Source organism: Cupressus sempervirens, chromosome 5 (assembly GCF_028749045.1).
Source record: "Cupressus sempervirens isolate cs-2001-9-10 chromosome 5, ASM2874904v1, whole genome shotgun sequence".
NCBI lineage: Eukaryota > Viridiplantae > Streptophyta > Pinopsida > Cupressales > Cupressaceae > Cupressus > Cupressus sempervirens.
The window spans coordinates 722,736,389-722,880,567 of record NC_143122.1 but is presented as its reverse complement, the minus strand read 5'-3'; positions in this window follow the sequence as shown (position 1 = coordinate 722,880,567).

The following is a 144,179-nucleotide window of genomic DNA, read 5'->3' as shown; positions in this document are numbered from 1 at the left end:
TCATTTTTCTTGCTAGAATCGAATGAACACTTGGCATATTTATTTGGAGTCCAAGAGTCAAGACTCTTCTTTTTTATATTACAGCTTCTTGGAAGTCAAAGAGTCATATAAACTTCATATATCATGAGTTTGAAAGAGACAAAGGAGATATATAACTCATCATCTGACTTCCTTCTCATCACCTAACTTCCTTTTCTATCACCCGATCTCTATTCTTTTTACCACACGATACCTCTGCAGATACCATTTGATACCTCTGCATTATAAGCATTGTCAATCTCTTTCACGTTTTTCCTTGTATTATTATTTTTTCTTTGCTGAAGACATGGTTGTAATTCACACTGAGTTTTTGCCTAGAGATCATTTCAAGGAAGAGCTGAATCATTAGCATCTAGCAAGACTCCAATCTTTCTAGATTATACCAGGTTATGCAGTCAATCATATTCCAAGTATTGTTATAAATTTCATTATCAATTGTTACTGCATTTCGATGACCATAGTAGTAAGCTACAGTTTATATTCATCATGCTTAAGTATCATTGATTAGACCCTCTTTAAGAAGGAGTTGTTTATGATAAATAAAAGCCAAGTATCCATGACATGGAATCATAATTTATTTATGCCATTGATAGTCAGAATCAAATGATTTTTTTTTTTCTGCAAGTCTTTAAGAACACATTCTTCTAATCATAGATTGTGATAAACTAGAAACAAATAATATTCATGAATTAGGTGAGAATCAACAGACAAAGCTAATTGCTCTGAGATCTAAGCACCTAGGACTCACTGGTTACATAGCCATAGAAAAGGTAAAGAGGTGAGATGGAATCTTAAATGACATTAAAATAAAAGTCAGATATGATATAATAAATCTAAATTAATTTCATTTAATAGCTCATGCTCGTCCATATTATTGTTCCCCTATTGTCAAGTTGAGTGATGGTGATCGGGTCATTGAACCCATTAGAAAACCTTGGCCAAGGTCATTTTAAGGCATGTTTGGTATCAATGATCACTTGATGTCAGTAGAGTTAGTTATTCAAACATGTCTATCCATAACTGTGTTGACATTCTAAACACCGGAATGATCAGGTGGCTAGACTAAAAGTATCCCAAGTCTGATCTGAAGGAAGTGAGGACATTTCTATTCAATAGATTATGTAGGGATAAATATGGTCTAAGGTTGGGAGGTTAAGCCTAAGTCAATGCTTCTCCTCTTACCAAAAGCCAGGGCTTGAACAACCAACTAAAGACTCACCGGATATTTCTTGTATGTTCTTCTTCTTTTTCATGTTAAGCATTTACTTTACTTATATGTATGAAAGATAGTAAATCATTATTTTAGTTATTAAAATTGATCATTGTATAGTTATTTCAATTAATCATTATTACAGTTGATCATTTTTACAATTATTTCAGTTAAACATTATTATAGTTATTACAGTTGATCATTGTTACAGTTAATTCAGTTAATCATTATTATAGTTATTGCAGTTGATCATTGTTTCAATTAATCATTGATATAGTTATTTCAGTTGAGTTTTGTTATTTTAATTAATCGTTATTAGTTAAAAGTACTTAATGTCCTATGAAAAGGAATTTGGTATATTTGTTCAATAATTTGTTGAGGAAAACTCTTTCTAGATCGCCTTTATTTTGTCATGAAAATCCATTTGTTACATTGGCTATATAAACCATTAATATTGGTTGGTTTATGGTCAAACATATTAGAGCCAACTTCTTCCACTAATCGTTAAAGTGGTAGACTTGAGTATATCACTCACAAATTGGTGGTAAAGGTAAAGCATTCTAGTGCAAGAACAAAGATGGTTAGACAGTCTATTTGATATTTGATATTGTAAAATGTTGGACCATTGATAGTCATAGAGGTGACATTAGTGATTGGACAATCGAGTGATGTAAGGAATAGAGGTCTAGTAGCAACTTAAAATAGAAGTTTAGATCTAGAAATGTTGAAGATGATTATGGTAGCAATTTGATGTTCCATTAGTCATTACGAGATTTCTACATCATTTATGTAGATCTAGTCACAGAGATCTGAAAATAAGGTTATGGAAGGTAAGATATGTGAGTTCTATTTAGAAGTAGTTAATCTTTTAGTATACCTCTTCTTTTAATGAAATCGATGATCATGTTTAAATAATTGGTGTGGTTCAGAAAATCCAATATTGAACTTATAGTCTAGTTGAATAGAATTTTGAGCACATGAGTGTACGTTGATGAGAAACATTTGGAATTGCAATTATGTTTAAAGCTAAAGAAAGAAAGAATGATTTCAGGATCTAAATACAAATGTGTTTTCTATTAGTAGTTATGGGAACTCTAACTTTCCTGTAGCCAAAAGTTGAGGGAGGAGAAATTTGAAAAGTGGAGACTGTAGAAGCATGCATCCAAAGTCCAATCACTGCATGCCAATTGTTGACAAAAACTGGAAGGCAACTTGAGAAGATTGGTGACAAAATGAGTCTTGCAGTATTGCAAATCAGAGAACTTAGAAGTGTTATTTTCTGTTAACCATTGAATAATGGCTTTTTTGAATGTAACAACAGAAAGAGAAAGGCAATTGTGATAACCTTTATAGTAGATGTTGTATAATTCAGAGAAGAAAAACTTGTAGTGGAGGTTAAGTCGAAGTTGCTAAGATCGCACCACAATTGTAGCTCTTGAATATGAGTAGAGTGCAGGTGCCTAGAGGACTAGAAGAAGCTCAGAGGCTCTAAACGAGAGAACCAATGTTACCAAAAGGCCAACTTAGAGGAGACAAGCTTGGTCAAGTACTTGTAGCAAGGTTAAATAGACTTGCTAAAATAGAGGCTTAGTGCAGCTCATAGGTGAAAAAGGAAAGTTCATAGAGAAAGAGTAAAGATGACTAATAATAGTCTTGACAAGGGTTTGATTAAAGCAATAATAAAATGGAGGAGAATGGAAAAGAAAACAGCATAAAGATTAGAACGATGAGTAAAAAGGAATATGATAGAGAAATTGTTGGGATAAAAGAACAACTTTGTACAATGATGATGCTACTACAAGAAAGTGAGAGAGATCAGAGATGTGGATGAAGAATGAAGAAATTGATTATATGGCCTATTAAAACTTTATTTGTAAGAAAGTTTAGGAAGAGGCTGAGACACATATTTAGTGCTCAATTAAGGGAAGAGCTCAGAGAAACTGAGTTTGTGAAAGAAGAAGTTCACTATTGTGAACCAGAACATAGATCATTCCTTGGAGACGATGATGATAATGGTGATCAATGACTTCATGAATTCTCATAGATTGTTTGGAAAGATTAGATAAATTGTTAGTCCTTAGATAGTTTTGACATTTCAGTGTCAACACACTTAATCACTTTTTGTATTGAAGCTGAGCCACGGTGTGTACTGAGCTAGCATTTCAACAAGTGCTGAGTGACTTCAGGTGTCGAGCAGTATATAAGTGTCCAATGAGAAATAGGTGTCAAGTAATAGTTGATGCCAAGCAAGTCAGAATGCAATATATGCTAAGTGAGCCAGAATCATATATGTGCCAAGCAAGATAGAGTGTAGTTGGTGCCAAGTAATCCAGGATAGTATGTGTTGAGCACCAGTAGTCCAATATATGCCTAGTAATGCAAAATCAACATATGAGTTTGTGCTCTCACAAACTCAAATGTAAACCATTTTTGGAGCCAACATAGAAGGATTTTGGAAAGGAAAAAGGATAAGGACAAATTATTTACATTCCCTATGCGATCTACATGCAACCAATAAGAAAAATGGTGAAGGCATGAAACCAATCAGAAAAATGCAAGGTATAAGTAGGAATTTGAGATTCAATATGGATCATAGATCCATACCTAACGCTAAGTCTTCACAATTTTTAAAAGGAGGTCAAATACCCCATTTGCAGAGGTGGTAGAGAACAGTGTGGGGATATTACAGCAAACTTTCAATGTGAAGAAGGAAAGACTTAGAGGAATAGAGCAACAATTTCATACCTAGTTGATCAGAATAGCACAAGGGGCAAGAAACATGATCAATCATCAGATCTTAGAGGATCAAGATCAGAGAGAGCAGATCAAGTACCTAAATCCAGCAATTAAAGATTGCATAGTACTAGGTCAAATGTTCTAATACTTTCTTACCATTGTATTAGATACTAAAATCTTATATTGAGAGGTTAGCTTAAGAGCTAGGTAAGAGAACCTTTGCAGAAGGTGATTGAAAATCCTATGTATTAGGTGGGTTTAACAGCCTATTGTAAATCTTTTAACAGGGTGACACTTCATGTAAAGTGTTTTCTAAATCCTCTAACTAGGTCACTATTGACACAGTGTAAAGCCTTTATTAAGGCAAGTCTTTCATAGGGCAAACCATCAGAAGTGGTTGACTATATATTGCTATAGTCTTTTTTGTGGGTATCATCCCCACCCCAATTTTACCTTCTTATTCCTAGATGTTTTCTAGGTTATCAATTCTGGTGTTATGTGTTATTGCATGTGATTTACTTTATGTTACTTTATATGTTTACATGCATGCAATTTATTTTTCAGTTATATGTTTAAAGGATTGAACAAGGTTAAAAGTGTGGTACTTCTAATTCACCCCCCCCCACCCTCTCAAAAGTACTCTTCCCATTTTGAACATTCCAACAATTGGTATCAAAGCACTAGTTTTCACAAGGAAAAGCCTAACAACTTGGGGAAAAAGATCAGAAGATGGAAGTCTTCAAACTTGAAAAGATTATTGACAATCAAGTGATTGATGTGCATTTAGCTCTACACAAGGTAGAGGAAGCTAGAGAAGAATTGAGAAAATCCTTAAAAAGAAGAAAGGAGATAGCCATAGCTGAAAATGACATAGACTACAAGAAGATTGATAACACAAAGGTGTTTTTCAATGAAGATTCTAAGGAATTTGATGTAGCAATAGCATAATTGATGGAGAAAAATAGAGCTCAAGCAGAAGAGATAAGATCTCTTAAAATTGAACAAGAATCACAAGCCATAATGCTTTGTGAAGTAACTTAACAAACGAAAAGAGCCATTGAAGAAAAGGCCATGATAGAATATGACAAGAGAAATCTCACCAATATACTAGAGGAGAAGACAATTGAGTTTGAAAAGATCTCAAACATGTAGCTAGACACGTTAAGCCAAATGATGAATGCTCATCATGAGCTAAACATGAAGGACATTGAGACTTCCACTCTGAAGTTGCAAAATAAACAATTGCAAAATGAAATGAAAAGAGAGAAAGAAATAATAGAAAGCTACAACAAACCCAATGAGGCTATCAAGTATTTTGAGCAATTATTGAAATCTCCAAGGGCCAATAATGACACTTCAGGACTCGGCTACACTAGCACTGAACAAGGAGAATCATCCAAGATTGCAGAAGAAAGGAATAACAAAGGTAAGAATACTAAACCTACTTGTCATTTTTGTGGTAAAAAGGGACACACCTCTAATGTGTGCAGGAATAAGAATAGTCATTAGCATAATAAGCCCACAAATGCAAGCTTTTTTCATAAGTGCAAAAAGTAGGGACATCAAGCACATGAATGCAGAACAAAGATTATGAGGACACCAAGATTTGAAGGTCACTACTACAACTGTCAAAAATATGGACATAGAGAATTTGAGTGTAGATCAAAGCCCATGTGGACACCCAATCAGCTTGCAAGAGGAACTAATCATGCACATCACTACAACTAGGATTACATACTAGGCATAGCTATCATTATTGTCAAGAGTATGGACACATTCCTAAGAATTGCATAAGAACACATTTTAGAGGAAGTTACAGTAGATGGCTAAGCCAAATCACATGTTTTAGCTACTTGAAAATTGGTCTTATTAGCAGGAATTGCCCAACAAAGTCAAGAGCACCCAAGACAGAAGTCAACAAAGGAAAAGAAAAGGTTGATGTTGAACAAATAAGAGGACAAATGAACAAAACTTGGAAGAAGAAAGGTGAGTGCAGCACATCTAATAGAGGGATCACTTCACTCAAGAGGTCAAGTGATCACACTTCATCTAATTAAGCACAAGATAGGAATATGGAACTGATATACAAAGTTATATCATACATCAATTCCAAAGAACAAACAAAGTATTGCAAAGAAGAAATCTGCATGAGAGAATATGCCAAGCAAAATTTTGAAGAAACTGTTGAGTTACCCTTAGATGCCAAGTGAAGGACCAATGGATGCCTAGTTTCCAATAGTTGCCGAGTTGATAGTTGAGGTTGAGTGAAGTAGAAGTTTAGTGGAAGCCAAGTAAATGATCTACAATGGAAGCTGAGTTATACTGAAACCTTCAAGTGTTGATTTTTATAGGTGTAAGCACGAAGCATTTAATGCTAGGTCTCTAACAGGTATAAGGTCAAATTTTGTTAATTTTCACATCATTCTAATGCAAAGCAAAGATGAGAAGAGAAAAGAGGGAATCAAGCAACTACCTTATAGTCATTTGCATCGATTACAACAAAGATTCAGCACAAATTCATTGATTCAAATGTATTTATCAAGTGCCAAGCTATGCAAAGTTACATCTTTTAATACATTTTAAAGCCCTAGTTTGGTAAAATGGACTCTAGCTCTAGAAACCCTAAGGCAAAGGAAGAACATGAAATTCAACTTGTTAGCAATGAAATCAAATAGCCTAAATTTAGACCAATACTTGAGGTTGCCTATAAAAATGACCCAACTGGTGCATTATATGTCATTCCACCCAAAGTTGTCATGGTTCAAGATGTAAGAAAGTGATACAATTGCAAAATTGGTCCCATAGGTGATTTAAAATCTTTAATGCCTATGATAAGCTATGTGACAACAAAATACTGAAGGACGAGTTCCAAATTACTGAGAAGGGTCTGACCAAAACCCTAGGTTTCCCTATAGTGTTCAAAATAGAATGGATTTGTATTGTTCTAATCTAAATTCATGATGGATATCTATGGCTAGAGATAGGACCTATCAAGATTACAAAGAGGATTGTGCATAGGGTTACTAGTCTTCCAACGCTAGATCGACCAAAGAGCTTAAGAAGCGACAAGAAGGAAGTAATTGAAAAGAATACTGGTGCAAAATGGAACAATAGGGGAATGACCATTGACACTATGACTGAACCCCTACTTGGCTTTTCTATAAGGATAGTTTCACATAAATTCTATCAATCCAATAGACTGAATAGTGTACCTTGCATACCAGTTGATGTGACTTATAAGTTGGTGAAGAAAGATCACACATATGATCTAGTAGAACTCATGTTGCAGCAAATCAATGAGAACCTAGGAGCTATAAGGAGATCAAAAGGAGCGCAATGAAAATTCGGCTCAATTCTCATGTGCATATTCTTTTATGTGATAGAAGAATTCCCTTCAATTGTAGTCACCTAAATAATGAATTCATTGATCAAATGGGAGATAATTTTAAGACACAAATGACTAGCTATTTTGAAAACTTTAAGAAGTCTATGAAGCAAAGGATGAGGATACTAGTCTCATTAGTTGAAAAATATGCCAATGATATATGTTTCTTGGTTGATATTGATTTCACCTACATTCAAGCAGCAATACCAAGGGTAGGATGGCTAAGCCCATTAAGTTATGAGCTTGATATAGATGAAGCTTCAGTAGCAATCACAACATTGCTAGCAAAAGAAGTTGATAAGAAGGCTCCTCACTTTGGAACTTATGATGTTGTCAAGTCCAAAGTAGAGACTAAATTGAAAACTGCTTCAGTTATCAAGAAGAAAGACAAAATGGTGAGAAAAATAAAGAAGACATTTGGAGATAGCATTGAAGGTGAAGTAGGAGAAGAAGAAGTAGAAGAAGTGGAAGGTGATCGTAAAGAAGAAGGTGAGCAAGGGAAAGAGCCAAAAGAGCTGACATGAGGTGAAGGAGAAGATAGAGAGGAAGGTGCTAGGGGAGAAGAAGCCAAGGAAGCACCTACACTTGCTAAGTAGAAGAAGAGGAAGGCAAAAACTCAGTCTACAGCTCAGCCAAAGCCTAAGAAGGTAAAAAAACTAGCTCAAACCATGCTAGCTCTTGCTAAGCCAACATCAGCAAGGGCCACAATAAGAGCATCAACTCAAGAGGCCAAAGAGGTAGTAAAAGAAAAGAAGAAAGCTACTGCATAGCTAGCTGAAGAGCCCAAGAAAAGGAGAAGATATGTGGCTCAATCAAATACAGATGATGAAAGGACAGAATCTGAGGACATAAGCCAATTTAAACTGGTATTCCATCCTCCAAAATTTGCAATTGATAAGCTTTTAAATAAGATTAAAAATGTAGATTTAAATGATTTAAAGTCTCTCAATTTTAATAAGATCAATAGGGAAGAGCATAAAAAAATAGAGAAATCAATGTATGCCATGATGGCAGAATTCAAGAACACACCTCTAGAGCTTGATAACACTATGCGAAAGGAACTATATGAGATAGTGGAGAATAAGTGGCATTATTTTTTAAAGATGGAAAGGGAGATCAAAGAATCTACCCTAGCTCAAGTGAAGCCTAACATGAAAAAGACTCAAATAATTAAGGCAAATAAGAAACATAGTGAGAAATTTGCACCCAAATACAGAGCCTTTTGCATTCTTCAAAACAAAGTTGAAGATATTGTAACTAAATCCACATATATATGGAAAAAATTTTACAAGATTATTGATGATAAGGTGGAAGAAACCAGTGCCAATAAGAGGGCAGAAGAGGAAAAAGGAGAGGAGAAAGCAAAGGAAGAAGAAAAGAAGGAAGAAGAAAAGAAAGGTGAGGAAGATAAAGCAGAAGAGGAGAATAAGGAGAAAGAAGAGGAGGAACTAGCTAAGGGAGAGGAAACTATGGCAATAGCTGATCAGCAGCAAGAAGATGAACAAAGTGTACAAGACACACAATTGGCACCTCCCAGTCCACCTCATGTAATCACTACACCTACAAAAATAGTAATCATAAAGGATTTTACTGACAAAATAGCTCAGAACATCAATCCACTTACTGCAGAGGATCTCTCAAAGATCCTTCACCAATCTACTCTACAGGCATAGTTGTGTACAAGCCCTATAATGGTGAGTGTAAATGAACTACAAAAAGAAGTAGCAGCACCATAAAGGGAAAAGGTGAAAACACAAGATCCACCTTTCACTTACAGAGCTACTAGGACTAAAATTTTGATGCTATCACCACCACCTCCACCAGGTGAAAATGACAATGATCAGATGCCAAGTGCAGAGGAAAGGAAATCAGAAGAAAAAGGAAGATGTAGCAAAAGAAAAGGAGTAGGCCATCATTCAGACATTGGTAGAATTACCAAAGACTAGAACTCCTACTAAGACCATTCAGAAGCCAAGCACTGATGCTATCCCCTTACAATTTTCAACTCCAGGCTCATGTTCAACAAGAGTGGCTAGGGTAAATCACTATGGAGACCCTAAATTAGATGAAGAGATTGTGATACCCTCCTATGATTCCAAAACTATCACAATAGCACAAATGACTGAAATGAAAAATGCATTGGATAGAAGGATGAGGTAGGAAATAAAGAGGAAAGAGTTTAAACATAAGCAAGCACTTCATGACATCAAGGACATCTTCATGGATGCTTTTAGCTTGCAGTCACTAGATGAAGGAAAGCCAATAATTGAGCAACTATCAGACATAGTTGACCAGGTGACAAATGAGGACTAGGACACCAACATCAAACTCATGGAATGGTCAAAAAGAAATTTTCAATGAAAGGTTAATGAGAATATATCAAGTGGAATTGCACTTGAATAGGTAGAGTTGGCCAAGACAATAGATAAGGCCAAAATTGTTCTTGAAAACATTTTTTCATTGTATAGGAAGTTGTGTGGCTCTTCAAATTTCACACAAGAAACTAATCAAAGAACAATGAGCTTGGAAAGGAACTTGAAAATCTCTAGCATGCAATTACCTAGAGATCTAGCTTAAAGTGAGAAGCATTTTGCACAATCGCTTCACACACAAAGGGAGTTAGCTGTAGAAATAGTAAAGGAAGAAAATATTAAGGTAAAATTAATGTAGATCTAGTCCTCTATAACCCCTCCTTTAGAAGTCCTCCACAAGGAACAAGCTTATGCTGAGATAGTATTAAAGAAAGATCCAAATCTTTCTACCCTTGATGGACTTATACACCTTGCTACAAAGACTTCCATCTAGCACAAGTCACTTGACATAGCTTTGGAAAATTGGGATGCAGCTCTAAAAATAATAATGGAGGTAAACAACAACTTTTTGGCTAAGTATGGTATTACTCCTTAGAGCCCTTTGACATATGTGTCAAAAAAAGGGGGAGAATTAATAAAGGGAGAAATATATGTTTGATGAAGATATAAGATAGGGGGAGAATGCTATAAATTTTGTTTACAATCTTTCATTCTGATATAATAAGAAGGGGTGGATACAAAATTTTGGTAATTATATGAAAAATAGCTCTGATGCAAATGTAGAAATTCCATAAGTAGATACAAAGACACAGGTACAGAATATAGGTATAGGACAAAGAATGGAGAGAATTAGGCACATGACCATAGAATTTTAGTTTCAAGAATGGACTAGGCATAATCAGCTCAAGGGGGGTTAAGGTATTCTGATATAATTTTCAAATTTTGTGGATAAGGTACTCATAAGGACAGATTAACAAAGTCTAGTTAAGTGTTTTTGACACTCATGTCAAAGGGGGAGACTGTTAGTCCTTAGATAGTTTTTGACATTTGAGTGTCAACAAACTTAATCACTTTTTGTATTGAATCCGAGCCACAATGTGTGTCAAGCTAGCATTTCAACAGGTGATGAGTGACATTGGGTGTCGAGCAGTATCTAAGTGTCAAGTGACAAATAGGTGTCAAGTCATAGTTGATGCTGAGCAAGTTAGAATGCAGTACATGCTAAGTGAGCCAAAATCATATATGTGTTGAGCAAGACAGAGCGTAGTTGGTGTCGAGCAATCTAGGATAGTATGTGTCGAGCACCAATAGTCTAATATAGGTCAAGTAACATAGAATCAACATATGAGTTTGTGCCCTTACAAACTCAAATGTAAACTATTTTTGGAGCTGACATAGAAGGATTTTGAAAAGGAAAAAGAATAAGGATGAATCATTTACATTCCCTATGCGATTTGCATGCAACCGATTGGAAAAATGAAGGCATGCAACCAATGAGAAAAATGCAAGGTATAAGTGGGAATTTGAGATTCAATATGGATTGTAGATCCATACCTAACCCTAGGTCTTCACAAGCTTTAAAAGGAGGTCAAATACCTCATTTACGGAGGTAGTAGAGAATAGTGTATGGGGAGATTATAGCAAAATTTCAATGTGAAGAAGGAAAGACTTAGAGGAACAGAGCAACAATTTCATACCCAGTTGATCAGAATAGCACAAGGGGCAAGGAACATGATTAGTCATCAGATCTTAGAGGATCAAGATCAACGAGAGGAAATCAAGTGCCTAAATCTAGAAATGAAAGATTTTATATTACCAAGTTAGATGTTCTAATACTTTCTTACCATTGTATTAGATACTAAAATTCTATATTAATAGGTTAGCTGAATAGCTAGGTAAGAGAAACTTTGGAGAAGGTGATTGAAAATTCTATGTATTAGGTGGGTTTAACAACCTATTGTAAATCCTTTAATAGGGTGACACTTCATGTAAAGTGTTTTCTAATCCTCTAACTAGGTCACTATTGACATAGTGTAAAGCCTTTAACAGGGCAAGCCTTTCATAGGGAAAACCATCAGAAGTGGTTGAATATATATTGCTATAGTGATTTTTGTGGGTATCATCCCCACCCTAGTTTTACCTTCTTATTCCTAGAGGGTTTTTGGGTTATCAATTATGGTGTTATGTGTTATTGTACGTGATTTATTTTATGTTACTATATATGTTTACATGCATGCAGTTTATTTTTTAGTTATATGTTTAAAGGATTGAACAAGGTTAAAAGTCTGGTACTTCAAATTCATTCCCCCTCCCCCCAATTCAGAAGTACTCTTCCCATTTTGAACATTCCAACATCAACATGAAGATCAAGTAATATAGATATCAAATGAGGCTAGAGAATCTTATATTTTTGAAATGAATAATTTTTGTATGCATGTAGGCATTGAAGATGATGAACAGTCATTAAAAATTGTCAATCATAGATGAAGAAAAAAGATCCTGAATCATGTTGCTAAAGTAGAAGAGATAGAATTTCCTTGTGATGGCAGTCAAAGTGGAAATCATACATAGTTGACAAGTACAACCATTGGAGAACACTTGTGAGAACCTATTGTTTCAATGAATAGGGAAATGTCGACTTATGAAAAGCTAGAAAAAAGAAGGATCTAGTAAATAAAGAGCAACATTCAGAAACAATGCCAATGAAGTTAAATAGAGTCAAAAGCGTGGATTAGTGAGGAAGTATGCTAGATATTAATTTGTGATCCCTAAGGTATGTTGACTATTAGTGCCAAACACTTAGTCATTCATTAGGAAAAGTTGACCAATCATCATTGCGATACATCCATCTTACTAAGCTTGAGTTATGTATAGAAGACTTGTATGAAATTCGGTTAAAGATGAGTAGTCATTATTTCCAAGCAAGTCTATGGTTGTCAAGTAATCTAATACATGTCAAGTGAGACAAAAGATAGTGTATGTTGAGTCACATAGTATGAACCAAGCAGATAGAGGCTGAGTGAAAACATGAACATTGGACATGACCAAGCATTAGAATGTTCATATGCCAAGTAAACTAGTTTTTACATATTTGTTTGCAATGGCACAAACATTGAGATAAGTTGGTTTTAGTCAACTTAAATGCATGGTTTAATGGTCTAGGAGTCAATCATGGAGATGATTATGCATTTTGTTAAGGATCATTAATCCCTATGTAAGGTGATTATGATTATGATATCAAAAAAATGGAAGGATTAAGTGGAAAAAGTGAAGGATCTGGATCATTGATTTTGATCTAGAAACTTCTACAGATGGTTATAAAAGGAGGATCCAAACCCTATTTCAAGATTGTGTGCAAGATAAGAAAATTTTGGATGCTAGAAGAAAAGTTTGAAGGCAAATCAAACAAATTGACCAAGTAGTTTAGATGCAGTAAAGTACAGAACAAAGTTAGATCAGATTAGTGAAAGGATCAATGTTGGAAAAAGGAGATCCATAATCTACATTTGAAGTACAAACTGAATGATTATGTACTGATAGGTTCTAGAAAATGTTTCAAGGTAAATTTCTTAACAAAGTGGTCCTAATAGACCTTTGTAAATCTTCTAATAGAGTGCTTATTTAGTTGCAAATTTAAACCCTTTAATCAAGGTAGACTAAATAATTCTTGTAACCACTTAACAAGGTAGACCCCTCACAAGGTAGATCATCATAAGTGATCAAAATTGTATCCCTAATAGGACAACGTTATTGTTGCAATAGTGAAGAGTTGTGGGTATCATCTCACCCTAGTTTTACCTTTACCTTGGAGGATTTATGGATAACCAAAATCTTTGTGTTATGTGTTGATCAGTTTTTTACATGTTTCATGGATGTGATTAGATGTTAGATCTAATACATCATTATAGTGAATGCTTATGTGATTTAGAATATTATTGTTAGAAGGATTAGACATGAAGCTATCAGATTTGATATTTGTTTCAAAGGGTAAAAGTTTTATAGATCTGGCTTCACCCCCCCCCCTCGGTATCTAAACTTTCCAATAACCTTCCAACAATTAGTATCAAAACATTTTTCTTGTAGCAGAAGTCTAAACACTTAGGAGTCAAGATCTTAGAGATGGAGGCCTATAAGTTGGGAAAGATCATTGAAAATCAAAAGTTTGACATACAACCTACATTGCAACATCTTGAAGTAGCAAGAGAAGAACTAAAGAAATCCTTAAAGAGAAGGAAGGAGATGACAATCTAGTAGAATGATACACAATATCAGGAGGAAGACACTAAAGGTCTACTTGATGATGAAAATTCTAGTGAAAGTGATATAGAAATAGAAAATCTATTGGAGAGGAACAACACACTAAATGTAGAGATAAGAGGATTGAAGAAAGAACATGAAATACAATCAGTAAGATTGTGTGAAGTGACCAAAAAAAAAAAAAAATTAAAGAAGATAAGATAATGGGTGATGAAGACAAAAGACAAATTACTGCAAGATTTGATGAAAGGATATTTGGTGTGTAGAAACTCACACAAATATATGCTCAACCAACTGCTAAGTGTAAATCAAGAGCTGAATATGAAATATGTGGAGATTGTAAATCTAAGATCAGAAAATGGTCATTTGAGGAACGAGTTGAGATCTAAAAAATGAATTCATTGAAAGGATGAATAAACCTAGAGAAGATGTGAGATACTATGAAGCACTTAAGAGATCACAGAAAAGACCCCATGATTCATCTAGATTAAGCTATATTGAGCACCTATCATCTACGAAGGAAGGAGAATCACCAAAGAGTGGCTAACAAAAGAATGCAAAGCCAAAGAACAACAAAGCAACATGATATCACTGTGGGAAATTAGGTCACACAAAAAATGTTTGCAAAAGCAAGATTGGTAAATGGATATTGTTATAATTGTAAGAAGCAATGACATTAAGCACATGAGTGTAGATTGAAAGCTAGTAATACACCAATTGCACCTAAATTTGAAGGACACTATTACAATTCTCAGAAGAATGGACATGGGGCTCAAGAATGCAGATCAAAGGAAAAACATAACCAGACATGAGAAGCAAGGAAAAGAACCTAGCAAGGTAACTCGTACAATTGGGATTACAATACATGGTACAATTGTCATTTATGTGGTGAATATGGTCATATTGAAGAAAATTGTATTAGGACACATTTCAAAGGCAAATCCACGAGTTGGATGAATGGTAATAGATTTTTTTATAGTTGTCATAAGATTGGTCATCTGAGTAGAAACTTTAGGACTTGAGCACTGGGTAAGTGCATCAAGTTGTGGTGCCAAAAGGGGGGTATAAGTGGACACCTTTTTCCTAAAATCAGCAATTTCTGGACTTCAACAAGAATTTGAAGATAGTTATGCTCAAAATTTTAAGATATGACAAAATCAAAAGTCATAGTCCTTTGAATTGACTTTCTAAACTACTAATTTTTTTTCAAAATGGTTTAGTTTTAGGTCCTCAAAAAAGGGGGCCATAGAAAGTGGTACTGTTTATTCCAAAAAAACATAACATAGTACAAAGTGTGGCCCCCCTATAATTTTAACTTTTTTTAAAAAAATATTTAATTGCTCTAGTCAAAAGTTACCTAACACTATGTAGTTTATCCCAATTTTTTTGGGTAATTTTATAATGTGTATTTTTTTTTAATGAATTTTTTAATCGGACACATCCCAAAAATATGAAATATCTATGTGCTCCCCCTAGAAATGATTGAAAACTAATGTAAAATTAAAACTTCTTTTTTTCAAAGTGTGTAGAATGGAGTCTAGTTTCTAAAAAACTAAGTTGCAAAATTCAATGAACGAGCTAAAATGTATAGTCCAATTAGTACATGTTGGTTTTTGAAAAAAAATGGACATACATTCAAAATAAATTATAGATGAAAGGCTTGAAATAGTTCAAATAAAAATTAAATTATATGGTTGTGTAGCTAACACAGAGACTTACAATGTCATGTAACCTGATTTTATCGATGCTCAACCACGAGGAAATTAGAAGGAGAGCACACAAGAAAAATCAATCATTTTTTGTATGTTTGCAGAAAAACATGTCTCAAACCAGTTTATAGACTCCAAAGCTTTGGGTTGGATCCCCAAGGCAAAGCCAAACATTAGGCTTGGTAGACTGTAAAGCTTTAAATAGCGCGTGCACTATTTAAAGCCTTTTAAATTTACTTTTAAATAGTGCGTACGCACTTTGTAATTTTTTTTTTTTTGAAAAGTGCACATGCACTTTAATGCATACACACTATAGCACGTATGCACTATGGCTTGACACACCCAAGCCATAGTGTGTGTGCACTTTGCAAAACTAGAATGAAAAAAAAAGGTGTCATCTTTTTGGCACCACAACTTGGTGCACTTACCCCACCATTACCTAACAATGAACAAGACAAAGGTAAAGAAGCTGTGAATACTAACAAGTGTAAAACTAGAAGAATTAAAGATGGAGAAAGAAAGAGGAAGGTAGCAATAATGGAGAAAATGATGCCAAGATCACCCAATCCAATGGATCAAGTGATCACACTACCTCAAACTAAGTAAAGAAGGTATGTGAGGAACTGTATTTCAAATGATATATCATACATCAATTTCTATCATGTGATGTAGTGAAGTCCATATCTGCATGAGATAAGATGCATTAGGACAAATCTAGAGTGTGGGCCAAGAAAAGAATACATGTAGTGGGTTGTGTTGGAATTATAGATAGAGTAACTAAGGGGGGGGGTGTGGGTGAATCAATTATCACAAAAAAAATTCACAAATCCCTTAGATGTCTATAATGCTTATTTACTATTCAAACTTGGTAAACAATGCAAGAATACTGTAACTCGGTAGATTAACTAGTTAGCATTCATAGTTATTAGTATGCATGCAAAGGTTAAAATAAATCATAAGAGACACTAGATTTAATGTGGAAACCCAATATGGGAAAAACAACCAAGTAACTAGTCACCAATTTTTCACTCTTCTGAAGTGAGCCCTATTAGGAGCCAACCCTGTTAAAGGTTACAATGCACACTATTAGGTGTGACCCTGTTAGAGGATTTAATCACCCTGTTAAAAGTGGCCTTGCTAGAGGACTTTAGAACAATTCAACTAAGCTGTCGCCTTGTTAGAGGATTTACAAAATGGTTGTTAAACCAACTCTGTTAAGAGATTTGAAATCACTACTACAATGGTTAGAAAGCAACAATGAATGGACCTGAACAAGATGCAACTGAATTTGTTGGATACAGGTCTTTGTTCGGCATCATTAGATCCTTCTTGATCAAATATGGCTCTGTTGCTCCTTAATGATCTCTGATCATCCTTCAAATTCGCTTGCACAACAATAAGTCTTCATATCACATTAACTTCTCATACCTCCACACTCTGCTTTTTTGAATTCGCAACTTGACCTCTTACTTATACTATTCAGATTGTCAAGCGAGCCCATTACATGTTATATTTACCAATAAAGCATTCATCAGTTGGCTACAGATATTACTCTTAAAAAAATAAACGTTATTTCATAAGAAAATGAAATCCTTTACTGGTCGACCCTGCTCGGTAAATACTACTTCCAGGAATTTTCAGAGTTAACCTTCTTGACTTGGTTAAGTTTACAATATCCTTAATATCCTTTGGCTACCGAGTTTACTTGATAAGAACTGCTTTTACCAAATTATCTCTGATGATCAAGTGAACTCGATAAGAACTGCTTCTGTCTCATTTTCTTTGATTACTGAGTGAGCTCAATAAGAACTAAATTTCTTTGATTACCTTGAAAGCTTGGTAATCAACTGTCTACTCGGTAGACACTGCAAACTATCTTTACTAACCTTTTGGGCTTGGTAGACACTGTCTATTGTCTTGTTGACCTTCTAAGCTGGGTAGACACTGTCCTTTGCCTTGCTAACCTTCTGGAATCTGTAGACTTTGTCTGATAACTAATATGACATTTGTGTGACATCAAAGACAACACACAATTGAACAATTGTATCCAATGGGTTGGAGCATAGTAGGTTTCAAGCATCAATATCAATGTCTATTATGACCAAGTTATGGTGTGGATTGAGCTCACGTATCAACCAAGGTGATGTGTTAACTGGGCCAATGAATGGAAGTATAAAGGTTGAGTTGTCTCATGCAAGTTTAAACAACTATCATGCATGTTGTGATTACCTAATAGAATTATGGATGATTAAATGAAAGGGAATTTTGATCATTTGAAGGTATTTAGTCAATTTTTTAGTCCATTTTAACTCACTAGGCTATCAAATTTTGAGAGTGAAGAGAAAGACGATTTCAAGGATAGATTTCTGAAAATTACATAAAGATTCCAATGTTTGTCATTGGCCAAAAAGTGTAAGTGTGTAAAGTTACTTTGAACCAAGTTGATTAATTTGAGAAATTATTTGAAGTTCAAACCCAAGCTTGCTAATGGCATCAGTTGCATCTATAAGAGAGAAGAGGGAAGTATTGAAGGGTAGTAATCCACAAATTGTCTACAATGATGCATGCCCTCCTTCAAAATTTATGGCATATCCAAAAATTGCAATGGCTGAAGACTCATACAAAGCATTGTCTTCAATTCTACCCCATGTAATCATGACATGATGTAAGGTCATGCTACATGGGAAAATTTTGCAAAATTGGTGACTCTAAATTGAGAAACACGTATGATAAGTTGTGTGAGAATGGAGTACTGAATGATGAAAATAAAGTCATGGTCAAGAAAGGGTTAACTCATGCCCTAGCATTCCCCAAAGAGTTCAAGGTTGAAAGGGTTAAGATTATTTTGAGTAGATTGCATGATATAAAGTTATGTTTAGAGAATGGACCAGTTAAAATCACAAAATCCATCATATATCATGTCACTGATTACCTACTCTTAACCGAGTGAAGATTTCTCGTTGTAAGCAAGAAACATGATTGATGACCTCACAAAGGTAAAGTGGAATGGTCAAGGTATGTCTATTGATTTAATTAAAGATATAGTAATTGAGTTTATCATCTAAGAGATTGCACACAAGTTCTATCATTTGAGTTGATTGAATAGTGTGCCTTTTGTAGTTGTTGACTTGGGATATAAACTAGTCAAGAAGGACTGTAGATATGACTTGGCTAAGCTTCCATTGATACAACTTGTAGAAAACCTTGGAGTGATCAAAAAAGCCAAGAACACCTCATGTAAGTTTATACTCTTTTATGTTTAGAACTCTTTTCCCATAATTGGAGATGTAGTATGGGATAAGGATAGACCCATGATCAAGTAGATAAATGAATATATTGAACAACAGGGTGAAATTTTAGAAACAACTTTTTATAGATATTTTGAAGATTTCAAAAGAAAAATGAAAAATAGGTCAAGGATGCCTAAGTTGGGTGGTTGATCACTATTATTTTCACATATGTTTTATTGTTGATACCAACTATACATATGTGCAAGCAGTAATATTGAGGGTGGTATGGCTAAGGTCTATATAGTATGAAGTTAATGTTGATGAAGTGTCTACTCCTATTACAACACTATTGGCTGAAGAAATTGATAAGAGTGCCAACTCATTTAGTACATATGAAAATGAAAATATCAAAGTGATGATGCAGACAACCATTCCTAAGATGGGAAAAAAAGGGAAGAAAATGATCCATGACTTAGAAGGTAAGCTTGGAGAATCAGCACTACAAATCACAAAAGGAAAAGGAGAAGATAATGGGAGTGAAGGTGATGATGATGAAGAAGATGAAGGAAAAGGAAAAGAGCTTGTTATTTTCAAGCCTTAGGCAACAAAAGATAAAAATGATTGTAATTGTTGACCCTAAGGTGAAAAAGAGCCTAAAGAAAGTGGTGACACCACCCACCTCTACACCAGGGAGAGTGACCAGACAAGGATCTTAGGTAGTGAGCCCTTCAATTGCCAAGAAAAAAAATATTAGTAAAGGTAACTGGTCTAGTTAAGCGAAATATTCCTAAGAAGAGGATAGCTAAAGCTAATGAGGCCGAGCAAGGTCAGTAGAAGAAAAGGACGAAGAGAAAACTAGTTGTCAAACCTGATAAGGAGGATGATGAAGTTAAGAGGATTGAGTCTGATGACTTGAGAAAACTTAGGTAGTACCAAGAAGAGCTTCTCAAGAAATAGACAAGGTATGTGACAATTTGAGGAATTTAGTTGGGTTAGTAGGTTTTAAGCATATTAAGTATGATACTTTAGATAAAGGTGATAGAGAAAAAGTAAAACAAGTTGTAGATGTGATGATAACTTTTAAATATACACCAATAGAGTTAGGTAAGGAATTGACTAAATATTTGTATAATAAATTTGATGCAAAATGGAAATGAGCATTAACTACTAAAAAATAGGAGGCTACATTAGCCCAAGTTATGCTAGATTTAGGGAAGCATCATATGGCTATAGCTATTAAAAACTATGTGAAGAAATTTGTGTCAAAGACAAGGGTATATAAAATTTTGAGAAATAGAATTGAGGATGTTGTACAGGAGAGAAAAATTGTTTGGAAGAAAGTTTTTGGGTTAATGCCAACTACAGTAAAAGAGGAAAAGGAAGATGAAATATTTGACTTGGACAACATAGAAGACATCTACAATGATGTTGAACAATTGGTAGAAATAGTAGAGAATGTGGCTAAGGAAAAGGTACAACTGACAGAGGTAGTCACCATTAAGAATGAAACCCATGTTGCGACATTGCCCAATGGGACTATAGTAGTCAATGAGCCAAAAAAGGTAGTGTCTACCAAGTCAAAAAAAGTAGATAAAACTCCCAAATCTATCAAAGACACTATGTTGGACACCAATTCAGTGTAGTGTAGATAAAGCAATATCCCAAGATTGGTGATCAGCAACCGACTCAACAAGTAGTAGTTCATATCATAGAAGCACCTCTAGTTTCTATTGATAGAAATGTGCAAAAGTCAGATGAGGTATATGTTATAGTTGCTAATCAGTAGAAATGGTTGACACAAGGTAAAAGCAAGGAGTCAATAAGTTAAAATACTCAAGTAGGGTAATCTACTATAGGCATTAAAGTGCCAATTGTCTCAAGGCCTCTAATTGAGGGAAATAGGGAAATAGGATAGCTAAGTTCTACTGGTGAACTTGTTAGGATAGAGGAGCAAAGAAAAGATGTGGAACCCCAAGGTGTTGAGAACACACAAGCTATTGTTCAGAGACTGAGTCTAGAGCTCCAAACTCAAACTGTGTAATTGTAATTGTCGAGCTCTAGAACTTTAGACTCGAAGGGAAAACAAAGCAAGAAGAAGAAGAGTCAGTCGCCTAGCAAGCTGGTGACATTGAATGAAGTTATTGTGATTCCAAAGTGGGACACTCATAACTTAACTTATGAATAGATGCAAACCTTGCAAGAACTATTAGCAAGGAAGACAAGATAGGAAGAGTTAAGAGGGGAGCAACAACAAAAACAAGTGTTGCATGAGATCAAGGAATTTTTTGTAGATGTAGTTGATATTGAAATCCTTGATAAGCAGGCCCCAATTAGTGTTCAGCTAGTACAAATTGTATAAAAGGTCAACGATACATATATTGATTCAAATGAGAAGCTAATGCAATGGACATCAAGAAAGTTTGAGCAAAAAGTGATAGATAAGTCTCTACAGAAATTGCAATAAGGAAGTCCATCTATCAAATCTTGTAAATAATATAGAAGAAGTTGTCAAGAATGTTCATTCTTTGTACAAAAACTATGTAATGTTACATTCTTTACAAAAGAAAATCAAGAGCTCATAGATAGACAAAAAGTAGATTTAAAGTCTACAGGACATTCTTTGAACATTGATTCAAGTTCAAGTTCATTTGATTTTGACAAATTACTATTTTCCCAAGCTAGGTTAGCCAAGTTCGTGACTAATGATGGAAGAATAATGGTGGTTGATGATGGAAGAATAAGGGCTAAGCTCCTCTCTATACAAACAATGTTGACATCTCACTTAGAAGTCATATAGAAAGAGCTTCAATCAAAGAAGGAGGTAGCCCAAAGAACTCCAAATATGTTAACTATTGATAGTTTAGTAGATCTAACTGCTATGCTAGAAATAAAGATTCAAGTTTTGGACTATTTTTAGTTTTGGACTATAATGTTTTGATCATGACAGTGTTTCTTGCCACTAATGTGAAAGGGAGAGATTATTGATCCCTAATGTATGTTTTTTATTAGTGTTAAACACTTAGTCATTCATTAGGTAGAGTTGGTTAGTCATCACTTTGACAAAGCCCTCCTACTAAATTCAAGCTATGTATAGAAGACTTGTATGAAATTCAATTAAAGTTGAACAGTCAATATTGTCGAGAAGGTCTTGTTAGATTAATAATGTTTTTTTCTTATTAATTAAATAATATTGATTTAATTATTAAGTCACTTGTTATCTCTAGTTTAATTAAGCTAAACTTTGGGCATATAATAATTAATTCTTTCATTAATTATTATCATGTAACCTTGGTTAGTTACCTGTTAGGGTTTTAATCTTCTTTATAAGGACAATCACTTTTTGTAATAACACATTAATTCACTTTTCATTATAGCAATTTCTCTTTTTGCTCATCAAGAATGTCTCATCTGTGGATCTAAGAATTCTATCCATCATAGTTTTTTTCTTCTCTCTTCTATGATAGGTGTTTGCATGCAAGTGATTCTTGGGAGTTGTGGCATTGATCTTTCTTCTACTTCAACATGGTATTAGAGCTCTGAATCTTCATGCCCTAGTTCTATTTATGAGAGGTTTGGCTTGGCTTTCAGATCTGTGCCTTTTTTTCCAGAGGGTTTCATTTTTTAGAGTTCTTTTGTATTGAATCTAGGGTTCACTGAGTTTTGGTGCACTTTGAGGCCAAATGGACATCATCGTTGAGCTTAGAGCACCCAAAAACCCTTATTTTCATATAAATTTGTCCAATTTAGACATAGTTGGAATTTGAGGAAAAAATATAGAGCTCCAAGATTAGGCATGTTTCCCAATGCAGTATTTTTTATTTTGGGGATAGAAATTGAGATTTTTTGGCATAAAAATCAAGATTTTTCATTTAAAATCAAAATTTTTGGCATGAAAAATGAGATTTTTGGTGTGCAAATCAAAATTTGGTGCACAAATCAAAATAGTTTTATATGAAATTGGTATGCTTTTTAAGGTAGTTTCTGGTACTGGTGGTCATGCTTCTTGAGACATTCTAGCATGGATCCCAAGGAAATTTTTGTTTTTCTTTTCACCACTTTTTGGACCTATATGTGGTTTTTTGGTCATAACTTGCTTATCTAAACTCCATTTTTCACAAATAGGATATGACCAGAAAGCTGGTTCTGAGCCCATCATGATTGTATAGTTTATTTTTACTTTTGATGTTGTTGGTTCTATTTTGCACTCTAGAAGACATATCTTGAGACATTCTATTTTCCAAATTCTGCTCCAAGCACATCCCATTCAATTTTTTTCTTTTTTTTTTTCATTCTAGTGGATATCTTGGTTGTTTTAGGTCTAGAGATTGATTTTTTTGTTTCAAATGATTCATCGTGGGTTGTACTATCTTTTGTATCAACTTTATGTCTCTTTTGATCTTTGTTGACATCTTTTTGTAGTATTTTTGCCAATGCATTGAGATAAAATGCCACTCTATTATATTTTAGGATCTTGCACATCTTTATGTTTTGTTGTAATTTTACTACATTATAATGTGCCTTGGGGAGTTTCATGTTGTCCATATTCGCCATCTTCCTTTGTCAAGTGAGAGCTCCTTCCATGACATTAGCCTCATGATGTGTCAATGGCACATATCATTATAAGTGCTTGTACTTCTTTTGCACTCTCAATGTTTTTGGTTCTTCTCTTTGCAGGAGATATTGCATTCAACTTCAATGTTCATGTCTTACCTCTTAGCATTATAGGGGGGTTATGTTGGTTCTATTTCTTTCTTGGTTCGATGGATTGAGCTATGTATTCAGTATTTGATCCTATGTACTAGATGATTGCAGTGGCTGGATGCCTATGGGTTTCAATGAGATAGATCATATACAATATAGACATTCTTTCATTCCTATTTTTGGAGGCCATAAAGATACCTTTCATCTTCGATTGATAAGCTCTTCAAACTTAGTCTTCTCTACCTGGTCATGTTTTATATAATGGAGGTTCTTCATATTAGCAGTTTGATAGTGTTTGCAACTTCATGCTTTAATGATGTTCTTTATGATAATCTTTTGTTCCTATCTCCTGAGAAATTCCCTAGTTTGGTGGCTTCTTCAGTCCTTCACTAGTTCTTTTTAGCATTCTTTCCATCTCTTTTTGGAGAAAGGGTTTTTCATGTGGTTTTCTCTATTTCTCCTTTCTTTAGAGATTTGGTTGTGCTTGGGTACCTCGTTAGGCCTTGTTGTCAGAACCCAAATTTAGTTTCAGTAGTAGTTTCTAGGTTTTTAGCTACTCCTTAAGCTTATCTTAAGGGGGGATGTTAGAGTAATAAAAAATTTTCTTATTAATTAAATCATATTGAATTAAATATTAAGTCACTCATTATCTCTAGTTTACTTAAGCTAAAATTTGGGCATATAATAACTTATTCTTTTATTAATCGGATAAAAGTACAAGCATGTGCCACCTTTTAGGCTAACTTATCAGAATGATTGAATTTGAGTATTTCTATCTAAAAATTATTATTTTTCAAACATATGATCTAGATAAATTCATTCTAGCTAAGTTATATATGGTCTCGCACTTTTCTAATTAGAAATGTCCATTAAATGCATGTTTTATGCTAGTTTATATCCAATTACTAAAGAAATAAATTTATTTCAGAAACGTGGCACTTCAATAACTCTTACTATTTGTTATGATATTTTTTAAATAAGATATAAACACCATTTTATAGAGCTCAAAGTCAAGAATATTCTCATATAGAGTTTATAGTGTTTTGATTAGATATAGTATATTGTAATTAAAAAATTCTGCAAGCACGTATTTTGACACTCGAAAATATGTCAATTTTGAGAAAGAAAAAAATATTAAACTATTTCAAAAAAAATAATTATATGACATTCTAGAGGAGAGAGTCCTCTTCTAGAATGTATAATTTTTCTTCTGGTTAGAATAGATTTGTTTTGAAAAATGTGGTGGGAGATGAAAACTATCAATTCTAGGTGATTTAAATTTTGAATCACTATAAAAGAGAAAATATAGGTCTAAAACTAATTTTTATTTTTATTGTTCTAGTTATAAATGTTATCTATAACATAGTCTGAGATAAAAGGGAAATGAATTTATTTTCATATAGTTTTGTGGTGAGAATTAAACCCCTAATTTTCAGCATTTTTCAATAGCTAAAAAATTACCTATAAAAGTTAGGAAAATGTATCAATTATTATTTCAAATAATTATTAAAAATTATAATCCTAAGCTTCATCCATTTCTACACATTTCATTTGTTTACTGCATTTTCAAACTCAATAATAATACTTGTTTTATATCATTGAAGGTGAAAAATTATACTTTTGTTAGTCTTTTCCTTTAGAAAAGGGTGACACAGGTTTGTGCTTTTACCCAATTATTATCATGCAACCTAGGTTAGTTACTTGTTAGGGTTTTGATCTCCTTTATAGGTATGATCTCTCTTTGTAATTAAACATTAATTCACTTTTGATTATCCCAATTTCTCTTTTTTCTCATCAAGAAAGTCTCATTTGTAGATCTAGTAAATCTAGTTTCCATAGCTTTTTGCTTCTCTCTCATGTGATAGGTGTTTGTATGTAGGTGATTCTTGGGGTGTAAGTGCACCAAGTTGTGGTGCCAAAAGGGGGGTATAAGTGGACACCTTTTTTTCTAAAATCAGTAATTTTTGAACTTCAACAAGATTTTGAAGATAGTTATGCTCAGAATTTTAAGATATGACTAAAACAAAAGTAGTAGTCCTTTGAATCTAGTTTCTAAACTGCTAATTTTTTTTTCAAAATGGTTTAGTTTTAGGTCCTCAAAAAAGGGGCCCATAGAAAGTGGTACTATTTGTTCCAAAAGAACATAACATAGTACAAAGTTTGGCCCTCCTAAAATTTGAACTTTTTTTTTGAAATTTTTTAATCGCTCTAGTCAAAAGTTACTTAACACAATGTAGTTTACCCTAGATTTTTTGGGTAATTTTGTAATGTGTATTTTATTTTTTATGAATTTTTCAACTAGACCCATCCCAAAAATGTTAAATATCTATGTGCTCCCCCTAGAAATGATTGAAAACTAATCTAAAATTTTAAAAAAAAAAAAAAAAAATTCAAAGTGTGTAGAATGGAGTCTAGTTTCTCAAAAACTAAGTTGTTGCAAAATTTGATAAACGAGCTAAAATCTATAGCTCGATTAGTACATGTTGGTTTTTGACAAAAAATAGACATACATTCAAAAGAAATTATAGATGCAAGGCTTGAAATAATTCAAATAAAAAATAAAGTATATGGTTATATAGCTAACATAGAGACCTACAATGTCATGTAACCCGATCTTTTTGATGGTCAACAAGAGAAATTTTGAAGGAGAGCACACAAGAAATATCAATCATTTTTTGTACATTTGTAGAAAAACATGTTTTAGACTAGTTTATAGACTCCAAACCTTTGAGTTTGATCCCCAAGGAAAAACCAAGCCTTAGGATTGGTAGAATGCAAATGTTTGAATAGTGTGTACGCCCTATAGCATGTGCACACTATTTAAAGCTTTTTAAATTTGGGTCTCAATAGCGTGTGTATGCTATAATGCACACAAACTATTGAGACCTAAATAGTGCTTAGAGAGGGAAGAAGAGAGGCAAAGAAAGAGCCAGAGAGAGGGGAGGATGGGTGTGTGTGTGTGAGAGAGAGAGAGTAGGGAATGGGAGAGGGGAGAGAAAGAGTAGGGGATGGGAGAGAGAGGAAGTGAGAGAGAGTAGGAGTGGCAAAGAGAGTACAGGATGGGAGAGAGAGGAAGTGTGAGAGAGAGTACAGGATGGGAGAGAGAGATTGAGAGTAGGGGATGGGAGAGAGAGGAAGTGTGAGAGTGAGTAGGGGTGGTAGAGAGAGAGTACAATATCAGAGAGAGAGAGAGAGAGATTGAGAGTGGGGGATGGTAGAGAGAGAGAGAGAGGAGGAGGAGGATGGGACTCTGTGTGTGTGTGTGTGTGTGTGTGTGAGAGAGAGAGAGAGAGAGCGTAGGTCATGGGAGAGAGTGTGAGAGTGTGAGAGAGAGTAAGGGTGGTAGAGTGAGAAAGTAGGGGATGGGAGAGGGGAGAGAGAGAGTAGGGGATGGGGAAGAGAGAGTAGAGAGGGAGAGAGTGAGAGAGTGAGAGAGAGGTAGTAGGCAGTGGGAGAGGGAGAGAGGGGGGAATGGGAGTGTGTGTGAGAGATCTAAAGAGTAGGGGATGGGAAAGGAGAGAGAGGGGGAATGGGAGTGTGTGGGTGTGTGAAAGAGAGAGAGAGAGAGAGAGAGTAGGCAGTGGGAGAGGGAGTGAGAGAGGGAGAGGGGGGGAATGGGATTGTGTGTAAGAGAGAGAGTAGGGGATGGGGGAGAGTGTGAGAGTGTGAGAGAGAGAGAGTAGAGGGTGGCAGAGAGAGTATGGGATGAGAGAGAGAGAGAGTAGGGGATGGGAGAGAGTGTTAGAGAGAGTAGGGGATGGGAGAGAGAGAGAGAGAGTAGGGGATGGGAGAGAGACTAGAGTAGAGAGGGAGAGAGATAGTCAGAGAGAGAGAGATAGTAGGCGATGGGAGAGGGAATGGGAGAGGGAGAGAGAGGGGGAATGGGAGTGTGTGTGAGAAATATAGAGAGTAGGGGATGGGAGAAGAGAGAGAGAGGGATGGGAGTGTGTGTCTTTGAAAGAGAGAGAGTAGGGGATGGGAGAGGGGAGAGAGAGAGAGAGAGCAGGGGATGGGAGAGAGAGTAGGTGGTGGAAGAGGGAGTGGGAGAGGGGGAGAGAGAGAGAGAGAGCAAGGGATGGGAGAGAGAGTAGGTGGTGGGAGAGGGAGTGGGAGAGGGGGAGAGAGAGAGGGGGAATGGAAATGTGTGTGTGTGTGTGAGAGAGAGAGAGAGAGTAGGGGATGGGAGAGAGTGTAAGAATGTGAGAGAGAGTAGGGGTGGTAGAGAGAGAGTACAGGATGGGAGAGAGAATGATATTAGGAGATGGAAGAGAGTGTGAGAGAGTAGGGGATGGGAGAGAAAGAGAGAGTAGAGAGGGAGAGAGAGAGAGTGAGAGAGAGAGATAGTAGGGAGTGGGAGAGGGAGTGTGTGTGAGAGATCTAGAGAGTAGTGGATGGGAGAGGATAGAGAGGGGGGATGGGAGTGTCTTTCTATGAAAGAGAGAGAGAAGGGGATGGGAGAGGGGAGAGAGAGTAGCTTGAGAAAGAGAGCAAGAGAGTAGTGAATGGGAGAGAGAGTGGGAGAGGGAGAGAGAGGGGGGATGGGAGTGTGTGTAAGAGAGAGAGTAGGGGATGGGAGAGAGTGTGAGAGAGTGAGAAAGTAGGGGGTGGCATAGAGAGAGAATGGGATGGGAGAGAGAGAGTGAGAGTAGGGGATGGGAGAGAGAGAGAGTAGAGATGGAGAGAGAATGAGAGAGAGAAAGATAATAGGCGGTGGGAGAGGGAGAGAGAGAGGGGGATGGAAGTATGTGTGAGAGATCTAGAGAGTAGGCGATGGGAGAGGAGAGAGAGAGAGAGAGTAGGGGATGGTAGATCTGAGAGAGTGAGAGAGAGTAGGGGATGCGAGAGAGAGAGTAATAAGTGGGAGAGGGAGAGAGAGGGGGATGGGAGTGTGAGAGAGAGAGAGTAGGGGATGGGAGAGGAGAGAGGGTGAGAGAGAGTAGGGGATGGGAGAGAGAGAGAGAGTATGGGATGGCAGAAGAGAGAGAGTAGGGGATGGGAGAGGGGAGAGAGAGAGTAGCATGAGAGAGAGGGGGGATGGGACTGTGTGAGACAAAGAGAGTAGGGGATGGGAGAGGAGAGAGGGTGAGACAGAGTAGGCAGTGTGAGAGGGAGAGCAAGAGAGAGTAGGAGATGGAAGAGGAGAGAGAATGAGAGAGAGAGAGATAGTATGGGATGGGATAGGAGAGAGAGCGAAAGAGAGTAGGGGATGGGAGAGGATAGAGAGTGAGAGAGTAGGGGATGGGAGAGAGAGAGTGAGAGAGAGTAGGCAATGAGAGAGGGAGAGTGAGAGAGAGAGTAGGGGATGGAAGAGGAGAGAGAGAGTAGGGGATGGGGGGTGGTGGGATAGGGAGAGATGTGTTTTGACATAATGCATACACACTATAGTGCATATGCGCTTTATAGTGCATATGCACTATAGTGTGTATGCACTATGTGAAATCACCTAAAAATGGTCAAAAAGAAAGTGTGGGTCCCTTTTGATCCATATTCTACTTTTTGTCTATTGTGCATTCTATTGTTCTGACATAAAATATGGGTTTCAAGCTGTTGGAAGTTAGCAAACACTTTTTAAAGACATTTTGAAGCTAACAAACACCAAATTCAATCATTGGATCGATTTTTTTGAATATTCTTTCTATAGAAAAGGTTAGTGCAGTCCTTTTTAAATATTGTTTGTTGACATATAAAGACAAATTTGATTATAATTTGACATGTTGTTTAATATATAATGAATTCATTGAAATTTGTATGCTTGAATCAATTGTTATTTGGAAATGGTTAGAACTTTGGCAAGTTGTTTGATATATATTGTGTATTCATTGAAATAATTGTAATTTGTATATGTATTTGAATGATTTGTAATTTACAAATTGTAAGTAATTTAGATGTTTGAATAATTTGACATGTAGAAATCATCATCATGCCAAGGAAGAAACCAAAAACTCAAACAAATGAAGATAGCGAGAGAGATTTGGCAATTAAAAGAGATAAAATGAAACTACTGTGTAAACAAAGAAAATTGCAAAGCAATAACGAATAATTGACTTTCGAAGAGGATTAAGAACCACCAATACAAAGAAACAAAGAGGAAAAATTGGAAAGCCAAAGAGAATGAATGAGACTGTTACACTCAACAAGACAATTGAATTATGAAGCTACACCATCTTCCAATGTTGGAGTCATATCATCCTCTCATGTTGAAGAGACACTAATTTGTAGATCTGACGATGTACACACTCCATCATGTCATGTTGAAGTCACAACATCAACATATCAAATAGGTTATATTCTATCTTTTGCATCTTATTGCCAAGGTACATCATCTTTGGTTCAAAGTACACAAAACACTCAACCTTATGTTGATGTTCAAAATGTTGAGGGAACAAAAAAGATTATAACACCTTCTAGAATTCATTTTAGAAGACCAAAATATTTGATTGATATAGATACTAATATTTTGAAATCAATGCCTAACAAGATTAGCAAGCATATTGTCAAAGAAAAGTTAATCGTATGTGGAGATTATTCTTTGAAGAAATAAATATTATAGGTCAATGCCAATTATTTGTTGAAATGATGAAGAATTTGAAATTTATGTCTGTCATGAAGATTCTTGTGCTAAGAACAATGGACGATTCAAATGAAAAAAGCATTGTAAAGAATCTAATGAGTGCTTATGACAAAGTGGGTTCTAAATCATGCACCAATAATAGTAATATCACAATATAAGTACTTACATCAACAATAGTAAGTACCCAAATGAAGAAAGCTCGACTAATGAGAAAGACAAGAAAAACATAAAAATTGGTGGAGGTACTCTAAGGAGAGCCATTCTAAGGCATGAGAGATTGGAAGATCCAACAAAAAATGAGTTATGGACATTTAGTGGTAGGCTATTGCGAAAGGATAAAGAAATTAGTGAAGCTTTGAAATCATTGATTGAATATTTTTAGAAAAATAACACACATGTTTCCCCTAATCAAAGAGATGTTGTATGAAGGATGATTGGTAGCAAAAATTGTGACCCACATGCAAAAAAAATTTTGAACTCAACTCAAACACAATTTTTTGCAAAATTTATTGGTATGTATCCTCAAATTCAAATAAGTCAAATATTTTTTGAGATGGGTAAACCTTTTTATGTGAAAATAAATAACACACGCACAACTTGTTGTTGTAGGATATATATTGAATTTTCTAACCATTTTGATGTTTTTAGGCATATGTGTGTGTTTTTGTATTCTAAGTTTGTTTTGTAGGATTGTGACATGAATGAGCCACCAAGATCTTCAAGGGAATTCATATCCAACATTTTATGTGAAATAGGATATGGCCAACAATTTTACAAAATATCATGCTTGGATGGTCCATGCTTATTTTGTGGTTCTTTGTAACTTTTATCAACTTGTGAACATATGGATAGTACACATGCAATTGGAAATGAAATAGTAGATTACGAAAAATTTAAGACAGTGACATATGCTCTAAAAGATGGGAAATAGGATAAAGGATATGATTTAGTTGTTGAAAAGATTCTAGTGTATGAGGATTGTTGCACACTAATAGGATCTAGTGAGTTGCACTCTTTTAGAAGCTCTAATGCAGGTTCATGGAGTATCCGCACACAAAAAATGGCATGTTATTGTCCATCATATGCAGAGGAAAATTGGGATAACTGTGAATCAACTGAATGGGTGGACAAATGGGATATATGGGTTTTGGACCCAATTAACTCCTATCATCCCCCACAAGCATTGGAAATGGTAGAGATGGATTCGTCTATTGACTTTGACCACTTGTATGATCTAGTGTAACCTAATAATATATATATTTATATATCTTTGTAATTTCAATATGTAACTTTATAACTTTTATCGAAGTATTTTCTGAATTAATGAAAACATTTCGTACATTTGTCACTGCAGGCCATGTTTTTGTTGTTATTGCACCTGAAGACAATGAAGAAGGGATAGATTATTATTTGTGTTGTTGTGTCCAAGACAAACAAAAACTAGATCACTTAGTTATAGATGGTGAAGGTATAGAGTACCATATTGGTATGGTAGTTGTAACCGGCACATGGCTTAGACTATATTCTATGAAGAACCCTAACTTGTGGTTATTCAAGGATTGGGAAACATAGAGGCAAATTCTTCATTATTCAAACCTTGTTGTCACATCAAATGTCCACTTGATAAAATATGGTGGAAAACCACATAATAAGATTCTTTGGAAAGTTTGCAAGTCAGACCATAAGGCAATACTTGAGACATTAAAATGTAGAGAAAATCCAATTGGTTCATTATATTGAATAGGGAGAGAGGGAGAGAGAGAAAGAGTGATCAATTGGAACCAAATACAATGTTGCATCCTCTCCCCCAAGACTGTCCACATGACAATGTGGGTATTGTTATTATGTGTAAGTGATGAGATAAGTTTAAATTGTAGATTCTATGTTTTGATTTGTTTAGAATCTAGATACATTATTTGAATTTATATTAGATTCTTTAACAGGACCCATTTTCAAATTAGTCATTTGAATAAGTGAAAGTTTCAAATTTGTTGTTTAGATCAAAATGTAATGAAAGAACATGAAAATTGTTAGAATGTGAATGTTTTGTGATGTAAAGTCATGATTTTGTGCATGTAACCAGAAACTTCAAACTAGCGAAAGCAATGATACAATGGGAGAAGTTTCCAAGACTCATCAAGCCATTCAGTAAGTTGCTTGATCATTGCTAGAAGCTCAAACAAATAATTCTTTGCATTTGGAACACTGTTACCAATAATGATATTAAGACTAACATGCTTTTATCTTTTATTTTTTTTGTCAACTATAATTATTTTAGATAAACTCCAAAACAAATTTATATCCAAATCATAAACTTATAAAACCCATTTTGTAAATTTTTTAGGTGTTGTCTATTTGGAAGCATTAAGACCAAAGTGTATGATCTTTGGTTCACTCTTAGTCACAAGATTCAAGCTTTTAGCATATGTATGGGTTCAGGGGTCAAATCCTTTAAGGATGACCATAGGATGTTATGTTTGTTCACTCTTAGTCTCAAGATTGCAAGGTTGTGATTGTGTGGAAGAATCCACACCTTAAGGATAATCATAGGTGGTTGATCAATGTTTAGGCTTTAGGTATAGTACACAATGGTTGTGCAATTTATGTTCATGTAAAACTCAATATTCACAATTATGAACTCTTGAAAAAACTTTTTTTTGTGGATGGAGCTATGTTATGTGCACAATTACCTAAAATGCTTATTTATGATTATATCTTTGAGGATCTAGCTAGAGATGGGAAATTGATGCAAGGATGGTGGTGATGATAATTATTTCTTAACACAAAAGCTCTCAAACTAGGCTAGGCTTCTTCCAAGCCTACCTAAGCATAACATATGATATCCCTTTCAATTATCTAAGGTTAGAGACAAGGTGAATGGCCTATTCCTTGTGCCACTTTCACCTATTCTAGTTCTCTCTATCTACACCTTCACAAAATCACACAACAACCCCCTTAAACCTCACCACACAACACCTCAATCACCTTGCACCTCTAGTATCTTTATCAACACCATCTCCCTATAAGCTTCCAAAGGAATTAAGTCACTACCAATATAGTACCTTCACTATTCATAAGGTTCTAGACACCTTAGAGACTTCAAAACACTAATACAAACTACTCTATCTCATAGCCTATCTTGAAATCTAGGTTAAAACTAAAATCCCTTAAATCATCTACCAATACTAAAAGTAGATTCTAATACCTTTTACTATACTTTTTTTTTCAATTCTAAAATTTGAGATTTTGACTTGCTTATTCAAGTATATAATTTCAAGACTTAGGCCAATGCTATTAGGCATACAATCTCCACTCAAACTATGACTCTTAACAACCTCAATCAACTCTACCAAATGAACTTATGTACTTCATTACCTCATTAAAATCTTTCAAATTGCTGATATTTGGCTCCCAATTATTGAGGAGATCTTTAAATTGTCAATACCATGTATTAATGAGAATTTTATTGTTGGTTACTATGGTTGGCTTCTAAGCTCCAATATCCTACCTTTCCTTCTCTTTCAAATGCTTCTTTAGTGTCTTATGAACAAAAGCAATCTCCCAACAAGCATGCAGACCACACACCAACTTCTATCACATTTTCTTTATTTTGAAATTGTTGATTTACTGTTAATATATGCAACAACAAGTAACTTGTTGATTTATGGGTATCTCCCTTAAAAGGAACAAATTAATGTGTTAACTTAGTAAGAGGAAAAACTAGAACAACCATGGGAACCATTAATACCTTCCACTATCTCCACAAATGAGAATATGGAATCATTATCATACCATATTCTGAAAAATTATAGAATTTACTATCCAAATAGCAAGTAATGTATTCCCGGTAATAATATTTAATGATAACATACAAATGTTCTATCAAATATAGAAGTAATATGCCTTCACCATAAATAGGAAACTTTAAAGATCATCATAACCATGAATTCCTAAGAGAGGATATAAGAACTATAATCTAAATGCTAATATAGTAGCAATATTACACCAAAATACTGATTTCCATTCCACAACTATATACAAAACACTTTGTTTCTCTTCTCCACAAATTCTCCCCTTCACTATATCTCTCTCAATATTAGATTAAATTTATTTATATCATAACATGACTCTTTATCTTCCTAACAAGTTCTAACAATATGAATGACTATTCATCTTCTACACTTTCTCAATTTTACACAATTTGCTAATTGCACATTTTAGCAATTTTACACCTTTTCCATATTTTGCATTTTAAGTTCTAATATACTTTCCTAGGTACCTTAAAAGTTTTATCATCATCTTATAACATCTTAATACTATCATATATTCCATTTATGCATTTGCATGACATTTTTCCAATTTTTATTCACTATGACTCATAACACTTAAAACATGAAATTGGTCAACATGACCTTAATTTGAACACCTAATAACATGATATGAAACAACTAATTCATAATCTATCAAGACTCAAACCATACTCAATAAGATTCAAGATTCCATGGGAGATGGTCAAAGTGCCCTACACCAGAAATTCTTGTTCAAGACATGGAATTTAACCAAAAATATTAGGTTGATGGATGTCTTCAATTGCCAAGGTGTATGATGGTGCAAAGTTGAGAAGAAATACAACCAAATATAAAATAGTCAAAGAGAAGAGTAGACATGATTGTAGTCAGTGAATTTCACATTTGGCATTTGAATTTTTGAGGAGTTCGAAGGCATTTTTAGAGTTAGAATAAATGAAAATCAGATCTTGGACAAAATTCAAGACTTTAAAAATCATAAATTCAAGCTTAAAGAGGTGTAAACTTGCAGATTTAGGAAACAAAATTAGAATATAAAGAAATATCACACAAGTATTAAAATGGTTAACTCAAATTCTATTTCTACTCTTAGCATTTCATTTCATGCGGTAGAGATTTTTAAGGACATACTTGATGATAAGAATAGATGACCATTAGTCCATCCTACTCTCCCACTACAGGAATATTGAGTTGTGGAGAGAGATAAAACCAAACCTTTTAGTTAGACAAAGAAGTTTTTCCAAGAAATTTTTTTCATTTAAGTTGTTCTATTGTTATGAAATGGGTAGATGTTCACTGTCATTTGTCAAGATTCAAATTTTGATCTTTAATTGCTTGTAATTTGGTGGATAAATTCTCTGTACAACTAGGTAGTATGTTAGTTAATTTGAAGATGCTATTAAAATAATAATTTTTCTTTCAAGTTGAAATAAAATTAAAAGAAGGGGGAAATCAAGATTATGGATTCCAATAGGAGAGTTGCCTTGGTCTTGGTAGTTAAGATTTAGGAGCATGCAGATGTTCTAGATTCTAGTGAGAGGCATTTCAATGAGCTTGTCTACAAGTAAGAGATTTGAAGAGAAATGAATTTGCTCAAGACTAAATCATGACCTTTGATTTCCATAGGAGTGCATAAATACTAAATCATTAGCAACTGGATAGTATTATTTGGATTTTTATGATTGAATTTTTGAATTATGCCTATATAAAAACTTCAAACCACTATCAAAATCCTTTAGACACTTAGCATCAACTTTCAGATCAGAAAGGTCATCATCCACCCCTTATTCTTCCATACTGTACTTGCAAAATGTCAAGAAATTGCATTGAAATAGATATATTTTATTGATTTGAAAGAAATTTTACAATTGAATCTTCCCTCTTTGTCCATTTTTAAAAAATGTCTAGAAATTTAATTGGTAAATCCTTGAGAAAATTGTCATGTTTCTTCCATATATCCTTAGGTCACTTTCCTTGGTGAATCTTCTATCTAGTTGTAACTAGCATGAAAGAAGATACAATAATTCAAAAGGATAACTAGAATATACTTGATTTACAAACTAGGTTAGTAATATTTCCACTTTTCCAAAGTGATGATGTAAAAAGAGAAAAAAATTATAAAATGTTGTCCTCTTACATTCTTCTCGACATTTTTCCATAACATAAAGAAAATAAATTGAATATTAGGATACCCATTTCACTTCTCTATAACATATCAAAAGATGAGGTATGGTTGTTTTGGACCATCTCTATTGTTACACTATGGGCCACTTTTTAGGCATAAAAACTCATCCATTTACAAAGAAACTATATGGAATAATTATCCCCCAACCATATAACTTGGTAAAGTATCTTAATATGATCTAAAAGTGAGGATTATTAAATTGTATTGAACCTATCAACTCTTTATATGTTCTTTTTATGAAACCCTCACCAAACAGGGCCTCTTCAAATCTAACCAAGAAATCACTTCTAGGACCTGTTAGTTGATCCTACACCATGCTTATGATGATTAATCAGACTTTTTTTACATAAAACCATGGCCTTCTTTAGGAAAATCTCTCGTTCTTATACCTGTGACATCAAATCTGATGCAGAGTCTATAGCCACAATCTACCACCACCTCCTACAGTGCCTAGTAGCACCCAACCCACTGCAAGATGCCAAGAAAAGTTACTAGCCTCTTTCCAATGCTGACTTCTATCTCTCCAAGTGGACTCCACTTCTCTAAGGTCTTACTCTCTCCCTAGGGTTCACAGCAAACTTGGGTCTCTATTAGGCTTTAGGGACATTAGCCCTCAATTAGGCCAAATAGGGAAAATTAGAGAAAATGCTTTCAAGGGTTCAAAAAAAGACTTGGTTTTTCATACTCAAACCTATCCCACTAGGATTCATCCACTTTCAAGGTTCAAACACCACCAATAGACCTAGTTCCCAAATCTAGGCCTAGGAATCCTAGTAGGTCTATTTCTAGTTTTCAAGGGCTAACTCCCAAACTCTCCAAAAAAAGTGGCAAAAAATATATATTTCCGAATACCCTTTTCTAGAATTTTGAAGATCCCAAAGTTTTATGGGCTGATCCTACTCTAGCATACTCAAACACCAACTAGGTTTGCAGTCCTAATAGGCCTAATTAGGTTGGCTTTCCAAAGAAAGTGCCAAGACATGGGGTCATAGAATAATTCCACCCTTTCCTGGGTCACAGCAACAAATTTGGGAGTTCTAAACCACTTCTTCTTTAAAATAGGGTTGAATACATGGTGATATTCAGCCTAGGGCCTACAAGAAAAAATAGCAAACCACATTTTCTGCCCTTGAAACTCTTCCATATGTGAAAATACTCCCCTAAATTGCTTCCCACTGAAAATCAGCCTAGTCCCACCATTGAATTGCAAGTTAGAGGTTCATGAATGCAAACTAGTCATGCTACAACACTAACCAGGAAGCCCTTAGTAAAACAACAATAACTTGCACAAATGAATATATTAAAACCTAAAAAAAAATGTAGATGAAAATTTATTCAAATACCTATCCAACCATATCACTCTTTTACATGTTACAATCCGTACACGTATGTACAATGGCAAAAAATAGGAAAAATGGCAGAAAAATTAGATTTTATTGCTCCAAAACACTTCAAATCCCTACAACCAACACCACTTTAGGTATGTACAGTCATCTCATACATATCTATGTCCATCCCAACATTTATAACCACATTTCAAATGGTGGTTGCAACTTTTACATGTTTAAGCAACAAAATTGCAAAGTTGTCAACATTTTTGCAATTTTGCTTGACAACTTTTGGAATTTTTCACATTTGACCTCTTAAACACTTGAAACTTAACCAAATGATTCTAAGGACCTCAAAAATCATCTAGGAAACATGAAAATCCCTTTTTCCTTGAAAAATCAACTATTTTCCACATTTTTTATCCTTTGATTCAATTTGGCACTTAGGTTTATAATTGACACCTAAAGTCCAATTGACCTTACATCTTGGGTCTTATTACAACATTTTGAAACCTTGTACCTAATTTAGAACTAGGATCTCTACCAATTTTCCTTGGTACCCTATGCCAAAATTTAATTCATTTTCATGCATGTAAGCACTCCAAACTTGCCCAGTTGGATGATCATTGGTGCAAGGCGCCAAGGCAAATAGGTAGGTGTCATCCTAGGTGTGAATTAGGAACAAGGTTACAAAATGATGTAATAAGACCCAAGATGTAAGGTCAATTGGACTATAGGTGCCATTATAAGGCACACTACTACATCTAAGGCCATTTTTTGACCATTATTGGTCAAAATTTTGACCCATTTTTCGACCAAACTTCGACCAACTTTGACCAACTCATTGGTCAAAATTTTTCGGATCAAAATTTTGACCAACCTACTGGTTGGTCAAAATTTTGACCAATACTTTGGTCGAAAAACTCCCATAGCCATAATGTAAGTTTTGCCTAGAATTGGTCAAAATTTCAACCAATGAAGATATAAATTTCGACCAGTAAAAGTAGAAATTTTGACCAATGATGGTAGAAAATGTTGACCAAGAAAGGTAGAAATTTTGACCAATGAAGGTCAAAAATTTTGACCAATGAAGGTAGAAAGTTCGACCAATAAAGGTCAAAAATTTTGACCAATGAAGGTGGAAAATGTTGACCAAGAAATGTAGAAATTTTGACCAATGAAGGTAGAAATTTTGACCAATGAAGGTAGAAATTTCTACCAACGCCTGGGTGTAATTTTTTTTCAGGCATTCTATAAAATAGTTCACATGCTTTGCATATGATATGATATTTTTCATGCATCCTGCACTCTCTCATACGGATGATGATGGATTACAGAGAGTGATATGAAATGATGATGCTAAAAAACACACAATCAAATCCAAAATGAACTTGCATTACAAATGGATTGTGGAAATTTGATATTGTTGATTTTGCATGCATGTCTACCAGGATAATCACAACTTAAACATGTGTGTGTGTGTGTGTGTGTGTGTGTGTGTGTGTGTGTGTGTGTGTGTGTGTGTGTGTGTGTGTGTGTGTGTGTGTGTGTGTGTGTGTGTGTGTGTGTGTGTGTGTGTGTGTGTGCGGGTGTGTGTGTGTGTGTGTGTGTGTGTGTGTGTGTGTGTTTAAGTTGTGATTGTCCTGGTAGACATGCATGAAAAATCAACAATATCAGATTTCCACAATCCATTTGAAATGCAAGTTCATTTTGGATTTGATTGTGTGTTTTTTAGCATCATCATTTCAGATCACTCTCTATAATCCATCATCAGCCAGATGAGAGAGTGGAGGATGCATGCAAAATTTCATATCATATGGAAGGCATGTGAACTGGTTTATAGAATGCGTGAAAAATATCGACAATAACTAATCAAACTGTCATAATCATCGACAGTAACTAATATGCTTCTTCATTAATGTTCACGATACAATAAGAAAACTTGGCAACTATGCACAACAAGTTATACGCTAAAAGGAAATCATTTAGGAGATACAAAATTTGAACAACCATATTTTAACATTCTACAATTTGTATCACCTGCCTAAGTCTAGCAGTTGAGATTAAGTTTTTCATCCTCCCTAAAGTATGTTTTGATGGCTTGCACATCCACAAAAGTTCCAGCATCTCGAATTTGTAGAATAAGAATTGTTTGGTAGTGAATGGACATGATTGACAATAAATCATCATATAAAAAGACTCTCGTGTGAAGCATGAATAGAAAAGGAAATGAATATGGGTGATAGGGAAGAGAATTCAATAATAGAGGCTTTTAACTTTAGTTATATATAGTCATGATATGGGTAATGCACAACTGCCTCCTGGATTCACGTTCCATCCCACGGATGAAGATCTCATAACACATTATCTCATTAGAAAAGTTTTAGACAGCAATTTCACAAGAAGGGCCATTACTAAAGTGGACCTCAACAAGTGCAAGCCTCAGGGAGGGTTCAATTCCCTCCTTTATTATTTACTTTGCGTATAATCCCACACACCCATTTGATCTCAAATAATATGTACTGAATGTTGAGTGTTTGTGCTGAGTGCTTCAAAACCATCCATTTCATGCCTTCATCTGTACACAATGTCTTTCTAGTTTCTTTCTACTTGCACGCCCATTTTATTTCATATAATCTTCTAAAAATTGTGTCACTTTAAGCTCTCAATTATTTCCTCTTGATTGATCATCTCATAATTTTTGAATGAGAGCTTTAGGATAAGCTATAGGCATCCATCAAAGCATAAAGGATTTTTTCAGATAGTGTAGATAAAGTAGTAGCATTTGTCTTGGGAGACATGCTTGCAAAATGGAAGCATAGATAAGTCATGTGAACTGTTTGACAAGATGCCTAAACGTAATGTTCCTCCACGATGCTCCTGATTTTCCAATCTGAATATTTCCATTTATTTAAACACAAGTTAACTACAATTCAATCACCTTTTATTACTATATCATCCATATTAAAAGCATCACCTTTATGATATGTTTTTGGTGTTGATTATATGCAGGACTGAACACTTGTGAATAGCATTTAGTGGTCAGAATCCACCTTAATGAAGGCTGCACCCAAGATTTTTAAAGTAGATTCAAGTGCTGAGAATGAAAAATCACTAAAACATAGCTATTTAGGAGCTTGGAAAACCTTAGGAATAGTCCATTATAGCTTGCAAGACCAGACATGACCATCTTCATCCTCACATCTAAGGTTTATCAAGCCAAAAAAAGTGTGTAACTATTGAAAAAAATCTGAAAATGTTTTCTTAAATGGTATACTCTCAATTAAGCATCTAGTTGTTAAATGTTGTTAGTCTTGCCTTGGACTAAAAGCTTCAATAGAAAGATAAAACTTAGTAATGGAGTCGTGTTTCCCTAGCACACAATCCAATTCATCATTCAATGCAAGACCCTAACATGGAAGCTCCTCGTTCCATGACATGCATCTTGTTCCATGACATGCACCCTCCCATCAGCGTATCCAATCCAAATTCTTGTTCCTAAAGCACACAGACATTGGATAGTAGCAGATGAATGCATGAATTCCTGAATACAATTAGCCTGGCAATCCCACTACACAAGCAATCCATTTGCATATCCAGTCCAAATCATTTGATTGCTTGATGTTGCTAAAGCTTTTGATGCTAGCCACTTAATGTGATGCATGATTGACAAACTACAATGGATGGTCCATTGAAAAGTTCATTGCTTATAGATTTACATTAATGACAGACATGACTGGAATTATTCTGAGTATAAATAAAATCTAGAATCAAAAGAACTAGAGCAAGCAAACATTGCCACAAGAGCTTACACAAATATACTGAGCAAAAGCTTATGTATGGGTGAGAGCTCCAGAAAAAGGTGATCCTTTGGGGATGTTTCAGATCTAAGAGGGATGTGGGGGAAATTCAAGGCAAGGTCACACGTGTTAGTAGAAATATACTACTCTTTGCCACCTATAAAAGGCAACAGCTAATACCATAAGCATGCAAGGGCATTGCCCCGGCCAGTAAACTTGGAGTTGAGCTCAAGGTCTACCGGCCTTGCCTTCTCTATAGTCTATAGGGAATTCTTAGACATTAATCACAAAAAGGGCTGTTGCTGACTTCTAAGTGGTGTTGTCTATCAATTATAAAGGTGTATGCATACAAACCATCATTTTTATCTCTGAGAAAGCTTAGAATAATACTTATTCTCCTTTATCTAATTTTACATGTAAGAAATCTATCTTGTAAAAGGAAATACCAAAAATAGTTCTAAATAAATAAGCTTTCTAAATAAATAGTTCCAAAAATGCATAAAAATTGCAAAATTGCATTAGCAATTTTTGCAACAAATTAGCAACTTTTTGCAAATAACCATAAAACTGTCACTAGTCGGTTAAAATTGTTGGAAAATGCCTTTATAGGCCTTGTAAACTTGAATGAGAGGGCAAGAGAATTTTTCAAATGTATTTTGCTTCCAAAATCTAATAGAGAACCTGCTGTTATGACATTTTCACTCTGTTTTTCCGTACTGTATAGATTTTTAATGGTTGTAAGATTGCAATTTTGCATTGTTCGGTTGGAGGTTGTATTTTAGAGAATTTTGGCACTGGTTTGGAGGGAAGATCAATCTTCATTTGAAAGTTACACATTTTTCTTCCTCGCTGCCTGTGAAATGCTCAAAACAAGGGTTTGGCCAAAGAAATGGCCCTAGTTTGAACTCCCACCATTGGAAATCCTTCCAAATTTGTATGGGGCAAGCTAGGGAAATGAACTTCCATATTTTGAAGGTTTGGAGGTAGGAGGTTGGAGCAAGGATTTATGGGAGCAAGCCCTAGGTCTAATATGCCCATGTATTAGACCTTATTTGATGCAATTTGATGAATTAGTGTGAAAGAGGGAAGTTGGGACTTGGTGTGATGACAAAGAACCTTTATTTGGACTAGAAGCACACTCTAAAGTTGGGAGTTTGATCCATGAACCCATATCATGGCCATTTTTCTTGTAGACCAAGCCTAAACTTATTAATTAGGCCTGAGTGCATGGTTGGGTTAATGCATGTTGGAGTGGAGTCAAGGTTCCAAATTTTGGAGTCTTTTAGCACTTTGAAAAGGGTATTTGAAACTAGTCTTAGATTGCCAAGTCCTTTGTAACAAAATTAAGTGGTTGGTGAAAAATAGTGTTGAGAGACCTAATTACCTACTAGGTCTGTGGTATCAATGTTCATTATTTGCTAGCTACAGAGATTCTAATCAGTGGTATTCCTTGTTTGGATCATTATGAATGTGTCTTAAACCATCTCTGGTGTTTGGAAGTCATGAAGTCTCAAAATCCCACTTTTTCTACTTTGTGAAACAAGCCTAAATGTTGCATTCTTATTTGGGTGCTAACAACAGTCAAGTTGCTCATAAATCTAATCACTGTTCGGTATAGTTTTCTCGTGTTAGATGTTTTCTAGGCCCCTACTATTGTTAGAAGATTTGAGGGGGTTGAAACCACTTTTTTTTAAGTTGAGTGTGGAGGGAGTCTTGCTTGGTGCAAGGGAGAAGAAGTTGGGGTTCAACCTAATGTGGAGTAGTGGGTTGTGAAACCTGTTGGATAGTGGTAAACAACAATATAGTCCCCTTTGATGTGAGCCAAACACTGAATAACCCTATAGTGTTAAGGAAATTTGGAGTAGTAACTTGATTTTGCTTGATACCTCCAAGGTGCTTAGACTTGTTTGGTGCTTCCAAAGCACTGCCTCTGCATCATATTGTGTAGCCTGTACTCTTGAAACCCTCTCGTCCACCATGTTTGTCGAATAAAGGCTTATTGGTTGCAGTCCAGGGGGCTTCAAATCATTCCAATCTACAAAACCAAAAGAAAGGGAAAAAAATATGGTTTTGGCAATACATACTATTTACAAAACCAACTCCAAATCATCACTCTATGACCTAAAACTAATCCAAGTTCATGTCTAAAAGAACTATTCATTCCTACTAGCTTTTTCAAGAGCCTTAGATATTCATGAAGATAACCCATAGGTTTTGGTTATGGACTTGTTGGCTACCATTTCTTTACCTTCAGTTTGGGACCTACTGAGAACCTCCATGATAGAGAGGGAACCATCAGACCTCAAGGGCATAGTAGTATAGAATGGCCCCCCTCCACCTTGTCCATAGCTATGATGAGTTATACTTGAAAGAGGATCCCTACCCCCTAAATGGGGTGAGAGGGAGAATGCAAGCTAGCTATTATTGTTAGTGTTATTCATGGATTTCACTAGGTCTTATCACACAGACCACAACGCTTCAGCATCGGTGTGAAGAATATAGCCAATATGCTTATGATTTCATTGCAAAAACTTCATCTAACTTAGAGAATTTCATACGTTAATTAATGCAAGTTAATCAATGATTTCATTGCCAATATTGTGTCAATGCAAATATAAGACAATTATATTTTAAGAATTTGTTTATATGTCAAGTTAAAATTATAAAAAACATGCATCCAATACATGATACAAACCTGCATGGCCAATACAAGGAAATAAAGGACATAATGATATTTTCCCAAGATAATCGACTTCATGTCCAAACATGCATGAAGAAAAGTTATAATACTAGCTACTGCAAAGCTGCAAATCAATTTAGGTTTTTGATTAGCAAGATACGAAACAAATAAATAGGAAAAGAGTGCAAAGAACTTGGTAGGCCAATTATATAGATAACAAGTTGCTAAAGTCCCAACATATCCAAATCAATATAAAACAAGTGCAAAGAGTGAAGCAAATTGAATACAAGCAGATGGGTTCAAAAGTTTGCAATTTTAAAATCTTTTTTCAGGAATGCAATATGTAGGTACTTACTATGACAACAAAAAGCGGTCTGAATGATATGGACTCGGTGTTAACAACCCTTTTCCTAAATGAACCAAACCTTGAGCAATGCGGACCTGCAATATATCTATTTATGTCAGATTTCTTGAATTAAGATTTGTTAGACATTGTTAAACTTAGAAAAAAAAAATTGCAGCATCAACATTAATAATTGGTAATAAAGCATACACAGAATAGAAGGTTGGGATCTTTGTAATAATAGCTCGATAGATTTCGTAGCATGCCAGCTCATTGATCATTATTTGTTCTAGCACCAATTAATCCTAGAGCTAGTCTTGCAGCCTATAAATACACATTGTTATTTAGATTGTCAAATTTTAAGCAAATTCATAAGAAAAACCTATCTAAAGGAAATTGGAAAGATTACAAAGAAATATTATAACGAATACAACTCACCATAGCAACTTCTGAATCGGTATCATGACTAAGCCTACTCAAAGCATCCATCACATTGACCTAATATAGATGTTTACATGTCAAATTTCAGCAATAAACTTCTATCACATAAATAATCAAGCAAATTAAGGGACCAAGAATTGAGTATTTAAGCAAACGGAAGGACAAAACAATGAACATTACTTTTGGATTTGATATTGACAATAGGCCTAGAGCCAATGGGACTGCTTTTCTAATATTTTGCTCTCCATACTATAGGAGATGCTCCAAAGAATGAATGGTCATTTCAAGTCCTAGTTCTTCAGCCATTGCAACTAATGCAATTCCAATTGAAGGAATATTCTTGAAGAACTACAATAATAGTTGGTTGCTGACTGAGAACAGGCCCTGGATAGACACTAGTCGTATTAAAAGTAATTTACTATAGGATTGAAGATTTTTGGTGATCAAATTCATATGGGGGGATCAATTATGAAGTGTTTATGCAATTATTTTGTTTTGGTGATATGGTTAGAGGTCCTGTTGAACAGGCCCTAGATTAGTGACCCCAAAACCAAGGGTTTGGTGGCAAATGTGTTGTGTAAAGGGTAGAACCTTAAAATCTTGAAAATATATTGTTTCTCAACCCCTAGAAGGACTATTTCACCATTTGGAATCATAGGGTTGAGTGGGGTTGTGGGTTGCTATGTAAAATTGGAGAATTAGGCCTAGCGTGGATAGGCTAGGGGTGTCAGATCTTGGGTATGGTCCAAAAGAGTTGATATTGAAACTTAGGATGTATAGATCCCAAAAGGGTATCTTAATTAGGTTTTAGTTTCCCTAGTTGTTTGGGAACTATTGGAGAGAAATCCAAATTAGTGACTGGTGAGGGCTACTAGCTTTAAGGCTAGATATGAATGTTGGGTAAGAGATTAGTTGTCCAAAATGAATGGATGGATGAAACATGGTGGAAAGGCCATGAGGAGATGATTCACAAGGGAAGAATGAAGGTTGAAGCCTTGGAAGAAGTTATGGTGTTTAGGAAACTTTAAGTGCACTTGGGGTAGCCTAGAAGGTAAGTCCTTGAGGGGACATTGGAGTAAAGAGTTGTTGCTAAATGAATGGATTTTCTATCTGATATGAAGAAGATGGATACCACACACCACCTTTGTATCATAGACTAAGAGTGCATTGTGCTTGTTATGGTGCTTGGGAATGTAGTTTCTTCATGTGATGCATTGGTCTTGGGGATCAATCTCGATTGGGTGTCAATGTTTGGATTTCTCAACAAGAAGTAATGGAACTAGTTGGGATTCACTGGAGTGACCTTGGAAGATGTAAGGATGAAATTTTCAGATATTTAGGTGTTATTCACCATTTGACTAGTCACTTTGTGTCCCTGTTTCATCTAGAGATTGATTGGGACAAGATTCTCAATAAGGATTGGAGCATTGATCAAATTGGTACACTTGAGATCATTGCTTGGCAATCCTTGGTGAAGGAAGGCTTATTCCTTTAATTGTGAACTTATTGGTTGGTTGCAAACCAGCCACACCACTCTATAGTTTGCCATAATAGTAGAGAGTTGGCAAGTTCTTCTTGGCCAAGGTGGGGAGAGTTCATAGTCTCAGAATCGTGCAAGCTTCTTCCAGCCACTTCTGAGGCAATCTGGACTGAGGCATTACTCAAAATTCATGCTAAGACTATAGGTCACTCCTATGCTTTGAATAAAGTGTTGAAATTGGTGAGATCAGAATGTATTTCACAAATTCATGTTATGGGCAGCAGTAGTCATAGATCATTTTAGACCTACCACATGTGAAGTGTCCATTTTATGTTAGTTTGAGCTTCATTTGGTTTCAAGAATACTATAATATTCTCTACTTAACAAGGCCAACCACGTGAAGGTGGAAGCTCATCTAGCCTCAACCCCCTCCCCCTAACATCAATCTAAAATACCCATTATCATCTAATTACATACTTCATTCATTCATTCATCCATTTATGAACTATAACATTCAATCAATACAATCACATAACATTCATTAATATGATATAAAATTCATTAATACACAATACTAATCAAGAATTCATTAAGACATAAAAATATTCATTAACATAAGATAGAAATCAGTATTAATACATATCATTCATACATAATTACTTAAAACAAAGTTCTTTCATTATCCAACAAGGTTTATCAAAGAAGATTTTTAAAACATCATTTCTTCTTTTTGTTTTTCTGAGCTCTCTTATGAAAAGTGCTCATAGGAGCATCCATATCTGCATCATTCTCCTCCTCTTCTGGCACGTGTAATGTCAAATTATGATGGCTCCTTCTCTTTGGAGGAGCAAGAGGTTGTTGCACTAAAGGGGGCTCTATTGCAAGAACAAGTGAATGGGATAAATTGGCATACTCTTTTTCTTTTTTTAACAATTACCAGTCTATAATTAAGTACTAGTACAACATAACATGCATTTTTCTTACCTGACAATGCCACATCATGTACATTAACATTTTGATCCGATGCCAAGTCAACATGTTGAACACTTGGAACATGTAGAAGTGGATCATGTACAATTATCATGTGCAACTTAAACATTTGATAGTAATGTGTAAGCACTATAATAGACCAAAAATATGTGATATTAACAATATAACATACCGCAAAAATGAGTTAGCCTAGGGGCATCATGTATTGTCCATACAAGCATTGCATGGAATTGAAATTGTTGATGTCCTATCGGTCTAGAGATGTCATACATAGTGATGCCATTCCATAACTTCAACAACTCATCAATTAGGGGCTCAATATACACGTTGATATCTTTAACTTGGTATTTACCTAGCAATTGAATGAACATAAACATTACATTATTATTATGACCATTTTCATGCACTATTTATAAATTAATTTAGATAACTATAAAATGAAAAAAATACTTGGCACAATCATTGACAACATTATGTGCTCCCTCTTTATGGAAATCCAAGGAGGAATGTTATTGTTAATAACAAAAATAGGCCACACTGAGTAAACTAATCTCATATCTCCATATGGATTGACACCGTCCATTGCCAATGAAAGCTTCAAATTATGAGGTTCTTCTTTAAAGTGTGACCATGTTTCTTCTATCTCTTTAAATGTAGAACCATCGGCAAGCATTCACATAATGTCATCTTGACTTCTATTTCATGCACGGTAATCTACTACTATGAAGTCAAGATCCTTGTGAGGCACTTTTTTTGTTATTTGATCTGACTAATATCTACTACTATGACAGTCAGGGCATTCTACTACAAATTCATATTGTTTATGATATAGAATGTGATCATTAGGACATGCATGTTTTGTTTGATACTTCATTCCAATCTGATCCATAATGTTAGATAATTCTCAGTACGAACGAGGAAAAATGTTTCATGGTGGTAACAAAAACTCACTAATCAACCTACAACAAAAAATATGCATTGTTAATATAATGAATAGTAATTGTATGCTAACATTGAAGATGAAAAAAATGACATACCTTAGCGTACGTGACATTACTACATTGGATATACCATTCATAACCTTTAAGTTCACCAACAACACTATAGCCAACAGTAGAGTTGTTTGGGAGCCTTCATATAAGGGCTCATGTGCCTTCTCAAGTAAAGGTATATCAAGATCATCTTCATCATCATTATCAGATTTGCTAGTACCATCATTGTGAGCCTCTTCATCACATGCCCCAATACCATCTTCTTCAATCATGTCCTCTAGCACATAATCATCTTCTTCCATGAGAGTGTTATCCTCAGCTTGGATATTCACACCTTCATGTTTCTCCAGTAGGAAATCCACATTTAGCAATGGATGAAAATCGTGGCCCCCTTCAACATGACCATGTTGCCTACAATGAATCTAGGCTATTGTGATTAGAATTCTGCAAGTCTTTAAGCCTTTACACTTTTTGCAAGGACAATAACATTTATTAGGTTTTCTTCAAAACTGAGCCCACAATGCAGCCATTGCCTCATTTTTTTCAGCGTTCATATTGTCAGGCATGGTCTTTCTTCACAGCAAAATATATCTACAAATAAATTGGACATGTTGTGATTAATGTTTATATCTGCACATATGGTTTTTCTTGATTAATAATTTCAAATGTAACTAAAATGATCCTATAATTTCTAGAAGGTGTACATGTTTGCAAAATGTGCAGTACCACCCTTCTACCAAAAAAATACACCTAGTATACAATAATGGATAAGATCAAGACAATAATAATACTGGTCCTTCTGTTGATACGCCTTTTGAAGGTTGAATAAGGTCCTGATTTTGCTAACCCACTCTATTTTATTTGCTATACTTTCTGCTTTCAGCACAATTGCACTATGTCTTGGAATAGAAAGCCATGAAACAAAGATCAGCAACCATTTGAGTATAGAAGGTGCCAATTTAATATACAAATATGTGCACTTGCTATTTGAAACTTGAACCCCAAAAAGACACACACCTTTTAGTACTATTTTGTATGAAACCTTGTTGTTGATTTTGAATGTAAGACTTATAGCTACAGCATCAGGACCATTTGCCTTTTTTGAGTTTTTAGAACTTGATTTAGCTGGAGCTGGAGAATCAGAAGTACCATCATTTGATACCTCCTCAATAATAAAGTCTTTGAACATGAAACATTCATTCAGTAAAAATTATCAGCAAGCCTAGCAAAGACATTAATTCATTAAAAAAATTTGTGGTGCATGCTAGATAATCAAGAAAACCAAATACTCCATACAAAATTACACAATGGATAAACAGACAGAAACAATCAATCTCATTTTTCTGTTACTTGATTTAGAAGTTTAAAGGTTCCAATTACAAAACAATTTTTGTATCCTTTGGGGAACTTTTGAAAAAGACCAAAATCCTTTACAATCACAAGAGATCAACTTACAGTATACTTAAATGTTAGTAAAGATCTGCATTGTAAAGTTTCCTGGAAGTGACTGGTGCACATTACAATTACTATGCCACTTAGGACCCAAGATATTGCCACATAGGCACTATGATAAACTTAACCATTTCTATTCATTGGAGAGGCTATGGTGAATTAAAGTATATTGTTGTGAAGGAAGAAGGTATGCTCATCAAAACCTTATTAGAGTAGTTGGAAATATATTAGTAAAGTTCACAATAAATCTTCATGTGAGAATCTTTTCCATGAAGAGTTGGGCTGCTAATAACTTCATAGTCCACATGTTTAGTTGATGGTATAAATAGCTATGTAGTTCATACTTCTAGCCATCTAAAGCTAGGCATTACTTTCTTATGTCAATCATATTGCGTAAATTGGGTATAGCAAGTCAACAAGAACAAGGCACGTCAAACTCCTTTAAGAGCACTCAAAAGTCTTGGCACTAATTGGTGGATACTTGTTGTAACAACTTGGTCATCCATTGCTATCTGGGATCTTAGTCATCCATTACTATTTTTTGAAAGATATTCACAAATATTGTAGTTTGAGGTGCACCAATATGAGGAATTAGAAGATAAGGAATCATATTAAGAAGTCAAATGATATGAAGGTATAATGTCGATACTAATGATAAATGAATTCAATCAAATAAAACATATTCATATGGAATTATTGACTGAGACCACTCTTAAAGAGGAGAGATCCACTTTTAGAGTAGGCCTCTAGTGTTCATCATTTACCTTGACATCCTAGTAGGTGCTTCTAGGTCTACCACGACACAAACAAATATGTTACCATGCATCCTCTTTTAAATAGGGCAGCCAAAACCATAAGTCTATAAAGGGCTTTCACAAGCCCACATCTTTGATATATGGTATATTTAGGACTTCCATTTGGCTTGTAACTTGGACATGCTTAATACATAAAGAAGAATGCCTAATCACTTGAAGAAGAATAGATACATATATACTTAAAGGTGCTTTCCCATGATTAGCTTCTCTGAGAATGCTCCCACATGCATGGCTAGCAAATCTCCCCAAAGTGTTGGAAGAATTTAGTTGAACAAAAGAATGTTGTGTATTAACTGATTCAAAGGTCTTTATTTTCTTTTGATTTTCTCCATAAGTTGATATTCCTTGCAAGGATGGAATTGACTGCACAATATATGAAAGGCAATGCTTTCGACTACTTATTTTTGGAGTTATGTCAGATGTGTTACCATGAGAAGATAAGGAATCTAATGTTTGACCTATAAGATGTATACCTCATGCATTAGCTAGATGATATTCAATTAAAAATAGAAGGCATACAACAAACACAATTGACATGTCCAACCCAACATGCTACCATTTTCCATCTAAAAAGTATAGTGAATTAGAAATAGAAACTTGCATGCTGGGGGGATCATGTGAAAGCTAGTTGCAAAGCTTTTGAATATAGTTGATGTTTGACCACTAGTTGAAGTCTTAACAAGAGAAGACCTTAACTATTGAATGGAATTCCTATGCACTAATGATATTCTTGTTGTATATGACAAACTAGTTTTCCAATGAGTAGAATGTGATGGGAGCCCCTCCTTTGGAGAATCCATTACTTTTCTTAGATGATTATCCTCCATTGATGGATAACCTAAAGTGTCTCCCAGATGCAATGGAGACTTTGAAGAAGTGAGATCATGGTTAAAATAATACTTTGTAGCTGATGATAGTTTATTAAAAGATTTGATCCTTGCAAAGTTGAGTGTGGATGTATTGACTCCATAATTGTGTCCACCAGCTAGGGGGCTTGAGCCAGTCTGCCATACATTCTTATGATTTGGTTCAAACATCAACCTAGTGTTAAAAGGTGAGCTTCCAATAGAATTTTTTCCAGTATTATTAATTAAGGACAACTGAGAGTTCCTATCCCATGTAGTTGATGGACCATACTTTCCTCCTTGCTGAATACCCTAGACAACACTTAGATGATTTGATGGTGAAGATTCAACAAGAAAATTATGTTTTGGTAAATATCAAGATAATGGCATTCCCTTGTCAAACTCAAATACATCATCTACTAGAGATGAAAATCTTGACTGCAAGCACCTTTGGCCCTAAAGATCAGAATCTATAAATGCATCAAGATTAGGCACAGATTCTGACATTAAATTTGAAATTTTTGTTATCTCTTTCTCTAGAGATGATTTCCCATCGTCTAAAAGGCTCAATTTCACCTCATGATCCACCATTTGCATTCTTCTAATATAAATCTTGTTGAAATGAAACATGTGGATGGAACTCGAAAGAAGACCAGATCTACTTGTTGAGTCTTGCTTGGACTCCAAAAGGGTAAAAAGAGGCTTGAAATCCATATCCAATTGTATTAGGAGGTAATAAGAATTTCTATAGTTTAGAAAACCCATGAGCAGTAAGTTTGAGCCTTTAATTATTGATTTAGGAAGCTTAACTATAGCCACACCTTTTTCATACACTTGTAATAGGAAATATCGATAAACCGAAGCCATTAAAAAGCATGTCAAAATATTTTAGTATGATTCTATTTCAAAAAAACATCTATACACTTTTCATACAGAAACAATAGCAAAAATTGGATAAGAAATAAGTTCATAAATGCTCTATCTTGCTAAAAAATATTGGCAGGCATACAAAAAATAAAAAATATGATTTCTTAAATAAACTATTAGAAGTGCATTTAATGGATTAAATGGAACATTATGTTTCAATAAAAAGAATTTTTCATAGGTATTCAACAAGTCTCAGAAACCCAATGCACATCTTTATACCCAATTTGGATCTTGCATCCCTATAGAGCCCATATCCACTCCTCAAGATGAACATACATGTATACCATGTTCCCTGAAATCAACCTCAAAGAACATTCTATCTTTAAATGGAAGTGTATTATAAGGGTTACTGGTCAACGTATGATCTTTCAAATGAATGAGAACCATGTACTTTTCTATTATCTAGATACTAGAAACAGAAGTACATGACCTTGCTCCCCACAAAGATGGCTTGCTTCAAAGTTACTCTAGGCTTCTAGAATTGCATTATGAGACTAAAGCATCCCTAGGTTAATAATATTTTTCATTGCCCTTGCATCTCTGCCTAGTGCAAGTTCCTTTGAACTGAAGATACACTGATGAATGAATCACACAATACACTCACTCTTCAAAAGATTAGTTAATGTCAATGCTAAGTAGTGGTCATTCTATTCGAGTCAAACACTGAATAGCTTTTCTAATAGCATGCTAAGCTTGAAAGGGAAAAAGAATGTTAGTTCAGATTTGTTGAGAAATTGTTGGATTGTTCTTTGTTAAATTACACCTCGCTGGCTCAGCTAACTCCTGAGCACATGTTTATTTCAGCTTCCAACTCCCACCCACTCCCAAACCCTATCTTCAGTTCCAAATCTTCATGTTTCAAAGCTATGGTTTAAGAACTTAATCATATCTGAAACATATGGTAAACATAAACCTTCAGCAAAGATGTATCCAAAGTTCTATTACAAATTACAACAATGACAAAATGATCCTACTTTAATCTATTGGGAACATTATAGTTCTAATGGAATGGTATTTATATTAGTAAAGATAGCCTAAATGTTGTTTGGATTGAACACTAGAATCTTGGCTCTCCAAAGAAAACAAAAACAAAATACCATCTATTTTTTAGTTCATTAATTTTGCAAGTAGGAAGGATAAGGAAAAGCATGTCCAAAAGAGTACACAACATTATAAAGTATGACTAAGGTAACTGATTATAAATTTCTCTTGGTTAATAAAAGATGATAGAGATATTGTATTTAAATATTTATGTCAATGGTTCTTGTAGTTAGAATTTTAGAACTGCGAGAAACTTCCCCGGAGGGCTTGAAGGAGGTAGTTATATCTTTGAATGTATTTAAAAGTATTTTTTGACAAATTCATTTGTGTGGGAAGATATTTGCTAAGTAGTAAACTAATTTTGTTTTGCAGCTCCATGATCTACAGATACAAAACATGTTCAAGAGTATGGCTCGGCAAGTCTTTGGTTGAAACAAAAAGAGTTGTTCCTTGTGTTAGGCCTTATTTTTTGTAATATATGACCTCTTCTATGCCAGAAATTGGCCTTCATTCTTGAAGTATGAGGAAAAGCTATTTTTTCCCTTAAAATGGTAGACAAAGGATATAACTTCTAAAATTCAGGAAGTGTGAGATACTCATCCTCTAATCATATGAGCAACATGAGTCGTGTATTTTTAGATACCTCTTGACGCTTCTTGGAAGCTCATTCCACATAATTTCCATGACCTAGAGGGTTCTTTGAAGTCCAATTGAATATGAGAATTATTCTTAAAAGATATTGTGTTCTCTTAGGACTTTGGAGCTTTAAGTGGTATATGTTTCCTGCCTTGTAGGATAGAAAGGTCTTATAATGAGCCTATTCAACATAATTTCTTTCTATTGTGAGGTTTTTAGGATTTTAATTAAATTGACATTTCACATTATTTTTTGGCATGCTATAATGTTGTACATTATACCCGATAGAATGAAAACTTCTCTATTATTTTCTTCATGTAAATAAAGCCAAGACAATTTGTGTATTGTTCATCAATATAGATTTTATCCTGTGAAACATCTGCATAACATCATGAATTTGATTTTTCTTTCTTGTAATGTCTTCCAAAGGCTACCAATAATAGAAACCATTAACCTTTTTTTGTCAATTGGCCCTTTGAGCATTTAGAGGGCTAAAGACTCTATTATTGATGAAGTTTAATATTCTCATCACTTGTTCACCTTTTCTCATCCCTAAGAACCCTAATGTTGGCATGATACCCTCAAACTATCTAGCATAGTTGGCTCAATTGCATAGTAATAGATTTGTAGGTTATTCTAGTAGTTGATTTTATTATTTTGAAGAAAACTTTTTCTAAGCTTCATCTAGATTAATCTAGTAAGATGCATACATGTGTATAGAATGAATGTTGTAAGTATGGATAAGTTTGTAATTATACACAAGGATAGTAGATGCAAATTAGATAGGGATACTCAACTTTGTTATAATAGATATTCTTTTTGAGAATTTTGGAATTTGAATTGTCTAGAGTTTAGAAATGATAGGGGTAATACCTTGGATTTCATCTAAGGGTTATTATTGGAGGGCCTTTTTGTGTTCATTGATTAGATCTTGATAGTTTTGTGTTCTATTTTTTGACTCATCAAATTTGTTTGCCTTGCTTTTGGATTACTGGTATTTATGAATATCTTAGGAGGTTGTTATAAGCACTAGTTTGAAAACTCAAGTTAGGGAACAAAGAAAATGAGAAATGTCTAGTCCAAAAAAAGGAAAACATTGTATAGGGTATATAAATATATTCAAAACAAGGCAAGAAAGCAAGCAATCAAAGCGGAAATTACAATGACTAATGATTTTGTAGAAATGGGGTGGATTATTAAGAGTATGATGAGAAATGGTAATAAGGACAAAAGCTTAAAGTTGTCAAAGTAATTGTTAGTTTAAGACATATTCTCCATGATGCAAGGATAGTTGGATCTTAAAACGCTGATGATTTATGTACTTCTTCAAGCTTAATATAATTGTTCCTCCTTATACGACGATCCTTCCTCATCTATCCATAGCTTCCTTATGATAATTACTTCTTCATTTAACATATATTTCACTTCAACATTTAGATATATTATTAATAAGGACTGTAATCTTCTATTTTCAACGTTTGTTAAGGGTTGCCAATCCCAGTTTAGCAGAGCATAATAGTCTGCCTTTACAAGATTGCTTGTCCATTAAGCAATTTTAATGTAGGATTATAATGGACAACTTTAAATAGGAAGATTTTTGGTGTATGCAACTTTTGACTTTATTGGGAGTCTAATTTGAAATCCATATCTTCGCAGGGCTACTCTGATATTATATCAAGCTACTAATTTGAACTAGGATATGTTTTGCATGTACATTAAATGGAGGTATCTCAATGACAACCAAAAGTTGGATCTTGGTAAGGTTCAAAGTTAGTCATCCTTTAAGATGAAGGACAAACTTGCATTACCTGATTTTGATAAGAATTGATTTGTTCATGAATGAAATAAATTAGTTAGATAATCATGATGATGAGAGACACAAATATTGTGGAGATGATCAATGATGGAATCTGGGAAATCATGATTTTGGAGTCATTTCTCATAGTTTCTTTGATTTTGAATAATGGTAAGGAATCATATTATTGGCAGTAGTTGATCCCTTCTAGGCCTGATGCTTAATATGATGAGCTTATTCATTTTTATACCACACATCTTGTTATTGTACTCAAAACTGCTAGTTAGTCTTATATGATAAACCATTCTTGATCACCCATTATCTCATTTTCTTTTCATTCTTGAATGAATTAATCAAATGGATACCGCATCTATAAAACAAAACTTCAACTATAAAACAAATCTATAAAAAAAAGCTTCAATCAAATGTATTATGATTAATCAAATATCAATCTATAAAAAAAAACTTCAACTTGCCTTTGTAACACTGGGAAGGAGACTCTTCAACATTTCCAGCTATTATTTAATCCTTTCATGCCGCCTTCTTTCTGAAATCTCTTTCAATGGATCAACTTTGAAGCATTCACGAGCTCTACTCTACTACAATCAAGCACCAAAGAACCCAAGATGTCAAACCCTATTGGTGTTGAAGCTATAAAACCCTTTTGGCACCTACTCCTGGCCACAAAACGTAGTGTAGAAAATGGTTCAATGCACAAGTTGTCTTCTGGGTCACGTAACAATGAGATTAGGGTGGCAAACAACACTTTTTTCAATTTTCACATAGTGTGAGCCCATGTTGGTCAAAATTTGAACCAACACGGGCTCACATTTAACAAAAGTCTTGATGTTGCCTTGCACATTTCGACCAAATTGACCCCAATTTATTAGATGGTCGAAAGTTTTGATCAAAAATTGGGGTCAAATGTACTAGTGGCAGAGTGCCAAATTGAACCAAGGGGTCAAAATGAGCAATATAGGTATTTTTTTAAGGAAAAAAGATTTTTATGTTTCCTAGAAGGTTATAAAGGTCCTTAGGGTCATTAGGTTAAGTTTTAGGTGTCTAGGAGTTAAGAGGTCAAAAATTGCAAACAATTGTAAAAGTTGTCAAAGTAAAATTGCAAAAATGTTGACAACTTTGTATCAGATTGGGAATTGGTGAAGGGTTGGGCATTTGGAAATAAAGTATTTTAGTGTTTCTGAACCTTTTCCAAGTTGTAGAAGTGGAATCAAGTGAAAAATATAAAAATTACACTTTTTGTGCAAAGTTGCATTGTTGAAAGTTGTAAAAGTTGCTCAAATTTGTAACTTAGTGGAAAAAGGGTCATGGGATCAAACTGTCTATTCTGTTAGCTCTAGGTGGTTGGGTAAACCCTAGCCCCAAGCTTGTCCTATCTCTTGAGCACTCAAACATTCTCGAGCACATCGAACCAAAACATCCCTAAGGGTTACTAAATACCATATGACAACGATCTTTGGTGGGGCATATCTCAGAGCTCGTGCGAGGTATGGATGCGATTCTAGGTCCTATAGGACTATGTTGCAGAGACCTATAATAATGTCTCTCACTTTTTGGAGATCTTACTCTATTTTGATTTTGTGATGTAATCTTGAGTGATGCTGAAACTTGTAGTGTTGACCAATACAAATTTGTCAACTATCAAAACTCTCTCACCTTTCATCATGTGATTGAACTATCTATTCTATTAGCTTTGGGTGGCTAGGTAAGCCCTATCCCCAAGCTCATCCCATCCTATTGAGCACTCAAACATTCTCAGGCACACCGAACTGAAATGTCCCTAAGGGTCACTAAATGCCATAGGGCAGCAATTTTTGATGGGGTATATCTCAGAGCTCGTGCAAGGCATGGATGTGATTCTAGTTCCTATAGGACCATGTTGCAGAGACCTACAATAACCTCTCTAACTTTTAGGAGATCTTACTCCATTTTGATTTTGCGATGCCATCTCGAGTGATGCTGAAACTTGTAGTGTTTGCTAGTACAAAGTTGCCAACTACCAAATCTCTCTCACCTTTCATCATGAGATTGAACTATCTATTCTATTAGCTCTAGGTGGCCAAGTAAGCCCTATCCCCAAGCTCATCCCATCCTATTGAGTTCTCAAACATTCTTGGACATGCCAAACTAAAACATCCCTAAAGGTCACTAAATGCCATAGGGTAGCAATCTTTGATGGGGCATATCTCGGAGCATGTGTGAGGTATGGATGTGATTCTAGTCCCTATAGAACCATGTTACAGAGACCTACAATAAGCTCTCTCACTTTTTGGAGATCTTACTCTTTTTTGATTTTGTGACATCATCTCCGGTGATGCTAAAACTTGTAGTGTTGGACAATACAAAGTTGCCAACTGCCAAATCTCTCTCACCTTTTGTCATGGGATTGAACTGTCTATTCCATTAGCTCCAAGTGGCTAACTAAACCCTCTCCCCAAGCTCATCCCATCTTATTGAGTGCTTGAGTGTTCTTGGGCACATCAAACTGAAACGTCCCTAAAGATCACTAAATACCATAGGGCAATGATCTTTGATAGGGTATATCTCGAAGCTCGTGTGAGGTATGGATGCAATTCTAGTTCCTATAGGACTGTGTTGCAGAGACCTACAATGACTTCTCTCAATTTTTGGAGATCTTACTCCATTTTGATTTTGTGATGCCATCTCAGGTGATGTTGAAACTTGTAGTGTTGGCCAGCACAAAGTTGCCAACTGTCAAATCTCTTTCACCTTTCGTCGTGGGATCAAACTATCTATTATGTTAGCTCCGAGTGGCTGGGTAAACCTTATCCCCAACCTCATCCCATCCTGTTGAGTGCTTGAACATTCTTGAACATGCCACACTAAAACATTCCTAAGGGTCATTAAATGCCATAGGGCAACGATCTTTGATGAGGCATATCTCAGAGCTCGTGCAAGGTATGGATGTGATTCTAGTTCCTATTGGACCATGTTTAGGAGACCTACAATAATCTCTCTCAATTTTTGGAAATCTTACTCCATTTTGATTTTTTGATGCCATCTCGAGTGATGCTAAAACTTATAGTGTTGGCTAGTACAAAGTTTTCAACTACCAAATCTCTGTCACCTTTTGTCATGGGATCAAACTGCCTATTTTGTTAGCTCTGAGTGGCTAGGTAAACACTAGCCCCAACCTCATCCCATCATGTTGAGTGCTCAAATGTTCTCAAGCATGACAAATTGAAATGTCCCTAAGAAAGACTATGGAAAGTGTTACATTCCAAGTAATGATTGGTTGGGATGTATGTCATAGACTAAGGGAGATGATATTCATGAAGGGTTTAAAATAAAAGGCTACTATAAGTGTCAAAACAATGTTAATGATAATCAATGCATAAGGTAAAGGCATTGCAAAGGAATGAGATCAAAGGATAATATTCAAGGCAAGAATAGTGAGTGTGATGAACAAATTTTTAAACCTTTGTAGTAGTGTAACTATCAATATCTCTAAAAAACTCTTAAATCTATATCAAAATGCTAATTTCCATGAAAATAATGACATGGTATCAAACTTAATGTCCTTGTGCATTTCTAGGGCTTTGTGGTAGGGTTAAAGAAAGTGGAATCATTTCCTATGTAGATGGAATAAGTAAAAGAATGTCAAGTGGAAAAGTATGATCATGAAAATCTTTAAAATCATTCTGACTTTTCTTTCCACTAAGCACAACAATAGTGCTCAGTCCAAACAAGTGAAAAAGTACATGTGAGAAGCCTATGTAGTAGTTATGTGCAAATGGAATAGAGGTGTCAATTGAGATCAATGATTGAGTAAAGTATAATGAAAAACCTCTTAAAAGCTAGTTTACTATTATATCACATAGATTATAGTCATATGGTAAAAAGCATGGAGAACCTTTATGGTAGAAGTATATAAGAACTAATTTAATGGATCATGTGATAGTTAATTTAAAAAATAATAAGACATAGTGAGACAACAATCTTAATAAATCTAGTAATCATGTCTAATAGAATAGAAGACATTTAGTACTATTTATAGTAGGAGTAATAAATTAAAATGTTTCAAGGATCTTTTAACAAAACACCTAGTTCTGTACATGTAAGATGACTCACAATCAAATACTACAATGAGTTGTAAAGTTGCAAGTTAGTCCACAAAGGGATAACGACGAAGGAACAATCACAGATCTAAAGCTATGAAGAGGAGCTCCAAATGCCATTTAAGTGGTGGTAGGTTAGTAGTTTGAGGAAACTTATTATAAGCTTTCAAATATTTTTGCATACATGTTAGTGCACTAGTGATATATGGTGATTTTGAGGCTACACTATATCAATATATTATTATATTGTTATGATGAATGGTGATCTAATGATTAAGAACCTAACAAATATAGAGGTCCAAAGTTGTGCAATTGTCATAGCATTAAAAATAAGCTATTGAAATAGTGAGGTTTTCTCTTTGGAGAATGTGACAGTTATAGCATTATGGCAATAGTAGTGTTAAAGAAGATGAAAATAGGCACTCCAAAATTTACAGTCTAAATGAGCAAAGGGATTTCAAAAGATGTCAAAACAATGAAGTTCATGGTTGTCTTGTTGGTGGTGTCAAAGATGATTTGTATAGTAGACAAAGCATCAAATTCAAGAAGTTAGGGCCCATTTGGTGAGCGGAATAGGAATATGTATTCTAGAATACATATTCTGGAATACATATTCTAGAATAGAACGTATTCCTTTTCTCCATTTGGTTCAGCCAATATTTGATGGGAATTCACGGACCCAAAAATTTATGTTTTCTAAAATAAATAAAAATGGAATAGGAATATGTATTCCAATACCACCTATTTTGGTGGAATTGCAAAACCCCATTTTTGAGCCAAAAATGGAATACGTATTCCATTTTTGAGCCAAAAATGGAATACGTATTCCATTTTTGCTTTGTATTCCAATCCTATTTTGGTGCATCCAAACAAGGAATTCAAAATTTTTGGAATACGTATTCCTATTCTACTCACCATATAGGCCCTTAAAGAACAAAAAGGTTTAGGAAAGTAGTTTGTCATATATGAACATGGGACATGCATCCCATTATCTTAAAAGCATTGGCATAATACACTTTTAAGGATATTAATGCCATGAAAGTAGAGCCTTAAGCCAGGAGACATGGATTGAATGAGGTCAAGCAATAGATATATCAAAGTTTTCTCTGTAATAGCTAAAAAAACATTAGATACTTGTAGCCTCTATATTCAACATGCATTAGTTATAGTTTGTGACCAAGTTTTGAAAGGTTTTGTAAATTTCTCCAAAGATACCTGTCTGTTGTCAGTTTTGGCATTGTTTATCATGAAAGGGTTGTAAGTCTTGTCTCCACCGTGGAAATTCCATGGTCTTCTAGATTTCAAGGCTACAGACCCTAATGTATTATACTATGAAAACAAGGGCCCTAAAGTGAGTGCAAATAATTCTTTGACCAAGCCCTAGGCGAGCTAGGTAATGCCCGGCTAGGGACTATCAGCAAATAAAGAGCTCTCAAGAGCAAAGCTTAAAGAATGAAGACTTTCCCTTCTGAGGGATTGAAGATGGGTATGAGGAGGTTCTAACTTGTGGAGGAGGAGTCTTGATGAAGTGTGGAAGGTGTCTTAAAAGTGGGGACAACAAGCAGCCAAGAAAACACTACCAAACCCTCAATTTTTCTATTTTTGTTGTACGACCTGTATGCACCTTGAGACCCTAAAAATCCTTAGCATGGGTCCTATGTATCAATTTTTCTTAAGGCCAGAGGTGTTGAAACTCTAGGAGCTATTGGCCCTAGAAATTTGGGTGGAGGCCTAGTTAGGGGCTCTCCTTGTAGCCCTTTTGTGAAGAAATCTTGAATTGGGTACAAACCCATTGTTCTTATCCATTCAAGCATAATACAAGTGTTCCAATAACACCTTAGGACATCATGGAAACCTTGGTTAGACTAGGGAGTGCTATGGTATCCTAGTAGACCTATAAAACCTTTGGAGGGATACTATTCCTAGAAGAGTAAGGGAGTGATGCTACAAGTTTGGATCAGTTAACTTGGTGAGGAGGTTGGGCAAGGTCAAGGGATGTTCTAAGTAGTAAGAGATCATATAGACCACATAGGTTTACAGAAAACACCAAGATCCACATATAATATACAAGGTTGCCCAGTGACGGGGGTACTTAGGGTACGGGTATGGTTACAAGTACAGGTACAACTATATCTTATAATAAGGGATAGGGGTAATTGGGTATGTCAAACTTTATTTTTTATTATACTTTTACATTTATAGAAAACCTTAATTTATGAGTCATGACAATGATTTTTCAAATCAAGAATAGTGATAAAGTTTGCAAATGTAATGTATTGTTTTAAGTTTTAGATTTGTTATATGTTTGTAATAATAATTTATGATAAATGTTTAGATGCATAACATAGAAGGTCGGTTTAAACATGAAAAAGAAGATCATAAATCATATGACAATGACATAATGCAAATGATAAATTTCTAGCTTTAACACTGATAAAATTTATTGTTGATCAATATTGTATCAAAGTTTTGAACTGATTAGGTATTGAATTAAGCTTGGTAAACAAATAACAAAGAAGGAAAACTTTAAGCATGAACAAGATCATAAATTATATGATGATGACATATTGGAAATGATAAACTTATGCTTAAATAGTGATAAATTTTATTGTTAATCAATATTCTATCAAAGTTTCAAATTGATTAGGTATTGAATTAAGCTTGATAAACAACGAGCTGATACACAAACAAAAAATCAAAAAAAAATCTGAAATCTTAATCAAGGTCCTTAGCTATGATGCTCTTCACCAAGTACTTGGTACTTGGGATACGTGTACTTGGTACTTGGGTACATGGGTACGAGTATTAGGGGTGTCATACATGAAGGAACATATAATATATTATGATAACCAATAATGTCATACATGAACAAACATATAATATAAAATGATAACCAATAATGTCATACATTAACAAACACATAATATATTATAATAACCAATAATGTTGTACATGAACAAACATATCATATATTAACCAATAATATCATAAGTCTAATAATGTCATGCATCAAATAAATGTCATACATCAAATATAAAATGTCATATACACATCAAATGTATATTGAATATGTCCACTAACATAAAATCCAACATATATGTCTGATGATGCCTATACATGTATGTCTATCAACTATATCTTCTCCTTCCCACGAGGGGAAGGAAACAAATCTCTAGAGGTCTTCAGTCACTGTGTGGAGGGAGATGATGGTGATGATGGGGTCTTCCTCACACGCTTGCTCGTCCTCTTGTTAAGGCTCTTCTCTAACTCAAGCTGATATAAAAAAAAGTAGATATTCAAATCAATAATTATTATACATTGAAATCAAATATATGTACACACAAAATTAATTATTTTCTTACAGCCATCATATAGTCACTCTGTAAGTCCACCTCAAAGGCTCGTGGATGATTGAGTGTAACAAGACCGTACAACAATTCAATCAATATAATCACTTATAAATAAAATTAGAAATTTTGATACTAACTATTATAAACCACAACTAAAAGCAAGAAAATTATTTCATACCTTAGTCAATGGTTGTGAACTAACTATAGCTGCGGCCACTTCACGATCAACAAATTGTCGAAGATGAGGAGTCTTAGATGTCAAGAGTTGCATGTCATACAATACACGTTACATGTAACATGAAACATAAAACAAATATAATCAAGTGAATTAAATTAACATGAAACAAATGTACCTCTATGAAGCTCGTATCATGTCTAGGCTTGAAGTCTATAGTGAATGTCGACGGTCCTATAGAGAACTAATGTGCATGCATAAATTTTTTTGTCAATCCTTCATACGATTACTTAATAAATATATGTATTAATTTAAATGATTAAATTGATACATACCTTTGGAATTGTCAACGAGACAAAAAATGGGACTAAGGGATCACTACTAGGGTCGCCAACACTCTAACCCTAAATTTTGAACAATGTCAATACATGAAAATTAATTAGTCATTCACTATAAATATGAAATGTGATCAAAATAGTTTATTATAATTATAATTTACCTGTGTGTCAATGCCAAATGTCTCATTTAGGAACTGATCAGTGATGAGCCCATCATCTGCACCATCTACAACATGACTGCCAAATGTGCATAAGGATCCGCATGATGTGCGCATGTGACCACGATGTGTAGAAGGCTCCTCCTCAACTAATAGACTCATGCAATGAATAAGGGTCTATGTAAAAGAATTAATAGTCCCTAGATTTTTGGCCTCTACATGTTCCTTCACAATTAAAGGAATAGTCACATGCTCAACCTATGGCTTGACCACAAGTGCCCTAACTACATTACGGTCACAACGTGCCCCCAGCCTCTCAAATGATAACCCCCCACCTCTACCCTAAGACTCTAATATATCAAAATAATTGGGGATCTCCCCAAGGACAAACTCACAATACAATTTTCTTAAGAAATACATTGGGACCTCATGATTATTACAGGGAGGGGCATCAAAAAACTATCCACCATCTATCCCAAAAATTATTCCTAATACCATTGTGTATGCACCAATGGATGGGGAACCATTTAGTTGCCTCTCTAATAGTATTTTGTTCACTAGGCTTTCTAAACAATGCACAAATTTTACCTTTTGGTATTTCTTTTTTTACTTTTACATATTCATATGATAATTTGTTTGCATAATATCTTTCTTGTTCATCCCTCTTAACTCACCGAATTTCCAAATGACCACTAACAAAAGCTACGTGGGTCTTAATGAACTCAAGGGTAGATGCCAATTGAGCTCTCATTGGATTGGTTTGTCCAGAAGCTTTCAACCTACCAATGAGTTCTTCTAATTCATTTTTGCCTCTTTTTATTTAATTTATTATGTTTTCTTGTGTGCTAGGAGGAGGTCTTCCAATTGGTGCAGGTTGTAGAATTTTTTGTTCTTGTTGTAGAGGGTTTTGATTCTCATCTTGTTGAGGGTTTTGGTTTTGATCTTGGGGATTTGTTAGTTCATTGTTCACATTTCCTGATAAGAAATCAATTGAAATCTAAATAAATAAACAAATTTAAAAAAAAATTGAAAAAAACCTACAAAACAATACAAAAAAATATAAAACAATGCAAAAAGAAGGTTAGACAACATACGACATGCTCATGATCTTGAACTTCAATGGCGAGGAGGCATATTGACAAGGCGGGTGGTGAAAACCTTCAATTTTTTTAGTCCACGTACACGCTGTGAGGAGGGGAAGTAGAAAAATGGAGAAAAAATGAATGGGCTACGGGTATGCAACCCATTTATAAAAATTTGGGTTTTTTAAAAGTGTGTATGCGCTATTGAAAATTAGGAAAAAAAAAAAAAAAGAGAGAGAGAGAAAAAAAAGGGGTGTCACCTTTTTGGCACCACAACATGGTGCACTTACCCTAGGAGCTATGGGGTTGATCTTTCATCAACTTCAACAAGTCTATGGTTGGCGAGGACTCTAACACATGCTGAGTGAAATTGAAAACAATGTATGTCGAGTCACATAATATGAACCAAGCAAATAGAGGCCAAGTAACAGCATGAACATTGGACACGATCGAGCATCAAAATGTTCATATGTCGAGTAAATCAATTTTTACATATTTGTTTGGAATGACACAAGCATTGAGATAAACCATTTTTAGCTGACTTAAATGCATGTTTTAATGATCGAGGAGTTAATCATGGAGATGATTATGCATTTTTTATGGATCATTAATCCCTAAGCAAGGTGATTAGTCAATTAGAAAAATTTAAGAATTAAGCGGCAAAAGTGAAGCATCTGGATCATTGATTTTGATCTGAAAATTTCTACATGTGGTTATAAAAGGAGGATCCAAACCCTATTTTCAAGAGTGTGTGTGAGAGAAGAAAAGTTTGGATGCTAGAAGGGAAGTTTGAAGGCAAATCAGACAGAGCGACAAAGAAATTCAGATGCAATGAAGTACAAAAAAAAGTTAGATCTTATCAATGAAAAGATTAGTGTTGGAAAGAGGAGATTTGTAATATGCATTTGAAGTGAAAATCAAAGGATCAAGTACTAATACATTCTAGCAAGTGTTTTAGAATAAATCTCTTAACAAAGTGGTCCTAACAAACCTTTGTAAATCTCCTAATAGAGTACTTACTTAGTTGTAAGTTTAAATCTTTTAATCAAGGTAGACTAAATAATTCTTGTAAGCTCTTCGCAAGGTAGATCATCAAAAGTGACCAAAATTGTAGCCTAACAGGTGAATTTTTTTGTTGTAGTAGTGAAGAGCTGTGGGTGTCATCCCCACCCCAGTTTTATCTTTATCTTGGACAGTTCCTAGGTAACCTAAATCTTTGCATTATGTGTTGATCATTTGTTTACATGTTTCATGGATGTGATTATTTGTTAGATATAATACATCATTATACTGAATGTTTATGTGATTTATGATATTGTTGTTAGAAGGATTAGAGGTGAAGCTATCAAATTTGATATTTGTTTCAAAGGGTAAAAGTTTTAAAGATCCTGATTCACCTCCTCCTCAGTATCTAACTTTCCTAGTAGACTTCCAACAATCAACATTGGGAAGTCATGTTGGCTAATGAAGAAACCTCCTAAGAGGTAGCATCCTAAAGTGAATAAGATCGTCAACAAGACAAATAATTTGATCTTGACAGAATACACCAATGGGACAAGTGGAATATTGTAAAGTAAAGTATGGAAACTGAGAAGATTTGGGAGAGCTATAGCATATCAAGAGGTAAAGAGGACAAAGTTAATGGAAAGGTTTGCCACCAAAATTGAAGTTGTTGAGCATAGTAAGGCAAATGAACAATGAAATAAGACATTGTGGCATCCAAGAAGTAAAGAAGTTGCAGTGAATGCACTTGCAATTTGAGAATGTGAGACAAGGTACAACCAACAAAAGTAGCTATTAAAATCATGGACAAAAGTCCACAGACAAGTTTTTTTTCATTTCTTGAGAGTCAGATTGAAGACTAACTTTCTAATCTCCAGCAGATATTCAAATTCTAGAAACTAAAGTTTCTATGAACATATTTTTATCTTAATTAGCATTATGTTAAAATTTCAAATAGTTAGTACTTTTTCTATTTTAGAAGACTTGCATATTTTATAGATCCGGAAGTTTCATCTTCCTATATAAATATTGTGAGCCTTCAAGCTTGTAAGGGCAAAAAGGTATGTAGAGTATTATTTATTTATTTTCTGTATAGTTTTGGATGTTAGAGTAGATAAATTAATTTCATTTGAGTTTCCACGGTTTGTAGATTGCTGTCTTATAGTTTCATCAATTTCAAAGAATTTAAGAAAGTTAAGAGAGTTATATTAATTTTATTTTTGTACTACCAAAATTTTGGACAACTAGAACTTTAGAGTTAACAAGAAAGTTCATATAGGATGGCCTATTGGCCAAACAAACAGATATCACGTAGACGTTATATGTGCCATTTTTTATTTTTTAAAATCTTTGTGTCTTGTTACCAATCATCAAATTCACATAAGAATATGTTCTCTTACAACTTTCGTTGGTGATCCAAAAGGTGAAGTATTGAACTGATTTCAATAAATTAAAAGATTAGTGTGCGAAATCAAGAGTTTTGAAGAAATTGGTAAGGATGTTAGTTTGGAAACCATAATAGCATTGTTGTACAACAAGCACAATACAAGAGCTGTTAACCACCTCGAGTCTCTCACCGAAGTAGCTGTATATGGGTGTACTAAATTGTTTGGCCCCATCCTTGCCATTAGGAAGATGATGAAATAATACAAGAAACCATTTCAAGATTATCCACACTAAATGTTTGACACTGTACAAGGCTTTCACTAGCAGGCATGTTATGGTTGTTAGAAATCCTATTAAAACAGATCGTTTCTACTGATGCAAGCACCAGCTTTTCAAGTGATGTGATCAGAAATTGTGGATAAGCTATAAAACTTTGTTTGAGTTGATGTGTAATCTTACAGACACGTTAGTAATTTAAAAAATCAATAATATGGCATCACTTGGCATTGCAAATTTAATAGGGCATATCGATAGGCTGTATACAAATGTGCACATTCCTCCACAAGAGTCAACTTACATGTAATATATGCACAATTCTTCATATTAAACTTATCAACACGTATGCGCATTGCAAAGTTAAAAAAAAATACAGTGGACAGTCTTAAATTTTGGCATCCCCTATTTGTTATAATTACAACTTACCAAAAACATGAATATTCTCATATGCTTCAAAAATTTGCTTCACTAGATTCATCAAAAAAGTGTCCAGATTTTGGTCAGTTAACCACTTGTAGCATAGAAGCAGCCTTTACCAAAATAAGAGCTCCGGAATAGGGCGTGGTTCTGGACATTCAGTAAAGAGCAATGGAAAGAGAAATTTTGACTAGTTTCTAACTTTCTAGAACAGAGAGACATGCTCGGCCATTGTTCGGTGCTGAAGAAAAACCCTGGAAATATTTTCGCTGTCTGCAAAATCAACACCCAACTCCCTTCTACTCTTTAAACCATTCCTCAGAGAGCACGACAACCAATCTCAAATAAATTAGTTTACAAGTGTTAAAATCTCTGAGTGCCTTTGACGTTGAAACCCTAAAGCACCCAAACTAAGAATCGCTTGCAGTGCAACAACCCCAATGTAATTTCATGAATTCGTTCTTTGGAAACATGGACATACCTTCTGAGAAAATACTACTTTGGATAAAACCCTCCTGAAGGAAATATTTTGATTTGGCAAAAAAAAATTAATTCAATTCAATTCAAAGGTCCCTGCATTATTTATAAGGCAGGAACTTATGTCCCCCGTGGCCCATGTCAATTAATTTTTCTGAAGGCAAAAATTCTATAACCATAATGTTTGGGCTCTTTTAATTTAAAAAATAATTTCTTTATCGGAATTCTATTTCTCTGATTGGTCAATGGCATTTTTAGTGGAGTTTAGACAGTTTAAAAAAATAAAAATAAAAAGCATAAATAACAGTTACGGATAAACACAGAATAACAACAAACTTCCTGGAAGTTTATCGTGAACCTCTCATCTCTCATTGTCTCTGGAGTGAACGAGCAGCGAGTGATCTTACAATAATCTCACGTATTCGGCAGCAATTGCAGATGCACAATCTGCACAGACTGTACCAGTTTCATCAAATCTTACGATTCTTAAATTCATAATTTTAGTTCCTTGCATGCTTATAAAACTAATTTATAGCAATAGTATTAGGCATTGATGTTTTCAGGAATATATTTAAATGCCCACCAAAGAATTGAAACGCCCATCATTTTATAGTACATAGTTTATGGTTTCAGGGGTTTATAAATTGTAGATATTAAAATTTAATTGTAGATATAATGAAATTTTTATTTTTAGATCTATATAACATTACAAATTCTATAAATAGACTAAATTTTATTTATTTTATAAATTATCAATTAGTATTAAACTTTTACAAACAAACTATGAGTTGCAGTCTTCCTAAACATATTTCTCAAATTGTCTTGTTGTTTTTGTCTCTCTTTCACATTCAATCTCTATGTTTTAACCATATAGATACAAATCAATCTTTTCTTTTTCCCAAAAGACAGGAACTCTAGCTCTTTCAGAGCTCTTGTTTGGTATTGGATAATGAGCTAAGTATGAATCTAAGGATTGATTAATGCTATCTGTCTTGCGAAATTATTAGGTTAGCCTCATCTTCCAATAGATCATTCTATGAAATAATAATAATAGCTAGCATGAGCAGTTCCTTGCAACTCTAGTTGTTGGAAAGTGATAGTAAGGCCAAACCAGAACCATACTGAGATCATTCTATGAAATAGTAATAATAGCTAGCATGATGATATTTAAAAATAATATATTAACATTTGCATCGTAGATAATCTCCTACATATACAATATTTTGAAGGTCATCAATTAGGCCTCGCATTCTTCTAAATAGTTAAATCTCACATCAAATGTACAATTACTAAAATCTCAAAACATAATAGATTTTCACATAATTTACATCTTTTGTTTAAAAAAACATATAGTTTTTCAAATTTGAAAATATTTAGAGACTCGCCCACTCAGATCATTTTTTATTTGTGCAATATTTACAATGGCAACAAGTAATATTTGCCATAGCAGAAAGGCTAATAATGAGAGGACTAGTAATATATTTTTATTATTAAAATAACTCCGATTACAAGTGAATTGCAGTTAAACCTTCATGACAAAAACTACTTAGCGGCAAGTAAGAAGAAGAAAAGTAAAACAGAGATTACAAAATGCTTGACCCAGAAAATCAAAACAAATCAGCAAGTACTCAGTCTCCAACAATCATGATATAACCACATGAAAATACTTATTACCCTCTATAAACATGAACTTACATGATGAAATCTTCAATTCTATGGCAGCTTGCAGCGTCCGCGAAGGTTATAGATCATACTTAATATTGCTGCAGACGAGATGATGTAGAGAAGGAGAAAGAGAATATCTTTCCAGTGCTCTTTCAAATGCAAGCGGTATACATGAAATGGCCGAGGCTGTGGATGTGGATGTTGCCTCGTCACCTCCATGAACTGTGTATAGCCTTTCTCTGCAAGTAAAACAAGCATGCCAGCATCAGCAATGGCGAAGATGATGAAAAGTGGCCCCCAATTGAGGCAAAGGAGGGCGTTGTTCTTCACTTCACCGGAGAGCAGGGGCACAATCAACATTCCCTTAATACCCACACACAATATAAGATATCCTTGCACAGACAAGGCCATGGACCACGTTTACTGGAATTGGTAGCAATTGGGACGGAATACAAAGAGTACCTTAAGATTTCTAAGATTAGTTTTTAGCTTGCGATGCTCTCGCCCAGTTTTATAAGGAAACAGTCAACATTTGGGCAAATCACATTGGTGGCCTTGATGTTGATTTGCTCAAATTTCTGTTGAACATTGGTGCGCTTGATGTTGATTTGCTCAAATGTAATTTGAACAGTCGTGAGGGCACCAATGCGATTTGCCCAAATGTCATTTGACTGTTTCCTTATAAAACTGGGCGAGAGCTGGTGGAGTTTATTCACTAATAATCCGATGGTGTGAACCCATTTACGGTCTCTTTACGGTCTCTTTATCTGAGAATCGATGGTGACCATGTTAAAGAAGAAAATGCTGTTATGTTGAATTTCAGACTTCTGTTACCATCGATGCTTTCTTCTTTTATGTTGAAGAAGACACCATGGGACCGGAAATGGGTTCACAACGGTTCTTTATGGTTGAAGAATAAACTACATCCTTGTCTAAAAGACTTGATTCACCCATTCGTCCGCATGGATGGCGATTTCCTGGATGCTTCCCCACTCAAATAACAACTCGCTTGGATCCAACTTGCCAACAAAATACTGTAAATAAGATCGGTGATGGCCAAACGCTGGGCAACGAAAACATCTTATTCTCAACCTTTTATACATCCATTCTAAAGAGAGTAAAGTCTTAGGAATCTTTTTTTTATTATGGGAGCTGCATACATTAATTAATCCTAAACCTTATTATACAGCATGTGTATTGTTGGGTCATTATTCTGGTCTTCTATAGGTCCGTTTGGTTGGTGGAAGATGATTGGAATTGGCTTTTTCATAATTGAAAATTTTTTACTTTGTTTAAAATTGGCAAAATGGAATTAGAACATCAACATTCTAATTTTGTCTCAACACCAAGTTATCAGATTCCCATTAGCAACTACAAATTGAAAATGAAAACCTGGTTATGCTTTTTGAAGAGTGTAAAAATATTAGATTGGACTATTTTTTGTAGTCTGCGTTCATCTCCAAATGTATCTATCCACTCATCTTCCGTGTGAAACAAATAACCAGTAAAATCTCAAATATAAGAATGAAGATTTACAAAATCTTGATTTGGTTATATCGAGATTTGTAGAAAACTTGATTTCTACATTTCCATAAACCAGACAGTTTATCATAAACTGACATATTACCATGAAGAAAGTTCTCTCTTTTTAGTTGATGACATTTTATACCCTAAACATTTTTCTTTACCACATTTTTCATTTTCATTTTCCCACCAATGCCTCCTCTTATACACGTGTGTGGTAATGATCAATTTGCGTGTGGTAATGATCAATTTGCTAGATTCCATGGTGATATACGAGACAAGAGACAAAAACAAAAACAAAAAGTAAGTTGTATTCAATTCTTCATGAACTTTGACGTCAAGATGGTTTATATTGTTGATTATGAAGGGATCAATTAAAGCAATTGAGCGTGTAGAAAAGTACAACCTTATAAAGAAATAACGTTGAATAAAATGATTCGTGGAAATGCTGGCGGTATAAGTTTGCTGAGGTCCGCTTCCCTAAAAAAACAATCATTTCCCTTACCAATGGAAGCTTCCTCATCTCTGCACCCGAACTTATTATTTTAGATCGATAGACTTTGTGTGGGGGAAAATGTATTTTTTAAAATCTTTTTTTACACATTTTAACAAGTGCTTTAGAGAGTTGGAGTCCCTGTTTTTTGAAAAGATCAGAAAGTAATTAGTAAAAATAGATGAGCCCATTGTTATTTAAAAAATTTGACAGTAAAATATTTTGAAAACTCTTTAATATCACAATTGTTAAAATAAAATTTTATACTTATTCATTTCATTTTTATAATAATTTAAAATAGAAATTAAATTTAGATTACTATTTTTTAATTTTAAATAAATTTTAAATCTTATACCATCATCCTTCAAATTAAACAATGCTCATTAATTCCAAATACAATTACAATATTTAAAAATAAATAAAATTACATTTAAAAAATATAAGACATAATATTTGTGCACAGATTCGAATTGTAGATTGAAGTGAGATGGATCTTCGCCTTTTTCAACTTGTGCAATTCGGTTTTTAATAATTTGGTTCAGAATGGAGATAATGCAAAGTGTTGGTCTTGTCTATGGACATTCTAGAAACTTCCTCGGGGAAACAATTTTTATTCTTAATACATGATAAGTGCCCTTCAGAGCAGAGCACCGACTTTTATTTTTAATATTTTGCAATGACAAAATTAGATTAAACTCTGGAAAAATACCAATGCACCAATCAAAAAAAAGAATTAATAGATCATAAATGCTTTTTAAAATCGAACCTTTGAAAGTTTGCAATATGACATTAGTTTTATCCAACATAAATTAATTCAAGTTTCCTTATTGGTTCATTAAGATACATTCCTGATTTTTATTTGAATTGAAATAACCAAATTTTATCTGTCATTTAGTATTATAAATGGTGTGTTGTATGCTGTAGAGTCTATTGTAGAATATAGATATATTTATTTTACTATTTTGTTCAACTAATTATGAATTTATGGTGAATTGAAATTTGCGTGGAATGAAAAGTATAGTTGAGAAGTTATTCATAGAAAACACATAGAAATATTGACTGTGGATTTTTTGTGAGAAATGTCACAGAGTTACCTAAAAAAATACTCTTCACATTCACCCATGAAAGTGGTACAAACTCCTTTATATTTCTTTCCATTTTTTCATTTAACTTGTTAACATGTTTATTATTGCATATATTTGTCATTGATGAATTATTTCTATAGTGAGAATATTGATATAGTGGTGTTGAAATAAAGAAGGGAAGAGAAATTGATTTAAATAAATGGACAAATGAAAACGTAGAATGATTTGTCACCTAATTTTTTGATACATTTTTAATTGTAGATGATCATGTTTCTTTGTCTTATCAAAAGACGGTCTTTATTTGAATCCAATACATTTATGTGTCTATCTTATAGGCATTGTAGTTCAGGTGTTTCTAGTTAGTGTACTATATACAAATAAATTACGAGAAATAAAAAAATTTGTTTAGTCATTCAAGTTTCAAAAGAATTAATCAAACAAGAGTTAAATTTATTTGTTTCAATCGAAGATCTTTTTATTTTATAATTTTTTATTTAAAATCTCTATATATTTATATATTTTTAAGCTCGTGATTAATATAATTTAAAAAAATTGTAAACTTAAAATTGTTTATATATAGGTAGGTTTTTATATAATTTGTTTATATTTTTTATATTATATTTTTTTTTTTTTATTAAAAAAATATCAATTACTATCGTGATAAACACCAATTCCTTTATGATTTTTCCATTGAAAATTGTCATAATTTTAAATCAGTATTATGGTGTAAAATTCAAAAACTCCTAATTACATTTATTTTTATTTTTTATCATCATTATTTTTAATTTTTTACTATTCATTATTTTTTCTCATTTTTAAAATTTTAATAGTATAATTTTTATTAGTCACTTTATATTTAGAATATTCAATTTTTAATTTTTTAGTATTGATTTATTTTATGTACAAACTTATATAGACTCATTGTTGCATGTACTTTTGCATGGTACATGCAACTACTAGTTCATTTATGTTTTTTATTTAATGGTTTTCCCATGCAATGACTATTGGAGTAAGTTCATAGGATTTGATAGATTAATTAGCAATTGTACATTTTTGTAAGTTGCTAGGAGATATGCAATTGTACATTTTTGTAAGTTGTTAGGAGATATGTGAATTTTTTGGCAACTTATATTTATTCAATTTTGAAAAAAAAGTTAAGAAACAACATTATTAATCAATAAAAACCTCATTTCAATTAAAATCACAATTATGCCACAAAAATTTTGTCAAACTTGTCAGCCAGTTCCCCCCTTCCATTAGCCAAAAAATTGATTCTACTAAAGAATTGTCAAACAAAAATTTGAAGTCTACATTAGCAAATTGAAAAAATGAGAAAAATGTCAACTTTTTATAATGTAAAATATTTTTCTTAGAATAATCAAGAAACAATTGTCAATTTTATTTTATTTTGGCGAAAGTGGACAAGCCACGTAATATATATTTATTATATAAACCTATTCAAGGGCTCAACTAGGAAAGAACTAGAAAGAAAACCCAATATCATTGCCGAAGTACAAGTTACAAATCACCGATACATACAACTTTAAAATATCGATGCTCAAAATTATCTTTCAAAAATAGAATTGAATCCCACCTACAAGTTAATACAACTTTTAAAATATCGATGTGCCAAAAATGACTTCCAAAAAAAGAAATGAAATCCACCTACAAGTTACTAAACATCGATATATACAACTTTTTAAAATATTGATGTGCCAAAATTGGCTTCCAAAAATAGAAATGAAACTTACCAACTTATACATATTCATATAAAATATACAAATACCCAACCAATCCAACAGTTCTGAAGCAAACCCAAATCCTGCAAACCCAAACCCGGACTTGAGTAGAAACCAGTACCATTCACTCCTCCTTAATTCCATAACAATCCTGGCAAGCATAGCACTGGAACAACAATTATATCGAGCTTGGGTCAATCAAAATTGACAAAAGTTTGTAAAATAAAACTATCAAGCCGAATGCCCAACTGAATGAATCACCATTTAAAAATCAATAAGACTCCCAATCCATTGGAATTGGATCATTCGTACATGAGAAATCCAGTCTTGCAAAAGGATTATCAATAGTCATGATTTACAACTTGTGAAGGCCAGAATTCTATGATAAACTTGGAATCAAGCATGCAAAACAGTTGAAGGTATCCACCATATGATCATGTGAAAATAAAATATCAATAGCATGGGCTTTGGTAGTTAAGTCATCAACTGACTATGAAGTTAAGAGTGGGCTGTAATAGCATAAATATAAATGTACCAATCCAAGATTCCCTTCACGCAAAGCCTTTGAGAATGACACCAAAAAACTTTGAAATTCCATATGTCCCTTGTTATGAAAGAAATCTTGAATACCTACAAATGGAATCTCACCTCGTAAAATATCATACTGTCAAAGGGCACATTGAATACTTTCCATACCAAATAGCCTTCCAAGACCAATTTTGTCAACAATAATCTCCACAGTAGTGGAATCCTATAGAAGGTCAGAGATAAAAGTGAATAAATAGGATAATAGATGGGATGGAAGAATAACTTGTGATCTAGGAGAATGCAAAACAGAGGAACCCAATATATCCATAAAGCAATGTAAACATTTATCACATTATCTCTGAGTTCACTGGCCGAAAAGTGTCCAATCCATTGATACTGATGACCATACCCCTGAAAAAACACTCTGAATACATTACGACGAAGCTTTGAGAATTCCATATCCCACAATTTTGAGTTCTTCCACAAACCACCATGACCACAAAATTTAAAAGCTACCTCATACAAATTGCATAATTAGAAGACATCTTTTTTTACCATGAAATCAGTACAATCTTAATCGAATTTATTCGTCTACTCTGACTTGCTCATATGAATGACTTTTCATTACACAATCATGTACTACTAGTGCCAATTTGCAAGAAGTGAAGATCCTTATGGGATATATATACACTCAATTTTCGAACTTGCCCTAAAAACTAGAGGTCGCAATAATCATAGTGGCCAAAGTACACAACATTAAACTCATATCATCCACATTATCAACCCTTAGATTTTATCATATACAATACAAAATAATAAAATCCAAATCGATTCTTTTTGTGTGACCATCACAAAATGATAAAGGGAACAAACTAGTATTAAAAAGTTTGTTCTTGTTGAATTAAGGTAAATAAAGTGGGAATGTTGGTAGGTATAAACTCTATAATTCTTGCCTCATTAGTATTCAAGTCACAATGAATATTGGATAAATTATCTGCAACCTAGTTTCCCTCCTTGAGGGTATGAGAGAAGGACACCACTTTAAATTTTTCAACTATTACCCAAGTTTTTTCCATAATATAACCAAACTTCAAGTTCTCTATTTTTTTCTTTACACATGAATTGATGACCACTGAAGAATCTCCCTCAATGTGAATATTAACTATGTTTAATCGAAGTGCCAGTTCTAAACCAAGTAGGAGTGCCATGGCTTTAGCTTTGTTGTTTGTACCAATTGGCAATTTTTGAGCTAACATAACTAACACCCACCCATTATGATCTCGTATACACACTCCAACTCTTGATTCACCAAGATTGTCTCTTGAGCAACCATCAAAATTTAACTTGCAAACTCCCCTAGTAGGGCGAAACCATTTCACAATCTTTCTATTAACTTTCTCACGAGGACCACCAAAAGTAATGAATTGATAAGATGGAGAGGGTAAAGAAGTCCATCTATTAGCCAATGCAATATCCCAACCTGTGACAATAAGATGTTTAGAAGTTCTTCTGATATAGGCTACCACAACTTCCCCCACTACAACTTCTAATGTTGATAGTACACTTTCTAGTGTCGAAGGTTGATTTCAAAAAATATTTTTATTCCTCTCCCACCAAATTTCCCATTTAACAATTGCTGGGATACACTTCCAAATACACAAATAGTAAGAGTGGTTAATTGGACTTGGCCAATCTTGGAACATATCCCATAAAGTGTTTGGAAGGGGCATAGTGAAATTTAATTTTTGAAGGACGAAGATCCAGCATTGATATGCCAATTTACATTGAATAAAAAAGTGATCAACATTCTCCTCTACCTCCATACATAATACACATTTCATGTTATGAACAACATTCAATTTTGATAACTTTTCTCCTATCAAATTCTCTTTTTTAAAGCTAACCAAGAAAATTTCTTGCCTTCGGTAAGACTACTAGGTTCCAACAAAATTTGAATGCCCAAAATGACTTATAACCAATTTCTAGGTTCTTGGCAGCTAAGTAACCCAATTTTACTGAATATCTACCCTCTTGGTATGGGGCCTAGATCAATCTATCTAGGAGATTAGACACTAAAATAGTCCTTGTATTACATATATTAACAAATTCTTTTTTGATCTAATCCAAGATTAGTAACTTGTCTGGGTTTTCCAAGTAACTCTACCTGAAATTGGATCAATGAACTAAAAATAATCAGCTACATAGGGGCCCCATTCAGCACAAAAAAATTTAATCCAATTAACAAAGGATTGAGAATTACAAAGCGAAGGAAGGCCATTCTATGAATCCTACCAAAAGAGTGCCTTAAAGCCACTATTTATTTTCCAAGTCAAATATCTAGCAACTAAATCATGAGATTCCACCAGGAAGTTCCAAATAGCTAATCCTTTAGGTAAATGGTCCTTAGTGAAAATTTTGGAGGGGTCAAAAGAATCTAAATATTTTCTCTATAAGATCCTACAACATTTAGCCTCTACTTTCTCATTCAAAGACCAAACTAATTTACCTCCAAAAGCAATATTCCTTAAAGCCAGATTAGGAAGATTAATCCCACCTTGATGCTTCTCTAAAGACATTTACTTTAATGAGATGAGAGGGATTTTTCTATTACTTGAGATATTTTTCATCCATAAAAAACCTCGAATAATGCCTTCAATTTGCTTAATAATAAACCTAGGTGTTGATAATATAGAGAAGTAATAATTTGGGATAGCTGATAAGACAAACTTAACCAAGAGAATTTTGCTAGATAGAGAAAGTCATCTTACCTTCCAAGCCATTGTTCTAGCTTTAATTCTATCTACTATATTTTTTCAATAGGAAGCTTTATTACTGCCCATGAAAAAGGGAACACCCAAACATGTAGATGGTAATTTTTTCTCCTCAAAATCAAGAATCTTTTTAATACTTTGAGCAATAGGTGGAGTTGTGTTGAAGAAGAAGATTTTAGATTTAACCATGCAGATCTTATGACCTAAGAATAATGAATATTGGTCCAATAAATACTTAATATGCTTGGATTCATTAATGTTTGCAAATCCAAACAACAAAGTGTCATCTGCAAAAAGAGAGTTAGTGACTACTAGATCATTTCCTGCAAATTGAATGCCTTTCCAAAGCTCCAACTGTTGAGATTGAATTATAGCCCTACTAAAAGTTCCTGCCATTAGAATAAATAAGGTAGGTGAAACAAGATCACCTTGTCTAATTCCTTGAGAAGATTTGAAATACCCCTTTGGAGAACCATTAATAAGAATAAAAAATGTAGCCCCCAAAATACAAGCTTTGATACATTTGCACCAAGCTTTACTGAAACCAAATTCCTCCAATACTTTGATAAGAAAGGACCAATTAACTCTATCTTATGCCTTCGCCATATCAAGTTTAATAACAAAGGAAGGAATTTGGTTTTCTTTGATATGATGAAGAGTTTCATGAGCCACAATTGCCCCTTCTAATGTCTCTTTACCTAGCACAAAACCACCCTGTTCTAGAGAAATGATATTAGGCAACAAAACTTGAAGTCTAGAATAAATGGCCTTGGTGAAGATTTTGTATATAGTGTTACACAATGAAATTGGTCTGAAATCAGCAAAAGTCTAGGGATCACCAAACTTAGGAATGATGGAAATATTGGTAGAATTAAAATTTCCACACATGTAACACTTACGTCGGGAGGATTCTAGGGCCATAAGTAAATCCTAACCCAAAGCATCCCAACATTTTTGAAAGAATAGAGTTGTAAATCCATTAGGACCAGGTGCTTTATCTAGGGCGGGGGGGGATTGAACTATCTTTCGAATTTCCTCCAAAGTGAAGGGTTTCATAAGAGCATCATTATCTTGATCTAAAATAATTCTTGGAACTACATCTAAGAATGAGTTAAGTTGATGAATATTTACATCTATTGTCATTGATGGATCAAGGAGTTTTTTAAAGAATTTGACCCCTTCCCTTTTGATACTTGCCTCATCTAATAATTTTTTACCCGTAACCTAATCCGTGATTGAAAAAATGGATTTACTTGCCTTTATTTGATTTGTTGAAGCATGAAAGAATTTTTTGTTATGATCACCATCACTTAACCATAATTCTCTAGATTTTTGTCTCCAATATTCTTCCTCCCTATGACACAACTCCACCCATTGAAATTGCTTCTGTTTCAGACGAGAATATGAATTTGAATTCAAGCCAAAACTGATGATTTCTTCATTGATTTCTTGAAGTTCCTTTTGCAACTTTTTTTTCTCCTAAAAAATATTTTTAAAAACCTGTTTGTTCTAGATTCTGTTATTGTCTTTAAGATATTGGAGTTTCTTATAGAACCAAAACATACAATTACCTTTTTCCTGTGGAGTGGTAAACCACCATTTTCTAATTAAAGGAAGAAACATTGGATATCTAAACCACATTCTTTCAAATTTAAATGAAGATTTATAATGTGATGATGTCTGGCCCACTTTATTATCTAAGGATAATGAAACTGGAAAGTGATATGATCTTGAGAAAGAGAGAATTTCTGCTGAGAATAGGATAGATGTTATTTTCCATGCTTGTGAAACTAAAAATCTATCAAGTTTCTTAACAATTTGTAGGAAACCATCTCTTCTATTATGTCAAGTGAAGCATTCATTGGACGTATCAATTTCAAACAATTCATTGGTAGTGATAAATAAAGATTTAATAACAAATAATAAGGTAAAGCACTCCACTTTGAATAACTACCTCAAATTTAGAATAACTTCCTTATGTTAAAGATTAGATTTCATCAAGATTTATTTATTTTTCATTTCTATCTATTTTTTTCAATATTTAAAAAAAAAAAAATTAAATACACACTATCAATATGTGAGCCACCATTAAAAAAAGATTGAATATGAATTTGAAAGAAAATTATAGTAATTTTAAGAATAATTCTCATCCATTTAAAATGAAACTATAATTAAAAATTAAAAATGGCACAAAAAATAACATTTTTGTAATTATTTAAAATAAAAATATTCACATAGTTTCAAGCTTTATCTTAATCTCATTGGTGGAATTTAAAATTGAAAAAAAAAATCTTATTACTATTTTCATATATATACCAATAAAAAAAAAAATTTAAATGGCATTTTAATAATCATTTATATTTAATTTTTATAAAGTTCAAAAACTTTGTCATTTCTTCTATGGAAAAATTAGAAAATTAAATCTAATTATTGATTTGTATTTCAAAAAAAATTAACTTGATACCATATTTGATTAAATTGTTATAAAATATAAATTCAATAAATGAACAAATGATTCACCCTCAGTAGTTGTAACATGCATTAATAAATATGCATTATTCATCATGATGGCTACCTCAAAACCATTAGAATCTAACAAGCTCCCCAATTTTAATAACTTTCATGTGTACACTTATTGTTGCACTCTCCCTCCTTTAAATTGATGCACATTCCCTTGAAAGTTATTGGAAACTACAATTGGAACAATTGATATGTTGTCATTGATGTCAAATCTTATTGGTGAGATAGTTTTCTATCTAATTTGAGTGTCATATCCATTTGATTGATGAAGAGGATTTGAGAAGTTGGTTATAACAAAAGCACATAAACAAAAAGTTGAGTTATGAAGAGGAAACTACAAATAGACACTTGATTAGTTAGACTTTGACAAGACAAAGTGATTGTTTAATCATACTAGAAGAAGACAGTTATTGAAGTCCTAAACAAGTGATCAAAGATAGACCAAATACACAGGCTTGACCGAGCAACATGGTAAAAGATTAGAGAACTTGTAATACATATTGAGTGATGCCAGTGTTGACCAAGCCACAAAACATGTTGAGTAGAAATAGTGTTGACTAGGCATCACTATCAATTGAGTGACAACATATGTAGTGATCTTGATAAATTTAGTAGCGACTAAGTAATTCAATCATGATTGAGTGTCAAAATACAATGATTGTTGAGGGACAATATTTTAACAATTTATGAGAAATCATAGTTTCCAGCTGATAAAGTTAACTTCCTGGGATATGTAAAGCATGTTGAAAATAAGGATGGATAACCTAGAACATTTAATCATGTTTGCACATTTCTATGCAATAATTCAAGAATAAATTTGAATAACTTTCTATAACATAAAGAAGGAGATTAAATTTTTGAAGGATTCAATGAATCTAACCTAAGCCTAAGATCTACAGTGATGATTAAGCACAAAAAGATAAGAACTACCTATTTAAGGAGGTACAAGGGCTAACTTTCAGAGTGGTTGAAGGTTGAAATAGTTGTTGAGGCTATTGACTAGTGAACTTATGTAGAAGGTTGAGAAGAGTTGAGAAGATATGAAGTGTGATTGCCTAAAGGGTTGCCAAGAGAATCAAAGACTGAGATGATAATGAAGGTCAACCAATGAATCAGTATTTGAATTTAATAGAGATCAAAAGTTGCAAAGTGAGTTGCATTTTTCAGATCAAACCTATTTTTACTTTCTAACCATTGTATTAGTTTAAAATCCTTTAATCAAGGTTGACCTAACAGTCATATGTAAATCCTTTAACCAAGGTGGCATTTGCATGGAATGTTCTAAACTGTTGGAAATAATCAAGACTAACTAGGTTACTAAGAGGGGAGGGGTGAATCAGTAACCTCAAAAAATTTAAATCAATTCAATACTTGATCCATTCATCATTCATTCATCTAATCTACTATATGCATGAGAAAGATAAAAATTTATAACACATAAACACAGAATTTTGGTGACCTTGAAACCTTCCAAATAGAAAGTAAAATTGGGGTGGGGATGATACCCACAAAACTTTGCTACTCTAGTATGAAGTTAGCCTATTAGGGCTTACATTGATCACTTCTGATGATCTACCCTATTAAGAGCAATTTGGACTGCTAGATCCACCTTGTTAGAGGATTTACAAACATACAATGAAGTATGCACTCTGTTAAGAGATTTACACAGAGACTGTTAAGTCTACCTTGTTAAAGGATTTACAAAACTAATTCACCTATTAGGATGAAATATTGGATCTACTTACAACTTGATTTTTGATTAGATCCTTGAAGTATAGATTACCTCTTGTAATTGATGAATCTTTACTGCTCCTTGTAGACCTTGTAGAATACTCTGCTCTGTTGTTGATTCGCATTTATTCTTCTAAAAGCATTACATGTCCATTCCTTAAAACATATGCATACATTGCAAATGATATAATACATTACATATATACCATTCTAATAATTACAATTGCAAGGTCGGCCAAAACACAAGTGAACAAAATATTACTGAGTCGGTCAAACAGCAGAAAACTCAAATTCTTCAAGATGACTTGGTAACCTTCTGATACTCGACATCCATTGCATTGCTTGGCATCTTCATGCACTCGGTAGAAGTAGAAGCTTGGTCCATACTAATCATACAACTTAGCTTGGAGCTCGGTAACCATTGGAGACTCGGTAGCTATAGTATCACTCGGTAAAAATTGAATCCTTCATTTACCTTGCTTTCACTTGGTAAACACTATACTTCCATCGATCGGTAAACACTGGCTTCCATCACACAAACTGATGACTCAGTAGACACTATGAAGCTTGGTGAACATTTTAGGCTTGGTAGATACTGTTGGATTGTACACTCACTCGGTAGCTTCATGAATGTTTGGTATGAACTGCTTAAGTGATGAACCTACAAGATAACTACTGAATGCTCAGTATATACTGTAGACTGAGTGATGAACTCAGTAGTCATTCAAAATTAAATAAGTTTTTTCACTAATGACAAATATAATATAATGCCAACAATCTCCCCCTTTGACATTAGTGACAAAAAAAAACTTATGAGCCAAACATTGTGTACACTAACATACTAGATTTGATTTTTCAAAATTAATCTTTGTAAACCTATTGTATATACATTTCTTACATGTCTTTACATATCTCCCCCATACATATGCCATGGTATATACATAGCTTATCACTGTACATATATCAATATATTCTCTCTTATTTTCTCCATTGTCTCTTACTCCCTCTTTAACTTTTACTATCTCTTACTCACAATAATTTCCCCCTTTTTGACAATAATGCCAAAGGTAATCATACTTATACAGAGACACCAAAATGATAGATAAACTTAGAATGTACCTTAAGAATAAGAGCCAATGTCTTATCCCAATTCTCTTGCAAAATTTTGTAGATGTGAAGTGCAACCTGGACTTCTGCTAATAGTTCCATCATATGATCTGCAACTGAAAGATTGTTATCATGGATCAATGTTTTTGAATAAACAATGTGCTTCTGCATTGTGTCCATGATAGGAAGGATCATGTTCTGGATGTCTAATAATGCAGACCAGATCCTTGCTTCCTCTCTCAATAGTTCTGCCTACATGACTGACAGGAATCTAATCTTTATGTGGTGTGTGGAGCTTGAACTGGGGTCAAGCTGCAACTTTTGAGCATTGACCTTCAGATCTTCATCAATTTTATTTAATTTTACCTTTATTTCTTTTGTGTACTCAATAACATCACATAGCTTGGCAAAAAGGGATGTTACATTTGTAAAAGAATTTTCAAGATTGCTCAAAATTGAAGATAGTTCAACCTACTTTATTGCAATGTTCTCAAGCACTTTATTATCAAATTTCTTCTATGCCTTTTCTATAAGCTTCTCTTGACCAGAAGTTTCCTCATTGAACTTTTGTATGGCCTCTTCTAATTGTAACAAAATGTGTTGAGATGAATCCACATCAACACCTATTGCCTTAGTAATTATATTTTTAGCACTTACAATTATAGTGAATTCTTTATCTTTCTCATCTCTAAGTTGTTTCTGCCTTGCTCTTTGCTCTAAACGCTGACTGACCAGTCTCATTTCATCAACTGTGGCAGTATCTAGATCTATCTTAGGTATAATAATTTCCTTTTCCAAGTCTATATCCTCATCAATTGCCTTGCTAGTAAGCAGAAGTTTTAGTGGAGTCTTTGGTTTTACTTCAGTGCTTACAATAGTTGATGAAGTTGGATTATCAAAAAAAACTTGAATTGAGCTAATTGAAGGAAAACATAGAGAGGTGCTAACTGTATCCAAAATTGATGTGCTTCTCAAAAATGAAGTATCAATAGGTAATGTACCAACTAGAATATTTAAAAATGAAGTAGTAACTAGAATATTTACAACTGAAGTACTAACTAGAATATTTACAACTGAAGTACTGGTTGGAACAAAAATTGATACAATTGAAGCTATGGATTACAAAACTATAGAACAAACTAGAAAACTTACTATACAAGCTGCAATAGATGACTCACAAGTTGATAAAGAGGGCTTCCACTTGGTAGATGAAGTGCTTGACACTTCCATTGAAGATACTTGCAGCTGGGAGATGACAAGTGATGATTGAGCTGTTGATGTGGCAATTGTGCTCATAGTCTCACTTGCAGAAGCTATCTCCATAGCAGATGTAACAATATTTGGTGGAAAGTGAGGAAGGGATGCAATAACTTCTGCTACATTTTTTATTGGATCTTCTTCATCCTTTTCTTCCTCCTCAGCTTCATCATCATCCTTTAGTGCCTGATAGTCCTCAACATCAAAAGTGGCACATGGAGCATTATCTCCTTCATCATTGTCACTATCATCATTATCATATTTGATTTCTATAGGATCATTACTAGGCTTTTGTAGATGATAAATTTTCTTCCACATGTTTTTTGCATCTCTTACAACATGCTCAATGTCCTTAATTAAAATCAAACATGTGTGAAATCTAATCATCATTTTACCTTCATTATTCTTCATTGTTGCCTTTATTTCTGCTTCATTAAGACTCAGTAGAAGATTCTTCAAGGATTGCTCATCTATGTCCTTGGCCATTTGGGTGGCTGACTCCCACCTTGGTTGCAATCTCACCAACAACTCTTTGGAGATTTGAGGGGCAAGTTGGTCTAGGGAGTATTTCCATTTTCCCATCTTGTTAAGTATCAGTTCCTCAATCTACATTTTCTTTGCATCAATCCTTGTTTCAAATTTCAATGCCTTGAAATTTGTGATGCTAGCTCCTTCTTCCATTTGTTTCAATCTTTCTTGGAATTTCAGTTGGGGCTTGCTGAATACTACTTCACCTCTGTTCTTACCTTTATCTCGCCTTGTGAAAATAGCTATGGAGGCTTTGGGTGGCTTGGTAATGATTACCTTGCCCTTCCTTTTGACTAGCTCTACCTCCTTCTTTGATTCTTCCTTTATATCTTCTGGTTCTTGCTCCTCTTCTTCATCCTCACCTTTTCCCTCAGTAATCATTAGGGGCTCGGTAGCAATTTTTAACTTGGCAACCTTTCTCTTGTCTTTATTAATTGCTTGACGAAGTTTGATTTTAAGCTCAATTCTAGCCTTTGCCTCATTATATGTTCCAAAAATTGGTTGCTTTGGATCTACTGGCTCATTCACCAATGCTTCAATAATATCCCTACTTTCATCAATGCTCACCTCATAAGGAAGAGGTTTCACCCATGCAACTTGGGGCCTGACTACCTGAATGTATACTTTATCAAAATCAATCATAAAGCATACATCATCTTTGTAGTCTTCAACCAATTTTGGTGGAATTTGAAACCTATTATTCATCCTTTCCTTGAAATGTTCAAAATAATTATCCATGATGCTATCAAAGTTTACACCCATTTCTACTACAAACTCATTTATCTGATATAGAATAGGAATATCTTTTCTCCACACAACAATTCCTTTAGATGGAAAGAATTCTTGTACATAGAAGAAAAGACATGTCAACAAAGAACCAAATTTGCAAGGGTTTTTCTTTGAAGTCCTAATGCTGTCCATATTCTTGTTCAGTTGTATTAACAATAATTCTGACAAATCAAATTCCAAATTTTTCTTTACAACCTTGAATGCCAAATCCACGGCTTCACAGGGCACATTGTTCAAATGACTCGAGCTATAAATCTTGTAAGCAATGACATGAATGCCAAACCTTAATTCAACATCAGAAACAGTGCTAACCTTCAAACCTCTACCATCCCATTCAGCTAGGGTTTTCTTTTGAAGTTCATCTCGACCTAAGGTTTTGGTAGTTTTTTCTTTACTTAGCATGGGGAGACCAGTACTCTTATGAATCATCTTCTTGGTGATTAATATTGGCTGCTCTAACCATAGTTGACCATTATGCACACGACTGAGGATGTGCCTAATCCACTTAATCTAGAAACTTCTTGGCATATGCGAGATATGGGTCAATCCTTTGGTCTCTAGATGCTTATGCTTGAGTTTCAAAGAGCCATCAACACTCATTTCTCCTAGGGCATTGTCCATTTCTAGGTTTCCAATCTCTTGAAGAAAACATCTAAAATGAGTACAAATATCATTGATAAGGAGTACCTTTGGTGGAATTTTTGATTGAGCTCCATTGGGGTTGAGTGACTCTATAATTGCTAGAACTAGCTTGAAATTTGGTGCTTTCCACTCCACACCTTTAATTAGCATTTCTAAACCTCTTTTTGCCTTGGTGTTACTGCTACTCTCAGATGCCATTGATGCTCAATAAAAGATAGAAATTTTTCGAACAAATCCTTCACTCTAAAATTGCTTAAAATAGCCTAGATGCACCTAAAATTTCTTAGCTCTGAGAATTTTGAAGATGCACTGAGAAATAAAATCGAATTATGCCTTTTTGATGAAAATCTACCATTAATGAGCCAATAGTGGCATGTTGTGATGGTTAAATTGTTGTGTTGTTATCCTTGCCATCAAGGTTCAAATCTCATGGGGATGAGGTCCCCCGTTTGTGGCCTCACTGGTTCATAGCTCCAGGTCAAAGCGTTTACCCCTTAAAATAAATGAAAATCTACCATTAATGCTCGGTATGAAAGTTTTTGTGATGACATAATGCTTGGTAGGCTGTCATCCACTCACTTGCTCGGTAGAAACTTGAGACTCAATGATTGAATAAAACTTTTGTTACTCCCGATCTAGCTCAGTTGAGTCTGTAACTGACCTTTCTTGGTATGACCTAATTTCTTGTGACCCTTTGTATCTAAAATATTGATTGGATCTTTTTCTTTCTTTCATTCGAAACTGCTCTAGATATAGCTTGATGATACAGTTCCAGATCCTCGTTTATGAATCTAATTGGAAATGGTGGAGTCACCCACTTCTTGAGTGATGTGGGCATCATTTGAACTATTCTGCTCAGTAGATTTAGGAATCAATTGTTGTCTCATCTATTTTTGAATGTTATCAGCTTTAGCTTTCTTTTCATCTTCAATTCTTCCTATATTCATGCAATTCTTGGCTATATGGCCGAGTTTAGTGCATGTATAACATCTTACTGTTGTATCTCTTTTTCTCAAGTGATACCTTGAGCAGTCTTTGCCAATGTGTCCATATTCTCCATAATAATGATATATGCACCAAGTGTTGTAATCCCTTCCAAAGATTTCCTTAACAAGTTGTTCAACTAGATTGAATGATTTTGATCTGCATTGGAATGCCTTGTGACCATGCTTCTTGCATTTGTGACATTTGCCTTCAAATTTTGGTTTTTCCTTGCATTCATTAGTTTTGTGACCATGTTGATTGTAGTTGTAGCATTTTCTATTGAATTTTTCTTTTTCATTACTCCAACGTTTGTTTGATGTATGACCTAACTTACCACAGTGATTGCAAGTAGGTTTTTGATTCCTTTGAGCACCTTGTTTGGAAGATTCACCTTCTTCATTATATCCAAGTCTTGCTTTACCCTCTTGGCTATGAAGATTTTGCTCATTTTGTTGGTTTAATTGATTCATATCTTCTTGAGACTTCATCATTCTCTCAATGATTTTCTTTTGAGCATTTAGGTCATTTTCCAATCTTTCACTAATTTGTCTTTCAATGATTAAATCAATCCTTAGGCTTTCATTTTCAGATCTTAGATTCATGATTTCTTCATTTGCATTGGATAGTTGATTGATAAGACTTTGATTTGCATTGATCTTTTCATTTGTCTCATTTTTAGATTTGTTTCTTTGTTCCAAGATTTCACATAACCTAATTGATTGGATTTCTTGTTCTCTTTTAAGTTTTCTTACTTCTTCCTTTAGAGAGCCATTCTTTGCTAGGAGCTCCTTGATTGCCTCATTAGCTTCATTTGAGCTGCTTGATGGTAAAAGGTCTTCAATCTTTTCTTCAACATACTAATGGTCATTCATTTGTCTTGCAAGTTCCTTCCTTCTCTTCAGAGATTGAGAAAGATGCTCCTTTGCTTCTTTGAGTTGAGCCATGGCCATTTCCAAATCTAGCTATTCATTTTCAATTGCTTTGTCAAGTCTGAATATCTCCATTTTTCCAAGCTGTCAAACTTTGTCCTAAGAACCATAATTCTCTAATACCAATTGTTGGAAATAATCAAGACTAACTAGGTTACTGAAAGGGGAGGGGTGAATCAGTAACCTCAAAAACTTTAAATCAATTCAATACTTGATCCATTCATCATTCATTCATCTAATCTACTGTATGCATGAGAAAGATAAATATTTGTAACACATGAACACAAAATTTTGGTGACCCCAAAAACCTTCCAAATAGAAAGTAAAACTAGGGTGGGGATGATAACCACAAAACTTCACTACTGCAGTATGAAGTTAGCTTGTTAGGGCTTACATTGATCACTTTTGACGATCTGTCCTATTAAGAGCAATTTGGACTACTAGATCCACCTTGTTAGAGGATTTACAAACATACAATGAAGTATGTACTCTGTTAGGAGATTTACATAGAGACTGTTAAGTCTACCCTGTTAAATGATTTACAAAATTGATTCACCTGTTAGGATGAAATAATGGATCTACTTACAACTTGATTGCTGATTAGATCCTTGAAGTATAGATCACCTCTTATGACTGATGAATCTTTACTGCTCCTTGTAGACCTTGCAGAATACTCTACTCTACTGTTGATTCGCATTTATTCTTCTCAAAGCATTACATGTCCATTCCTTAAAAGCATATTCATACATTGAAAATGATATAATTCATTACATATATACTATCCAATAATTACAATTGCAAGGTTGGACAAAATACAAGTGAACAAAATATTACTAAGTTGGCCAAACAATAGAAAACTCAGGTTCTTCAAGCTGACTTGGTAACCTTCTGATACTTCGCATCCACTGCATTACTCAACATCGTCATGCACTCGATAGAAGTAAAAGCTCGGTCCATACTAATCACACAACGTAGCTTGGAGCTTGGTAACCATTGGAGATTCGATAGATATAGTATCACTCAGTAAAAACTGAATCCTTCATTTACCTTTCTTTCACTCGGTAAACACTACACTTCCATCAATTGGTAAATACTAGCTTCCATCACACAAACTGATGACTCGGTAGACACTGTGAAGCTCGATGAAAATTGTAGGCTCGGTAGATATTGTTGGACTGCACACTCACTCGGTAGCTTCATGAATGCTTGGTATGAACTGCTTAAGTAATGAACCTACAAGGTAACTATTGAATGCTCAGTATACATTGTAGACTGAGTGAAAAACTCAGTAATCATTCAAAATTGAATAAGTGTTGTCACTAATGAAAAATAAAATATAATGCCAACACTAAACTTCTCTAACAAGGCCACTCCTAATAGGGTGATTAAATCCTTTAAGAAGGTCATATTTAACAATGTGTTTTGTAACCTTAACAAAGTTGGCTCCTAATAGATCTCACTTTAGAAGATTAAAAAGATTGTGTATACATGAAAATGTAACCTCTCGGGAGCATGTGTAAACAAGAAAATATTAGTTGTACACGTATATCAAAGATCTAAGTAAATCAACATATAACTAATTCTACTAGAGTTTGAAAACTTAATGCAACTAAAAAGAAAGAGTCCTCATGCAACCTTGGAGTAGCTCAATAAGTGTGCCCATAAGAGGCCTTTTTGGTGTGCTCAATAGTTAGCATGTGGATGTGCTCTCCTCAAAAACAACTATCGAGTCCCAAGATGATGAATGATATGCAATGATGAGTATGAAACTATGCTAAATGATCAAGAATACTTCAAGAAATGGCTATGGAAGAAACCATTCTTGAGGGCATTGAATTATAATGAGATGAATGTAAGAAATAGACCTAAGAGTGAAACTCTACCATGAATATGCAAAACAATGCAAAAATTAAACAAACTACCGAAGGGGTTAGTACTAAAATCTCTAAAATCACTAAAAAGATCTAAGCATAACCTAACATGGTAATAATGCATATGGAGGAGATGAATAATGCTTGAGACAAGGGATTTATTTATAGGCTTGAGAGAGGCCTTAAGGAGGTGACATCTATGTGGCATCCACATAGATGTGGCACACAAGGGAGACACGTGGGCTAAGGAGACAAGCCATGTAAAGGTCAACATAAGCCTTTTTGGTGATTAAGATGACTCAAGGTGTGCTCACACATGTGTGTGCAACCTTGGAGAAAAGGAAAGGGAGATGATTGTGTATGAGTGTAAGAGGCTTTTTGGAGGAATTAATGAAAGGGGGGCTTTCTTGGATTTTGAGTTGCTCACACATGTGTGAGAAAACACTTAGTGACTAAAAGGTGTTTAGGAGGGCATTTAGGATAATTAAGAAGGATTAACTAGTGGGTAGACTTAAAAGGATGAGAGTGATGGGTGATAGGCTAGGTTGTAGGTGGGATTAGGATAAAATTCAATAGAATTTAATTTAATAATAAGATTATAGAATTTAATAAAGTGGAGGGAATTAAATAAATTAGAATTTATTTAAAAGGGGATGTATGGAGCACTATGCATTAAATAAATTTAACACATTATAGGGGATGCATTTAAATTAAATTTAAATACTTTAGGAAGGTGAAAATATTTAATTAAATAAATTTAATTAAATAAGTAGAAGAATATGACATATAATTAATTAATTAATAATCAATTATAATGTCAAGGGAAATATTAAATAAATTAATATAGTGGTTGGGATGATTTTAAGCATCTACATTTTTCCCCTCTTTGATGTGATGTTGGGACGACATTATATCAAAGAAAAGAAACCATAGGCTTCCCCAGAGAGTAGAGGAATCCTGGGAGTTGCATCATAGCGAAAATAGGGGAGGAGGGTGCCCCTCATGAAAATAAAGCTAAAAATAAATTTTGTTTAATTTTTGCCAAAAACACCCAAGAAGAAAAGAAAGCAAAGGAAAAAGGCATGGGTGAACCCACAATAATGGGTTCCACTTTAGTGGGACGAACAAAAATGAAAAAAAATTCAAAATGAGAAATTGAGTTTACCGTATGTTCGCGCGAACTTTTTTTTTAATCATGTTCACGCGAACATATTTCGTATGTTTGCGCGAACATATGTGATATATATGTTCATGCAAACATGATTTGCATGTTCGCGCGAACATAGGTTCACGCGAACATGGTAAACGTGTTCGCGTGAACGCCATGTTTGCACGAACATGCAAAATCACAAAAAATTTAACCTTTTTTTCTTTTTTTCTTTTTTTTGCTCTTTTGACTGCCATAATTCTAGGAGAATGATCTCCTATTGTAAAATTAAAAATGTCAAAATGTGCTTCTCGGAGCAAGCTTTCCAACGACTATAATTTTATTACATAATTTAATCATTAAGACTTTCAAATATGAGTTTAACTCATTATAGGTTCATTACCGATTGAACATCAACTGACTTTGACACCTCGGGAAAATTAGTAAATTAGGTCAAAAAAATTTTGAAAAATATGGAGGCACTGGCTTATTGAGATACCTTTCTATTCAAAAAATAAAAAATGGTTTATGATAAATTGACTTCAAATTATCTGTGTCAAACGGAGCATATGTCTGAATTACGATTCATGTCACTTCAAAACTTCATAAACTATACAATATTCAACAAAAATAAATCAAACCAAATGCAAACACTGGATATTGATACTACAAATCCAACACAGAAAGAATTACTTCATTATCATTTCTAGAAAAAAAGTTGTGTGTCAAACGGACTGTCACTTTTTAAAATATTGAATTTTATTATGTACCACTTTTTGGAGGAGATAAAAAAAATTGACATAAATAAAATTTTTTTTTAGATTAAAAAATATGGTTACAAAGTAGGAACAAAGTACTCAAAATCACTAGTTTATGTCATCTTGAAATTATTTATAGTTTTGGAGATATAGTCACTTGAACGTGAGGTTTGTTGCAAAAATATTGATTTTGGAGTCAAAATTGGTCAAAAAGTGGAACCCATTATTGTGGGATCACCTACATAGATGAATACTTTGCATGACTTAGGGATAAGTAAGGGTAGACATGGCCAAGGAATGCATATGGGGCTCAAAATGGAACCTTGGAGGGCCTATATAAGCCTCCAAGGGGCTCTTGGAGGAGTCAGTTGCACACCTAGAAAGCAGAGAACTAGAGCAAAAGATGGATCTAGTTGAGAGATTACAGCTTGGAGAGTGTGTTCGGATGTACTAGAGACCGATCGACATGGGACCACCAATAAGTCAACTATCCCAACTTGTCAAGTTTTTATTATGCATTTAAAATACACATTTTTAGGGTGAGAAACTAGGATAAAATAGGGTCAGGACAGAGATAATAGTTCTCTTCTTTGTCATCGTCATAGACTAGAAACTAGGGAAATTTCCACTACGGAGACAACACAATACATCTTGTTGTCTTCGAAGATGACAAGGTTCATCTTGTCATCTACCTAGACAAACAAACAGGGTGGGGACTGGGTCAAAGATGATGACCTTGGTGTCTTCATCTTTGAAGATGGAAAAATTGTACTCGTCAGTAAGAAAATCAATGTCTGCAAAGTCGTCAAAGATGCTAGATCAACATCTCCATGTTTTGACATCTCCAATAATCCACATCTACATGGATTGGTATGTTCACTGATATGGACATATCAGTGGACTCGGGTGATAGGGATGGTCAGGGTGGTGGACAAAGCAACATACCCCATGCTTAGATAAGGAATAAGAGTATGGAAATAAAGGTAGACTGATGATTGTATGTCTATGTTGCAGTTGCCGATGATGACATTTCAATTGTAGGAGCACTATCTAGGGACTATGGTCCTAAGGGAGAGACTCATAGAGGTGGACTAGGGACATGTGTGGCTTTGTGGACTCAAGCATGTCCACAAGTGGCCAGACCTAAAGGTGCACTCAATGTAGCTATCAATATCAGTGGAGTGATGGCATACACTAACTTCGAGCTTCCATATGTCAACTAGAGATGTGACAGTGACCTTGCTAGATGTGTGGTGGATACTATGAGTTTTGGTCCATGATAGATATCTAGAGTATATTTTGGAGGGAGTATATCCATATCTGTGGGAGCATTTTGGGCAAAGGAGACAACAATTACCGATTTGGCGGTTGTAGCTGACATGGAGGGAGGTGCTAGACTAGAGACAACTGAGGCTAGCTCTATACTTTGCCTCACTGATATGGAGGATGGTACTAGACCATGTTGGGCATATATTTCTGATGGGATGGGTATAGGTGCTTAACACTCTACTACAAGATGACACTAAGGTTTCCTAATGGGGTCACACCATTTTGGCTCAACTATACTATGATTTACACCTGTGTTCCTACAAGACACAAAGGACCCTAGGCCCAAGATTGACTCTACTAATAGTATGGTCATGGGAGCACATAGGTGTGACATGACCTATTAATTGATAGGATACATGACATCTTGGGGAACCATATGCCTATCGATACAAGCCACCTATCTAGTACACATCTACCTAGTTGATAAGATTCTAGTGATGATGTCTGGATGAGATTATCATCTTCAATTGGACACCATAGACAGACTACGATCATTGGGGAGTAATGCTACTTGTAGGTGGAGAGGATGATTTTGAGGGTCAGCTTTACTTGTAGTATGAATAGTCAGACTGTCAGTTGATTGGTCAGACAATGCACATTGTGATGTGTTATATGCCCTATAGGGTGTAGAGAAAATTCAGATGAGTGCAAGATGTTGTGGTAGATAGGTTCCTGTATCTAGTGGTGTCCTGGGAGTATGGAAGACTATGTGGATTTGGGACCACCATCATATTAGTGAGGGTTTCATAGTGTGGCATGTAGCTAGTGCCATGGGTGTATGGGTAGGATCAAGGAGATGTTGGGATGACATCGGCATACACACAGTGGTGGGAAACACATTAGCCACTAAGACTAACATTACCATGGGTGCCTCCACTAGCAGAGTAGGCACAAGGTAGGGGGATGAGGCTAGAGGGGGTGATGAGGGATAGGTGCTAGTAGGGCCATTACTAGCATGGGGACTGTAACAGGGTCTACAGGGATGCCGAGTTCATTAGAAGAGAGAGCAAGCACCAATAGGACCACCACTAGGATAGGGATTGTAGGTACCACAAGGGCCACCTTTGACATAGTAGGGGGATGTAGATACAATTAGAGGAGAGTAAGATAACCTCCAAATAGAGGTTACCCAACTACAAGGGGAGATATAGGTAGAGCAGGCTAGGGTAGATAGTGCATAGGAGGCTTTGACAACCTTGCAAGAGAGGATAGATGGTAGTGAGTTTAGCAATCTCACTATACATGCAGATGTAGAGGAGCTAGCAAAGTTAGACACTCTGTGATAGGATGTGACCTCCCTTGAAGTAGATAGAGAGACCCTATAGTGCTAAGTAGATGAGTATCATGATTAGGGAGATATCATGATGTAGATGACTCAAGATAGGGGATAGTTATGGTGATGTAGGAGGCCTTGGCTACATGCCGGCATGAGGCACAAGCTTTGTGAGAGGTAGGCTACTACCAGACATTGTATCATGATGTCATGCTAGCGGAGTAGTGATAGCCAAAGTTCCAAGAGGCATCTAGCTCATAGGCCATAGGTGGCCATCAAAGATCAGAGTGATTAGTTGGGTAGGGGAGGCCTCCACAAGGAGGGGCTATAGGAGGGGTGGGGCCCTCATAGCCATGCACATGATCCCTAGAGCGATCAATTTTGATACAGTGATGCAAATTCCGTAATTTTTTGATGATGTATCATGCATGATGTACTACCTATTTTTTTGTATATGGACTATACATGGACACTTTTTTTTTTGATATCTATGATAACATGATTTGATGATCCTAAATGTGTATACATGGTGATGTTTTATGAATGTTTATGTTGATATGGTTTTATGAGTACTATATGTGATGCATGATGTTATGATATTGCTACTAACATTGGTGATGCAGGATGTGTGTGATGTGGTGTAGTATTTCCTATGATGCATATATGATGGCTAATGTGTGGATGATTTTGCACACCCTAGTTTGATTTTGCAAAAGAAGTTATGCACCAAATGCTATAGAAGCATAGATGACAAGATTCTTGTGTGTGGACTAGACTCCTAAAAAAATAGAGACTTTAGGACAATAGATGTAGTTTTCATAGTCAGAATAAAAACTAGGAACATTAGTCCAAGAGTGAAGGTTTTAGTGCCATGTGTAGGAAGGAGTCATCCTATGAAATTTTGTTTAAGTTTTTGTTGTGAATGTTCATTGGCAATAGCTATGAAAAGAACAAGTTTATCGAACTATTAAGTCTTAATGGTGATTTTGTTTACATCCTGTTGCAATGAAAAAGCTTAGGATAATGGGAATAGGGTGAACATTTGACAAGAAAGTGCCTCACAGACTAGAGATCTTTTGAAAGATGAAAGTGGATGGAGGTCTCACAGACAAGAGGTCTTTTATTGAAAGCATGAAAACATGACCTAGATAGGACTTCTACACAAAGATGGGATGAAATGTGGGAAATGTGGTGAAGTGAGATGAGCCTTATAGATAATGGACCTTATTAACAACACGCTTTTTTTAGGAATTTTTTCCTCCTTTTAGTATTTTCTTTAGGAAAATTTTACAAATGTTTTTAGATTTTTTTTTTTTAAATTTTTTTTTGGATTTCTGCAGAACTTTAACAACATTGTAAGAGAACTGTAGAACTCAAGAATATAACTACTTGAGGTGCTGGATATTCATAGGCTCAGGGAGTAGATCTCCCTCTCAAGTGGTAATCTGATATGCCCCAGAACCATATTTGGTTGTAATGATAAATGGACCAAGCCAATTAGCTTCAAATTTGTCTTTGTTTTAATGGTTCTGGAGATTTCTCATGTTATATTGTAACACTAGGTCACCTACCTCAAATTCTTGGGGTATAACCATTTTATGAAACTAGAGTTGAAGGTGATTTTGATACACATAGAGGTGGTTTAGGGCATTGAGGCATCTCTCATCAAGGAATTGCATCTCTTGCAAGTGAGAAACTCAATATTCATCTTTGGACATTAGATTCTTGAGAAATATTCTGAGAGAAGAGAGCTCAATTTTGATGTGTAATATAGCCTTAGATCCATAAATAAGGGAAAATGGAGTGGCTCTTATGGGGGTATAGATGGAGGTACGATAGGCCCAAAGGGAGGGAGCAATTTGGAGGTGCTAGTCATGGCTAGTTGCATCAATAGTTTTCTTTAGGATTTTCAAAATGGTTTTATTAGTGGCTTCATCTTGGCATTTCCTTGGGGGGGGTATTTGGTGGAGAAATGTTGGGTGATTTCGAATTTCCTACACAATGTGGTGACCTAATTTTTTAAAGGAGTCCCATTATCAGTTATGATGACTTGGGGGATACTGAAATGATAGATAATGTAGTTCAAGATTAACTTCAAAACCTATTTCTGGTGGTCTAGGTTAAAGGGATAGCCTCAACCCACTTTGCAAAATTCTCAGTGGTGGCAATAATATACTTGTGGCCATTTGCAGAATTTGAATATATTTGACCAACAAGATCAAAACCCCAACAGGAAAAGGGCCATGGTATGATGGTAGGTTGAAGGTCTTAGGTGGGAGTGTGTATCAAATTGCCATGTTTCTAACAAGGAACACATCATTTCACAAAATGATAGGCAATAACTTCCAAAGTAGGCCAATAATAACCCATTCTAAGAAAAATTTTTGCTAATGTAAGGCCACTAGAATTGGTATCACAAATTCCTTGGTGAGCCTCTTCTAACATTATTCTAGATTCATCTGAGCTAAGACATCAGAGGAGGGTTCCATCAAAGTATTTTCAGAAAAGTGTGTCACCTAGGATAATGTATCAAGAAGTGTGATGGGTGAAGGTTTTAGTTTGATCTATGGAAATGGCTATGGGGATTTTTTTGTGACAAAGGTAGGCAAAAAATGTCAGAGTACCATAGAGACGCAGGACCAAAAATCTCACACACCATCTCTATTTTAGGTTTCTCATAAGTAGGAAGAAAAGGATTCTCAACAAGAAATTCACGCTTAGGATTGTATTCAAGCATGGTTATCATGGAGGCTATGGTGGCCATAGCATCTTCTTCTTTGTTATTTGTCCTTGGTATTTGTTGAAAGACTATCTCAATGAAGTGTTGTTTAAGATCCTCTACTATCTAGTGATATGGTAACAACTTTTCATCCTTTTCTGATATTCATTTATAACTTTTCTAATGATCAATTGGGAGTCTCCAAAGACATGTAGGCTTTTAATATTCCATCAGATAGCTTGATGTAGCCCTGTTACTAGTTCTTTATACTCAACTATGTTATTTTTGCAAGGGAAAGAAATTTTGTAAGACTTAGGGATAAGGTCTCCTTGTAGTATAACAAATAAAATTCCTACCCTTGATCCTTTCTGTATGAAAGAACCATCAAAATAAATCTTTCATTGTGTACTAGGGGTAATAGTCATAATTGTGTCATCTAGAAAATCTATAATGATAGGATGGTCTCCTTGAAGAAGAGCTTTTGCAAGTTTGTTAGCAATGACTTGTCCCTTAATGGTCTTGCGGTCTTTATAGATAATGTCAAATTCACTTAAAATCAAGATGCATTTTGCAGCACAACTAGTGAGGGAAGCTTTTGATAGCAAATACTTGAGGAGATCTATCTTAGCAATGGGGTGTGTAATATGATTAAGCATGTAATGGCATATTTTTTGTGTGTAAAAGACTACATCCAAACAAGCTCGCTCAATAGCAATGTAGCTCAACTCATAGCCAACTAATGTTCAACTAAGATAGTAGATAGCTTTCTCATTTCCATTTTCATCTATTTGTGCTAAAAGAGAACCTAGTACAATTGAAGTGGTAGAGAAGTAGAGAATCAATGGTCAACCTATGATTGGAGGGACTAGTACTGGTAGATTGGCTAGGTATAGCTTAACTTGCTCAAATGCTTTCTGACATAGGAAATCCCATTGATACTTGGTGTCTTTTTGAAGAAAGTGCTGAAGTGGATGAACTTTATCTATTAATTGGGACACAAACTATCTAATGGACTATAATTTCCCTTGAAAGCTATGGATTTGTTTTAATGTAGTAGGTGGAGGCATTTCCATGATGGCTTTTACTTTTGTAGGGTCTACCTCAATGCCTCTTCTTGACACTATGTAACCTAACAAATCTCTAGATTGGACCCAAAAAAATATACTTCTTAGGATTAAGGTGAACTTTATATTTCTCCAACCTTTCAAATATGGTGGTAAGAACAACAATATGGGAATCACGTGTCTTAGATTTTCCTAGGATGTCATCAACATAGTCTTCCATTATTGCATGTAGAAGATCATGGAAGATTGTGGTTGTTGCATGTTGATAGGTGGCATCAACATTTTTTAAGCCAAAAAAGAATGACTTGATAACAAAACATTCCCCATAGGGTAGTAAATATCATTTTGTGTTGATCGTGTTCTACAATTTTTATCTGATTATAACTGAAGAAACTATCCATTAGAGATAACATTTCATGTCTGGCAATCAAATCCAATATAATATCTATGTTAGGTAGTGTAAAATCATCCTTAGGACATACGATATTTAAATCTCAAAAATCTAAACATATGTGGATGCCCCTAGAGGCTTTACCTACAATAACAATGTTGGAAACCCACTTGAGATAATCAATAGGTCGGATGAACTTTGCCTCTAACATTTTCTGCAATTTTTCTTTGACCAAAAGTACTACCTTAGAATGCATCTTGCATAAATTTTTCTTAACAAGTTTCATCTTTGGATCCACTACTAGGTGATGCACAACTAAGTCTATGTCTAAGCCAAGAATGTCTTTGTATGTCCATGCAAAACTGATTTTGTCTTTCTATAGGAACTAAGTCATTACTTCTTGTTCTTCTAGACTTAGGGTAGCAGCAATGTAGGTGATTTTTGGATTATCTACCATATCCAAGTTAGCTGGAATTGTGTCTTCATTCAATATAGATTACTTATCTAGTGGTCGGGTTCTAAATGACAAGTCAATCTCTCCCTCTTCTAGTGCCTCTAGGATGTTTTCACCAGAACATGCATCTTTTATTTTGTCTTTTTCTTCATCCAAGAGTGCTCTAAAAGAGTTTTCACTAGATGATGTGTCTTCTATTTATTTTTATTTTTTTCTCTTTTACTTCTGTAACTAAGAGAGTTGACTTGGCTACCAAAGTAGGCTTCCTCATTGTATTACATCTCATGCTCATAATCTTGAAGATTCTTGAGGCCAAAAAGAGCCATAAAGAGCCATCACTACTTCATTAGAGTTATAGCTATCAAGAGTTGGTGGTGTGTATTGAAGGTCCCAGTTTATCATGTTAGGGTTAGTGAGGGGTAGGTCAGTGGATGAAATGTCAGCTATGGTGATGATGTGGACATAGTTATCTAGGTCATCCTCAATGTATTAGAAGGGAACTTTGAAGAATTCCTCCTCCTCGGTCTCAGAATTAGGTTCAACCGTACAATAGTTGTTAGTAAAGGACACCTTGGATTTAATGGAGGCCAAACCTCATCATTTATGATAGCTAGAAGCTACAAGGGGTTGTCTGATTCCATATTCTTTAGGTCCAAGGCTAGTGTTGTGATATCCCATGTTTTCAATGATGGGAGGAGCCTTGGTATACTTATCTTTAGGAAATTCCATAGGATCATATTTTCTATCATAATATAGCCAATCTAAGATATTAGACTCCATGTGTTCATCACTAAGTGAACCCCAATGTTCAAAGGTTATTTTATTAACATGCATAGTATCCTTATTTGTAGAAGGAGGTATTTGGGATAGTTTACTAAAGGATCAAGGGGAGAGTGGTAGTTGTCTAACACACAAGGCATTCTCAAACTTATACTCTCTTGTTCCTTGATTGGAAAAGGTAACCTTCTTCATTGGAGTATTAACCTTGATAGCTTCAACCTTCTCTTTTCCTTTATAGGAATTGGAATCAACATTGGATGACTCTAGAATTTTTTTGGAAGGTGTTTCTGTTATGGTGAGAAATCTAGGTATAACTTTAGCAAACTCACTGACTAGACAAAAATTTGTTGGGGCACCTTCCAATCTGTTGCAAAAAGAAAAAAGAAAAGGATCTCTTGGAATTGTGACCTCTCTTCCTGGATGGGAACATTTCAATCATTTATGATAAGTAGATAGGACCATTTTCAATGTATGTATCCAAGGTCGACTGAGAAAAATGTTATATGATAAGTCCAAATCTAGGACATGGCATTCAATGTTGATTATGGTTGGTTTGACTTGCAGTGGTAGCATGATAACCCCTTTTGATTCTCTTTCTCTTTCATCATATTCTTTAATGTTTATCCTTTTATTGATGTCTAGGAGATCTTCTAGAAGCACAAAGAAATAGATTATCTTTATCATATAGAGGTTTAAACCAAATCCATTATCTATAACAACTCATTTTATTTTGTGTCATTGTATAATGAATTAAATGTGGAGTGACAAATTGTGGTGGTGATCAAGACCTTGGAAATATTTTTCTATAAAGACAAGGTGTTGTTGTGCGGAAAGATTTCCAATCATGGTAGTGAATTGGGATGCATTGATGCTTTTAGGGACATAAGACTCCAAAAGAGTAGTCTCAAAGATTTCTTTGTGGATAGGTGAGGTGTTGAGAAGCTCTAGAATGGATATTTTTGTAGTAGTCTTCCCTAACTAAGGTATGACATCATAGAAAGAAGAGGGTCTTTGTATAGTGGATGGCGCAGTAGATGCATGTGGATTGATGGATTGGTGGGATTGGGAGTGGAAGCTTGCAAAGTAATTCTTCCCTGTCAAGTGGTTTCACCACAATCAATTTCTTGTAAGAAAAGGGCATTTACATGAGTGTCTACTTCTTCAATGTGGCCACACATGGAGTCAAAATCATATATATTTAATATTTTTCTATTTGACCACCCAAGGAGTCAAAGCCTGACATGTGGTTAGTAGAATAGTCATAATGGAGTGCATTAGATGTGGAAGATCTATTGACATTGTTTGTATTGTTGTTTCCATTGTTGTTGTCATTGTTGTGGTCAGGGAAAGGTTTTTGAAAGATCTCTAGTTTAACATTTTTAGAGGGTGGTCCTCCTTCAACCTCAATTTCCCCATCATCAACAAGATTTTGGATGAAGATTTTGAGTTGTATACACTTCTCAATGTCATGTCCTTTAATGCAGTGCGAATTGCAATATTCATTTTCCCTATACCACTTGGATTTGGGTTGATTTTTGCCAAAAGATCATGTGTCGGGAAAACCCATCAAATTATGATCCATTGGTCTCTAGCATATGGCATCTAATGGTTCACCAAAGCTAGTGAACTTTCTATTCTGGTCATAGTCGTGATTATACTTGTTATTGGTATTGTTTGACTAGAGTTGTTATTGGTATTGTTGTTGTTGTGAGGAAAGAATTATGTTTGATTACAAGATTGTTGGTTGTTTTGATTGTTTTTTTGGTTCTAATTTTGAGTATCATGATTTGAATTTTTGTTGTTTCGATGATGATAAATGTTATATTTGTTATTGTCTCCACCTTGAAGGTTTTGTACACTTTTGACATCAGTGACACCATCATGGGTAACACCTCTATTTTTGGACTAGTGTTTCTTTTTTCCATTGTTGTTTGTATCATTAGTTAAGGATGACAAGTTATAGTGTTTAATGGAACCCTTGTCTAAGAGTCTATTTTCAATATTCTTTCCTTTCTTGACTAATGTGGAAAAGTCTTCAAGACTAGCCATCTTCATTTTGAAAGACATCTCTAGAATCAAATTTTTGATGAATATGTCTACAATGTGGGAATCTTCAATTTTGTAGGGCATTTGATTAGTAAGGTGCCACCACCATTGTAGAAAATGAGCAAATGTTTACCCATTTTTTTGTTTTGTGTTGCACAAATCACTCAGTGACACATGATGTTCAATATTGTATGAGTATTGTGCTACAAATTTTCTTGTCAAGTCATTGAAGGAGGTGATGGAACCTATGGGTAAGTTCTTTAGCCATTCAAATGTAGGGCCACCAAGGCTTCTTGTGAAGAGCCTTTTAAGGTAATCCTCACTATAGGAAACTTCTTGACATAAGATGAAAAATTCTTTGATATGTGTTACAAGACATATTTCTCCCATGTATTTGTCAAATTTTGGAATCTCAAAGTTTGGCATAAATGGTATCATGTTGATAGATCTATCAAATGGAAAGGGAAATATTTCCTTAAAAAAGAAATATATTATCCCTTTGTTGTTCATATTGTGTTCATGTAATTGTTGGGCTATATCTTGGTTTGGTTGCATTTGTGATGGTTGTGAATTGATGTTGAATCCACCTCCAAATTTGTATGAGTTGCTAAACAAATTGTAGGGTGGTGGTGAATTATGAGGCAGTGGAGGTGACAATGGGCCACTTTGGCCAGTGTATTGATATATAGTGGTTGGGATTGGCACAGATGTTTTCAATGTATTTTTTGGTATTTGTAAATAGGAGGAACAATTAGTTGTGTTAGGATTTCCATTTGTTGCATAGGTACTTGCTCAATGTTTAAGCATCTCATAGTTGGACCTGTCAAGGTTGACTGCGAAATACTAGAATGTGTAGTTGTGTTGGGCATAGCACTAATGATTTATTGAATGTGTTATGTATTGAATTAGAATGTGGGTTGTGTTGCAGTTGATGTAGGTATAGAACTAGCTCCCATTATAGGTTATTTTCCCTTGCCAGATGTTTGTGCTATGGTAGTATTTGGCAATACAGGAGCACCATCTTTGGTAATTTGTCTAAACAAAGTACTCTCATCAAAAATCATAGGGACATTTACCATCCTTGACAAGGTTTAGGAAGATCTTATTTTTATTTGCCCTAATAGATTTTTCCAACATTTCTAAATTGTATTGGTTTGCAATAAATGTTTGAACATCACTATGAATGTCATTATTGTAAGGAAACTTGGAAACAAAGAATATAACTGTTTCCACATAACCCATAATAGATTTGAAATAAATACGGAATTAAAATCCACATGCAAGAGAATAGATGACATACCCACAAAATTGTGACACAAGATATACCTTGGGAAACCCTCATTGAGGGAAAAAAACCAGCCTCCAAAAGCATCCATCGCCATGTATTATTCAGCAAAAATACCATTGTCATACAACCATGGAAGCCTTCATGGCCATAGCCACAACCAAGCAAACTATGTGAACAAGCATGAATCCACACATCCCATGCCATGCTTTCAACCTTCACAAATGCTCCCTTGGCTAACCTGTCAAGCCTTGTCTCGCTCGACTCTTGCCTTTCTCTTCTCCTTGTCACTCTCTCTCTCTATACAAGAACTACCCTTGTGGCTGCTTATATAGTAGCAAGTCCTACAAAACCACTAAGTGGTATTACATAAACCATGTGCTAAAACCATGTGCTACCTAACCCACTAACCCCACATTTAATATTGGGCATTTAATTCTTTTCCCCAATATTAAATAATTACATGAAATATTTTCACAATGTTACAATACAACTTATCAAGAATATTCCATGGGAATCTTTACATGTTACACGTCCATCTAGGCACAACATTACATAATAAAAAATAAAATAATAAAATAAAAATATTATGCAATTTGTGCAACACCCATTATCTCAACAATCTCCCACTTGTTGTATACATTGCATAGGGTCAATCCGTAGCCACATAAATGAACAAGGGAACAATCCCTCCTAGCACATCCACCATCATGGATCAAAATACACCAAGTGCTCCATCTTGGTACCCACAACAAAATCAAAGTATCCAGCATCTCGAACATGAATGATCTCACCTCCTATTATGCCACTCCCACTGGACATACATAGAATCCATCCAAAGAGAAAGCCACCCAACTTGTCACATTAGAAGATCATGAAATCCTGTACCAACTGAAATTTCAAGCACAAAAACCTGATTCAAAGGTAATCACATGTATCCGTAGTTGTCAAAATATCCATAGCTGAAATAGCACCCACAGCAAGTGCCAAACCCATCCAACTATCCATACCTCAAAGGTATAACAAGTGAATCTTATATCACCGACATATCCAATCTGTAACCTGCAATCACAAGCCTCAAGAGCAATACCTGCCACATATATACCAAGAAGCTCCCACTGCAAAAGATAATGTCAAATCTATAACCAATCCACTCACAACATCTCAAAGAAGTGAATCCATGTAGTATCAAGGACATCCACAATACATAAACTGATATCTTGCAAGAAAAAATTCTCATAACAAGTCTCCAATAGTCTCTCAAATTCTCCACAACCAACAAAGGAAAGAGATAAAGGAATAACCATGTCATCTCTCACATGACATACATGAGCACAAACCAGTGATCACAATCTCTAACCAATCTCAAATCCAATGTAGGCAGAACTGAACATCCAGGAAGATAACCAAGACCAGAGAAACCATGCAAATCATAACCTGTATCATGTCCTTCTACACACACCTCTAGATGTAAACTGTGCAAGTATGATCTCCTCCATAAAACCCCAACAAGAAGCCTCAACAACACCCAAACCATACCATATAACTAATCATGGATGTAAGCCTCTCACAAAAAGATCAAACTCAATAAACCCATTCCTAAACCAAGGAATAACCATTCCTAATCCAAGGAAAATGCCCAATATAAAACCATCTCCCAAACTCAACCAGCATAACAACATATGCACATGGAGATAACCAATGCTAAACCATCTCTCAAATGAACCCTTCAGAACTAACTCATGTACCATAGCTCAAGATCCATATCCATGAAAGACAAGCATAAATATAATGCAACTGAGAGAAAAAAATGGGCTATACCTCTCAAGTAGCAAACTGCCGAGTAGACCAAGAGTGGGGGATGAGAATGCTCATCAAGATACCCAAGTCTCCAACCAAGACTCATCTAAGAACAATCTCCTCTCAAGTCCATATCAGGTGACTACCCCTCGGACTTCCTGCTGAAACCATCAACCATCCCAACAAATACTTCTCTAATCCAAGAGAAATCAGCGTCACCACCGTCTCTAAGTATCCATGAGCACCTGTAACCAATCAATCCATGCCAACTCCAAATGAAACATAGCAATATCATGAAGTATCCAACTTATGATCAGTGTACTCAATACTAAGAAACTAAACCAAGATCAATGTCAAAGTTCCAATCATGGCCTCAGGAACATAAATATGACAACATGATCTAAACTATCTCAACCAAAGAGATAACATGCTCCATATGAACACACCATAACATTTCACAACTCTAAACGCGTATCAAGAGTATACCATGACATAATAAAGAAACCATCCTCATACCAAGGATAACATGCTAAATAAAAGCATAAACCACACCTTTACCAAGAACCCTGTGAGTCCTCAAGATGCAACCATCTCCACACACCATGAAGAAAACCATCTCCACATACCATGAAGATAACCAAGAACTCCATGAGTCCTCAAGATCTAACCATCTTCAAACATCATGAAGATAACAAGTGCACCATGCAAATGTTAAAGACGCTTCTGTAGCAACAGGATCTAAGACAAACCTCCAACATCTGCAAACACTCAATAAATATATCAATGCCAACAACTCCCACTCAACCATGGTACCAAGTCACCTATGGCATCATAAAATCCATCTCCTATATGAAGATCCAAATCAAACCAGGAACTAATCCTGCACTGTCACCCCATCACTGTCACAAGCTCCCACTAAATCGTGTATCCAAGCTATCCATGACATAATGATGAAAAACCATCTTCTAACCATGAGAATCAACCAAGGCATCAAACTATCAAAGAACTCAAAGTGCACATCATGAGCTCCTCAAAAGAAAACCAAATAACCATGATCCTCAACCAAGAAGATATACCACCATAACCAAATCAGAAATCCAAGCTAATGAACATCAAAGATGTACCTGTATAACCAATCATGTCATGCCAAAATCCATGGCACCATGATCACATCCATGAACTGAGCATCTGGCTCTCAATATGTCCAACCTGTCAGCATAGTCAACCACAATACTCCACCATGACTGTCCCTGGTAACAACATCTCATCCCTTCTACATGAAGAAAATAGTAAATCATGTGACTTAGGGCATAGACAACCCAAATCCAAGCCACCAATCTGAATATGCATCAATAATGAAAGATCAATGGGCAAAGATAACCCATAACAAAGCTATAAATGCAACCTGTAAGTATAGACCGCTTACAACACTGCACAACTTGTAGATCCAGCAAGTCATCATGCATATCCAAACCAAACACTGATAACCATATCATCATGAGACCAAACTTGAGTATACAATGACATCAAAACTTAAATCTCCAATGCCATAAACTCACAATGTTACCATAGTCAAAATATATCTATAAACTATTCAGATCAATATATCAATAAATAAATCATCCCAAACCTACACCAAATCTGAACCAATGTGTAGAGCTCTCCAAGAGCTTTCCGTTGACTACTCGAAGTCCAAAATCTGACTCCGTATGCCCAAGTTATGCCCCAATCCATGCTCAAAATAAACAACATCTGACTTTAGGGCTCTAAAAACTTGACAAAATTTTAAAATCATAGAACCAAACCTACACCATGTTGTAGTTCTCTGAATTAGCTTTCCAACGCCTATAAGAACTCTGAAATCCGATCTTCTGAGAGAAAGTTATGGCCATTTTACTAAGACAATCTTTTTACCATTTTTAGTACGATTTTTTTTTTTTTTCAGTGACGAAAATTCTGACGGGATTAAATTTGACGGCCATCATGGGCTGAAACCAAAAAACTCTTTCATTTCTTCTAGACATGGCCAAACTAGGGCATATTATATATCAAAATTTATGGAAATGTTGACCCGGATCCAATGGTGAGGTCTGTTTTTACCCAGGAGGTCATTTATGCAAGCTACCCCACAAAACCCTCATTTAAACGAAACATCTGAAAAATCTTTTTGTCCAACAATTTCACATGCCCAAATCTTTTAACATCCCATCATAACAGCAAATCCAAAACCCTCAGATCTGCAATAAATCATTCATATATCTTGCTCTTTTCTATTATCCTCTCATGCATTCCCATGGATTCAATCTAGGGTTACAATAATAAAACTATAGCTCTGATACCACTTGTAAGGAAACTTGGCAACAAAGAATATAACCGTTTCCACATAACCCATAATAGATCTGAAATAAATACGAAATTAAAATTCACATGCAAGAGAATAGATGACATACCCACAAAATTGTGACACAAGATATACCTTGAGAAACCCTCATTGAGGGAAAAAAACCAGCCTCCAAAAGCATCCATCGCCATGTATTATTCAGCAAAAATACCATTGTCATACAACCATGGAAGCCTTCATGGCCATAGCCACAACCGAGAAAACTATGTGAACAAGCATGAATCCACACATCCCATGCCATGCTTTCAACCTTCACAAATGCTCCCTTGGCTAACCTGTCAAGTCTTGTCTCGCTCGACTCTTGCCTTTCTCTTCTCCTTGTCACTCTCTCTCTCTATACAAGAACTACCCTTGTGGCTGCTTATATAGTAGCAAGTCCCACAAAACCACTAAGTGGTATTACATAAACCATGTGCTAAAACCATGTGCTACCTAACCCACTGACCCCACATTTAATATTGGGCATTTAATTCTTTTCCCCAATATTAAATAATTACATGAAATATTTTCACAATGTTACAATACAACTCATCAAGAATATTCCATGGGAATCTTTACATGTTGCACATCCATCTAGGCACAACATTACATAATAAAAAATAAAATAATAAAATAACAATATTATGCAATGTGTGCAACACCCATTATCTCAACAATTATTTTCAATGGGATCTTCATCTTGGTATACTTCTTCCTCATTATGTGTGTTACTACCTATAGTGGTGTTTTGAAATTGATTCTCTGGTTCTTGTGTGCATGTTGAGCTAGGCATACCAAAGTTTGTACTAGGGGGGAATATGTTTCCCAATGAGTTTAATTAAGGAGGAAAAGGATTCTTAATCTCTTGTTCTCTTAGTGATTCCAATAGATGAGACATAGGGTTAAATGTGAGTCTATTGGATCGTGTTTGTACCATACAATTGTAACCAAATCAATGGGTCAAAGCTCGTGTAAAATGAGAAGATGAAAGAGAGAAACTAAACCTTATATGATAAAAGGGGCCAACAACCTAAATGTGAACAAAATAACTTGTTGATTCGGCAAACCAAGTGTGATATAGGATAAAAGTATCTTTCTCCTACCAAAGATGGATAGATGATCTTTAGGAAAGATAGGACACTAGATAGAGCACTCAATATTTGGAGATGGACTTGTGATCCCAAATGAATGAGTGCAACTATGAAAATTTTTTGTTTGTGGATAAAGGTATAGTGTTGTAATCTTAGAAGTCTTGTAACTAAGATGTTCTTAGGCTAAAGGATTAAGGTTCAAATAATCAATCTCTCTAGAGGAAATTTTGCAAATGGAAGTTTGAAAAGGGAAATACAAAAAATGGATTGATGTGGAAAATGAATGTGATATGGTCACTATGTGGGTACCTTAATGCTCTCTCACTGGAAACATAAATCTCAGGTTTACTCCAGGGAAAATAAACCAATTTTGAAGTTTAGAATTGTATAAGATTATTTTATAATAACCATGTTCATCATCCTCCTTTTTGATGTCTTTGATAGGGTATTGGAATTGTTTATCGCTGTGTGCTAGGCTTTTCCTTTCCTTGTAGGAAAATGGTTTGGATAACTTTACCTTCTTAAGTTTGACTTTGTCGAACATGGCAAGAACAAAATAACCCCAATTACAAGACCAAAAACAATAATTTTACAAAGAAATGTTGTGAATAAAAGACCCAATGAATCTCAAATGTTGGACCAAGTACAAGGACTCATGCAAATAACCATAGGTCAAGAGGACCTACTTACAACCATTTCACTCATTTATACTTGTTTGCTGTTGGTTTTGGATTTAAACACTCAAGCATGCTGACCACATCAATAATCCTAAGAAGGCTTCAACTAGGATGTACAAAGATCAACTAGAGGGTGTCCTTTATATATAGAAGGTACGTGAGGCCCAAATAGTGCCACATAGCCGAGAGGAGACGGTAACCCAAATCTCCACCGTCACTTCCCAAAGGTATAAATTTCTTTGGGGCTTAGCTAAGAGTGACAAAATTTTACTTCCAAGAGAGGTGTGTTTGGATTCACCTTTTGATATTTATACTTCACCAGAACACAAGAGTTGAGGTTGTCCCAAGTGGTGATGAAATCCCCAAGCAAGCCTCCTAAAAATAAAAATAAGATCACTTATTTCTTGTGCACTCAATATCACCTGAAGGCATGAGAGAAGAGAATACATAAGTGGTTGTGGAGTTTAAAAGACACTTGTTCTTTTCCAATGAAGCTTTAGATTTTCTATCTACTTTTGAAGACACTTGTGTTTATAGCATACAATGTTCTTTCCAACTTGATAGCATCATCAACATAATAGAATTGAGAGTTCTTCAACAAAAATAAATCAATTGTCATCAACATAGGAAAATAGATAAAGGTAAAACAAATTCCCTGAGTCATTCAATGTTGAGTGTGTTCATTTTAAGCATCAAGTCCAAATGTTTCATAGTAAGCTTCTTTGTCCCTTAAGTATTCAAGATTGTATGAGAATGTTTTAAGCCTAAATCAAAATATTTCATTGTATTCTTCTTTAACCTTTAAGAACTCAAGAGTTTATTTTACCATCTAACTATTCATTCCAATAAAAAAATTTGTCAATTCCTTTAAGGAACTCAAAGTTTCATTTTGTTATTCTACACATCCATTCCAATGAAAAGCTTGTTCATTGCTTTAAATCATTCAAGAGTGTGTTTGAACATCCATTCTAATGAAATGTGTATAAATTCCCTTTAGGAAATTGTAAAGTATGTGTGTAATGTTACTTTAAATGCATTTGAGATTTTGTTTAGGTTTTGGTATTAGTTGCAACATACATTCCAAGGAAAAATGATTAAGCCATACAAGTTCATTCATCCCCTAAGTCTAAAGTTCCCCAAAGTTTGTCTCATGTAAATAAAAATCTGATCAGTAATCCATGTATGTCAAACATTAGTGAGTTAAGTATCAAGAAATAAGTCAATCCATACATAATCAAAGATGATAGAATGCAAGAAAATATGAAAAAATATCAAAAAGGTATGATATATATTTTACTTACATTTGCAAATCACAGACAATAGGATAGGATCACAAACATTGAATCTCATAGATGCCAGAATAATCATAGAAAATAGTTAACTAAAACTATAAATTTTTGGTTGCCCATAATACAGATGACAAAACATGAAAATAGTGGAGACAATAGTTTACAGAAATTGTAAGGTTTTAGCCACCTACAATGTAGACGACAGAATAGGAATCTGTGGAGATGATAGGTTATAGAAATTGCAGGCTTTAAGTCACCCACAATGCAAATGATAGAATAAGAGTCTGCAGAGATGACATTTTACAAGAGCTACAAACTTAAGTTGCCCACAACACAGATGACAAGATATAAAACTACGAAAACAATAGTTGAGTGTGCAGGAATGTCAAATAAATAGAGACGACATAATAAAGATGTTTGCTAATTTGATATTCTTATAAATTTTCTCATAGGTGGAGACACCAAATCACAAAGATGATGATCTATGGAGACAATGAAGCATCTTCATATATGATATTGTGTCCTAGCAGAGATGACATTATACAATTTTTTACAAAATATTCTATGTTTTAAACCAATCTTGAGTATGAAAAAAAAGATGTGGGTTCCATTGGGTGTGTCAAAATATGTACGTGAAAACCTAACCTATCAGGAATACACATAAACAAGAAAATATTAACTGTACATGTATATCAAAGATTTAAATAAAAAAACATACAACTAATTCTACTTGAGTTTTAAAAACTTAATGCAACCAAAAAAGAGACCTCATGCAACCTCAACGTAGCTCAACAAGGGCACCAAAAAGAGGCCTTGTTGGTGTGCTCAATAGTGAGGGATGTGGATGTGCTCTCCCCAAACACAACTATTGAATCCCAAGATGATGAATGATATGCAATGATGAGTATGAATCTATGTTAAATGATTAAGAATACTTAAAGAAATGGCTATGGAAGCAACCATTCTTGAGGGCATTCAAGGATAATGAGATGGGTAATAAATCTAAGAGCACAACTCTACTATGAATATGCAAACAAAATACAAGAAGTAAAAAAACTACCAAAGGGGTTAGTACTAAAATCTCTAAAATTACTAAAAATCTCTAAGCATAAACTAACATGATAACAATGCATATGGAGGAGATGAAGAATGCTTGAGACAAGGGCTTTATAGGGTTGAAAGAGGTCTTGAGGATGTGGCATCTATGTGGCATCCACATAGGTGCCACAAGAGAGACACGTGGGCTAAGGAGACAAGTCATGTAAAGGTCAACATAAACCTTTTTGGTGATTAAGATGGCTCAATGTGTGCTCACACACGTATGAGCAACCTTGGAGAAAAGAAAGGGGGACAAGTGTGTAAGAGTGTAAGAGGCTTTTTGGAGGAATTAATGAAAGGGGGGCTTTCTTGAATTTTGAGTTACACATGTGTGAGCAAACACTTAGAAACTAAAAGGTGTCTAGGAGGGTATTTAGGAAAATTAATTGGGATTAACTAGTGGGTAGACTTAGAAGGATGAGAGTGATAGGTGATAAGCTAGGTTTTAGGTAGGATTGGGATTAAATTAAATAAGATTTAATATAATCATAGGATTATAGAATTTAATAAAGTGGAGGGAATTAAATAAATTGGAATTTATTTAAAAGGGGATTTATGGAGCACTATGCATTAAATGAATTTAACACATTAAAAGTGATGCATTTAAATTAAATTTAAATATTTTAGGGAGATGAACTTGTTTAAATAAATAAATGTAATTAAATAATTAGAAGAATATGAAAAATATAATTAATTAATAAATAATCAATTATAATGTCAAGGGAAATATTAAAAAAATTAATATAGTGTTTGGGACGATTTTAAGCATCTATAGATGGTGACATGTTACTAGTGATTTTTTCTAAATTGGGTTTCCACGTTAAATCCTAGTGTCAAACTTTTGTAGATGTTATACATGGTGATTTACTATTAATGTTTACATTCTAAAAGTTTGTTATATTTAGGATAGTGGACTACTAGTTGATGTTACTAAAAGTATACTATAGAGACCGAGCTAATGAATGATGAGATTTGAAGTTGCTATATTGTTTGATTTTTGTTCGATTAGTACATTTGGACCTTGGAAAATTGATTCACCCCTACCCCCTTCTTAGTTATTCTAAACATTCTAACAGTTGGTATCAAAGCATTGGTTCTTGTAATGAAAATTTTGAAGGAATGTGAAGTTAAAGATAATGATGTACAAAAAGGAGGTACCAAGATTGATCAAAGAGAACTTCCTTGCATGGAAAAGCTTGATGAGGCTACATCTAGCAAGAATCAGTGACGGTGCAATACAGTTTGTGGATAATACATATATGGATATAATGATAGTTCCCCTTATAGGAGCAACAACTAAAAGAGAAACAAGAACTCAATCAACCTATGTTGGAGATTCCATCTTTCCTTAGCTATGTTGAGTTTGATGACATCAAAAATTTTAAAATTGCTAAAGAAAAATGGGACACACTAAAGAACATCTATTGAGGAGGCAAGAATGTCCTAAGAGAAAAATCTAAAAGCTTAATAGGTAAGTTTGGTGAAATGAGAATGGTAGAAGGTGAGAATATAGTCTAGTATTGTGCAAGAATAAGAGAGGTCGTTAATGCTATAAGAGGAATTGATGGAAATATTGATTATGAAATTGTGATGAACAAGGTACTGAGAACTCTACTTCCTATTTATGCTATTAGGCTTCTTGCAATACAAGAACTGAGATGTACCCTAGGTAATGATCTAACTCTGGAAGGTGTGATTGGTAGACTAACTACTTTTGAGATGTCAATTTTTTATAACTTAACTCCCACCTTTGTTGAAATTGATTTTAACTAACAATTGAATCTAAGTAAGAAAGGAAAAGGAAAATATGTGAAAAGTGATAGTAATACTTATGATGATGAACCATATGAGCTTGATGCACTAATGGCTAGAAGACTGCAAAGAGGCAAAGGAAAATACAAAGGTAAACTTCCTATAATTTTTTTTTTATGAAGCAAAGTTGTTCATATTGTAGCGAGATGTCGTGACAAAGAAGACAAAGATAAAAGAAAGGAAATCAAGTACAAAGGAAGAAGAGAAAATTGAGACAATAGGAGAAACAAACACTACAAAGACAAAGGGAAGAAATTGATAATGAGTCTAATAGTAATGATGAAGAAGTTGTCTATGTTGCTATGAAAAAAGATTTTGATGAAGAAGAGAAAACTGCATTAAACTTGAGAACATTAGACCATACGAAGGTAGTTGCGTTAAATTTTGTAATGATGTACCATGTCTTGTGAAAGGTATAGGATCAATACAATTGACTAACAAGATCAAATGTCATAATGTTTATTGGGTTGAAGGTTTTAACTACAATTTGTTTAGTGTTTCAAAGTTGAATAAATCAGGTTACAGAGTTGAATTCCATCATAGAAAGGCAAAGATATTTGATGTTGATGGTGAATTCATTGGAAGTGGTAATTAAACAAGAAGTAATTTGTTCTATCTAGATTTATCTTATGAGACATGTTTGTTTGTACAATATGAAGATATTTGGTTATGGCACAAAAGGTTATGTCATGTAAATTTTGAGAATTTGGTTAGCATTAGTAAGATGAAAAAAGTAAGAGGTTTTCCAAAACTAAAGAAACCTAACAATGCTATGGGTAAACAATGTCAATTGGAAAAAATGAAAAAGTCTAGTTTCAAGATCAAGACATATTCATCAAATGATATTTTTTCATACTGACTTATGTGGACCTATTGATTTTCAAAGCTATTGTGGAGACAAATATTTCATTCTATTTGTTGATGACTACTCTAGAATGATGACTATAATGTTTCTTAAAGAAAAATCTAATGCTTCAGTTATTTAAGTGGTATTTGGCTAGAGTTGAAAAGGAGATAGGAAAAATTTTGAAATGCTTGAGATCTAATAGAGGTGTTGAATTCATTTCCAATGAATTTAACATATCTTGCAATAATAGAGGAATCAAAAGATAGATGCCAGTACCTAGGACCCCTCCTCAAAATGGAATAGCCAAAAGGAGAAATAGATTAGCCATGGATTTTACTAGAACAATAATGATGAAGAAAAATGTTTCATAGAAATATTGGACAAAAGGTCTAAGTACTGTTGTTTATACTCTAAATAGAGTGCTAGTGAAGAAAGGTACAAATGTTACACCTTTTGAATTATGGTATGTATATGCACCTAATGTGAAGTATTTTAAAGTTTTTGTAAGTAAATTCTATATACTTAAAAATAATAGAAAATGAAAAACTTGATGCTAAAAGTGATGAATGCATATCACTAGGTTATTCCACTAAGAGAAAAGCTTGTAAGCATGAACTCTAACACTAAAAAAGTTGTGGAAAGCGAAAAATGTGAAATTCGATGAATATATAGAAAAGAATGAATTTTAATGCAATATAGAACCTAAAGTCTATAGTACATTCACATATGCGAATGGAGGTGATCCATGCACTCTAACTGTACAAGAAAATAAAAGTGCAAGTCAACACTGAGCAAACACAAAATGATTTTGAATCACAAAAAGAAGGAACTAAACATCAAGAAGACAATGTCAAGCAAGAGAAACATGAACTTGAACCTAATGTAGAGAGAGAAAGTGAGCTTGAGATCATTTTTCAAGATGAACCTATAGAAGAACCAAGAAGAAAACAACTTGTACTAGAAAAATATGTGAGAAGACATCATGTATTGGAAAAAAATATTGGAAATAAAGAATTTGGTGTTATGATAAGGAAGAGACTTAGAAGTGGGACATATTTACTTTGTGAGTTTGAGCTCAAATTAGTGAAATATTCTTTCAAAATTGAGGATTGGATACAATCAATGAATGAAGAAATTGAGAAAATTGAAAAGATTAAAACATGGGCATTGGTACCTAGATCTAAAGACAAAAATGTTAATGGAAAAAACTGGGAATTCAGGATCAAGTTGAATGAAAAATGTGAAGTCACAAGGAATAAAGCTAGAATGGTATGCAAAGGATATGCACAAGAAGAAGGTATCGACTATGAGGAAATGTCTTCCCCTATTGCAAGACATGGAGTTAGAACACTACTTGCATATTATTCTTCTAAAGAATTTAAGTTATATCAAATGGATGTCAAATCTATATTTTTGAATGGGATACTTGAAGAAGAAGTGTACATAGAGAATCATAAAGGATTTCTTGACCCCATTTAGAAGAATATTGTTTGTAAGTTGCACGCAACTTTACATAGTTTGAGACAAGCGACTAGAGCATGGTATGAAAAATTAAACAATTATCTGGTGAAGATTAGTTTTGCAAGAACAAATAATAATAGTAATATATACTTGAAAACTGGCAAGAAAATTGAGGTATTGCTATCTAAAATTTTTGTTGATGATATCATATTTGGAGGCAAGGAAGCATTATACAAAACATTTGCTAATGAGATGAAGAAAAAATTTATAATGTCAATGTTTGGTGAGATCAAATTCTTTGTTGGATTACAAGTGTATCAAATGAAGCAAGGCATCTTCATTACTCAATCCAAATATATTAAGGAGATATTGAAAACTTTTAGAATAGAAGATTCAAGATTAGTTAGTACGCCTATGTCTACTAAACATAAGTTATCTAAGAATGATGATCCTATTGATGTGAATCAGATATTATACAAATCAATGATTGAAAAACTAAAATATGTTGTTCACAGTAGACCTAATATTGCTTTAGTAGTTTCTATAGTTGCAATAATTTCTTTAAGTCCTAAGGAAAATCACATGATGGAAGTGAAAAGGATACTGAGATATCTAAAAGGAATAGAAGACTATGGATTATATTAGAAGAAGAATGATAAGTTTGAACTGAAGGTGTTTACTAATTCAAATTGGGAAGGAAATGTTGATGACAAAAAAAGAAAAAGTGGAGGAGAATTATTTCTAGGAAAGTGACTAATTTCATGGACAAGCAAGAAGAAAAACTGTATTTCTCAATCAATAGCTGAAGTTGAATATGTGACAACAACGGTGAGTTGCTTAAATATCATATGGATCAAACAATTGTTGAAAGTATGAAGGAAGTGATCATTGATCTAGTTGTTATTTATTTTGATAACACTAGTGTTATTATCATATCAAAGAATCTTGTAATGCACATAAAGACCAAGCATATTGCTATAGCGTATCATTACTTGAGAGAGCTAGTTCAAGACAAAGAAGTGAAATTGGAGTATGTAAATACTAAGGAGAGAATATATGATATATTCACTAAATCTTAACCTAAAGATGCTCATGAATATCTAGGAGCTAAACTAGAGGTGATTCCCCTAAACAAGGCTACTCAAGCTGAAATAATGCTCTACATCAAATGTCTTGATCAAAATATTTTACAAGTTGATGTAGGAATTCCTACTTTAGGAGTTGCCTAAGGTAGTAATGAGGAAGAAGGAAAAAGTGTTGTATTAGTCATATATAGATGATAGAGAATGAATTATGAATTAACATGAAGATATCTACATAATTGAGATGCATGAATTGTCTTTGGCATTGTTGTTAAAGAGGGAGATATTAGTAAAATTTACCATAAGACAACCAAAGAAAATGAAAGAGGAAGATATTGATAAATGAAAAAGGAAGAGCTTCTAAGTAGGAAGGAGAACTAATTAGAACTTGAAAATTAAGAAAGATGGAGTTCATAGAACCTAAGGTGTTCCATGGATGAGAATCAGAATGAAACTAAGGATATTAATAAAGATCTAATACTACATATAGAGGGAGTTTTCTCACTTCGATACAAAGTTTTAGATTGCATGGTAACTAGAGGTGTTTCCATCAATGCCAAAGAGGGATATTGTTGGAAAATACAATTGCAACAATTGTTATGTTGTCATTGATGTCAAATCTTGTTGGTGAGATAGTTTTCTATTTGATTTGAGTGTCATATCTATTTGATTTATGAAGAGGATTTGGGAAGTTGGTTATAACAAAAGAACCTAAAGGAAAGGCTGAGTTATGAAGAGGAAACTACAAATGTACACTTGATTAGTTAGACTTTGACAAAATAAAGTGATTGTTTAATCATATGACAAGAGAAGAGGATAATTACACTGAAGTTATGAAGAAGTGATCAAAGATAGACCAAATACATAGGCTTGATTGAGCAATAGAGTTGAGTATTAGAGAATTTGAAATACATGTTGAGTGATGCTAGCGTCGACTGAGCCACAGTACATACCAAGTAGAAATATAGTTTATTGAGCATCATTATCGACCAAGTGATAGTTTATATACCGACCAAGAAATTTAGTAGCGACCGAGTAATCCAATGATGATTAAGTGTCATAACATAGTGATTGTTGAGGGATGACATTTTAATAGTTTATGAGAAATCATGATTTCTAGCTAACAAAGTTGATTTCTTGGGATATGTAAAGTGTCTTGAAGATAAGGATGGAAGACTTGGAACATTTAAATCTAGGAAAATCATTTTTGCATGCTTTTATGTAATAATTCAAGAAGAGGTTTGAAGAACTTTCTATAACATAAAAAAGGAGATGAAATGTTGAAAGGACTCAATGAATTAGACCTAAACCTAAGATCTATGATGATTATTAAGTTGCAAAAGATTAGAACTACCTATTTATGGAGATACAGGGACTAACTTTTAGAGTGGTTGAAGGTTGAAATAGTTGTTGAGCCTATTGACTAGGAAACTTAAGAAGAAGGTTGAGAAGAGTTGAGAAGAGGCAAAGTGTGATTACTTGAAGGGTTGCCAAGTGAATCAAAGACAAATTTAACAATGAAGTCTAGCTAGTGAATCAATATTTGAACTAAATAAAGATCTCAAACTAAAAAGTGAGTTGTATTTGTTAGATCAAACCTGTTGCTACTTTCTAACCATTATATCAATTTAAAATCCTTTAATCAATGTTGACCTAACAATCTTATGTAAATCCTTTAACCAAGGTGGCATTCTAATGGAATGTTCTAAAGTCCTCTAACAAGGCCACTCCTAACAGGGTGATTATATCATTTAACAAGGTCACATTTAACAGTGTGTTTTGTAAGCTTTAACAAGGTTGTCTCCTAACAGAGCTCACTTCAGAAGAGTGAAAAGAGTGGTGAAGTGTTACTAGTGGTTTTTCCCAAATTGGGTTTCCATGTTAAATCCTAGTTTCAAACTTGCATGTGTTATATATGTTGATTCACTATTAATGTTTACTTTATGCAAGTATGTTATATTTAGGATAGTGGACTACTAGTTGATGTTACAGAAAGTATCCTATAGAGACTAAGATAATCAATGATAAGATATGAAGTTGTTTAATTAAGTGTTTGTTTGTTCAATTAGTACATCTAGACCTTGGATAAAAAATTTACCTCCATCCCCTTCCATTAGTTATTCTAAACATTCTAATAGAAAGCACTACTACTATTGAAAAAAGTAAGATACATTCAATTTTTATTTTACAACATAAAGGATCTATGGGGCAATACTCAACATATCTAATAAATTCTATATCAACATTGAAGAAAAAGTAACATGTTTAATAGCTATTATAGAATATAATACCTATATACAAATGCATAGTTCTAGAAGAATTTCAAGACAATAACTGTAAAAGGATAGACTAGATAATTGGTTGTAGCTAGTGAAATTTTGTATAATAGCCTAATGTTTCAATGTAATAACAAAAGTAAGAAGAAACAAACAAATATATATACATCTTATTGAATTTTATTTTATTAACATAGTGAAGTCATCTAGGTTACATCATGAGTTCTATAAAACATTGAGCACCTTACAATACATCTTAAAAATATGCTCAGTAGAAGGTATATGTATACAACCTAAATAGATACCTGAGATGATATTACTTCTTACAATACATAGTACCTTTTAACTGATTACAAAAATAACTGACATAACTAATATTTAAATTAGTTGATACAAAAAAGGATATACAACCAACTTGAATTATCCTTCCAACATTAAAAAAAAACCCATATATAGGGCTAGCCCATCTGTCAATCTGCAGCATGATCATGAAGAACATAATTAATAGACTTTACTTTATCTCCAATATTAAGATCTTTAATAAATTAGTTAAGATTTTCCATTTCCCTCTGTTTAAGTATATTCTTGTGGATATCAAAATATTGGCATGAGACAATATCATTTTTGTGGATCAGGATTTGTCCCTCCTACATTAGAGAAACAACCTATGAAATAATTTGAAAATGTATGACTTTACATCCAAACTCAATAAGTTGTCTCCTTCTCTTGTAGAGAATCTCTTCATTTTTCTCCTTCCAAAGAAACCAAAGAATATCACAAGTTAAAACAGACCAAAAATTATTCAATTTAAGATCAAAATTTTCAACTGGGTCCATGAGAGACTTGGCCTACTATTCTAAACTATGAGTGACCCAAGAAAAATAGGCCAAACAGCACAAGAAAAGGTAAACTCAAAGAAAAGGTGCTCATAAGACTCATGGATAGAGAACACACAACACATAATAGGATTACCAAGACCATTGGGCAATGTATCACCCACAACAAGTTTCTTCAAAAGTAACAACCATCTAAAACAAGATTTCTTAGGCTCGCAATGAGAATTCCAAAAAATGTAAAGATAAAATGACATCTTTCAATTGAGAACCCCAACCCCTAGCCATGGTTAACACTGTCAAGAATAGAGCAGTCATCTTTAAGCATTTTATAGATATGTTTGGTAGAAACACTGTTGAAGTGATTACCATCTTTCTATTTGATCTTCTGTACAAATTGTTTAGAATCCATAATATGTCCAGGGAAGACATTGCCTACAAATTTAACAATGATGGATTAAATATTCTTTTGAGAATTAGGAATGTGAAATTTTCTAGCAATCTCATTCCACAACCCTAACCTATTGTCAACCAATATATCACCAACAAAAAAAATAACATACTTAATATATTTTTTTGTAGAATATCTTTGGGTTAATGCAAGAGGTATACCATTAAATTTAATTCCCCACCAAATATATCTATCTATAATAAAATGTTTAGAGGGACCACCAACTACATCCCTAGATAGAATAAGTTTCCTAACCTGAGACTAGGCCTTCCAAAAAGATTGAAAAACTCTGGATCTAAATACAGCTAACTAAAAATTCCCATAAACCTTGTCACATAGCTGAACATTGGTCCAACTTTTTTTTTTGGATACTAGACCTAGAAATTTTGTTTCTAACTAAAACTTGGCATGGTTCTTCCCTATTCTAAGCTTGAATGATCCACTTAGAAGCTGGTGCCATACCTTGGGCTTTTAAGTCCATAATCCCCAATCACCCCTTTTCTTTGGGTAAACAACACCACTCCCACTTTACACAATGCCTTTTTCTCATTCCCTAATCCAATAGACCACAAAAATTCCCTCATGATCCTTTCTAAACTACTGCTATGATAGTTAGAAAATAACCATGCTAAACAGAAATATATGTGATGGGCAGATAAAAATTTCTAAACCACTTGAACTCTACCTACCAGAGATAGGAGATGATTTTTCCATTTCAAATACTTATTCTCAACTTTGGAAAAGAGCCACATCCACATATACTTAATAGATGGCTCAATAGAGAATGGGATTCAAGGATACCTAATAATCTCATTAGGTATTAGCAATTATCATCCTTTACTCACCAACCAATCTAGAGGAGACAAGGAACACCCAATAATGGATGATTTATGGGGAGCCACTTTTGGCCCAGATACTTGTAATACCCCAAAATTGGTACATTGCCATGCTAAACCAATTTCGGTCTATTAATCAATCTTAAGGCCTATTGTACTACACAATTTTGATTTCGACAATCTCTACTTGACCAAGTTTGAAATGCAAAAAATCCCTAATTTTCATTAATCACATACTTTATTTAATTCCTAAATCTAATCAAATTAGAAAAGGTAAACCTATTGATTGATTTAATTTAATGATAAGTCCTAGCACTTTAATTGAATTAAATTTACCCCTTTTGCTAATATACTTTAAGGAATTAAATGCATTTGATTTAATTAAATATATCCTCATTCTAATTATTGAGTTTAATTATTCAATTAATTAAGATTATTCATTTATGAGGTCATACTCAATTTTATTAAATCAAATATACTCTTTGAATTCTCTATTTAGTTCTGAAATGGAAACTCTAAGTGAACTTGAATTGAAATAGTTAACTCTCCATTACACTCAGAATTGAATCAGTTAACTTCATTTGCACAAGGGAATTTATATTCTAACTAAATCTCATTTCCAATCTCAACTGTTCATTCAATTTTATCTTGGCCCTTGATCAATTCTAGAATTCTATTTAAGAAACCCTCAATTCCTCATTTCAGGAGGAGGCACATGAAAAGTATCGAACTTATGTTGAATTGATTACTCATTTCTTGCATTCAGAATCTCATTTATTTTCTTGCATATTAATCTCATTTAGTTTAATAATGCATTTATTTAGATTAATACTTTCTTTTTATCCTTATATTTTAACTTGCATACATTTAGCTTAACTATTGCATCTCATATAGCTTAAAATCGTTCATTCTAGATGTATGGTTGCTAGCTTCTCAATTTGAGAGTGAATAGAAAAATCATTCTAGTTAGAAGGCAACAAATCAACTTGTTGGGTTATCTTGGATGAACAAACCCATGTTCATGGTGAAGTGTGGTTAATTAAATTAGGCCATAACTAGCGCTCACATTTTTGGTGCCCACTGTGGGGCTTAACTATCGCATACATTGAGCTTAACTATTACATCTCATATAGCTTAAAATATTTCATTCTAGATGTCTGGTTGCTAGCTTCTCAATCTGAGAGTGAATAGAAAAATCAATCCAGTTAGGAGGTAAAAAATTAACTTGTTGGGTTATCAAATGAATAATACCATGTTCATTCTGGGATGATTCTCCATATAATGATCATGTTGAAGTGTGATTAGTAACATTAGGCCATAATTAGCTATCAAAACACACAATAGTAAAAATAAAAGGTGTATCCAAAGGTGAAAACCTCTCTGAGGTGCCTAAGGATGAGATATTTGATGCACTTCCAAGTCATTTTCAAGAGAGATCATAAGTGTTGATAGAGCCAACACAACTAATCAACCTGGGAATAAAGGAAGAGCCTCATATGATACATATTTCACAATCCTTATCTGTGGAAGAAAAAGAGGAATTTATCTCCTTCTTCCAAGAGAAAAAGATTAATTTTGCATGGACCTACTCGGATATGCCAAGCTTAGACCATAATCTCATAATGCATCATTTTTCTATCAAACCAGGAGTTAAACTAGTCAAACAAAAACTTAGGAAGATGCATCCTCATGTGGTGTTACTTGTTAAAGTTGAACTAGAAAAGCTTCTGAAAGCTAGTATCACGTGCTATTGACTATGTTGAATGGATTTCAAACAATTTTCTAGTCTTCAAGCATGAAAAATCTATCAGAGTTTGTATCAATTTTTGAGCTCTAAACTTAGCATCTCCAAAGGATGATTTTCCACTCCCTGACATTGATATGATAGTGGATATGACAATAGGATATGACATGTACTCACTCATGGATAGTTTGTCTAGTTATAATCAGATTGAAATTGCACCAGAAGATCAGGAGAAAATTTCTTTCACTTGTGCATGGGGAATCTTCTGTTGAAATGTGATGTCATTTGGTCTGAAAAATGTTGGTGCCACATATCAAATGATGGTTACAACCATCTTCCTTGATATGATGCATAAGATGATGGAGGACTATGTCGATGACACCTTGGTTAAGAGTATACAAAACAACACTCATCTTTAAGATTTGAGACCCATCCTAGATCATATGGAGAAGTTCAATCTTAGATTCAACCCCAAGAAATATGCATTTGGTGTAACTCCTAGGAAACTACTTGGCTACATTGTCTCTACAAAAGGAATCAAGGTGGATCCAAAAAAAGTACAAGAAATCATGGAGATGCCTCCACCCCATAATATAAGTCAAAAGGGATTGCAAGGAAGACTTCAATCCATTCGTAGATTCATCTTACAGTTGGCAGATAGGTCATAGCCTTTTACAAAGACTCTACATGATAAAGGTGTAAAATATGACTGGAACAAGGATTGTGATAAAAATTTAACACGGATAAAGAAATACCTTGCTAACCCACTGATCTTGATGCCTCCTATTTATAGGAAGCATCTCATTTTGTACATCTCAACAACAAAGTCATCTCTTGGTATCTTGCTAGCTCAGGAGAACAATGACAACAAAGAATGGGCTATCTATTATCTTAGTCACACATTGATTTCTTATGAAATGAACTATAGCATCATTAAGAAGTCTTGATTGGTAGTCATCTTTGCTTCCCAAGATTAGATACACTACATGCTTTCTCATACTATGTGATTGGTTGCTAAAATTGATCCATTGAAGTACTTACTTAGCAAGGCAATGCTAACAAGAAGGTTAGCCAAATCGGTCATGATACTAAGTGAATTTGATATCACCTATGTTGAAAGAAAGGCTATTAAATGATAGGAAATTGTGAATCAATTAGCAGAAGCACCAATGCAAATTCTGATAACACTAAATATTGAATTCCTCGATGAATCAATTTTAATGCTAACACATCAAATTTTAGTGATCTTCTTTGATGGTTCCTTCACACAACAAGGATCTAGTGTTGGCATCTTATTCATAACACCACATAAGTATTCATTGCCTAAGGTGTAAAAGATTCTATTTCCTTGTACAAATATTACTGCAAGATATGAAGCCCTAATCAATTGCATGAAGATTGTAGTTGAATGGCAAGTAGATGAATTGAATATCTTTGGTGATTCACAACTCGTAATCAACCAATTTTATGATGTGTATCAAATGAAGGATGAGAAGTTGATACCTTATAAACAAATGGTTGATGATCTAAAGAAATACTTTGCTCATGTCATTTTTCAACAAATTCATTGAGTAGAAAAAATGATGGATGTAATGGCTACTCTCGCTTCCATGCTACAAATGCCCGAGAATGATTTTCAACATGAATTCTTGGTGGAGATGTTACTCTACCCTGTCTATAATTCACTTGAATTTTTGGATGATCTGTTCTATTGTAGGACATGACTCATCCTGCTACCACCATATCTACTCTTACCTACATGACCAAGAAACTTTGGAAAATCTAACCCAAAATGAAAAATGTCACCTTATTCACAATGCTTCATGGTATGTTATTATTGTTGATGACTTGTTTAGGAGAGGTCTTGATAAAACACTCCTTAGGTGTCTATAACCCAATGAGTCCAAACACACATTAATTGATGTACATGAGGGCATTTGTAGGTCTCACTCTAACAACTTGACACTAGCTCATAAACTTATTAGAGCTGGTTACTATTGGTTGAATATGGAGGAAGAGAAAATTAAATATGCCAAGTCCTACAAAAAATGCCGGCTCCATGGAAATATGATTCACGCTTTAGCTAGGGAGCTAATTCCATCTATCATGTTGTGGCCATTTCAACAATTGGTCTTTGATCTAGTGGGTTAGATTCATCCATCTTCTTCAAATGGACATAAGTTCATTATTACAACTACATACTACTTCACTAAATGGGTAGTGGTAGTCCCTCTATCTATAGAAAATGGTAAGACTATAGCTCTATTTATAATGAATTACATCATATGTAGGTATGGTGTACCCTCCTCCATCATTACTGAAAATGGGGGACAGTTTAAAAATAAGGATCTTACAAAGTTGTGCTCAAAGTTCAGAATCAAACAACATTAGTCTTCTATTTATAACCCCTAGGGTAATGGCCAAATGGAAGCATCCAACAAGGCTATCCTCAAGATATTTCATTGCACAATCAAAAAATCTAGAAGGGACTAGCACCTTCAAATTAATCCAACTTAATGGGCTAATAGAACTAGTATCAAAACTCCAACAGGTACAATGCCCTTTGCTTTAGTATATGGAGTAGATGTTGTGCTTCCAATTGAGGTTGAGATTCCTACTTTGAAAATCTCCATGAAAGGTCTCATTACTGATGATGACTACAGAATATCTCAGCTTCAAGAGCTAGAATTGTTTGATGAACATCAACAAGTGGCATGTGATCATCTTCAAGCCTACTAGAAATAAATGTCTAAGAGATACAACAAGAAAGTCAAGCCACATGACTTCCAAGTGGGTGATCTCATCTTGATGGAGAACCCTAAAAATCAACAACAATGGGTATAGAAAGGGAAATTTCCAATTGTCATGGTCCATACATAGTTACTATAGTGTTTGGATTTGGTGCTTACCAACTTTCAACAACTGGGGGAGAATTTCTCAAGGAGTTGGTCAACAGTCTTCATCTCAAGAGGTTATATGGTTGACATGCTTTCATAATCTCTTTGTACATACTTGGAAGTCCTAAAAAAAATCATTATCTTAGTGAAAATCTAGCAATAGGTGCCTTGGTAATACCAAAAAAAAGTGAGAAGTACAAAAAATACAAAAAAAAAAAGATCAAAAAGATAAAAAGAACAAAAAAATAAAAATAAATAAAAAAAGTGCCATTAATGAAAACTTGGCAAACAGGCATCATGGTAGTAAAAAAAGAATCTATGCCAAGAAGATGAAAACCTGGTAAATAGGAGCCTCTTGTTTCAAATGCTACATCTCATAGCGCATCTTTTGGCTCTTGTACAATTCCTTTCTTGCTTTAGTTTTCTACTTTCACTCATGCGTCCATGGATTGAATCTTATCATAACTCAAGGGCAACACCCTATAGTTTCATAGGAATCTCTTTTGTGTGAATCACCAGTTGTTCTAACTACATCTACCTACTATCACTTGTGTCACTCCAGAGATTCCTCTCACAAAAGATCTCTTTTGTGTCATTCACCAATTGTTCTAATTTACCTACAATCGCTCATGTTACTACTAATATTCCTCTTAAAGAAGATCTCTCTCATGTCAATCACTAGTTATTCTAACTACGTCTACCTACTATCACTCGTGTTACTATTGAGATTCCTTTCAAAGAAGATTGGTCTCACATCAGTCACCAATTGTTCTAACTATGTATGTCTACTATCACTTAGTTTCCTACTGAGGGTCTTCTCAATCAAGATTTCTCTATGACGCCAGTCACTAGTTGTCCTAACAAAGTCCATCTAATGTTGACCCTACTATAGAGATTTCTTACACTTATGTTCTAAACATCTACACTTGATATCAATCCTATAACATGGAAACTAAATTGAAAATGTTGAATTTCTTTGAAACATGTTGTGCTTTTCTTTGGTTATTTTTCTTTCATTTTATCATGTTCCTTCAAACAACTGGAGGATGTCTCTTTTGACTAGAGAAGCAAAGACTTGGGGCATGATCTTTTATTTTCCTTCTATTTGTTGGTTTAGTTCCAATGATATCGAGCATTCATATAAAAGGGGTGTCCACTATAAGAGCCTCTATCTCATTTTGGATGGTCGAGTGTACCTCAACTTATTTTATAGGGATACTTTAGTGAGGTTGGTTCTTTTCCTTTCTTGTTTGAGTGAATTATCTATGCTATAGTAATAACTGATATTCATCATGTTAAGTGAATGTATGGGTCACTATGAGTATACTTAGCACACGTCTATCTCAGGTTATGAATGCAAGGGTCATTGTAGATAGAATACTTACTAAATACTTAGCATAAGAATGATCTCTTGTATGTCTGGTGTGTCTACACACAAGACACATTCTAGTAATCCTTGCATTTATGTTCTAATACTTATGTTTTCTTGCTATATCAAAAGTGGAAAATGTTCTAGTCATTATGGCTTCTTGTGCCTCAAATTCTTACATTTAATACCAACAAAACTAGGACATGTGTCGTATTCATATTCTCATGATTGCATTGTCAGTTAGAATTGTATGACATTTTCTTGTTTTTCTAAACACTTGATGATGATAATTTTGTGAGTTCAATAACCAAACCTAGAGTTACATCTAGCATAGGGCTATATTGCATACTCCATTGGCATAAGATTGTATTTTGATCACTGCTTCACTTGCATCCTTCGAAATGAGAAGTTGTTGGTTTCTTCAAAGTATCACATTTATTCACAACTACACAAGTGTTTAGCTCCTTGGTTCATACTCTTGATCTTCACAAGATCCCTATCATTATCAACAAAACTTAAAACCTGCATGAGATGACAATTCATTCACATTTTGTATTTCACATACATAGTTTCATGTTCATCTCATCTACACTACATCCATAAATCATAGAATTAACATCTAATGTATGATAAAATGTAATAGAAAAAGTGACACATGCAAAGAAACTCAAATCAAAAGATCTTGTATATATATAGAGTCAGGTGTACATCAATACAAAAATGGGAATGCTATTTGAGCATTTTCAATCTCAACATGATAAAAAATGATGATGGCACATTAGTCAATACATAGACAAAACAAAATTAGAAGAGAAGAATCTAATTTTTCCCTTCTCCCTCATCCCCAAATGGAGGAGGAGGAGGGACATCTAGTCATGTTGGTCATCGTATGCCATCTGATGCTCTAGCATACTCTAAAAATTGGGGCATCTACTCTAAAACCTTAGGAACTATCATGATATATCATGTATAGTAGTAAGCTATGTGAGAACTCTGTAGTTGAGTCTCCTCTCATTATTTCTCTAACTCTTCACAAAGATATTGGTTCTCTTATTCTCAGTCCCCTAGACGCATATCTTACACCATTAGCTATATCTGCATCTCAACTAGTTGTCATTGTGATGTTCTTATATGCTCTTATGTCCTCCTTAGATCATCCTAAAGTGGATTGGGAGTAGGTTGATTATGCATCTCCTCATCATCTACTATGGCATCCAATTGCTCAGCTAGCTACTTTGGCTCTACACATTGTCTCTTTGTATCTCCATCAATGGCACCCAAACTACCCATCTCACCCTGTGAATGTCTATGTCCTAACCCACTACCACCAACACCTACATCATCTTCCATTTTTCAAGGAGGAATAAGCACCTATGTTGTGCATTTTCTAGGTCTTTTTTGTGGCTATTGTGGTGGCTACTATGGTGGTTGTTGGCACTATTATTGTGCTGCTTGCACTAGCTATATGAGTACTTCCATCCCTATTGGGTCTGTAAAATAAGGGAAAGGATGACTCACAAAATGCACCTGGTATGCTAGATTCATCCCCCTATCTGATACTACTACCATATAATCCCACTAAGTCACAAAAATAGAAAGCACATTAATCATGGATCTGCCCTGATTGAGTCTATCTGACCACTCTCTCTCCACATCTGAGGAAAAATAGGCATATAGATATCTTTTGGTTGACCATACTATCACCATATGTGAGTTAGTTAAAATCTCAATCACCTAGATTAAGTGACCAATTAGTGGTCAGGAGGAAAACATGTGGTCGAGCTCCACCCGGGCATCATTCCACACCTCGATCTCTCTCCATGACTGCCACACTACCACTACTAGGTCATCCAACTAACCTCTCCACTGCTTGGTCTTACCCAGAGCTATCTGGGACATCTATCCATGGTATTTTCAAATGTAAGGCTCATGATCCTGCCTCCTATCAGCACCAATGGGCCTCATAATAGGTAGGTGCTCTAATGCCCACACCTAAGGAACATAGTGTTAGATATAATAGTCCACCAAGATAACTAGGGGGGTGAATCAGTTATCCAATTAAAAAATTTATCAACCTTAATTAATCTTAACCATTCAATCAAAGTAAATAACAACTATAACAAGATATACATACATAATTACACTAGATTTTTTAACTAGGGAAACCTTTGATCAGAGGGAAAACCCTAGTGGGAATGATGCCCATAAAGATATACTAATAGATATATTCCTTTTTAGAGGATGGAGCCTATTAGGAGCCTATAAACACATTCAATACATAAGAGTCCCTGATAGGAGACTTTGAATCCTTGTTAGGAGATTCCAACCCTATTAGGAGTTGTGCCAACCCTATTAGCAGTTTTAGAAGGTAGAAGGACCCACTTTCCAAATAGCTTATGGGGCAAGACCACTAAACTTCATTGTCCAACTGATCTCTCAACTATTCCTTATAGAATAATTGTTCATACTATGCTTTCTCCTCTTTCCTCTATCCTATCAATCAGATCAATCACTATCATACCTTGTAAACTAGGTCATAAACCTTGGATCCAAATATCAAACCTTAGATCTCAAAATAAAACCTCGGCAACAAAATTTTCCTCAACTTCACTCTGCTCTACCTATCTTCACAATTAACTTGTTTATCCTATATTTCATTTCTCATGCTTGCTTCTTTCTTCCATCCATAATGAAGGAAAATGTCGTTCCTTTCTATCAAATTCATTAAAAAATTCCCTGAGTTGGCTATTACACCTTCTCAATTAATTATTAGAGGACCTCATTAAGAACATATTATACTTAGTGATAACATCAATATGTCACCTTGTAACTTGAATAAATTTTTATACATGAAATATTATGATGAGAAAGCTTAGCCATGTCATATCCAACATGTATTTTAAATGCCTTTAACCTTGCTTCTCAGAATAATAACTCTACTAAGACATATAACAAGTTTACCAGAACATGCTTTTGTAAACTCTATCTCAAAATAGTCTTCACCAAAACTTACATAACTTCTTCCAAAATTAATATCTTTTTCTCTCGAGGTTAGCTGCATATGCTAGACACTTAGTAGCATCTCTCATTACCCTTGCTAGTGCAAATACTTAATGATCTATTTGTACCAACTTGATCATTACCATTGTTCTTCTATTAGATACCATAGAAAATTGCTATACTGACATCAATGACAAACATAGTCATGAATGTAACATATCATCATGATAATGATCTAATCATGTTTCTAAAATACTCCCCCATAGCAATATCATCAGCATTCATACTTCCAACAATCTCCCCCTTTGGGATTAATGGCAACATAGATGAAAAAACATCTAGTTCCAAGAATACCAACTCTTAAAGACTGTTATCCTTTCTTTTCAAGTCCTCTTCATCAATCATTCTCCCCTGTTGATATACCTCAATGCTTTGTAATCTCTCCATGAATCAAAAAAAAATTCATGTTGTAATCTCTCCCCCATTGAAATCAATGTCAAAGGTTTTTGCAACCATCTATTTCTGCAACAACTATCTCTGACTTGCTCAACTAACCAAAGACACTGTTCAAAACAACATCTATCAAGAGCCCTAGATGACTTTTTGCATCAAAAATACTCCCCCATATAGGAAGCATTAGCACTTAGTCCAGACAAACTATAGATCTCTATATCATAGGACTACTTCACTCTTGCATCATCTACTTTCATATAGGTAGGGGCATAACCCCTAGCATACCTCACAAATATTCAAAAGTCTCTTTGCGAAGAGGCTTGGTGAAAATATCTACAATCTACTCTTTGGTGCTTACATACTCCAATTTGATTTCATTTTCTACAAATTTCTCTCTCAACATGTGATATTTGATAGAAATGTGCTTATTCTTACAATGCAACACTGGATTCTTAGATATATTCATTGTGCTTGTGTTATCACAATGTATGACAACATGTTCACTAAATTCTATCCTTATGTCCTTCATCATCTGCTTCACCAAACAACTTGATTATAATTTTTTTGTGCTACAACATATTCTGCATCTTCTATACTCTATGAGATACAATCCTACTTCTTTCTTAACCAAGAGACCAGTCTTACTCCAAGAAAAAATGCTCCACCACTAGTGCTCTTTCTGTCATCCACACTACCTGCCCAATTAGCATCAGTACTAGTATATATAAAGTGAAATCATTAGATCTATCATACCACAATCTAAACTCCAGTGTTCCCTTTAGATATCTAAATATCTTTTTAACTACTGCATAATGTGCTTCTCTAGGATCAGCTTGAAATCTTGCAACAATTCCAACTACATTCTCTAATATATGGCCTTGTGTGAGTTAGATATTGCAATCCTCTAATGAAAGATTTGTACTACTCCTTCTCAATAGTAGGTGTCTCATCCTTTGTATATAACTTGTGTTTAATTATCATAGGTGTTCCAACTAGTTTACATGTTTCCAAACCAAACCTTTTCAATAGATCTTTCAAATACTTAGTCTGAGAAATAAAGATTACTTATTTATCCTGCACAATCTATAATCCTAGGAAGTATTTCATTTCCCCTATCATACTCATTTCAAATGCCTTCTTCATTTCTTCTACAAACTTCTCACTTTCATTATCATCTCCTCCAAATATGATATCATCAACAAATATTACCAAAATCACCAATCCATCATCTATTTCTTTCCAGTATAGATTATTGTCTGCCATACCTTTGCTAAATCTAAGTTTTGTCAAATGCTTTCTTCAATCTGCATACCATTTCCTTGTCATATGTTAAAGGAAAACCATCAGGCTATTCTATGTATACCTCTTCTTCAAGTTCTCTATTTAGAAATGTTGACTTGACATCCATCTAATACACTTTTAATTTCTTATGTGTTTCATAAGATAACAATAACCTTACTGCTTCAAGTCTTGCCACAGGAGCATAGGTTTTGTCATAATTTATTCCTTCTTACTATGAGTAACCTTTATATATAAATATTTCTTTGTTCCTTACAACTTCACCTTGTTTATTCATCTTTTTTCTAAATTCCCATTTAATTCCTATCACATTCTTATTTGTTGGTCTACAGACCAATTCCCATGTTTCATTATTCACTTTCTAATCCAATTCTTCTTTCATAGCTTGCTTCTAGTAGTCATCTCTACAATATTCATCTACATTGTTTGGTTCTACTTGAGATATCCAACATATTTCTTCATTGATTATGTTTCTTGTCATCACACCTTTATCTTTTTTGCTGATGATCTACTCTAGTGGATGATTCTTTGTCATATTCTTACCAAAAGTAGGAGTTGTTATCTCAACTCTTAGCTCTATTCTAGGTTCTAAACTTTTTTCCTTCCTTATCTCTCCTTCATTCTAAAAAATATTTTTAGCCTCAAAGAATACTTCATCATTCCTTTTAGTAAATACATTCTCATCATCAAAATTGTAGTCAACTATTCTTTCTTGTATCCTAAATGTCTCATCAACTCTTACATTTGCACTTTCAGCAATAGTCTTAGTTCTCATATTATAACATCTATAAGCTCTACTTTTCAATGAATAACCAAGAAACATACCTTCATCACTTCTAGAATCAAATTTACCAACATCATCATTTCTTTTGATATAACATTTGCTGCTAGAAATTCTAAAATACTTAATTGTAGGTGAGTGACCAAACCATAGTTCATAAGGGGTCATGTTTGTGTCTTTCTTTACTTGCACTCTATTCATAGTGTAGACTATTGTATTCATAGCTTCTCTCTAAAACATCTTGGATACATCATTCTTAGCTAACATAGCTCTTGATGCTTCTATTACTAACCTATTTCTTCTCTTTTCAATACCATTTTGTTTAGGGGTTCTTAGAGCAGAAAACTATATTTTGATTCCATTAGCTTCACAAAAGATGTTAAACTTATTTGAAGTAAACTCTCCTCCTCTATCTGATCTTAAACATTTAATCTTCATACCTAATTCATTCACAACTCTATTCTTTAATATCTTGAACTTGTCAAATGCCTCATATTCTTCTTTAAGAAATGCAACCCACATCATTCTAGAAAAGTCATAAATGATAATCATGAAGTGCCTTTCACCGTAGAATCCTTTAGTCTTTGTAAGAACACTAAGATCTATTTGTAAAATCTCCAACTTTTTTGTAGTTGTAAACTTCTTACTAGGAAAATAAGCTCAATTATGCTTTGCCAATACACACTCCTTGCAAATTGTGTTAGTAGGATTTACAATCTTAGGCGAATCTCTAACTGCAAACATATTAATAGTTTTCACAATGTTGTCAAAGTTTATATGAAAAAATCTCTTATGACATAGCCAACTATCATCTACCTTTGAAACCAAACATGTCATTTTAGTGGGATTTTGTTGAAATACATTACCTCTAGATCTAGTTTGCATTCCAATTACCTTTCCATCTTTGTCTTTGATCATGCATGTCTTTGCTATGAACTATAATTGATAACCTATTGGTGTTTTGAAATGCTACACGTTTCAAATTACCCTGATGAGAACAAGACACATCTAGGGATAGCTAACTCTCATCCTTAACATGCCATTTCAGACATCGGGCCAACTATAATGCTAGACCCTTCTTCTACTTTCAGGCTCTACAAAACCTAGGTGGGTGGACCTCAGATTCAATCTATATAGTACCAGTGCAAAAACATATTCTTGAATCTACTAAGAAGATTTAACCCTTAATTCTCCTATTAACTCATGTAATAGCATATATCTATAGTAGCTAAATGCAAAACAATGTAATTCATAAGTTGAGTGAGGGTTAGACTTTTTAGCTTTTCAACATGAAAGGGGGGAGGTAATGTTGAATTTAGCAAAACCCCTAATATAGAGCAATAAGAACTAATGATCCTATAGTTGATCAATGCCTTATTTATTAGGAAATTCTATGAATCAAGAACATGCATATGGATACCTGATACCTATTCATATATTCAGATATCTAATCTATCCATTCACTTGGTAAATAGACATATGTGTTCAATCTAAATCCCATTCTTACCTGATATCCTCCTCAATAAACTTGCAACCCTATTGATTTTTCTAAAGCATTTACATAACTCCTTGAATTATAAGCAACAATGAAACAACATATAGCTTTAAGGGACTACAACCATGACCTAGGCTCTTTGTTCAAAGATCATAAAACATTGAAAATTACTGATAAAGGAGACAAGATTTAAAATGAAACTCAACACTTGTTCTTTGTATTGATTTTCCTTGAAATAATACATTCATATGCATGAAATCAAAACATAGAAACACTTAATAGATTTGAATTTGTTGTATTATCTTTCTTACTGCTATTCATACAAGAGAAATTATTGAAGAAAATTTTGTTTCGTAGTATTGGGAATACATCAAAACTGGAACCAAAATGTGGTATCACAGCAGTGGGTACTTTTTCTCCAAAAAACTAGAACCCTTACAATGGAGAAAGAAAGAGAAAGATATAGGAGGAAGTGAATTCCTGGATCTATTCTACATATGACATTTTTCTACTTGGAAAACCTCCTCAATAATTTAAAAGCATCTGTCTAATCTCTCTTTGTAACTGAATATCAAATCCCCATCATTTTGCCTTTCAAAAGCATAAAGTATCTCAGATATTTGATGGAAATCATAACTAATTGCAAAAGATAAAGAATTATGAGAAACTCCATCAAAATTAGGCAAATTGTGAAATACATGTAACAAAACACATCATTATACATCAAATTTTGAACAAACTGAGCCAACAAAGCATATCAAATGCATCCCAACTGAATTATGTAACTGCATTGATGAAATCATTGCGTGGAACTAAGCATCCCACTAAAAACACAAAACCCCTTATAGCACACACCAGTGACCATCTATGTCAAAACTAACTCCAAAAATGGAGAGTTTGTCTTCTCCCAATTTTGATGATATATAATAAACCTATATCTATTTATCAAGAACTCCCAAAATCTCATTTTGAAAATTAGGCTCCTGTTAGGCTTCAAGATGGCATTTGCACAAATATTTAATTTTTTCAATAGTTAAAACTATAGAATAAAATCCATATTTATTTAAAAATCTCTGACCTACATGTGAGTCAGGGAAGACATAATAAAAAATTAATTTTTGACTTTGAAATTTCCCTCATTTTTCTATCTGGGTCAAACTTAGTTTGACCACTGTCGCCATGTGTCATCTTTTGATTGGTTCATTTGTATGCTTGGTCATTCGTCCCTGCCACCTGGATGCCACATGGAATCTTTTGATTCATCCTTTGTTTTTTCACATCAGTATGTCATGTCATGATTGTTATGTTGCTATCCTAGTCAACATTCCACCATGCCATCAATGACATAGCAACTTTGCAACACATGTCATCCTCACCATGTCAACACCTAATCATCGATCCACCTCATCATGCCACATCAGTGCCACGTCACTGTCAATGTCATTGCCAGCTAGCTGGTCACCATGTTGCATGGTTAACTATTGCACAACTTCACCTTAGCAACATAACAACCTTCGTCAGATTTACCTCGTGGCATGATCTGGTGCATCATTGAAATCTCAATCTACCATGTCACCTCTAATCATAGTCTACTTTCCACATGCTACCACATGTTGGATTCTAGTTTGTTCTCAACTGCTAGCTAGAATTTCACCTTACCAAGAAGTCGCTAGTCAAAAATTCAACTTTTCGACAAGTCGCTAGCTAGAATTTCCACTTTCTGGTAGGTTAGTATGTCACATGCTAGAAAGCCTCACCATTCTCTGGTGGCGACATGGTGCCTTTTGATTTTTTTGGTGACCTTTTTCGAAAAGTTTCCATTTGCTTTATTTTGTGTGCTCATCCAAAATTTGTCTTATCTCCATCTAGCTGACTAGGACCCACGTGCACTTGCTTTACCTTTCCAAAAGGCGCCAATCTTCAAGACACAATGGATAGGGTGTATTTTAGTATTTAAAGAACAAAAATGCCCCTTGCACAAGTGATGTGGGATTTATCACTTAACATTTTATTTACTCTCGTTCATGGCATACTCTTTGCAAACCATAATAAAGCTATTGCACATTCTTTTACCTATGAAACACTACTCACACTCCATGTTATTTCTTTCAGGTACACAATCTAGATTGAATCCACTATCACAGCTCTTGGGTGGAGCTTCTGAACCTTTGTCATGATCTACAAGATCAAAAAAATATGTCCTTCCCAATTTTCTCAGCAAGGTCATCATCGTGTGCAACCTTTATGATGATATAAAGGTGTGCCTCAGCCTTCTCTTTTCATTTTTGTTCCTTCTCCTCTTTCTTTTTCTTTAATCTCACCCTTAGGTGCTCTACTATATCCTTCTCATCAACATTACAGATTATCTTGTCCCTGTCGCTCTCTCTAATATAGAAAAGCATATAAGCATTTGAATATTTTGTGAAATTAAATGGTGTGTTGTTGAATATCAGATTTTTCTAAGGCAACTCATCCTTTTACATGGCATGGACTACCTAAACATTGCCTTCACTTGCTCTCTCCCTCTGTCATCTTAGAATAAAATGGCTTCCATTTTACATGGCAGCTTCCTTTTGCAAGGTAGCTTCCAATACCATCTTAACTTCCCTTTCTCCAAACAATGCGTGTTGTTCATTTACATTAAAAGGAGTTAAAAAAGTGGGTGTGTTTCCTTTCTTAACCCACGCATATTGGTTTAAAAATAGAACTTATTGTTGCCTTTAATGCCATCGCTTCTTTTTAGTTCCCCTTTTTTTGTCATGCATGGGCTCTTCCTATCAAAGTTCCTTTAAAAAAATGCCTTCTCTTCCTTCCTTTACATGGACTTTGACCACTTCCTACTATGTTATGTTCTTACAATTTAATTGGTCCCAACACTCATTGTAGCCACATCTACTAATTCACTACCTTCAACCTCTTTTGATATATCTTTTAATTCAAAAACTAAATCTTTCATTGTCTTTCAATACCCCATTGGTGCCTCTGCTCAAAAACAAGGCATGGATGTGTCTAGAATTCTTTTACAATGCTGCCCACTCTTTTTCTTTGGCCTTTCTTCAAATTATGAAAGCACCTTGGCAATTGAAAGCATCGAAAACTCCAATGTATTTGTTCATGCTCCATATCTGTAAAAGACTTATTCAATCTAGGTATGATTTGATAGACTTGTTCATGTTCCATATGTTTTTGTATAATTTGAAATTTATCTCACCTTCTAGCAATGTTAACCAACCTATATCACCAATCCTACCATCTTCTTTAATCCAAATATTGATGACATATTGAAAAAATACTCAACTTGACCTCTTAATGACTATGTTCATATACAAAAGCAACAGCATGGAAAGAATGATTACAGCATCTTTTAAAAACATCTTCATTTCTCCATGTCTAATCAATCTGATGCAATCAGTCAGGCCCCAAAGTAGGTCCGACTAAAAAAATTTATTTCCAAACAACTGAATTGCAAAACTGATATGTTCACCCTCTGGCACTGATTTGAAACAAATTCGACAACTCGAAGTAATTTTACAACTCATTTAAACTCTCTTTTGAAAACTATCAATTTAGTGCCAGAAGATCCTTTGATCGGCTTTAAAAATTGATCTGAACCTCTAACTGAGCTCTGAAATCAAACATATTGATTCTTTGTTCCACAATCTCTTACCTTGTCGAATCTCATCTCATGATGACATCGGGGTCAAAAGATATCAACCTCCAAATTTTCTTACTTAAAATCACCTACAAGAAAACAAGTCAGAAAACCATAAAATCCTTTTAGATTTGGCTTCAAAAACTGGGTAAACTGACACTTGCAAACACGAAAACTGGGGCATTGATTCACTATCATGGGGAGAGTATGAATCTATGATTTGGGCTCATGATTAATAACAAGACACATTTGGAAAATGGTCAAAGTAGGCTACTCATATTTGCAGACTAGAAACACAAACAAGAAAACATTTTTTGCAAGTGGAATTGACCTAGAAAAGTGTGCAGATGGATTTGTCAAGACTTGAAAATTGGCACACTTGAAGTATTCTTTGAGTATAACACAATAGTACAATCCATTTTATCTCATCTATCATGAGTTTCAAGATATGACATCCCGAACAAGGGTAGTGACCAATCTGCTTTTCTTGACACCAATAAAAAGTTAGAAATTGCATTTGGAATCGCGTTCGAAAACTAACCAAATGGATTTGTCATAAGATCAAAATTGAAACATAGTAAGCCTCTTACCTCTAAAATGCAATTCCAAAGTAAATACATCATTCTATTCAACTAGGTCAAAGTTATGGCAAGTTAAACAGGGCTTCCTAGAATTCAAAACAATTCACATCAGCATGACAACAATAAATGACCAACTTTGAGGGATTCAAAATCTAGTCAAATGGATTTGAAATGACTCATAATCTGAAAAATAGGCTTTCTAGTATGGACACTAAGCACTCCCAAAGTGGTGAGTCATGAAACATTATTGGGTGCAAGATATTTAATTGCAAACACAGCCTCCTGTCCCTGTTTGACACTTGAGCAAAAATTCAGAATTGACAAATGCTCAAAATGGGACTTCACAAAATAGCTCATAATGTCAATTTATCTTCATGAAATGATTGGATATATTGAATGCACAATGTTATAAATATTAAACACCTCATAAGCTTCTCAAGTATAGCTAGGTACATATGCATTTAAAAGCACTCATGGGGCTTGATTTTCTCAATGGTGCTCAAAATTGGGGCTTCAATTTTGAGTCCCAACATAACCTTTATCCACTATTTTTCCAACACTCAAAATATTGTGTTTCAAACCATCAACAAAATATACATCCTTAGTGTTAGTCTTACATCAAGAGTTATAGATCCAATACCTTTAACATGGCAAGCTACATTATTTCCAACTCTGACAATGCCTCCATCATAACTTTTGAAGTCAAAAAACTTGTTCGTGTCACCATTCATATGATGTGAACAACCATTGTCAATTATCCAATTACATTTCTTTTCAACCTATTATACCAAATCCATTTTCTATAGACTTTCTTTTTTAATAGTCACAAATCCTATTTCATCATCACTAGCACTTACTACTTGTTCATCAGAATCATCTTCTTCATTAGCATATAAACAATCTCTATCTCTTCTGGGTTTGAACTTTCCTTTATACTTTTTCTCTCTTTTAGGACACTTAGATACATAATGACCAAACTCATTACAAGTCCAACATTTAAAGATGTTCTCACCATCTTTTTCTCTTCTTACTAGAAGGGCTACTCCTTTTATCTTTTTGTCCTCGTCAAATCTACTACTACTAGAAAAATCTTCTCTAGCACTTGTGCTTCTTGATAGATTAGGTTGAATGTTTAGGACACTAAAAGCTAGCTCTGGTCTAGACAATTCTCCAGACTATCTAAGCTCTTTCCACTTGCTTCAAGTCTCTGAAGTAATGTTTCCTTGGTGAAATATTTGGTACTAGAGATCAACGAATGTATCATTTAAATTGCCTACTTAGATGGTGGCATTAAACTCTTCAATATCTTCTAGATCACCTCATCATCTTCCATGGTTCCTCCTTGAGATCTGATAACTATATTAATTTCTAATATTCTACCTACACATGTTCTTATAGATTCATCTTCCATCATTTATCATCTTGAAATGCACAAATCCAACTTTGTAGCCTCATTTTCTTAGAATTTTCATCACGTTCAAAACTAATTTCCAAAACTTTTCAAATCTTATGAGATGTATCAAGTGTTTTTACCTAGTTATACTCTATTTTAGGAAGTGTAGACAATAGTGCTTCTCTAGCTCTCATGTTGCACATGAAAAGTTCTCTCTCATCCTTGGTATAAGTTTCCAATGCATTTTCAACAATAATTATCTTATCTAATTTTGTTAAGGTCCAATATCTTGGACCCATACAACAGAAGTGTCCTAATATTTTCTTTATAGTTATCATAATATATTCCATCAAACTTTGGACTATCCTTCCTAAATATGTTAGCCATGGATCTCCCAAATTTGTTAAACTTTATCTTCAAGGACCTATTGCTCTGATACCAATTGTTAGAAATAATAGTCCACCAAGATAATTGAGGGGGTGAACCGGTTATCCAATTAAAACATTTATCAACTTTAATTAATCTTAACCATTTAATCAAAGTAAACAACAACCATAATAGGGTGCAAATACATAATTACATTAGATTTGTTAACTAGGGAAACTCTTGATCAAAGGGAAAATCCCAGTGGTAATGATGCCCACAAAGATATACTAATATATATGGACACTGTTAGAGGATGGACCTTGTTAGAATTCTATAAACACATTCAGTGCATAAGAGTCCCTATTAGGAGACTTTGAATCCTTGTTAGGAGATTCCAACCCTATTAGGAGTTGTGCCAACCTTGTTAGGAGTTGTATAAGATAGAAATATCCACTGTCCAAACAACTTCTGGGGCAAGACCATTGAACTTCACTATCCAACTAATCTCTCAACTATTCCTTGTAGAATAATTGTTCGTACTCTACTTTATCCTATTTCCTCTATCTTGTCAACTAGACCAATCACTATCAGACCTTGTAGACTAGGTCATGAAACTTAGATCCAAATATTGAACCTCAAATCTCAAAATAAACCCTCGATAATGAAGTTTTCTCCAACTTCACTCTGCTCTACCTATCTTCACAATTAACTTGTTTCTCTTCTATTCTTCTCTTCATGCTTGCTTCTTTCTTCCATCCATAACAAAGGAAAATGTCCTTCCTTTATACCAAATCCATAAAATAATTCCTTAAGTTGGCTATTATAGCTTCTCAATTAATCATTACAGGACCTCATTAAGAACACATTATACTTAGTGATAACATCAATCTATTGTTTTATAACTTGAATAACTTTTTGTACCTATAAAATTATGATAAGAAAGCTTAGCCATGTCATATCCAACTTGTCTTCTACATGCCTTTAACCTTGCTTCTTAGAATAAAGACTCTGCTAAATGATATAACAAATTTACTAGAACATGCATAACTTGCATAAAACTTGCATAACTTCTTCCAGACTAAATATCTTTTTCTCTTGAGGTTAGTTGCATATGCTAGACACTTAGTAGTATCTCTCATTAACCTCGCTAGTGAAAATACTCAATGGTTCTCCATACCAACTTGATCTTTACTATTGTTCTTATGTCAGATACCACATTAAATTGCTATGTTGACATCAAAGACAAACACAGTCATGAACATAACATATCATCATGATAATGGTCTAATCATGTTTCTACAATACTCCCCCATATGAATATCATCAGCATTCATGCTTCCAACACATAGACCCCTATGGTCGTGTTGGTCCTCTCATGGCAGACTATCATGTGCATCTTGTGGTACATGTGTGTCAGCATACATTGACCCCACCCAAAGCATACTAGCTCCTCCAACATCTATCCCCAACCACACTCTAATCCATGCTAGCTTGTGTCATGCATTAAGAAGCAACTCAAGAATATACCAAGTACAACTACCAACCTGTGTTTGGGCCCATATACCTACACTAACTCCTCTCATGTGATGGTTCTTCCCATGATGAGGTCCTCCTGGAAGATGGCCCTTAGTGTCAATATACTCGATCATGGTTGGGTGTCATAATTTATCCAAGGTCCATGAAATGGGATCCAGAGTATCTTGTATATGTCCTCAAGGGTGACAGTCATCTCTCTGAGGCACAAATGAAATGTGTTTGTCTCAAATGAAAATTCTTAACTAGTGTTGTGATGAGGCCACAACCCAAGCCAAAATGAATACAACAAGAAAAGTAGAAATTATTATCAGAAGTGATATGTTATTACATTCAGTACAATGAAAATAGACTCAATGACATGCCCTAGGGACTTACAATGTTGTCTGATTCTGGAGAAAAACCCTCCTCACAGTACCTTCTCCCAAACTCCACCAAACTTATGTTTACAATGCCAAATTGGTCTTAAGTAATGAAAATTAGGTTTAGGGTTAGGAATACATTTTATAATATGCCATTTGGTATCCACCACCAAAAAAAAGGGTTCTAGAAAACACGTCAAAAGCCTATGTAAAATTAGAAGAATCCAGAAATGGTAGTCCAACTTTTGGAATGCATAACTTTTGACCCAGGACTCTGATTGACAAACTTTTACATTTTCAAAAAGCTCTCCAAGCACTCTATAGCTCTATAGACCAAATTCATTCATCCCCCATTTTTTAGGCCTATACAAGGCCATTTAGTGCCTCAAATCTAACTTTGAAATGGTCTTAGGGGGTCTCTAGGCAACTTAAAATTGCAATAACTTTCAAACAGTAGAGCCTTTTGACCTGATTCTTTTTTCTGGAGTGCTTTAAATTACATGTCTAATATTCCCTTCAACTTACACCCTCTAACTAATCATAATTATGTCTCAATTACAAATTAACCTATTTTTTGCATTGGCACATATCTCAAGGTAATCAAAAACACTAACCCCAAAAATCAATAGTGGAACTTTGAGAGTTGGAATCTCTATTTGACGAAAATAGGTATCCAAAAATAAAAACACATTAAACATAAAGTAAAACTAATCATATTTTTGGGTGACACAGGATTTCCCTTACAGCACTAGATGCTCCTGAATCAAACACCCAGGGTAAATTGAAAAGTGACCCTATCACTTTATAGATAGTAGAGAAAAACCCAAATGGGAAACCTCGATCATGGATATCCAAGTTGAATCTTCCATAGATTGTCCTTTTCACTTCACTAAGTATTCTTCATACTACATGTTTTTGGTACTCTAGCCAACACAATTATCCAAAATTTCTTCAATCTGTTTCTTCTCAGAACTAGGAATTGGACATGGCTCTAGTATCAACTCCTCTACACCATTATCAAGATATTCTATTAAGTTTGCAATATTGAAAATAGGAAAAATGTGAATCCCATCTAGCAACTCCACCTCATATACATTTTTTGAATCATGTTTCTTCAAAATTTTACAGGGACCAAATTTCTTCATCTTTAGCTTATTGTAGGCACCCACTGCAAATCGTTCCTTCCTCAAGTGTACCATAACTAGATCCCCTACTTGGAAATCCTTATGTCTCCTCTTTTTATTTTCTCTAGCATTATACTATAGGTTCATCTTGACAATATGTACATGTACCTCCTCATGTAGATTCTTGACATGTTCACCAAAGTCTTCTGCCTTGGCACTTGTCCTCTCTCCCTTCTCCATCTTCTCGGCTCTAATGCAGTCCTTGGACTACTTCCATATATAATTTGGAATGGTGATCTACCAGTACTCCTATTCACAGAATTA